The 144,179-nt window shown below is 39.3% G+C and overlaps 1 protein-coding gene across 1 annotated transcript; it reads right to left on the bottom strand.

Annotated features, from left to right (window-relative positions):
- Window positions 1–49,251: 49,251 nt before the first annotated feature.
- Window positions 49,252–110,476, bottom strand: TRIQK (triple QxxK/R motif containing). The gene is made up of 4 exons (XM_065753684.1): window positions 110,447–110,476; window positions 95,043–95,123; window positions 61,417–61,502; window positions 49,252–51,344 (listed from the first exon to the last, which is right to left on the bottom strand). The coding sequence occupies exons 2-4, from the start codon at window positions 95,101–95,103 to the stop codon at window positions 51,231–51,233; spliced, it is 261 nt and encodes an 86-aa protein (XP_065609756.1). The 5' UTR covers window positions 95,104–95,123; window positions 110,447–110,476; the 3' UTR covers window positions 49,252–51,230.
- Between the last annotated feature and the right edge of the window lie 33,703 nt (window positions 110,477–144,179).

The following is a 144,179-nucleotide window of genomic DNA, read 5'->3' as shown; positions in this document are numbered from 1 at the left end:
AGTATCTAGTTGAGCACTGCTAAGAGTGACATGTAACTACTGACCTGATGTTCAGATTTTTGGGAGAAGGCAAGAAGCATACTTGGATAAAATAGGTAATGACTGAAGGAATCAGAGTCACAGAATCATAGAGTGGCTTGGGTTGGAAATTGCACGAAGGATCATCAAGTTTGAACCCCTATGCAGGACCACCAACATCCAGATCTGCTAGTAGACCAGGTTGCCCAGGGCTCTATCCAATCAGGTATTGAACTCTTCCAGGGATGAGGAGCGGAGTTTCCTAGCCAAAAAAACACAGAAATATACAGATCCCATCAGAAATCTAATTTACATGGATTCCAAGGCTTTGCTGATCCTTGTGTGTAGAAATGGACCACAACGAGACAGAGAAAAAAACACACTTGGGACAGCTTTGTTTAGAGACAGAGTGGGCTCTGAGGAAAAACTCCTCTAGGGCAGGAGGTGCTGTTGGAGACAGGCTTAAACATGCAAATAAGAGAAGACAAATTAAACCACCCCAATCTGGAGTCATAAGTTCATAAGTTCATAAGGTTGGAAAGGACCTATAAGATCATCTAGTCCAACCATCCTCCTATCACTATCTCTACCCAACTACTAAATTAAGTCCTTTAGCACCTCATCTAAACGCTTCTTGAACAGCGCTAGGGATGGTGCCTCAACCACCTCCCTAGGCAGGCCATTCCAGTGCCTGACCACTCTTTCAGAAAAGAAATGCTTCCTGAGGTCTAATCTAAATCTTCCCTGGCGCAACTTGTGGCCATTCCCTCTCGTCCTGTCATTACTTATCAGGGAGAAGAGGCCTACCCCCTCCTCACCACAACCCCCCTTCAGGAAGTGGTAGAGTGCAATAAGGTCTCCTCTGAGCCTCCTCTTCTCCAGACTAAACAATCCCAGCTCCCTCAGCCGCTCCTCATAAGACTTGTGCTCCAGGCCCCTCACCAGTTTTGTTGCCCTTCTCTGAACACGCTCCAGGGCCTCAATGTCCTTCTTGTAGTGAGGGGCCCAAAACTGAACACAGTACTCGAGGTGCGGCCGTACTAGAGCTGAGTACAGGGGGATGATCACCTCCCTGCTCCTGCTGGCTACACTATTTCTAATACAGGCCAGGATGCTGTTGGCCTTCTTAGCCACCTGGGCACACTGCCGGCTCATGTTGAGCCGAGCATCAACCAACACCCCCAGGTCCTTTTCCTCTCTACATTCTTCAAGCCATTCTGCCCCAAGCCTATAGCATTGCATGGGGTTATTGTGGCCAAAGTGCAGGACCCGGCACTTGGTCTTATTGAACCTCATCCCATTTTTCTCAGCCCAGCTGTTCAGCCTATCCAAATCCCTCTGAAGGGCCTCCCTACCCTCAGGCAGTTTGACACATCCTCCCAGCTTTGTGTCATCTGCAAACTTACTGAGGGTACACTCAATTCCCTCGTCTAGGTCATCAATAAAGATATTAAACAAGATGGGCCCCAAAACTGACCCTTGGGGGACACCACTCGTTACAGGACGCCAGCAGGACTTAACTCCATTAACCACTACCCTCTGGGCACGGCCCTCCAGCCAGTTCTCCACCCAGAGAAGAGTGAACCTGTCCACACCACGGGCTGCCAGTTTCCTTAGGAGAATACTGTGGGAGACCGTGTCAAAGGCCTTGCTGAAGTCCAGGTAGACTACATCAACAGCCTTTCCCTCATCTACCTGTCTGGTCACCCAGTCATAGAAGGAGATGAGGTTGGACAAGCACGACCTGCCCCTGGTGAACCCGTGCTGGCTGGGTCTGATCCCTTTATTGCCATGCACGTGTCGTGTGATCTCCCTCAATAACATCTGTTCCATAACTTTCCCTGATACCGAGGTCAGGCTGACAGGCCTGTAGTTCCCCGGGTCTTCCTTACGGCCTTTCTTGAAGATGGGAGTCACATCGGCAAGCCTCCAATCTTGTGGGACCTCTCCAGATAACCAGGAATGCTGATAGATGGCAGAAAGTGGCTCGGCAATCACCTCTGCTAGCTCCCTCAGCACCCTTGGGTGGATCCCATCTGGCCCCATGGACTTGTGGCAGTTCAGATGGAGGAGAAGATCTCTGACCGTCTCTGCTTGAATCACAGGGGGTGCATTATGCACCCCGTCCCGGACTTCCAGGTCAGGGCAAGTACCATTTGGATAACTGTCCTGTCTATTAAAGACAGATGTGAAGAAGGCATTGAGAACCTCAGCCTTTTCCTTATCATCTGTGGTTATATTGCCTGCCTCGTTGAGTAAAGGAGGGAAATTTTCCTTAGTTTTTCTCCTGCTGTTAATATATTTGTAAAAGGGTTTCCTGTTCTCCTTTACAGCAGTAGCCAGCCTAATTTCAAGCTGGGCTTTAGCATTTCTAATTTTCTGCCTGCAAATCTTGGCCAGTTCTCTATAGTCACCCCAAGTAGCCTGACCCATCTTCCAGAGGACATAGACTCTCCTTTTCTCTCGGAGTCTCAACAAAAGATCCCGGTTCATCCACACTGGTCTTTTGCTCCTCCGGCTTGACTTACAGGACTCCGGGACTGCCTGCTCCTGTGCCTTTAAGATTTCCATCTTGAAGAGCATCCAGGCTTCCTGGACCCCTTTACCCTTCAGGAGCAAGTCCCAAGGGACCCTTGCAACAAGTGTCCTGAACAGGTCAAAGTCTGCCCTCTGGAAGTCCAAGGTAATAGTTTTGCTAGTCACCCTCTTGACGGCACCCAGAATAGCAAACTCCACCATTTCATGGTCACTCTGGCCAAGACAATCTCCAACCTTCACATCCCCTACTAGTCCTTCCCTGTTAGTGAAAAGTAGGTCAAGCAAGGCATCTCCCCTGGTAGGCTCTTGCACCAGCTGAGTCAGGAAGCAATCATCCACACATTCTAGAAATCTCAAGGACTGCTTCCTCTGCGCAGTATTGTATTTCCAGCATATATCAGGGAAGTTGAAGTCCCCCATGAGAACGAGTGCTGGCCATCGTGCAACATCTACGAGTTGTTTATAGAACATCTCATCTATTTCTTCATCCTGACTAGGTGGTCTGTAACAGACCCCCACCACGATGTCACTCCTAAGGACTATCCCCCTGATCCTTATCCATAGACACTCTACTTTGTCATTTCCAACCACTAGTTCTTCAACATCAAAACACTCTTTGATATAGAGAGCTATGCCACCACCCTTTCTTCCCTGTCTATCCCTTCTGAAGAGCTTGTAGCCATCAATCCCAGTATTCCAGTCATGGGAGAGGTCCCACCATGTTTCTGTAATAGCTACAAGGTCATAGTTAGCCTGCCTCACAATGGCTTCAAGCTCTTCTTGTTTATTGCCCATGCTGCGTGCACTGGTATAGATGCACTTCAGCTGAGATATCTGCCTCGCCCCTTTTTCCAGCACAGCCTCCTTAGGCTCTTTACTGGAGAGCCCTGTTTTATCCCCTTCCCCCGTCACAGCTAGTTTAAAGCTCTCTCAATGAGTCCAGCTAGCTCCTGTGCTAGGATTCGTTTCCCCCTTTGGGATAGGTGTGTCCCATCAACAGATAACAGGCCAGGAGCCGAGTAAACTGTCCCATGGTCAAAAAACCCAAAGTGTCTATCTCTACACCAACCTCTCAGCCAGTTATTCATCACTTGTGTTTTCCTAGCCCATTCTGTGTCCTTCACCGCCCCAGAAGGTATGGAAGCAAACACCACTTGTGCTCCCACCCCTTGAACTAATCGCCCTAATCCCCTAAAATCTCTTTTCATAGTTCGCAGACTTCTCTGAGATATTTCATTGCAGTCTGCCTGAACTACTAGTAATGGGTAGTAGTCGGTGGGGCGTATCAAGTCCGGGTCACTTGATCCTCCTGTGTTTGAAGTGTTAGATATTGATAGGTTCATAGGTTCATTAGGTTGGAAAGGACCTACAAGATCATCTAGTCCAACCATCCTCCTATTACCATCCCTACCCAACTACTAAATCAAATCCCTTAGCACCTCATCTAAACGCTTCTTGAACAGCACTAGGGATGGTGCCTCAACCACCTCCCTAGGCAGGCCATTCCAGTGCCTGACCACTCTTTCAGAGAAAAAATGTTTCCTCAGGTCTAATCTAAATCTTCCCCAGCGCAACTTGTGGCCATTCCCTCTCGTCCTGTCATTATTTATCAGGAAGAAGAGGCCCACCCCCTCCTCACCACATACTTTCTTGTGAACAGAATTACACCTATTATACCTGAAATGACTTCTGTAATAACTGGAGTGATCTGCAAGATGCCCAAACTGCTGGATGGTTGAATGGATTAAAAATGGAAATACATTTCACAAATATAGTAAAGCCATGAGATTACTTCACAACCATTTAAAAACTGCTCATTTTTATAGTGCAGATGAAACCAGAGTTAATTAACACTAGTCACTAGAGACAGCAGTAACTCACCTCTTTTTTTTTTTTTTTTTTGCTTGTGCTAAATGGATTGCAATTACTCCCTCAGTAATACTGTGATAACAAGGTTTAATACATAGAAAAAGTATTAACAGCATCAACGATGCATCATGGGAGAGGAGCAATTTGAAAAATAAAATGACGGTTTTTTTCTTCAGATCTGGAAATAGAAGATATATATTTACAGCATTGTTTTCTAAACCCAGAAAGATTGCAAAGATTAAATTCCAGGAAAGTTACTTTTATAATTACATCCATCTGCATTATTTTATACAGATGCTTATGATTAGGAATCTACTATTAGAACAAGCAAAGATCTTTTCTATCCACAAGCAAGGCCAGTGTCAGGAAATGGAATAAGTATTTGTTTTCTCCGCAGGTCTTTTTTTTTTAATGCTGGAATTTCATCTTGAAAGAGTTTGTTAACAAAGCTCAAAAATAACCTAAGTTCTAGTCTATCAAGTCTTAATAATGTTATTAAAGAATGTGGTAGAAAACGTTACTGACAATACTCAGGAGAATGCCTTCCCAACAGCACAGTGTGGTCAGTGTAAGCATGAGGCTGTATGAATCCCAGCATTTTCCTTACTGTCCCAAGGAAACTGTTGAATAATGCCAACACTGTCCTCCAGACCAAGTTGGAAAATGAAACTAGACATTCAATTCCCTCATCTTGGCAAATTAAATTTTGATATGCTACAAAAAAGCAGTTAAGTTGTTCTATTTACTTCAATTTGCAGTACAAATATTTTAAAAATCCCACTGTAGGTAAAAAGTGAATTCTACAGGATACAAAATGCTTTAAATTTGTAAATATTTTGTAATAATATGGCATTTTGTTTTCCAAAGGATTGTTAGAGAGGCATGCTGTAAAAATCCAGAGATGCTGCCAGAAATTAGGCAGCTGGGTGGCCTAGAAATCTCCATTACACTTTTGTTTTCTTGCCAGTTCCTCATGTCCTCTCCTGAAAGAATGTTTTGTTTTTGTTTACATAGCTCTTGTAGGCAGAATGAATAAACCTTTTTTCCCCACGCTTGCTAGTCTTCACTGATACAAAATTGGCTTTTCCATTTATGGCCTTTGGATAGGCATCTCTGAGTATTTGGTTTGACCAGAAATCAATATTCATGTCACCAGAAAAAAACCATCTTTAAGGCACTCAAAGTATTTGGAACTGTCAATCAGGTAAAACTGAAGATGAACTTTATGTGCTTTGGAAACAGAGGTCTAGATAGATATTTTAGTTAAGCTGTGAGGTACCTGCTAAAGGAAATTCTCTACAGAAAAAGCACGTTTTCATATAAAATCCTCAATTTCCTGTCTCCCACCTTCCTTCTAAGCCTACCTGTTCACTGTAGGTGTTATAGCTGTTCTGCAGAGACTCTTATGATGTCCCCATTCAACCTACACCTCTGGGGCTCTCAGGCCGAGCAGGGCAACCAGGCAAAAGGAACTCCAAAAGGGAAGCAATTTCATTTGCTGTCTGAAATATTTTGGCAGAATCTCATCAGGCATGCTTGGGAAGAGATCAGTCAACTGCCTGAGATGTTTGTGATTGTTAACTTCTTCCTAAGCAATCCAAGTATGTGGTCTTCATTGAAAACAAGAGTTCAAAATTCAAACTTTTTATCTTGTTTCTTGGAATAGTGTTGGTTAAAATTCTACATCGTTAACATATGAGGTTCTTTTTAACTCCCCAGTGTGTCAAATCAAAATAAAGTAGAAAGAAAAGAAGCAATGGATTTATTTCTAATGTTCAGAATAATTATTCTCCTTCAGGCAGAATCTAATTACAGCATGTTTCAGAGCAAAGGGAGAAAAATTCAGAAACTTATGAATTTTAAACAGAAATAGCAGCCTTTCAGTATCTAAAGGCAGACTATGAGACAGAAGGGTTCAAACCCTTAAACAGGATCTGTTGTGATAGGACAAGGGGAAACAATTTCAAACTAAAAGAAGGGAGATTCAGACTGGATGTAAGGAAGACGGTTTTTACAATAAGAGTGGCAAAGCACTGGAACAGGTTGCCCAGAGAGGTGGTGGATGCCCATCCCTGGAGACATTAAAGGTCAAGCTGGTCAAGGCTCTGAGCAACCTGATCTAGCTGTAGGTGTCCCTGTTCATTGCAGGGGAGTTGAACTAGATGGCCTTTAAAGGTCTCTTCCAACTCAAACGATAAAATAGAAAATATTATAAATGTAAAAGTAATTATTAAAAGTAAGTGTTAATAAGCCAATTCTACTGAAAGATCCTGAAAATGTGTTAAAGATTAAAAAGTTCAAGAGTTCAGACACGGATTTCATTTTCTTATACTGAATGAAAAGAACTATTTAAAGTTCTTCTTCTGTATTTAAACAGAATAAAGAAGCTGCTCTGAAGGTAATGACTCATATTTTATGTTGTTGGCCCACAGTGTCAAAGGAGGATGTTGGTGGAATGGTAGTAGAGGCTGAACCTTCCTACCAACATTCCATTGCATGTTGTTGTCATGTGACAGATGGCACCAGAGGGGCAGTCTGACAAAATGGTGTCTGAAATGGAAGTGTGGATGAATCAAAGATTTGTCATTGAATTCCTCCATTCCGGAAAAAAAAAAGCACCCAGTGACATTCATCAACATTTGCTGAACAAACAGAGACCCAACAGTTGATGTGAGCACAGTGAGGCAATGAGTGGTGTGTTTCAATGGTGGTGACAGTGACAGCGGGTCACCTCCACTGGTGCAGATTTTTATGAGCACAGCTTGCAGGTGCTCATGCCTGGAAAAAAATGCATACCTAATGCTGGTTACTGTTGAAAAACAGTGTTTTGTAACTGAGAATTTGCTCTATCAAAGTGTGTTATTGAGTTTTTTTGCATCTGTTGTAGTTTCCATGGAAATGAATAGGTGTCATTACTTTAAGAGCAACCTACATCTATATATTCTGTATATACCATATACAATAATACCTCTATAGTCCTGTTGCTACAGAAATCTTAATGCTTCATTACTAGAGTTTGTAGTAATCTTCTGCTAAAGATTAATTTTTTATATTTACCTGGAGCAATTACCAGAAGAATCAGTACAGTTGTGCCATATTAGCTTTTGTAGTGTATAACACAATTCATATGCACTGTCCACAATTTAACATCATAGATAATTTCAGCTTCTGTTTTGAAATGCTCAAAGCTTTAGTGCCTGCTAAAATATGGATATTTCTGGAAGTTTGAGGACAAATAAAAATAAAGTGCTCCACATTTTGAATTTGAAGGAATGATATATTGTAGCAAATTAAAATTAAATACTCTAAAGATATATTTGCCACAAATCTTCCATGGCCACATTCAAGTCACTATTTTTCTACATTTATGTAGATAGTGAAAGATACCCCTATACTTGCCAACTGCAGTATTTTGTGCATATTGTTAGTTATCATCACACAGTTCTTCCAAAACCTAAGAATACCTGAGAAGACATTGTATACAGAATTGTAAACTACAGATTTCCTTGTGAATCCATTTTCAGAACGTCCTCAATTACCAATCAAAAGTTTTTAGATCTGACAGGAATTGGACTCACTGATTCTTGGGGTGTCCCTTCCAACTTGGGATTTTCTATGATTCTATGATGAAAAATCTTTAGATCTGACATAAATGATTCTCTGGGCACTAACTTTGTAGAGGAACTTGAAAAGAGACTGAAAGCATTATGACACGTAATAAGCAGAGGTCTGGAAATAGCTGTGCTTACTCAGATTAAGGACAAAATTCTTTTAACTTTGAAGGGTAGTCCTTTGCACTATCGTGTTTATCTCAATAAGACATGAGTGCAACCCCTATCCCCAGCTGAGCTTGACTTTCACTGGGGCCATCCATCTTGTATGCCACCAGCACCACACAACTTGCAGTGCCTACTGGCAAGGCTTAACCAGCTGCTGTCTTCCACGGAAGAGATGTGTTCTGCTTCAAAGCAATTCCCCACTTACACAAACAATGCTGCTGTGTGTTTCAGCAGCTTAAAAAAATAGCACCGTATCACTGACATGCCACTGAACATGTCAGGAGCTGTGCCATTTCACTCCACTGAAGTGCTTTTCCTTTTATTGCCAGGCCTCTAACAAGATTATTGAAATGATTCAACAATAGTCAGGCTGAAGCTATAGATACTTGTTGAAAGTAAATAATAAAAGCATTTTATCAGAATTGCTGTCATTTTCCTTTTGAGGGATACATCTGTTTCATAAGTACATTTTTATGTGTGCCTGCCTTATGTGAACCTGCTCTAATTTAGTTACACTGATAGGTACAGTTGAAGCTCTCTTTCTAACAATATTAACAGATGAATAGGGCAGTCGTTTTCAGACAGCAATTTGCCATGGCTATGGTCAAAGTGGATTGTTTGAGATTACAACCTTGTAAGAATGAGTTATTTTATCATTATTGTTATTTTGATGTCGTTTTTTTTTTTTCCTAGGCATCCTACTGGAAATTCTTAGTTATGCAGTAATTTCAGATAAAAAATCATCATGACAAAAACTAAATGGAGGTCAAAAGATTCTTATGAGAAAGTCAGTAGTAAAATAGAACCTGCAGATACAGAAATATTCAGGGGACATCGCTCTGCATGCTGAATGCTATCTGGAAATGTAGGATGGCTCATGGCAGGCAGCTGTCCTGGAGATATGAAAACAGCCAGTGCCATTTTTAGAAGATGCAGCTCAGGAGAACTACAAAGCTCAAAGATGCATCGCTGCATTTCGATGTGAGGAGAGGAATCCATTCTTATAGATAGGACTTGGAGATTCAGGGAAAACACATACTGTTTTGAACACCAAGTGCCTTTGCAGTCAGATTCAAGCCTCAGACCTCAAACTATAAGCCCTGTTCAGGAACTGTCAGCACCAGGAGGCAACTAACCTCTGTCTCAGAAGCACCTATCCATCTTCGCTGCCAAATAAGCTTTAATCCAGCTGCCAAATAAGCTTTAATCCAACTGCCAAATAAGTTTTAACCAACAACCAATTGTCTCAAATATCTGAAGTTCCACCTCAAAGCCAGTGACTTGATACAGGAAGGAGACTCAAAGCAACATCTCTGCCTGAAAGGAAGTTAGGGTTCAAGCACACACATTCCACTTTTTGCATGACACTGCCAGTGCCTTGGGGCAGCACCAGACCTGCCTGTCCCTGCTCACCCTCGGGGGGCAACTCTTAGCCTGCCCAGGGTCCAGGACCCCATATTAGCCCCAGGAATCTCAGTTCTTGCCCTAGGGTGGCCACAGCCGGGCACATCCTTCACCTATGATAAGAGGCATAGGGAGAAAGATAGCCATTGCCAGAATAATTTACTTGTCGAAGGAATGACTTCTTCCTGGAATCAAGTTGTACAAAAGGCTAAATCTATTGTGAATGAAAATAAACTGGTAAAGACCAGTGTAAGATGAACAGCTTTTCAGAATACATATTTCATCTGCCAATAGTTTATAGCAGTCAGTGCGTTTAACTCACGTTACTTCTCTTTAGTTTTCTCTAGCTTGTAAAATTCGAGTAGAGGAAAATATCACTGCAGCCTTCTTTTCTGTAATTTAGGAGGATCCAGGAATGTGCCCAGAGGCATCCCCTAGGGACAGTGGGCTCTGAATAACATTATAACATGGCAATAATGAAATCCCTTCAGTAACCTTACTGTTTGCACCTGACTGTGAAATTCAGAAACTTTCAATAGCTGGAAACTGGGAATATCAGTGTTCTTCAATATCAGTTGCTCCCACTATCTCAAGAATATCTATTGGGAAAAACATAGGCAAAGTCTCCTCTCCTGCTTCTCAACCATAAAGGACAGTGAAACCTGACAGGGTAGGGGAAAACAGAATTGCAGAGACAGTTTAGACTGTGTCAGGAATTCTCTTTCATCGTTTTTTTTCCAATTTGTTTGGCTTTGCTTGGGAAAGCAGTGCTTTCTCTAACATTTATCTCCATCTTCCTCTCCTTCTAAGTAATTGCAAGAAGGAAAAGGTTAAACAATCCTGAGGGAACACCAAAATCAAAGTTTACATTCTGGGATATTTTCCTTAAATGTATGTCTATAAAAATGTATAAGGGAATAAGATTCTGCTGTATAGGGAAAGAGGCCATATGAGCTCAGAGACCTGGCATGATACGTGCTGTGGGGGAAACCCCCCACAAACCTTACTCCAGAGCACTGGGAAGGGGCACCAAGGAGTCCTGCATCTGCTCAGCTTCGTGGGAGCTGGCAGGAGCTTGCTGTGGGCTTCTGCAGAGCCAGAATTTTTCCCTGGGATTTAAGATCCAGCAGGGCACTGCTAAACATCCGGAAAATCTGCCACTTCTCATGTAAAGAATTGAGATGGTTTCCCCCCCTTCTCCACCATGGAGGGAAGCTGTTTACACTGTTTGTAATACATCCAAATATCTTCTTCAAAGAAAACATTTCCCTCATGAAGCATCTCAGCCAAAAACCAGGAGTAAACCCTGGCACAACTTTCCCTCTGAGATAATAGTCCTCACTGGAAAAATGTGAGAGCATCTTTCTTGAGTGGGAAAGACCTTGACATCAGTGATGTGCAATGTTAGGGTGAAAAATGCTGGTGTTTCTAAAATAAAAAACTGGTCTCTTTGCTTACCCATCTTTTTTAAATAGCTAAAGAAGCACTCAGGTTTTTTTTTTTTTTTAATATGTGTATATATGTACAGATGGAGATATACATACACATTATATACATATACATTATGTATGGTAGGTATTAAAAGCCTTAATAATTGTGGAAGATTATTTATGTTACCCCCCAAAAATAGACTAAGATCCTTGAGGGCAGAGACTTTCTTCTCCAGTCACACAAAGTTTAACACAAAGAGTCCTGAATAATACCAGAGACATCTGGGCACCACAGTGGTATAAACAATAGCTTACTCTTATTGTCCAGCTGCAATTTTTCCTGTCATGTGTGTTCACACTTTTCTTCCTAGTAACTTCTCAATACTTTTCTGCTCTTACATTTCAATAAAAAATAAGAATTCATAATGACAATTAGGAGTGATACGGAAGCCCATCTCCATTGGGCTTATGTACTGCTTATGGCAGTCGTACTGATATTTGCTTGTTCTCCTTTTCAGACTGAAGTAATGAAGCTGAAGATATGTTGAAGCTTTCCACTCCTTCTGAAGTAAAAATTTCTATAAGTGAACTGGCCTATGAGCAGCAGAAAAGGCAAAGATTTTTAAGCTAAACGTACAAATCCAGGAATCAACACTTATATTCATTTCCCACAGACCTTCACACAGTAATCTGAGTTCCTTCTTCAATCCTGTTACTCCTTACCAGCTCCAATATTAGGTGGATGAACCAAAAGTAGTCTATGTGACGTCTTTTCATTGAAATATACAACCAGCAGCTAACTGACAAATACACATCTGCTATTCAGCTGGTCAGCTACACGGTACACAGCTGCTGGCTGGGCTCGTGTTCAAGGCACACTCTCAGGGGAAGTATCAATTTTGGCCATCCTAGGTGACCGTCATGGATTTGGTACATTTCTTTCTTTGAAGTCAATTTTAGGTAGAAATTGTTTAGTTGTGTCAAAGAATAATGGGGGCAACAGGGGAAGGACTAAGATTGCACAATTGCTTTAGCCTTTTTATGTAAAGTTAAAAATGCCAACCTTCAAAATACAGCTTTTAAAAGGTACCTTTTTTTTATCCACCACATTTTCCATGAAAGTGGTTATTTTGCCACAAGGAGTAGAAAATCTGGAAAAAGACATTTTTAGACTACTTTTCTTGGGCCCGCCATCTATTTTTTTGTTTCCACATTAAACAAAAGAGCCAGTCATATGTAGGTTAATAAAGTGAGCACAAGGGAGATGTACCTCCAAATTGGAGCCAGATGGTGAATAACGTAGCAGGAATGTACTTAAACCTCAGTACCAGCTCGTGACAAGGTCTGCTCTCTGTCTTAGCCCCTGGATTTTGGAAAAAAGCTTCAGGAGCTAAGAGAAAAACTTTCAACCTGACAAATACTCCTTGGCTGGAAAAGGCTCCTGTTTTAATTCACCACAGATGTGACTTTTAATGAAAGCATTATGGCTTTTCAGCTGCATGGATGGTACAAACTTTCTTAAAGGAATGAATGACTCAAAATGCTTTATTTTCACTGCACCGTTATACTTGACCTTTGCTGGGATACGATCCTAAAACCAGCTACAATGCTGTTTATGGTTACCTGCCTGTTATCCTGTCAAATCTTGTGAGAAATAGGGCAGCCTACCTCCTGATAGCTGGGCAAAGAGAAAGCCCATACCTCCCAGACAGGACTTGACACTTTGCAGGATTAGGTGCCTGGTGAATACCAATGACAGAGGTAAACAAGAAAGGAAAAAGCTTGAATGGAGCAGGCAGCCAACAGGAAAGAAATGCTGGGTCACATTAACACAAAGTCATTAGATAATTGAAAACTAGGTCTATGTGAGGAACACTGAAAGCTTTTCCTACAGTGGTTATTCTACAGAAATTGAACTGCATCTAAGGACTGGATATTTGGCTAGCATTCAGACACCTGCTTCACGCAGACACAAGGGTAAACTCTAAATTTCATTTCTTCCCTTCATTTCACGTGTCAATTCCTCTGGGCAAGAGTCAAGACAGACACCTGTGCAATAAATGCTTATTATATTTAGTCAGGTAGCATCATTTTCATTTCACTTAACCTCTCTCTGATGAGACAGTACTCTAGTCTCCCTCTACACAGTGACATCTCTGGGGGTAATTCAACACATCTACTTATCTATGGGATAAATCAGGTCCCATAGAGAGCCTGTCTCCTTCCACTTAGAGAAGCTCATTCCAGACAGTTTTCAGATAGCCATTAAGATGCAGCAAATCCCACCCTTATTATAAACAACCCCAGTGAGTAATCAATCAATTGACAAATAAACAATTAAAACAGACAAGATCGAGCTAATCTGTTCCTTCTGATAGAACAAGTGCTATTGTTCTAAATACGCAACTTAAGATGACTTTAGATAAGACTTTTTGATTCATTTTCTTTCCTGACATTGTTTCTGCATGCATGTCACTCTCCTGATTTATTTCAGATTTGAACCTCTATTATGAAGAAGAAACCAAACCTGAATGGGTGAACAGTGTTTTCCTTCACTCACCTTGTCCTCTGCAGGCACTGCATTTGTTTGGCCCTGATTCAGCAGACCACTTACTCATGTATTAAAGACTGCTGAATCAAGGCCAGAGGTACCATGCTGTGTACAACAGCGAACTAATAAGCTGAGTATTACACAGTCAGGTTCTACTTGCGGGCAGGTTCAGATTTCTGAGCTTAGATTCTCGAAAGTCTCAAAATTCCTGCAAAAATCTGGACTTACACAGATTATATACTTTGTACTGGAGGTGCAACAACTTACTGATGCAGTGAAACAAAATTAAAAAAAACATTGACCAATATTCAAATAAAATAATGGTAAACAGTCTCAAATAAATGATCCAAATACATATATATATATACCAAAGCACAAGAAAATAAAGGAAATACTGTAAAAGAAAGGTTCATTTCCATGGGTAGCACGAGAAGGAAATAAGAACACCCTGGACAACTGATCAGCAAGCCCTAAACTGTTCTGTTTAAAGGGAGAAGGTTTAATGTTATTATTCTCTGGCAAATCATCCTAAATGAATTTCATCATTCTTGATACAAATGTGTTTTTTGACACTTTAATTATGAAGAAACTCGTCCTGAACCACACAATATGAACAGAGATACCATAAGTTTAAGTAAAATGCCATTATATCGTCATTTTGGAAAATTCACATTCTCATTCAAATTAAGTAGTATTCCTCTGCAATAGGACAAAATGAATATTACAAAAATGAACTAGCATACAGGCTTCAGGAACATTTTAAGTATTTTGTGCTTTATATACATATATATGTGTGTGTGTATATATATGCATATGTGCTTTTGTGTATGTGTATGTATATATCAAGAATGGCATGTTGACAACTTCGCATTTTAAAAAGTGTATATCTTTTCCTATAGAGGCATACATACAATACACTCTTCTTGAAAATGAGAAACATTCACTACAGCAATATAATGAAGCACTGCTCATTAAAACAGAGTATATAGGTAACAGATTTCTATTACTGCATTACACCACCCACTTAACTAAAAAACTGAGCACTCAATGTATTCACCTAATTTTATTGCTTGCACCCTCCTGCTCCCCATTTATTATTGAGCTACCACATTTATAATTTATTTGGACAAATTTGCTCCAGAATAGAGCACAACCAATCTGCTCAGTGCAATGTTAACCTCTCACCCTCTATAATTTTTTTCCTTCCTTCCCATTTTTAGTCACAAATCATTTTCTTGAACCATAAACGATTAGTTGTCAGTTTGCTCCCCTTTATAAATTTAACACAGAAAAAACCTTGAGCACTACTTGTTTTTATTTAAGAATAATGCTTCTACATAATGTGAAATGAACAGTTACTTCAGGTATTACATAATACTCTAGCTCAACTGATAACATTTTAAGCCTGTAAATCAGGATTTAAACTGCATGACAAGTACAGCATATACAACATTTAAGCTAATGACTCGTTTTACAAATTTATGGACCTTTCTCACTCCTATAATGTTAGAAAAACAAGAAGCTTTTGTGCTTAAGTATTTTGATTCCACAACATTGCAAAATCTGTGTTTTACAGTTCCAGAATCTGTATTCCTTTGCTATGCAGTAAATTTTCACACAGTAAAAGGGCACTTCAGAGGGTAGAAAACATAAAAGGAGACATAACATAAGAATCCCTTTTCAACACTAGCCAGAACTGAACTGCAGCACTTTGCTCTACTCCATACAAAGAAATATCTTTCCAAAAACATTTCCTTAGGACATGCATTTGTAGATTTTCCTTTTTAGCAAGATATCCTTAACACTATTCTGGCTGCTGGAGAGAAGATAGTAGCAATACAATACGTTCAGATGTTATACTAAGCGACTTGGTTTAGTGAAGAGATATTGGTGATAGGTGTGCAGTTAGAGTAGATCAGGCATGTCCAACCTGTGGTGAGTTTGTTAAGCAATGTGTGGAAAACACATCAGATATAATGTGTCCTGATTTAAAAAAAAAGGATTTTTCTAAAATCAGTTTGTTGCATCAGACTATAGCCAGGTGAACTGAAGTAATAGGAAAATCCGTTGAAAAAAATTTGGAGACTAAAGCTGCTAATTTCAAATTTTATGTTTTGGGGATAGATGAAAATAATGATTTAGCGTTTCTGGTGAATTTGACCTCTCATTTAAATGAGTTAAAAATGTGTCTTCAAGGTGCATATCACCTTATCTGTGCCATATTTCAGACAATAACAGTATTTCAAATGAAACTTAAATCATGGCAAGCTCAAGTTATGGCAAATAATTTCATGCACTCTGATGCACTGGCTAAACACAGTTACATGAACTGTGGAAAAAAAAAAAAAAAAAGCTGTGTTTTCCATTCTAATAAATAAACTTGAGCATAGGTTTCAAGAGTTCAAAAAAAAAAATCATCATTTTTTTCATATTTGCAAATTCATTTTCTGTTGACAGAAATATAATACTTATAAATGTTCACATAGAATGTTAGAGTTGCAATTGTACATTCAGCTCAAAGAAAAAATTTGTCATGTCTCTTTATCAAAATTTAATAAGTCTTATATTACCACTGAAAAATATCCCTTGCTTCACACTCACATCTTATTCATGTTATCACTTTTTGACAATACATACGTTTGCGAACAATTATTGTCAAGTATGATACACAGGAAAAGTAATATTTCATCAATAATTTGAGACAAACATACTGAGAACTCACTGGGATTGGCAGCTACTGCCATCGAACCAGCCTGATGCATTAGTTTAACAAAAATGAGGACAAACATTGCACTAGATTTGTGTTTCTGTTGCTCACTGCTTTTTATATTTTAATAAAAATACATGAAAATAAGTTTTGTTACTTACAGACATTAAGTTTATTACATATATTTTATATGCCACCGTGGCAATTCCTGTTCACTCAGTGTGACTCAAGCAAGACAAAAGGTTGGACAATCATGGACTAGATGATCTTGGAGGTCTTTTTCAACCTCGGTGAGTCTTTGATTCTATGATTCTAATAGCTGCTGAAGGAAAAAAAGAACAGCAACAAATCAAATGGCCCTTGTTAGCACATTTCTCAATTTTCATATTCAGCATAGAGGAATGTGCAAAAAAACCCTACCAAAAACAACAACAACAAAACAAACAAGTCTGGCTACACTGAAAGTAAAATATAGATATTTTTGTCCCATTGTCATTAGGGAAAATAGGTGTTCACCAAGTCATTTAGTTTCTTACTGCACCTCCTTTCTCCAGCTCTACTAAAATACAGAAAATGTGTAAGTGTATTAATTCATATTACACAGTTGTATATGCCTATACTGGCCTGATTTATAAGAACAGTCTTCAGAAAGTACTTAACACCTTGAATCTCCAGCTCAGCTGCACTCAAATGACTTGTGTTGGACTCAATTTTCACCTCAGCTTGCTCAAATACAAAGTTCCCTGTTGTTCAGCAGACTGTGGTTAATCAAATGCCAACCAATTAATAGAAAATAGGAGGTAAGATACCAGATATACTGAAAACCATCAGCCAGCACAACAGGAAATGAAGCCAAGTGAAATTATAATTTCAGAATGCTATTATTTATTTGGAACAGATAAGTCTTGTGGTTAAGATCCTGTAATACAAGTTGGGACCCAGCACATGATTTGCTACAAGATGATGTTGAAATCTCCCTGAATAAACTTTGTTGCCACCCAATTTCTCCTGTATACCATTTTTCCAGCATATGACATCGTGCTACTAATACTTGTTTATCTTCCTGTCCCTCTGTTCTCTTTCCTCATCGCTGTCCACAGAAGCACTGGAACAAGAGCTGCTCTCTACCAGTTTCTAAACTACTGGAGCTTTTCAAGCTCTAATATTATAAAAATTGCTTTTAATTTCATTTTCATAAAGAAAAGTGAGATATAGGTCAAAGAAATCAAGTACACAAACTTTTACAGTATTGCTTCTAAAAATCAACTAGTAATGCTAAAGAAAAATGCTATCTGAGGATTCAGTAAGAATAGTTTACTAAGTACAGCTATCTGCTAATCATCAAACACGAATGATATGCATATGAATATACTGAACATTTAAACATTGCTCAGCCTCACCACACCACAAGTCATAAACCTGACTCTGGAAAAGTAATATTTTTTCAGTAATACTAAACTGCACAAAACTTTCCGCAAAATAAATAGAAACAGATATGAATTAAGCATGATTCCATCTTAGATAAGTCTGTATATATAATTCTACTGTGAAATTAATAATACTTTCTATTTTTCTATTAAACAATGAAGCCAGCATTTTTCTCCAAGCAGAGCTGGTTTCTGGTGATGTTCTAGGGCTTATATTATGCAAACCATCAAACTACAGGGCTCACCTCATGAATACATTCTTTTTTTCTAGCAACCTCAGCAATTATAAAGTGTCTCCAAATTTTTTTACTCTACATTGAAATACTTTAATTGGATGCCTAATATGCATATAGGTTGGACTAGAATGGGTTGAATGATTAGATTAAAGCCTTTTTCATCTACATCGACCGCCCTAATGAAAGACATTTCACATAAATATAATCAATAAAGGATAAATTTAGTCTAAATAATTAAGACAAAGTGCAGAAATGCTTGAATACACACACAAAATAACATAACTTGCTTTAAAAATAATTTTTCCTTTGCTTTAGGAGAAAGCACATCATTGCATATCTCAGCACATTTAATACATTAATATATGTATGCGTTAATAGATCAATATCCAGAACACTCTTGTTCATAATGCATTACAGATGGCTCTCCTCTAATTATTTACATATTGCTATATGGAGGCTATGATGCTTACTGCTTTGATGGTACTTTCAGTTACTGTTTTGATGACTCTGGATAACTTTGAAGCACTTCAAGGTGATTTTGCATTCCACTTACAAGTCCTCTCTTGTCCTTATACATGTGCTTAGCATATGAATTGGTGGGTTTCTATTTACAGATCAGAAACTCAGTTAACAACATTCCGTATCAGATAAAGAGCATACTAACACGTGTTTCTTGTTCATTGTTTCTATAGCTGACCAGTCAGCCTAGTGATTTGAAATTTAGGATTAATTTCCCTGCTTGGAATGTTCATATTCCTTTCTTACATCTTTTTTGAATAATTATGTTTAAAACCTTTTCAAAGTGCTTCAGGAATAAAACTCACACCAAACCTCTAATCTAGGTAATTCTTCTGGAATGACTTTAAAAGGGCATTAGTGTGTATTCTTCCCTATCTGAAATCTTTTTTCTTTTATTTTATTTTTTAATATTAAAAGATACTTCAGAAGATAACTATAGTTCAATGTGATTAAAAATTTTATAATAATCAATGAAAACACAAATAACTGATGTCAACATTCAGAATAATCTTCCAAGCAGGTAGATTTATGTTCTGTATATACTGCTTCCATTGTTTAGATTTTGTTTGACTATGAAGTCAATTTAGGTTTACATACACTTTTTTGATCTTCCTGAAGGCAGAATGATACAAATCAGAAGAGTGAAGTACTTCAGAGATGCCCTTGCGGGAGTGGAAGAGGAGACTTTTTGTAGTCTGAAGGTGGAAGAAGGCTTCTGCAAAAAGTCTTCAAATTACTTTGTTCCTCTGAGTCAATTTAATCCCTTGGAGAGAATATCTTCTGGAGTGACCTCCTTGAACCTTTGCGACTAATGCAATAAAACACTAAAAGACCTAGAGATTAGAAAGGAGAGGCTTGAAACTGAAAAGACTGTTCCTTGGGGCTATAAGTTACACCAACAGAGTGAGAATGAATCCCAGTGGGAAGGGAAGATCCTGTATCCATACCATAATTATCTGCTTCGTAATCTACTCCCATTATAATTGTAATACTTTCCAAATACAGCTCTCCTTTCTCATGCCTGCAGCAATGCATATTGTTCTCTATCTGACAAAACCTCTTTGTTTGGGAATCACAAGCTATGTAAGCTGCATAATAGTCTTTAAGAAAAGAATCAGATCTTTGTTGTGTTTATGTTACACATTTGTCTTGCACATTTTATACAAATGATGTACCCATGGAAATTGCAAGGACATTCCAACAGCGCGGCATCAGAAATACTGATTTACATGTCTAGATGCAGTTTTCTTCAGCACACAGTTCTACTCACTACATGGGCTTTCATTAATTATGTCTTTGCTCTTACTTGTTATTTAAACATAAAAAAAAAAAAAATTATTGGATACAACTAAGGACACCAAAGGCTTGTTCTGAATTATCCACAATAATCAGTCATTTTAAAGATACATAAATACAGGATATAAGTTTAAAAAAGGAGGATTGTGTTTATTCATATAGAACATAAAACTTACCTCTACCCCATGCAAGGAGCATCATCTCTTACAGAAAAACAAGCTGTAAACTCTACAACTATGGACAAGCTAGTCAGAAGCAATACAGTCATGTCCCTTGGTTTACTGCCTGACCATCCCATACTGTTCTCTGCCTGAAGCCAGAAGTCAGGCTCCTGGAGCAGGGAAAAAATGTTGTGGTCTCCAATAGCAGAAGACCTCCCTGGTCCTGACAGGGTTGTCCTGGCTCTGTTACTACACACACAGTGATAGTGGTGTCTCTTCCCATTGCCTTGTGGTCTTGGGATCAGAAAAATACAGGACAAGGGAGTCCTCATCAAAGAATATAATAGAACATGAAATGTATACCTGTAATTTGACAACAAAGTCAAACAATATTTAAAACCATATTCTACATGCCTACATATATATATAAATATATATACCTATACTAATTTTATAGGTATTTGTTGTTTTTCCTTTTCCCAGGAGCACAAAATTAACAGTGCACTGACTCCCTCAGTTAGTATTGCCACTTAGAATCTTTGAAAAGCCTTATTCCTGATTGTATCAAAAACAATTCAGCAATGATTTAGTTAATTAAATGTAAGAAAGGTTCCTAAAAAGCACAATGAGGTCTATACTTTATAAAAGGATTTGTGGGAACTGCGGAACAATTATCATTCACTAAAACATTTGCTTTGCCAGCTGCATACATGTATTCTATCTCTGTGAAGACCCTAATCCATAAAGCAAAAACAATCTTTCCAGGAAGGCCAATATTTTGAGGGTTTCATCGTAACAAAGACAAGCAAGAAATCAAGAACTAATCCCTTATAGCAAGAGTTTTTAACAATAGACACTCTCTTCTGAATAAGAAATGTTTCTAAATTATTTCAGACATTCAATATTTTTTCTTTTTTGCTTTGGTGTTTTTTTTTTTTTTAATATTTTGGTCATATTTTATCCTAAACATTTGCTGCTTAATTTTCTAATACTTATAAAACAGTAGAAAAGTGGCAATAGAGTAATCATTTTACATTAAGGAACAGCAGAGGAGTAATGAAGTGGAATCACAGTGTTCAAGTTCTTCATTTACAAAACACTCTTTTATCCCAAACACCTGCATCTTTCCCCAGGCTGAGGGAGCATTTTGACTTAAAACAGAATGTTTAGCTCTAGTGCATTATCGCTTCAGATCACCTACAGCCAACTGATTCTGGGTGTCAATTAATGTTATTACCACCTAATCAAATGCTACTTAATGTAAACTGTGGGCTACACTCTCAGCTTTGCATGCAGCTTGGGATTCACAGCTGTAGAAAAGAAGCTCTTTGCAAAGGGCAGTTTTTGGAAACCTCAAACATTAGAAAAGTTTCTACACAAGATAAAGATTTTAAAGGAATCATATGTATTTCAGGAGGAAAAATTTAGTCTTATTACTTTCAATTTATTATTTGCAAAGGTGACATTGTCAAGAGTAACACAAGTTCAAAGGTTTCACAAGCATAAACGTTTTATTTTTAAGTGAAGTACTCCTTGCTCTGTAAAAATAGTCCCTAAATTGGAGTTAACAAGGCGGACAAGATGATTTCCAGAGACCTTCCAACCCTGGCCATTCTATGATTCTGCAATATGTAGGGTTAGGTGGTTATGATACACAACCAGTGATGATACAGAACCATGCACTTTCTCACAATTACATGATGGTAGCTTACGTATTGAACTCAACGTATCTCCCTTTAAATCTTCATTCTCTTGGAAAAACACTATAATCAGCAGTTTGTAATCTAAAGTGACATCTTCTGAATTCTTCCTATATTCATTGAAAATATTAATGAAATACTAATAAGCGAATGCTAATACAAGCACAGAAAGGTTACTGTTTTCTACAATTATAACCTCACATGAAACACCAAAACATGGTGTTACACACTACAGCATGGTTTGGAACTCAGAGAATGCAAAACTTTCTGACAAAGATTGATGCCTTACTCTTTGTCCTGCAAGAGGAAGCATGAAGCTATCATAAAGCATTAAGTTCAAACTTATGCTTCTGTTAATTTAGTAGAAATGTTCACATACTCGTTTTGAATCCAGATTAAATTTGCTTTCAATAACAGACTGTTTCACCTACCAAGCAGTCACCGTCTCAGTGCAGAGCAGACATTGACAGTGCCAGCAACCACTGTCCTATCAACCCATCATCCTATCAACCCTCTTTGGTCAGATTTTTTGGTTCAGCACAACAGTGTGCTTCTCCTCTTGTGCTGCAATATCAGAACATATTGCAAATGAAAGAACCCGAATGCAGATGCAGCTCTTTCAACACCTTCCCAGCCCTCCCTGGACATTGAATGGGAGCTGATTGCAGTAGCTGGACTGGTATGGTCTGTTGGGTAAGTTATAATCCTGTCACACAATATGTGATCACTAGCTGATAAATTATTTGAAATCTTGCCAAAACACACTTGAGAAGTAAGTTATCTTACAAATGATTTCTGAAGAATTTATTTTCTATTATAATTAAAAGCCCACTTTATATACAGTAGGCATCTTATTTCCTTAATTATTTTCAAACAGTTCCTGAATGGTTTATGCATTCATCCTCAAACACATCAGCCTGTTATTCCCCTCTGGAATATAACATATGCTGAAAATTAATTATTTGAATATCTAAATGACAAATATTCTTTTCCAATATCTGTTTGCTGACCGAAGTTTCCATTATGAATTAAGCATGAATAGAAAAGATGTCTATTATAGGAAGAAAAGAGCAACGACATAACACAGTCTAGTTTCTATGAAATGTGTCATTGCTCAGGTACAAAAACCCTTCAGGCCATACATGTTTAATAGCAGCTGATTTCCACTTGAGATTATTGCCCAGGGTTCTTCAGCTGGAGGAGCATGTCCATCACGGAACCTTATTAGAACTCCACACAGGATCTTTTCTCCAAGGACTGCTTGATAAAGTTTGTCATGCCCAGCTCTTAACTGCTACCACTCTCCAGGTCTCTGTGGTCTTCTATGCTCACCTTTGAGATGCACATGCACATGGAACAATTTCTCTCAGCGCTGATCACACAACAACCTGTGTTTTAATGCTATCATCCTTATTCTTCTGTGTTTTTTTTGGTTTTTTTTTGTTTTTTTGTTTTTTTTCCGGGAAATAATAAATAAGACACTACCTTCTACATTTAACTAACATCATCATTATTCTGTTTTGAAGAAATTCCAAAAAGCTGTACATTTAATGGTATTCAGTCTCAGAATATCATCTTCCTACAGCCTTGAATGTGGAAAAAAAACATTTTGAGCTTGAAGTTTTAATTGCCAGGGTGTTTCTTACTATCTTGCATACAACAATAAACAAATAGGAAAATAGATTTTTATTACATAGTATCTTCAATTTTTGACAAATCTAATCTTCGTTGGTAAATCATCATGCATGTATCAGGAATCCTAAGACATACTTGGATCATTTTTGTTGTCCTTCTCTGGATGCGCTCCAACAGGTCTATGTCACTCCTGTACTAAGGACTCCACATCTTGACACAGTACTTCAGATGAGGCCTCACCAGCACAGAGTAGAGGGGCAGGATCACCTCCTTCACCCTGCAGGTCACACTTTTTTTGATTTAGCCCAGGATATGGTTGGCTTACTGGGCTGCAAAGGCATATTGCGGGCTTGCATCCCATTTACAAAAAATACAGGCATTTCCTGGAAAAGAGTCCAACAGAGGGACACAAAGATGATAAAGGGCGTGGAACACCTCCCTTATGAGGAAAGGCTGAGAGACCTGAGTCTGTTCAGCCTTGAAAAAAGAAGACTCAGGGGGGATCTGATCCACATCCATAAATATCAAAGGTACAGGAGGCAAAGGGACGAGGCCAGACTCTTCTGAGCAGTGTGTGGTGATAGGATGAGAAGAAATGGCCACAAACTGAAGCAGAGGAAGTTCTGCACAAATGTGTGTGGGAACTCCTTCCCAGTGCAGTGACAGAGCAGTGGCACAGCTGCACAGAGAGGTGGTGGAGTCTCCTTCTCTGGAGACGTTCCAGACCCGCCTGGACGCCTACCTGTGCAACCTGGGCTAGGGAGCTGCTTTGGCAGGGAGGTTGGACTTGATCTCTGGAGGTCCTTTTCAACCCCTACAATTCTGTGATTTACCATCTATCAGTACCCCCAAGTGCTTTTTGGCAGGGCTGTACTTCATCCATCCAACCCCCAGCTTGTTCTGATAGCAGGGGTTGCCATGACCCAGGTGCAAGACTTTGCACTTGGATTTGTTGAACCTCATGAGGTTCACCCAGACCAACAGCTTGGGCTGGTCTAGGTCTCTCTGGATGGCATCCTGTCCCTGAGGCATGTTGATCACACCACTCAGTTCAGCAAATCTGTAAACTTGCTAAGGGCTTCCAGTTTCACTGCCTGAAATCAGTGTCTTTATTCTAACCTTCAAAGAGGATAACAGATAAGTCATTGTCATATTAATAATTTCTTTCCAACCAGAAACCACCAATGTAACTTGCCATGCATTAAAACTCACTGTAAAAGGATGTTGCTATAATGAAGATTTGTGAAATGTGAAGGTAAAATGTTTGAAGTGAAGAGGGGGAATCTGTAGAACCAACTCCTAGAAACAGATCAGAAAAAATGTGAAGAACAAACGTTTCTGAACATGGCTCTATATCCAAGGACTTTTTGTCTCAAGCCAGCTTCTTCTAAACCATTTTCAAATTACGTGTGAGGTATCTATATAAAAGATTTGACCTAGAAAGACAGAACCAGATAGTCAGACTGAGTAAGAAAAAACGTGAAAGTAAAAAAATAGTTTTCTATATGGCCAGTATTTCAAATAAATAGTAAGTTGGTAATGTAAACCATAAATTTCCAGTATTGTGAACCATTTTTTTAAGACTCAAGTTACAGCCTATTGAGGAAGCTATTGGCTTGCTGTAATTATACCTTTAATCCTAAACAACTCCCTTTTAAAGTAATAAGACAAGTCCATAAAAAAATAAAAATCCTATTTTGATGTAATAGAATTTTGGTGGCAACATTTTTAAGAGAATGCTCAAAAGCAAATAAAATCACTTGGAAACTGGATTTATTTTAATGAGCTTCCAGAAATATTTATGACATAGCTACCCAGTGACCACAGGTGGATATCCCTGCTGGGGAACACTCAGCTGCTCCTGAATAAAACAGGAGAGAGCAAACAAACAGAAGAAACCAAATAAAAAAAAAAGAAGATATTTATGTCATGGCACATTTAGTGAACACCTGCACTTCACAAGCCTGGGTAACTATTTACCACCTTCTTCCCTTCAGATAAATATCTACTAAGAAATTACTTCTCTTTCTCTATCGCTGACAAGTTGAATGAAACCCCTGAGGAGAGCTTGGAAGCAAGCTACGCATAGGTTAATTTTCCTTTTTTGTATGCCAGGAAAATAATCATCATGGGAAGACCTAATTAAAAAGGACTCAACCCTTTGTGCATGGTCATGCTGCTTGCCTCCTAACAGAATGACTATTGATCTGGACATAGAGAATGCAGAGTTAAACAGAGCTTCTAACTTCAGTGCTCCAGCAGCTGGAGATCAGGAGCACCCTAGCAATTATCCATCAGGGATTCAGCTGTATTAACTTCAAGCTGACCACAGTGAGAGAAAGCACAAGGTATTCTTACCCACTGTGGAAAAGTCTCAACATCATTTGATTCACTGCCAATTTAGGAACATGTCCCATTTGTCCAGATATGTCTTTCCTTCTCTCTTCATTTGTGATTAAGAATTATTCATGGGTATGCTGAACTTGTGCAAAACGTTTATAAGCCTAAAGCAAGTTATCAAAAGAGGCAAGTAGCCTGCAGTCAGTCCTTTGCACTTGGCAACGTGCATGCAAGTGGCGCTTGCAGTTCACGTGCCACAGCTAAAATGAACCCTGATGCACAGACAATCCACTGGTAAGAGTGCTCAAAAGCTAGTTCTGCAGAAGGTATAGTTGGGCAGCAAAATACATTGTACATTATGGATACTGTACCTAAAAGAATCCTGCCTTAAAGTGTGGAAAACTTCCATTCTCCATTGCATATTGCAAACCAATCATCAGCAATTCAGGGAAGTCGCACTGGGAGTTCCTCTGGAGGTTCCTGTTCAATGAAGATAATTGAAATTAAGCATCAGTTTGGAAAAGCCATGGCATGACAGACCTTTTTAGATGTGTTTTAAATTAAGACACTTGTATTCAGGCACTTAAATGTGCATGTTTGATCTCAGACTGACTCCTGTCCTGAACTTCTTCTGTAGCCTAGGAAAATTCTGTCCTCACAGGCTGAGAATAAGATACACCAGGAATAATGTTGTGTATGATCTGCAATCAGAAGTGAGTGTAGTAATAATTAAGATCTTCCTCTGGTATCAAACTCCTAATACTTATGGTTTTCCTTTAAACTGTCACTATTTATTTCTGGCAATATTAATGCTTTTTCCTTCATTCTGTTTTTAGTCACCTCTTCTTCACTTTCTGCTTCACTGAAAATGATATAATTTTCCTTTATCTTCTCTTCTACATTCATAGCCTCAAATAACTCGTTTTATATGTGGTTACACAACCTCTTGCTACACTGTCCTGGATGTGAAGGAAACAGACTTTGTATTCTTCATTTTGAATGCTAAGCAAGGAGAAAAAGGCTCCAAATTTGATGTGAAAAATATTCTTTATTCAGATTCTGAATTCTAAGTACTGAACATGACTTTTTTGCATTCACAGCTTTTGGCTACATAGGGCTGGGAGTCAGAGAACAGTGCTAAGAGAAAATAGCAGTACTAGTATTATCACATTAATGTCAAAACAAATGTTCCATGCTCTGATGGCAAGAAAGTCAGTCCATCACCAAGGGTCAATTGGTTTTGCTAAAGGTGGCTTAGTTGTCATTAAAACAAATACACTGTTGTGACAAAAGCATCATAGGAATTATGCTCTGTGCCCCTTACAAAAGGAGCCTTGACATCCTACAACAAAACTGGACCTTTAGCACAAAAGGCCAGAAGCTTCAAATACTTGTGTATGACAGAAGAGAACAGGAGAGGTCAAAGTGCACCTCCTGGTGTCTTATGTCCTCATAATAGCAGCTAGTGAAGAAATGGATTATCCTAGGAAATGGACCATATACTACAAAGGCAAAAAAAGGGCTCTCAATGTTTTTTGCCAGCCTGACCAAGGGAAACCCTGACCCCAAGTCCTGAGTGAGCAGCTGCTGTCTCCTGTGCCCAGCCCAACATCCCGGTTGTGCTGGTGGCCAAACGCCAGCACTGCTGGGAAGTGCATTCAGGAGTGTGAGATTCTGTCTCATTTGGGAAGCACAAATTTACAAATTCTTAGCAAACACACTGCACGATGTTTATCTTACAGTATACCAAGAGATACCAGCTGTGCTATAGTCTTCATAAACAAAACAATATATTGCCTCAAACAGAAAATAAGACAGTAATTCAATAGAGAAATTTATAGACAACATACTAGCACTTCAATTCATTTTAAAGACTGCACTTAGAGTCCCCTTGGGTTAAAGCTTTTCTAACACGTTGGGGAGAATCAAGGAAACAAAATCTCTATTTTTGCATAGGCTGTTTTATGTTCAATACTTCAATATTTATGTGTGACATTATTTACCCTACACAAAAATATAGGCTTTGTGGCTTTCATTTATTCAACATTTCAGAACTGCCAATACCCATGAGTATATTACACCCACAGGTTTATTCCTCTGACAATCCTTACCTCTAGAAAATGAAATTTTTTACATTTTAAATTAAAGCTAGCTCTAATTTGCAATTGTAATGTACAGTAAGAGATTATTATACAGTATGTGTGCCAAAGGAGCTGCCTTATGCTGGTAAGGTGCACTATAGCAAGGGCTGCTGTGAATGAATGTGACACATGAGAACAGGGAAAAAATAAATCCAGTAACTGAGGTTACAACTCTAAGAACTCTGCGCTGCTGAAGTAGTTTCTGATGTGGCTGATAATCTGTTGGAACCCACTAACCTCTCCAGCCCAGAAAGGAAACCTTACACACTGCTTGCCTGCAAAACAAACATTGCTTTTGCAACTATGCAGGAAAAGTCACGTCCACAGAATATCCTCTCCCCTTTTTTTTTTTTTTTTCTTGCCTTGACTTGCTTTTGTTGTAGGCTGTCTAGGAATCTTTGGGGTTTTTCTGAGTAACAGAAAATCTTCAGTGCATCAGTTACAAATGTGCACCTTCCTACAGAGCCTAAATCCATTCTGTGTTGGTGAAGGAGCCACTCTGAAACAGTCTTCCCAGATCCATATCACATGGTGGCCTGCCACACTGCCTTTGTTTAATTCTTTTCCCTCACTAAGGAAAATCTTCCTCTTCCTTTAGAGCCAGAAGTGGGGGAGGCAGCTACAGCCTGGTTGTACCATCTTCAGGACACACTTCTGTACTGAGTGGTGAAAAAAGGAAAGATTCGCTCTGGGTGATGCTTCACTATCTCACATAGAGCTGACTGATAAGTATTAAACTAAAATACTTGCTCCTTGCATCCCATAGATCACTTCTATACAGCCCAATACAGAACGCAGGTTAATAAATCCTGTGATCTCTACCATGTATCACGATGCAGTTTGTTGCCCGTAAGGCAGCAGGAATATCAGGAAGCTCCCTGACAGCTTTAGGTGCCCTGCAGATGGGGACTGCACATCCCTCATGAACAACACCCAGGAACCCATAGTGCCTGTGTTCTGAGGGAAGCCAGATGCTCACCAGAGCACTTCCAGGGGCTGAAAAGGATGCCAAGTGCCCTCTTACTCTGGGCATCATCTGGTCTCGCAATAAAAGAGTGCCTAAAAAACAGTGTGTGAAAACAGATCCCTTTGGCATCCTACATTTTTTTGACAGCCAGTGACTGTGCTTGTGAATTACTCTCCCTGATGTGGTCTATCAAGTGCTTCCTGCTTAAAACCAATAAGCTGTGAGAGTGTTATTTGTTCCCCCACCTCCCACTTTTTTAATTTTCACTGCAAACACAGCTTATTTACACTCTGTCTCTTTTAAAAATCAAGTGTCAACCGAGTGCTAAACTGCTGCTATTTGCCAATGTTTCATTAACACCTTATTAGCTTCCAACAGCTGAAGGTGACTGGACCCTCACCTCTGTTTATTTCCTCAAAGTAACAGTTAACTGAAGCATCAGGATAGAGGCACCCCTATAAATATGACTGAAAACAAATATGCACACGGAATATAATCACGCACAATTTCAGCCAGATCTGCTAACAGACACGTCTAGTTAATTTTATGCACAGTCACATTCTATGAAGTTTAGAGCTCAGACTCTCATTAGAGATGACAATAAAGATCTCTGCACGTTTTCTTTTTTCCTTTGTTCGTATCAGGCTCTGGCTACAACAGGAATAAAAAACCCGTGCAAAATTATGCCTCTCATAGATTGTTATTTCAGTCTAAATGCCAGGTAGGAAAGTGTGATCTTCTTGTCATGCAAATCAGTACAGCTCCACTGGTTCATGTAACACTGTAGTGGTTTTCACTGATAGAACCGTAAAAATCAGAGACAAGAAATCAGAAAGAAGGAAAAAAATGCAACTCTCCAGAAATGGGACTCCAAAGAAGGGAGACTGGAAACAGCCCCCTTCAGAGGGACCCTGGTGGGTTAAAACCTTTCTTCAGGTTTCCCCTATTGCTCGCTCCTTAATCTCTCTTCCTCTTCCCTTTCTCACTCTCTCTTTTTCTTTCTTTGTGCTCATCTAATTTGAAAAGAAAGGGACAGGACAATGTAGATATCTCCTGCTATTCATTTTATGAAAAACCTTTCCTGCTGTTCTCCCACACTCCCAGCCCAACATTCTGAACACATGGAAAAAGGAGCCAACTTGTTGGAAGGCCATTTATGGAGGTTTCTGTTCCCCTGCTCCAAAGGGCATTGTCATTTGAGTTGCAGTCAGGTTTTGCCAGTGCTGAAGGAGCTGGAGCTTGTGCTGTTCTCCAGTTCATGCTTCTGCTTTTGATGGTCCATTCATTCCATACAGCTGCATTGCATATATATTAACTAACACCGAGCCTGGCTATCAGAGGGGTAATTACCTATTTTCATCATCCAAAAAGAAGAATTCAGTTTCCAACGATTAGGAAAGTAGGGGATCTCTTCAATTATAAGAAGTGTTCATAAAGAACTCAAACCAATATTTTCTGGGTTTTGTAATCATTCTCATATCAGCTACAAATTTTTCATAATGTTTTTCAGAGACATAATGAAAAACGTCTTTCTATTCTGAAATATTTTCATTAAATAAAGGATGATAAAACACAAAGTGACGATGTAGATAGTAAAATGAAATGAATTGGCAGGTATTTGGGAATACAAATAGTCATATAGGTGATCAAAAACATGAATAATGTAAACGTAACAAAATCAGTGTACTCCAGTTTTTGCAAGGCTTGGACTTTGCATTATCCTTCTCATCTGAAAATATTGTGTTAATCCAGACATTTAAAAATAATTATTAACTCATAACCTGAACATTCATGTAGTTTATCTGAAATAATCAGCATTTTTTGCATCTGCCCAGGAACATTCCCAGGATTTACTACCAGTTAGAGGATAAATTTCAGTTGTAATTCTTTTGATATGACTTCTGTTTATTCTCCTCGTTATACAAAGTTCAAAGATTTAAAAAAGGCTACATGGTGATATATTTTACTTGAGGAATGAAATAAAGGCTTTGCTCTCTGTTCTATCTCTGCAAGCGTATTGGACCAGATTTTGGCCTCATTAGCACCAATATAAATCTGGAAGAGTTCCACTAGTCTGTAATGTTACTTCCAATACATGCTGATTTAACTGAGATCACAAGCTGGTCCATTGACCTAAGTGGTGTCTGTGGGGATGTACTGAGAAGAAAATTTGATCTACTAAATTCAAATCCTTGAGGTGTTGTTTGAGCAGCCAAGTTATTTAGAAAGAAAACACTGAACTTGAATGTTGACCCTCCATCCCAGCTGGATCTCCATGTAAACTGTGCTCCTGCTGTAGCCTTTTAAATAGATTGGCAATTTACATTCTAAATAGATCAGCAATTCAAATTAGTGAAATGCCAGAATGTAGGTAGTGTGTGTATGGGTTAGGGCTGGACATGACACCTATCACTACCTGAAATTTCATCAGCATTTAATAGTGCAAGACTATTCATATTTTCTGAGAACTGTATGAGCTGTAAGGCTTCAATTACTTTATGTCTGTACAAATCCTGATGGTGGAAGTGGCTGCTATGTAGGAGAAAATCAGAAGAGGCTCAGAGTGTTCAAACCTCCAGTTCAACTTCGGGCATTTGATTTAGATGTTACAGCATCTAAGAAGCAGCAGCCCTCCACTTGCTACTCTCAACATGTTGCTCAGGCCCAGCAGCAGGAGAGTTGGCTTAAGTAGAATTTTATTTTATTTTATTTGGTTACATTTCGGTTAGATGTGAGGAAGAAATTCCTTACCCAAGGGTGGTGAGGTGCTGGCACAGGCTGCCCAGAGAGACTGTGGGTGCCCCAGCCCTGCAGGCATTCAAAGACAGGTTGGATGGGGCCCTAGGTAGCCTGAGCTGGTGGTGGCAACCCTTCCCACAGCAGAGGGTTGGAACTGGATGATCTTTAAGGTCCCCTTCAACTTATGCCATTCTATGACTATGAAATAAATTTCTATGCCCTGTTCTTTCCTCTATCACCTGTTGCCTCACTGGAGTGACGGAGTGTAACCTGAAGTGGTGTCAATGGGAGAAGTGGGTAGGACAGGGAGAGGAAAGTTGTGTGAGGTGAAGATGGGGAAGGGGAAGAGGAGGGGAAAGGGAAGGAGAGGGAGGGGGAGGGAAGGAAAGGGGAAAGGGGAAAGGGGAAAGGGGAAAGGGGAAAGGGGAAAGGGAAAAGGGGAAAGGGAAAAGAAAGGGGGAAGGGGAAAAAAGGGGGAAGGGGAAAAAAGGGGGAAGGGGAAAAAAGGGGGAAGGGGAAAAAAGGGGGAAGGGGAAAAAAGGGGAAGGGGAAAAAAGGGGGAAGGGGAAAAAAGGGGGAAGGGGAAAGGGGAAAGGGGAAAGGGGAAAGGGGAAAGGGGAAAGGGGAAAGGGGAAAGGGGAAAGGGGAAAGGGGAAAGGGGAAAGGGGAAAGGGGAAAGGGGAAAGGGGAAAGGGGAAAGGGGAAAGGGGAAAGGGGAAAGGGGAAAGGGGAAAGGGGAAAGGGGAAAGGGGAAAGGGGAAAGGGGAAAGGGGAAAGGGGAAAGGGGAAAGGGGAAAGGAAAGGAAAGGAAAGGAAAGGAAAGGAAAGGAAAGGAAAGGAAAGGAAAGGAAAGGAAAGGAAAGGAAAGGAAAGGAAAGGAAAGGAAAGGAAAGGAAAGGAAAGGAAAGGAAAGGAAAGGAAAGGAAAGGAAAGGAAAAAGGAGAAAGGAAGGAAAAAGGAGAAAGGAAGGAAAAAGGAGAAAGGAAGGAAAAAGGGAAAAGGAAAAAGCGGTCTTACCTAAGTATTTAAATGTTTGGGATTTTTTTTTGTTCTACAATATCTGAATCAGTAATTGAATATTTAAAGTAAATTAAATTCCCCAAGTCATTTCTGTTTCCCCTGTAGCAATAATTGGTAACTTCCTCATTTTTATTTTGGCCCAGGAGTTCTCTCACTCCCACCATTATTTTCTCTCCCAGCCCATGGGAGAAGCAGGAGGAGAGAGCAGCTGGGCGAGTGCTTGGCTGCAGGCCAGGGCCAGCCCCCTATGGGGCCACTGCAAAGAGCAGAGAGAGGCACTAAAGCAGACCCTGAACAGGAGAGAGATGGATGCACCTGTGCCATCAGGAGCACAGATTGAAGGATCACATCCATACTTCCAGCCTTCTCTGAAGCTTTAGAACAGGCTGTATTTTCAAGCATCTCTATGAAGTCACTGCTTTAAAGGTAATCTAGCAGTTATATACAAAGTTTTTTTTTTTTTTTTGTATAAAAAAGGCATAATTGAGATTACTTAAATGAATCAAGACAAGGATCTTCATCCTGATGGCAAACACCACACTGCAGCTTTCTGAAACTCTCCAATACAACTCAACCCACTTCTCACCTAAAATCTTGCCTCACCCACAGCATCTGCTGGACAGAACTGTGCTCTTCTCAGGCCTCAACCAGACCTCGTCTGGCCATAACTGACAAGGAATCAGTCCAGACAGCTGTGGGAGGGACTATCACGTTCTGGTCTGGTGAGTGTAACTAGAACAGGCATGGCCTGTGCATCCCCTTCAGAAAGCAGGATAACCTGAAGGGAGCCCACACAGGCTCATGGTTCCTCACGCTTCAGCTGCCTCTTGGCTGCTGTGCCCAAACACAAGATGATGCTTTGTGCTCTGATTCCTGCTCTTCTAGCTGTATGAACCTTTCAGAGCAGGAACTGTTTGCACCAGGGGGTCTCTAGGATGAATAAAAGTGCCCCTAGGATTAAGCAGTGATCAACTGTAGGGTTCTAAATCATATTCTTGGACTTCAGCACAAAGTAGGTGGTCTGAATCTCCCCAAAGATAAATTATTGGCTGCGAGAGCAAAGCATTAACAGAGGAAAATGTAAAGGCTCATGTAAAACTGTAGGATTGTGTGGCATTTTCTTCTTTAGGCTCTGGTGTAAGTCAGTCTGTCACACACTCATCAGGAAACATCAGACAGATGTCTGTCCTTTCATCCTCCTTTGGAACCAGAAACACAACAAAAATGTCACTTGTTAATGTATGCCTTAAAATATGCTCATTACAATGGGTTTGTGGGGTCATTCAGGTGCTAGAAGCACCCGTTCCTGGACTGGTTGCAGGGAGGTACCAGACCAACACTACCAGCAAGATTTTAATGAGAGCTTTTGTTTGTTTGCTTCTTTTTGCCTCTCCATTCAGGCATTCAACTAATGCCACAGGGTGCTGATATGACTTTGAGATACATAATTTCCACCTCTGACCTTCAGAGCTGATCTTGCTTCAAAAGGCTTTTGAGCAATAAAGCACTGCTGCAGTTCCCCTGCATGGGATCATTTCCCTGTCAAGCAGCAGCGAAGCTTCAGCGCTTATGTTCATCTACAAGCATACATCAGTCGTTTCACACACATAAACAGCCTTTAATTGCTGCTGCCAATTAAAAACATGTAACACAGGCATGCACACTTCGTCCCCCGGTGCTGGGCTCGGCCTCCCATTCAGCTGCAGTGTGAAGGAATACCACTTTATTTATCATCCTGACGCACAGCGAACGGCAGTGTCATGCAGTTCAGTCCATGTGCAAAAAGGCATCCGTGCTGATCGCAGCACAATGACTCTTCATCTCCCCAGCCCTGATATTGGTTCACCTCACGCCAGGAGGAAGAATAGGGGGCAGTTGTTCTGCATAAACAGGAACAGCCGTGGGAGATGCCCTCGGGAGGAGCTCTGTCACCGCGGGCCTTCCCCTGCTGACAGCACACAGCCTGTCGCTCCCTGCAAGGGCAATGGCAGTGGTGCAGGCTGCTCAGGTGTGACTGATGGGGGCTGGCGGTCCCGACCTGTCACCTCGTCGTACTGGTGAGGGTGAGTTGCCCCTCGGGAGACAGATTGACACAGCGCAGCCCACCCATCCCCTGCAGTGAGGCTGTAATAAGCTGCTGCACCGCTCCTCGCAGGTGGCAGCTTGCTCTGCAGGCTGCGGAAGGGCAGGCAAAGGGCTGGAAGCACTGTTTTTGCTGGCAAGGGCAGTGACATGTCTCTCAGAAGTACCTGGAGAGTCCAGAAGAGAGCTAGCTGCTGTGGAGAGATGGTTCAGCCCGGGGTTAGGACAGATTCAGCCACAGCTGCTGGGAAGTCAGTGGGAGAACTCAAGGGATGCTGGCAGGGCTCCACGGCCATGCATGTGCGATGCTGAACACGTGCAGAGGCCTTCAGTGTCTGCTGTGAGCCCGAGGGATGACAGAGGTGACACAACCGCTCACTCCTGCCCAGGGTAGTCCCCTGTGTGTGCACGTGGCCACACTGGTGTGAATTCCTCACCCCACAGGAGCCAGCTTGAACACTATCTGAGTATTGCTCTGGTCTTGCAGCAACCTAAATGAAAGTGTCCAGGCAGAATAACAACTCAGCCTAAGAATCAGGGATTTTTTTTTTCTATTTTGTGTTTGCTAGCAGGAGACTTAAGGCATTCTTATCAACATTGCTGCCTTCCAGCAGCCCCCTTGCCTCCTGCTGCCCCCTGTCCTCAGCCACCGCTCCGCACAGTGCTGGGGCTGTCAACAGGACATACCCGTGGGGGCCATTCAAACCCCACTGATGTCAGTGGAAACACTCCCACTTCAGTGGGAGACCCTGCCCGAAGCAGAGCCATCTTCCTTTCCAAACTTTCCCCTAACAGCTCATAGCCAAGCACTATGCTTGATGACTTTGGAGAAGAATGCCCACTGCTGCACCGCTTCGAGCAGGGCACGGATGCCACTGCTGGATCTCTCCTTTCATCTGATGCCTCTGATAAGAGTGCATCTCACAGTTTTCCTTTAGCCTCCAAATCAAAGGCAGCGACTGCAGCTGCACAGCCCAGCGGCCTGTTCAGTTTCTGTGGGCCAACACCCACCAGCTGTAGAGGCTGCTGTGCTTTTTGCTGGATGGGAATTTTTAATTCCAATAGACAATGTGTACAAATATTTCCCATATCAAAATTGTTCCATATCTTCCGAAGTTAATTAAATGCTAATTTTCTAATGAGGTGGCAACAATGGCCACAACCTGTTATCTGCATGCTAGCTAGTGTCCGTAACCAGCGGGTGAGCACAAAAACCTTGTGCTCTTATTAAACTTAATTCCTATATTAATTAATTACTTTCACAGCTGTATTATTCTTAAGCCGGTCAGAAATGTGGATAGAAATTAAATGTAAAAAACATTTCCATTATGTGGAAATTCGAAGTTCCCTTGTGGGATTTATTATTTCACAGTGTTGTTAGAGAAATTCCTCATATGTTTTCATGCCCACTGCTTGTCATTGTATCACAGAATCAGAGCATCACAGGTTGCACAGTTAGATGTCCTGATGGTCTTGACTATCTCCAGAGGAGAATCCTCAACCTCTATGGGCAAATTTATTCCAGCACTCTGTCACCCTTACTGTAAAGAAGTTCTTCTGCATGTTTTTATGGAACCTCACGTGTTCAAGTTTTAGACCATTACTCCTTGTCCTATCACTACACATCACTGAGAAAAGCCCAGCCTATCCCTTTGCCTCACACCTCCCATCAGAGATTTATAAACATTTATGAGATCCCATCTCAGTCTTTTTTTCCCCAGGCTGAACAGTCTCATGTCTCTCACCTCTTCTTCATATGGGAGATGCTTCAGGTCCTTTATTGTCTTTGTGGCCCTTCTCTGGACTACTTCTAAGGAGATTCCTGTCTTTTTTGAACTGAGGTACCCAGAACTAGACATGGTGTTCTAACTGTGGCTTCAGCAGGGCAGAGTAGAAGGGGAGAATCCCTTCCCTATAGCAAGAAATGGTGGAGAAAAACTCAGGATAAAAGTGCTATTCAATATACCTTGAAAAGAAATGAATGTAAATGTTTCCTGAGTTGTGAAATAAGGATGAAAAAGCCACTTGGATTCAGACTAAAGACTGACCATATAGCTGTCGCTTCTTCACTCAGAAGAGGACTTAGGCACTCAAAATATGGTAAGGGATGGAATTCATGTGCCTACATTTAACCCAGAGATTCTGTTGTCTAATTCAGGAGGTTTCTGCATCTCTACCACTTCAGCTGCCAACACAGAAAATTTCCAGACATCTCAAATCCTGCTGATATCTAAGAGCTCTTCTGTCTTAAAAAGCTCAAATTGCTCAACATTCAGTTCATGCACCAGCTTAGTTTGGATCCAGAATAAATGTTCCACTGCTTAACCCCACAGGGCTGGTTTGAGATCTCTTAAAATTTAGATAGTGGGGAAAAAGATATGATAGCATAAAAATTCAAATGCCATGGTGGGCAAGGGGAGGGCATTTGAGTTTAGACAGTCTTCCACATCTCCACGTGCTTGACTGATGTGAGGCTCCATGCTCTGTCTTGTACACCTGACATTCCCCATGCGGTGTTCATAGAGTGTGAATCAGGGATGAAAGAGCCAGGAAACTGCATAGTTACAATGCCAGATTGTGGGAATAGATGAAACCTTTCTTAAAATCTGGGTTTTGTATTTGGGGGCTTCTAGATGTTTTTCTGCCATGAGCCAATATGGTTCAAAGGTGCAAAGGACACATTTTCCCCTGTTGTTGGGGAACAGGTTACGTTGATAAAGATTGCTCTGGATTTTCTTAGGAATAAATAGTACATATCACGTTTAGATAAAAAGGCAGCAGATTTCCACATAGAGCATGCTGCAGCATTTTATTTAATTCTATGAGTCGATGAGCAACACGTGCAGTGCACTTGTAAGCCATTTCTCTGAGTGCTTCACACAGCATAAGAATGTCCGAAAACTGAATGAAAAAGCCTGCCAGGAAAATGAAGCCATAACGTGAAATTCATATTCAGAAGTGTTTAAAACCATTTGTTTGTTGAGTTCAGACAAGTACCTCCAAACTGTTTTCATTACATTTAGTGCTAGGTGAGCCAAGATAAAAAATAGAATGCTGATAATGAACTAGGTGTCCATTCACATTAAGCATTCGGTAGACAAACACCTTTCCTGTATTCTTCAACAGGCTTCTGTTCCAAATGTGGGTAAATAAATCCTTATTATCCACTCCTAGTATTAGATGGTGATGATGATGATAATAATAATTGCAGAGTATTCACATTTATGTAGAATATTTCTTCACAAATAATTTGACAAATGATGTACCCAGTTACTGAAATGCAGTCACCTCTGGAACAAATCATAACATCTGCTTAAACCAAGATAATATCAGCACCATGAGATAGATTAGGATCAGGAGAAGGGGAAAACACTGTAACTAAGTAATAACAAAAGGAAAATTATTTGAGTTGAGGTTTATGGGAAAACAACATCTTAAAAAACCTAGCTTTGTTGAGAATTTCTACAAGTTGTTTAATAATCATTGGGTTTCTGAGATTTGCCTCACCCTAAAGCTAAAACCTGAATTTGTACAGATATTCTGATAACTAACTTGAGGAGGAATGGAGGAAGGAGAACCTTGCCAGTGATGGGCCCAGTGCTGCAGCTTCCCAATGGCTGTGAAATAGGGTCTCACCAATACTTGGGATGGAGCGTGCTGGCACTACACCATCAGAGAAGTGTACTGCTGCTTAAGATGCCTATTTCATCCCAACTTGTCACGTTTATTTTAATGAATTCAGTAGAATTCAGAATCAGGGATTTAATTAAAATATTTTGAAGTATTTTAATTATTAAAACATTTTAAGTCTTTTAATTATTAATGATTTAATCATTAGAAATAAGTATTTTAGGTTGTGACTGAGGAATGTATACAACTGTTCAATTATTTTTTGGAGAGGAGAGTCTAGAGTTTTTTCCTCCCCTCTTTAGTTTCAATTCAGAACTATATTGGGAAGTTGCAGCTCTCCCCTGATGGCATTCTACAAAACATAGCAAATGCAAACCACTTGTTCAGTGCAAAAAACACACGTGTGTGAGGCAGAAAACGGTTCTTCTTCCCCAGGGGAAAAGTATTTGGCTTCTGATTTATCCAAAAAGCCCTTATTGGCCTACTCTGGTCTAAAAGTAAGCATTTACTCGTTCATATAGTGATAGAATGGCTTGGGTTGAAAAAGACCTCAACAATCATCCAGTTTCAACCCCCCTGCTGTAAGCAGGGTTGCCAACCACTAGACCAGGATGCCCAGAGCCACAACCAGCCTTGCCTTGAATGCCTCCAAGGATGGGGCATCCACAAAACACATACACACAGAATAGTAGAGGTTGGAAGGGACCTCTAGAGATCATGGAGTCCAACCCCCTGCCAAAGCAGCTCCCTAGCCCAGGTTGCACAGGTAGGCGTCCAGGCGGGTCTGGAATGTCTCCAGAGAAGGAGATTCCACCACTGCTCTGGGCATCACCACCCTCTGAGTAGAAAACTTAACCCTTGCCCCTTATCCTATCACTATCAACTAATGTAAACAGTCCTTCTCCCTCCTATTAATATGCTCCTTTCAAGTACTGGAAGGCCACAATGAGGTCTCCATGGAGCCTTCTCCCCTTAAACAAGCCCAGTTCCCCCAGCCTTTCCTCATAGGTGCTCCAACCTTCTGATCATTTTAGTGGTCCTCCTCTAGACCTATTCCAAGAGATCTGAGTCCTTTTTGTGCTGGGGTGCCCAGTCCTGGACTCAGTACTCCAGATGGGGCCTCACAAGAGCTGAGTAGAGGGGGATAATCACTTCCCTCTCCCTGCTGGCCACCCCTTTTTTAATGCAGCCCAGGATGTAGTTGGACTTCAGGGCTGCAAATGCACACTGCTAGCTCATGTCCAGCTTCTCATCCACCAGGACCCCCAAGTCCTTCTCCTCAGGGCTGCACTCCAGGAGTTCTTCCCCCAGACTTCATAAATACAGACCCAGGGATTGCTCCAACCCAAGTGCAACACCTTGCACTTGACCTTGTTGAACCTCATTAGGTTCACATGGGCCCACTTCTCCTACCTGCCATGGTGCCTCTGGATGTCCTCTCTTCCCTCCAGTGTATCAACTGCACCACTCAGCTTGGTGCTGTCTGCAAAGTTGCTGAGGGCGTACTTGATTCAGTCATTTACATCATCACGAAGAGCACCGGTCCCAAGACTGACTCTTGGAGGACACCACTTGTGACCAGTCTCCACCCAGGCATAGAATTGTTGATCACAACCCTTTGACTGTGACCATCCAACCAGTTCCTAATCCATTGAACAGCCCATCTTTCAAATCCATTCCTCTCCAATTTGGAGAGAAGGATGCGGTGAGGGAACATGTCAAAGGCTTTGCAGAAGTCCAGGTGGATGACATCTGTCACCTTTCCCCTGTCCTCCGATGCTGTCACTCCATCATAGAAGGCCACCAAATTGGTCAGGCAAAATCTTCCCCCAGTGAAAACATGCTGGATGTCTCAGATCACCTCGTCATCTCATATATGCCTTAACAAGGTACCCAGGAGGATCTGCTTCATCACCAGGCGCAGAGGTGAGGCTCACCGGCCTATAGTTCCCTGAGTCATCCTTTGTCTCTTAAAAATGGGAGTAATGTTTCCCTTTCACCAGTCACTGGCCTGAAGCTGCTTGACTGAAGCTGCCTGGCCATGGACCTTGGCCCCCTGCTCTGCATGTTCCTACTGAGGGGTGGGCCTGAGGGACCTAGAGGATCCTGCCTTAGTCATTCTGTTTTGTCACTATCTTAAGTTCATAGAAAAGGAATTTGCAAGAGAATATTGAGGGCTTTGGTCTGCTCACTTACTACAAGGCTAGTGATCCCGAGAGCCTTCATAATGAACACATCGGTGCTAAAATAAATGCTATTCACATGTACATTGCAGTGTTTTGCTTCAGTTTCTTAAGTTCTCCATAAGTTGTAAACAAAGAGGATAAATCTGCTACAGTAAACTTAGAACATTAAATAAAAAGTTGAATTTGCCATGCAAGTTAACTCTTCATATATGAATTTCTGTGTCCTCATGAAGGCCCAACTGGAGTACTCCGGGGTCCTCAGAATGAGAATGATGCAGAGCTGTTGGAGTGGGTCAAGAGAAGGGCAAGAAGCTGATCAGTACTGCTCTCATGAAGAAAAATTGAGGGAGCTGGGCTTGATCGGATTGGAGAAGAGAAGACTCATGGGAGACCTCACTGGAGCCTTCCAGTACTTGAAGGGAGCTTATAAACTTTTAAAACAGGCAGAAAGTGATAGGACAACTGTGAACAGTTGGAAAATAAAAGATGGGAGATTTCAATGAGATATTAGGAAGAAGTTCTTTAATCAGAGGGAGGTGAGGCATAGAAACAGGTTACCTAGAGAAACTGTGAATGTCCCATCCCTGGAGCCAGTCAAGGCCAGGTTGGATGGGGCCCTAGGCAGGGAGGTCTGGTAGTCAGCAACTACCCACGAACCTGAGCACATACAAATTTAGTACTAGCATGCCATGAAGTGTGTCAGCCTGTCATCAGGTTGCAGAAGTTATCTACAAGATCCCATTGCATACAGAAGAGCCAGTAGGGAAGCACCCTCCAAAGGCATGGTCACACACCTGCAACTCTAGATTGCTTTCTGCTCACTGCTAAATTCTGGTGTGAACAGCTGTTCATTATACATTTGGATCAGACAAAACACAACTGTAAGTCAGCCCAATCTAAATTCCCTATTTATGACTAGAGCTGGATTCAAACACTATCCTGACAACTTAGCATATAGGCTCTGTGTCCCCTGAGGCTTCTGCTCATCCTCCCACCTGCATTCCTGCCCTGGTTTTGCCTTCAGGATATTTCTTGCTCAGGATTGCTTCCTGGATAAGCCATGTCAATGTTCAAGTAGCTGTGAGGGCTGATGCAGCAGCAGGGAGCTCTGTCAGCCACCCTGGCCCTGCAGGGAATTAGGAATCCCGGAGCAGGCAGTTCCATGGGGAGAAGTTCCCCATGAGGGTGTAACTGAGAGCAGACTCAGGTCTTCTTCAGCATGAGCTGCCTTGTCTGACATGCACCCATCTCCCACAAACTGTGGCAGCCAGGGTGAATCAAATCACTATCTGGTGGGCTTATTTATTTATTTATTTAATGGATTCAGCTACCAGATATTAAAAAAAAAAAAGGAAAAAAAAAACACCCAAGTAATTAGAGTCGTTAAAATATTAGTGAAATCAACTTTGTTATTCAGAAGGATGAAAGCCAGCAAAATAATTCATAAATAGTAGGTGTTGGTGGGTGGTAGCATTACACAGGGGCTTTCAAGTTCTTTTCTCCTGCGTAGGCAAGTTTTCATTCTTAAAGAGGCATCGTAACTAACTGCTGTTGAGTGGCCATACAAGATTTGTTCTTCCAGGCTCCCAGGCAGGGTGAACTGATCAAAGGCTTGGGCTTTGGATGCAGAGGCAAAGCCTCTCCCTTGGGCCAGCTCCTTTGGGCTGTGGTTTTCTGGAAGAAGGGACTGCTCTGCTTGCTGTTTGCTACCCTCATTTTAGGACCTTACATTCAGCCTTCCACATCACTGATTATTCCTCTGCTGGGATATACAGGGCCCAAAGCTTGTTCCATCCTGGTTTCCAAAGAGGTATCACAGTGTCTTTTGTGGAGTAATTGATCCCAGTTTCACCTCCAAGGACACCTGTAATATCTGCCTTTAAATGTTTAAGACTAGCATATAGCTGAGGTTTTACAGAATATCCTCCTTTTCTTCATGATTAGCCAGCCAATTTCAGCTCACAGCCTATGCTAAGGTCAGGGAACACCTTGTGAGAGGAGCATTATAAGACAGAAATTCTTACATATGTGCTAGTTTCTGTACTCCTTTCCGAGACACAGAAGTTCTTGACAGCACATGAAACTGTTGGTGGTGGATGTGTTTCTGATATTTGTCTGTGAGGCCTGTAATAGTGGGGTATCTACATAAGCTATAATTTAATGAAGCTTTATTTCTGCAGCTCTTTAAAGTGGGGCAGTTAGGTAGCCTGGTGTCTTGCAATCCTGTTAATTAAAGTATTCGTGTTGTCTGGGTGGAGAGATGTGTGACCCTGTTACTTGCAGATGATGAAAGAAGGCAGTCATCATTAGTGTGCATGACTCCTTCGGCTTCCATCAGAGATGGGGCCTCTGTAGTCCCTCTGGAACAGAATTATTGTATTTCTCATTGAAATGTTTTTTTCTCTCTTGTTCAGCTGCATACATTCCACCATCACAACTATTATAAACTGGTTATCTGTAAGATGCCCAGACTTTTGCAAAGATTCACTCACAAATGAACCACTGCTGTTAGGTCAGGGGAGGTTTATTTTAACACTCGCAGATCCTGTAATATTAAGCTGTTAATGAATTGACCAACTTTTCATCATACTTAGCATGAGAGACGCTTCTCATGGTCTCAACTCTGACTTCTGGAGAGCCAGATTTCACAAGAGTCCTCTTGTAAGTTTTCTTGGGTCTATGCCATCGCAGGAGGGAGTGCATAAGAAGCAGCATCTGGCAGTGCATCTGCATCCAGTCCCTGATGATGTCCTGGGATCCATCTGCCTGGGCTCCCTCCTCCCTTCATATGGAGCTTGACATATCTGGTACCTCACTGTCAAACAACCTCAGCAAATACTTCTCACTCCAAGGGACGCCGAGTCACTTTTTCAGCATCTTCATCTTTTGTTATCTCTGTGCTAACCTGATGCAAGAGTACATGGTGTCTTTTCACATGGCTCCAGGCTCTGTGGAAGGAATCTGCTGGAGAGCCTTGATCCAAGAAAACCAGAAGGCAGAGACCAAAGCCGGGAGCATATTTACATATAGATGTACACAACAGAAGCTATCTTCTGCTGTACACAGGTATTCACTTAGTGACATTTCTGCGTCTGTGAGCATAACAGCATAGCAGAAAAGCTTGCTACCCAGAGTTCAGGTTACAGCAGTCATAAACGTTGAAGATTGTCTCAGTTGTGCTGCCTCTCCATCACCCTGTAACGTCAGTATAGCCCAGTCTCAGCAGTGTGAATACAAGAGGTGAAGAGTCTCTAAAGCATTTATTTTTCTTCTTTTCAGTTGTCCTTCAGGCATTAATCACTTTGTCACGGTATCAACTTGAAAATTTCCAAATATGGAAGGTAAAACTAGCTGACGAGGAAAAATTGCAAAACCTTTTGTTCTTATTAGTCATAGAGCTGAGGTTTATGAGAATGAATCAAATTTCAGCATCGGTCTTTGAAGAAATTCATATATACAACAAGTAATTCCTATTCTGATGCAGCCAAAAGGGGGTAAATTAATCTTCAACATTTCAGATGAGATGCTACATTTAACCGAGCTGTATCACCTACAAACAAATAATCTTCTCTATTAATTATAAGCAGATGCTGACTGTCTATGAGAAGAAAAATCTGAAGTAATGTCATGATTAACTCACTCATATCTTTAACTCATTTCAACATCACACGTTTTCATGTATAAGGGCAAAGACTGTCAAATGGCATTTGTGGGAATACAGTAGATAAAGGGCTGTTCTTCATACTCATAATCTGCATAGCACTCTTGGAAACTTTTCCTGACGTATGTTGCCCAACTTTAAATGAATTTGCAGCTTTGGTAATGATCTGAATAAGCCCCTCTACTTTTTTATCTTTTCAGTACATTGTGTTATTATTCAAAGGGCAAAGGAACAGTGGCACAAAGGTAAGTGGTGCCTGAGAAGAGCAGATTGAGAATAGCTACAATTAATGAACAGACAAACACAGATATGATCATCTACCTTTTAAGAAGGAACAGTCATGAGCTCATTAGGGTAGCAAGAACCTATGATACCGTTGTTAAAACAGCCTTTCTTTAAGTAGAAAACCATAGCACCTTAGCTCATCTTTTAAAATGAGAAGCTGAAGGAAGCCATCAAAAGACAAGAAAGCACATAAGGACATAAAAACTCTCACCATGTGGGCCGGTGTGAAGGCTCCCTGAGGTAAGAAAGGCTAAATAAAACCTCCCTGACTTCGGATTTTGCTGTCCTTCCCAAAGCAGAGTAGGTCTTTCTATATTATAGAGTGATAGTTACTTAAGATAACTTCAGCTTTGGCCCTGCGAGTGCAGGGCAGATGGAAGGTCATCCCCTCTTGCAAAAGGATAATGCCTACAGCTTCTTACTAAAAGCAGTAGGTAGTCCTACGGACACCGTGGAAGGGAAACAACTATGTAGAAACAACTTTCAAAAGGACAACAAAAAACAATTATTCTGGCACCTTCCTGAGAAGATAATAAATAAAATTAAAAAGCCTCAACATCTCAGCTTCTATTTATTTGTGGTAAGAAATCAGGCACCAGTGATGGTAGGACACTTGCCCTGTAGGTTAAGCTCTGCTCTGTTTTCTTTTGTAGCCTGTCCAAAGCAATGCAGGAGTGCAGTCCTACTCTAAACACCAGCAGCTCCCCGCTGAGTGAGGGTGATGCTTTAGGACTGCAGAATCAGCACAAGGGCTCCCCTGCCACTTCCCTCCCCATCTGTCCTCTCTTCTGTTCATGTCACAGGAGAAAGTGTCTCCAGAGAAACAAAGATATTGCCAATATCCGTAAGAACATTTACCTATAACTGAACAACACACACACAAAGTTATTCTAGCTTGGTATAATATGACTTTGTTTTTTACTTGAAAACAGCAGCTGTTTGCCAGACCTATGCTTTGTATAACTACCAGTTATACAAAGTTATAGTAACCCAATTTACTCCTTAATTACAAAAATGAACCACTGATTTTCTGAGAAGCTGCTCTGTTTGTTGTTGCTGGGGTTTTTTGTTTGTTTGTTTTTCCCAGACATCTTTATCTCCTATAGGTCCATTTTTGGCCACATGAAATATAAACAGTTCGAGGGAGCTCTGATTTGACATCAGAATTTCTTCCATGCTCTTCTCCAGGAATGAGGTGAGTTGCAAGGTGGCTGTCTGCTGGAAGAATTGGCCATTTTAATTCTGTTCCTTCTACTCTCATTCCCAGGAGGAATGTGATCAGTTTGTCACCATACTCCATACTGCTTTTGTAAGCTCTTACAATTTCTTTGTGATGTGGCAAGCACTCAAAGATCTATATGCTTCTCAGATATTCCATGGTTCAGTAAAATGAAGCTCTTCCTATCTGATAATATTCACTCCTGTTACTGACCTGAACAAACACCTTTTTGGGAGACTGAGATTTGAGAGAGCTAGGGCTGTTCAGCCTGGAGAAGAGAAGGCTGTGAGCTGACCTGATAGTGGCCTTTCAGTAAATAAAGGGGGGCTACAGGAAAGAAGGTGACAGACTCTTTAGCAGGGTCTGTGGTGATAGAACAAGGGGAAATGAGAATATAGGTTAGATAGAAGGAAAAAGTCTTTTACATTGAGGATGGCGAAGCACTGGAACAGGTTGCACAGCGATGTGGTTGATGCCCCATCCCTGAAGACTTTCAAGGCAAGGCTGGATCAGGTTCTGGGCAACCTTATCTAGCTGTGGTGTCCCTGTTTATTTTAAGGGAGTTGGACTAGAAGGCCTTCGAAGGTCCCTTCCAGATCTAAGGATTCTATGATTCTGATTTTGAGCAAGACATGAGCTGCAGGGCTGCCAGCTTTTAGATAAAAGCTTTTCAGTGATTAAGAGCAAGACAAAGGAATCAACTACTGTTTGATCGGTCATGTGTTTATTTGCGGCTTTTACACACAAAAAAACAGTGTAACAATTATGTACATTAGAAAAAATATAGCACTGCAAAAAGTAGTCACACAAAATGAGGCTTCTGCTTGAACTTTTCTTCACAATCACCCGTTAGTTGATTTGTCCCAGTATTTATAGTTCATCGTTAAAACTGCCAAAACTGGCAGCCACCAGGATTGTTGTCTCAATTAAGGACAGTAAACAGATTGTCCCCCCCTTTTTTTTTAATGAAAAAAAAATCTAAAATGTAATACTTCACAGTTTAACATGTTTATTCATTTAAATGAGCTAAAAAATAGCGATGTGACATCTGCTTGAGAGTACCTAACATTTTGGCTGTCTCCCCACCAATTTGTATGTGATTAAGGGAGGGGGGAAAAAAAAGCATAGGATTCTATCACATAAATGCAATGAATGATACACACACAAAAAAACAACCATTCTCTGTTCCTGGAAAAGCGTAGAAATGTATCTACAAAAGTTTATAACACAGCAAACAAAGAGGAAAAGTGCTGCAAAATATCATCGTAGGCCCTTTCATGGGAAAATATCGTAAGCATATAATCACAGAGCATCTTTGCCAGTTTATTCATCTCATGGATTCATTTCCCAAAGTGCAGGTATAATCCACTACAAAATCTTTTAAGAAGCAGTTCCAACATCACATTTCCGCTGCCTTATTGATGTGCTATATTGTTATTTTCTTAGTCATAAACATCACTAATTATTATGCTACTGCATGTAGAACTTGAAATGTGACCTGTAATATAACCTGTTTGTTGGCATTCTAACTTGCATAGTCTGCATTTCAAGTCCAGTGCTTTAAAGGGAACTGTCCTGAATGCATTTGACCATCACCAGTTGGCTCAGTCATGCCTTTTATAGGCACAATCCCACATCAAAGCAAAATGAATCATCAGTCTGCTGGAAGCTGCTAGCAATGCTTTCCTCCCTGAATGGGCAGCATTCACAACTTGGCCTTAAGTCAGCAGGTAAGTCTCTTCCTACATAGCAATCTTCATGGAAATGGAATGGGTTGTTTTGTAGGACTTCCACTGTGGCTTCATTTGGTTGGGTTTAAAAGCTATTTTCAAACACAGCTTGTTAGGTCAACTATTCTAGACTACACCTAAATGAACATGTGAGTTTGTTCATGTTGTGTATCTCTGCAGTTACATACATACATGCTGTCCCTGCTACAGCTGGTCTGATGAATGGCAGGAGCTACAACATCTCCTGAATCACATGACATCTGTATGATACACAACAGTGAACTTTAAATACAGTGTTCTTCAACTACAGTTTAAATACATCTCTAGGGTCTATTAGGGAAATGCTTAACATGCTTCCTAAACTTCCAGTAAAATGTATTTACGGACTCTATGAAATGGAGTTAAAGCCCTTCCTTGGCAGCGTTCACCAGTTGCACTAGTAGAACTACTACACTGAGCTTTCTGTCCTGAGATGGTCAGCGTGCATGATCTGCTTCTGTAGGATCAAAGGGAAAAGCAAAACTGCTGAGGAAATATTTGCTGAGTGAAATCACTGCTGGAAGGCTGTTGTGCCTTCCTAGCTGGAGCCACTTCCAGATGGGACATCATCGAGAGCCCTGCACAAGCATCTCCTCCACAGCTTTTGCCTCAAAGAAATTCCATGTATCCCACAAGCAGCCTGAATTCCACTCTGACCCCAGAGGTGAATTTCCTTGAAAAAAATAAAACAAACCACTCAGTCAAGTCAGAGCTCCTGTGTAAATGATTTGATCAAGTAATCTTTCTTTGAAAGACTGTATAAAAGCATTATTTTTATATAAAACGAATCCATCTGAAGCTGATGGTAGGTACATAGAACAACTCTGCAGAAAGAGATCTTCTGTATTGGTATTGGGTAGGATGCCAAGGAAAGCTCTCTTTTACTGTCTTTTAAGTATTCATAGACTATACTTAGTTTTAATATGAGCTTAAGGGTTAGATATGCTTAGGATAATCCAAATATTCTAAAGCTGCTGAGTATCACTGCTCAGATTTGAACACTGAGTTATCTAGATTGCCTTAATGTCCTTTACAATTTATATATAATTCAATGTGACACATCCAACATTAATAAGAGCACAAAGAGAGTAAAAATCCATTTATTATTAAAACAAGCACTAAGCAACTTATACAAAGATAGATGGCCCCAAAAAATGAGGAGGCATATTTCAATCTGAGATATAAGTAAGGCAAAATAAACCACATATTTGCAAGACATTCTTACAGGTATGGACACTACAGTGCTCTAAAAAACCAGAAATCAGCCTGGATTATGATCCCCTTAAAGTAGATCAGATGTAATTTCAGTAAACTCAGGATAGTCATGAATAAGAAAGCTCACAATCTAACCTCAATGCTAATATTGTAGTGTTTGTGCCTTTTAGAACACCAAGAATGAAGAATTGGATGAGAGGTAGAGGCTTTTAGCTTTAAAAAAATATTGACATGGCCCCATTATAAATTATTGTACTGATGAGAGAACCATTGTATTTGCTGCAATATTTACCAGGTATTTCTATGTACACCAAACATAAGTTTATCCAGTTTATCTACGTAACAGAAAAATTTCTCATGATATGTATCTTTCATGTAAATGAAAAGGTCTAACTGAAATGAAGCCAACAGAGAAGCTGAAAACCATGGCACTTGTGGGCAGTGTGGATCAGTGCACCACAAATATGGAAAGCTGCTTCAGTCACACACATACGCACACTGGATTTTGTCTATGAGTCATAATTATGGGAAATTAGTTCTTCTAAGAACATCATGTTCATAAATGGGACAGTAGGAACAGCATGCATTTTAACGTAACTGAGTCAGAAAGCAAGTTACAAGACAACCTGTGTGATGGTGATAACAACACATAATTCTCAGACCACACATCACACACAAACATTAATACTGCAGTCCTTCCAGTATTTCATGGAGCAGGGTTGGTAGCTTCTGTGACATGTGGTGTAGCACTGGTGAAATGAACAGCATGTCACATCCAAGAAGACAGTTTGTGATAAGCTTTTCTCTCCACTGAAAAGTGGGCCATGTGTCAGAAAATGCTTCGCCATAAATGCAACATGTTGGTAAGCATTTGGTCATCTATAGGAGCATTAGCAAACCAAAAGTCACATGAATATACAAATGTCAATATTTTATGTCTGTAACAGTCATAATTAGAAAATGAGAAATGTTTGCATGTATATGTTTATATTTCTCTTTCAAATGCTTCTTGGAAGATGGTGTACTCTACATTTCCAGTGGAGCTGTTTTGCACTGCATTAAGTGGATGAGGAGTATGACAGAGAAATGTATCCTCAGGACTTATAGCACATACGGTCATAGTGTATGGTTTAAAAACTAACTGTATTGATTAAGTTCCTTAAGTGGTGATAATGGGACTGTGCCAATTTAAAATGAATATGTTTTCCATTACACTAGTTGCTAGGGTTTGGTATGCCCTTGTCTTCAGAATCACGATGTGGAATCTCTGTGAGGTGTTTCCAGAACAGGTCAGTAAACATTAGAGTTGAAACTAAAACTAATACTGGTACCTAAGATTAAGACAATAATAAAATTTCAAAATTCTGTCCACTTTACTGGAAGTCAAACTGTCTAACTCCCTTACACATTCGGCAGCAATGGGTCCATGCTTTTCTTGGTTTCAAAAATAAACCAAACTAGAGAAGGACTAACCACATTTTTGAAGGAACAAAATAAATCCTTTACAACCATAAGCTCAGTAATATGCCAAACCTGAAGCAGAACAGGGAAAAGCCAGAATTTTACAGCTCCCTGCAGCTGCTTTGACATACCGACATCTTCAAGTCGCTTGTGGTTATCAAAGGCATGAGAAATATTATCCACACTGCATATTCCAAAAGGTATCTTGCAAGAACTAAAGGATGACGTGGCGCCAAGATTTTCCCAATTATTAGAAGTATACATGAAAGGATTCTTAATACAACTTCATGCCTTTGCTTGATGATAAAAATGAAATATCTATATATATTTTACAATACCCTCCTAACAGGTGGAACAAGTTGATATCACAATCAGCAGGAATAGTATAATTAAAATACAATTTTGACTTTATATTAATAATAGAGCAATACGCTAATTAAACCCAACATCAATTGAACTTTCTATTTACACTAGTTCAGACAGCACAGGAGGCAAAGAACTGTGTTTCAGAGGCATATGCGAATGTTAGAGCTTCTGTCATCCAGGTGCCATTTCTGACAGAACACATGTGTGCTGAACAGTTGGCAAAAGAATGAAAAAGATTACTGTAGATATATGGGCACACAGAATCTGGGATGACATAAAATTAAGTCCATATAGGAGGTGACAGACTGCTTCTAAAAAGATAATCTTTTCCTACAATTTCTTCCATCTTTGTGAGGACATTTGTGCATACACATTTTAAAGAAAGATAAAAAGGGAGAGAAAGAACAAGGGGGGTGTTGATATACTTTAAATACAAATCAATAAAAGATTTTTTTATGTATGGTATTTCCACTTTCTTTTGGGAAAAGAAAAAGAACCTAATTCGGCTATTAGGAAGCTTTGATTCCTAAATTTAGTCAAGGCAGATTCTTCTCCTGTGAAGTGAGCATCAATACCCAAGATAATAATAGCACCTGTCTTTTGACATCAAAGTTCTCCGCCTGAGAAAATATAATGTAAACAATAAACTTCCCGCATTGTACTGCAGCTCCTGGCTTTGGCATTAACCAAATATGCTTGCCGGGCACGAGTGTTCTTCCTTTCTTTTGGAGATCTGGAATGTAGAAGTGATGTATTGCAAAACTTACAAATTTAGACTGCAAGAGATGGCATTGTTTACTGTTTCACAGTGAAGCAACTGTGTTCCTACGTAGTCTTGTTCAAGCTGAAGAAATCTTGGTGATAGATTCATTGCATCTACTAGTTTTCATCTGGATCCAGATCAAGGTCAACTTCATTGGAAATGTTAAGATAAAAGAAAGCATAGAAAGCCAACAAAAACACCAATATAGCTGCAAGGACAAGGGCAACTTCCTGCAGAAGTAAGAGAAAAAAAAAACAGAAACTGTTAGAAACAGTATCATAATTTAAGATAAACCAAGAGTAAATGTTATTTCCCTTCCACACTGCACAGCAAAATAACTTCAGGCTTCGTATAACGATTTCTTCTTGATTACCATTTCAGAGTGTTATAAAATCCATTTTACTTAGTAAACATTTCTTTGAGTTTGATATACCACCAGAAATAAAATATTTGGCTTAAAGATCTTTGGTTTGACCTACAAATAGGAGCTTTATGTCCTTTTATTATTCCAACCCTTTCTTTTTAAAAGAAAACACAGAACTCATAAACCACAGTTTTGAACACAAATTTAAGTTATGAATTTACACTGTGAATTTTGATGTTTTCTAGCAATATGTTACTGCTTTTTGCCAACAAATTTGTAATTTTTTAATGAAGCAAACACAGTATGTTGGAAGTCAATGAAAATTGCTACCTCTACCTCCCATCCTCCTGGCATCCATCATAATATGGATCTACAAAATCCTTCAGAATTGGATGAAACTTTTCTTCCTTTCCCTGTGCAATAAGGCGAAAAGCACAACAATTTGCACTTGCACTTGCCTCTCTTCCCATAAAATATTACAACTCGCTGCATCTTCCTTAATTAACATAAAAACGTCTTCCAAAGTATACATGATTTATAGCAGCTTTCAGAATCAGAAAAATGCTTTTGTACTAAACATCATACTCATTATGTGAATGCCTATCATCAAATTCTAAGTCAAGGCTGGACTCAGTTAAAACTTCAACTTTACATCTCAGATATAACAAATCAGAGTGTGATCATACTGTATAACACTATTTCCAAAGCTGCAGTGTTTCACGTTTTTTTTTATTTTCCAGGAAAGCACTGAACATCCCTTATTCTGTTGACTGTCATTTTGTTAGATAATAAAAATAGAAAAATAAATTTGGTAAAAATCCTTATGTTCCTGCAGGTCAGTTTATCCACCTCTACAAACTACTTTTCTTCTTCAAAAAGAACAATAATCTTCCCTCAAAATATCAGGTTCATGCTAAACTACAAATCATCTTCATCAGAACAACACACCCAAATACTTAAAAGGAGAGGAGAAACAGTTCCTTTATAGCAAGTAGCCTGAACTGGTACAGAAAACGGTGAGTCCAGCTTACTCTGCCAGTGAGACTGAGAGGAGATGGCTGTAGCTCACCTAGACTAAGGCAACCTTTTCAGTCACAGGAGAGCATCTGACACAGTTTGGTACGAGATTCCTTGTGTTCAAAATAAGATGTCAAAAAGAAGTCAGGGAAATACTCTCTAAAAATGCCTTAGACTATGAGTGGAGTATAGATGATGGGTCCATACACAGGTCAGGTGTAGTTATCTACACCACAGAACGGAACGCTCCAGGATCTCCCCGTTTGCAGTTGCTTTGTGACTGATTTTGAATGACTACTGCCATGAAGGAGTTAAAAGTGTGCGAGTTTCACTTTTTAAAGTCTAGCCCATTATCTGGCATACTTCTAGAGAACAGCATTTCATTTGCATTTACATAAATGCATTATATAGTTTATCAGAATGTTGGATCAATAATTCAACATATGCCATCTAATAAACTTTGAAATACTACTGCCTTGGTGTATGCGCTATAGGAGCCTTTGTTCTATAGCAACCTTTGCTTTACGTTTTATGTGGATGATTAATTGATGTGCACTTCAAATTTATTTTACATTAAAATTGTTCCTGTAAATTCACTGAAGCTTTTTGGTGAGGATTTCAACTACATTTTCCTCTTAGAGTTGTACGATCATCTGAGCCTTACCCTCCCGTTTTTATATGATTTGATTAAAAAAAATGCATCTAATTCACTAATATATTAAAGAAAGTGATTTTGCTTTGTTGCAGTTGCAACACGTCAGTATCTCACAAAAGGGCACGGCAGCATCAGACAGGTTTCATTTATTTCCTTGTATCCACAGCTGTGCTCCCAGACCCATCTGGCCACACAGCTACTAATCTTAAGAGGATGTAATAAACAAGTGACATACAACTGCAAGCTCCATCTGCTCAGCAGAGTGGACAACAAAACCCCACCATGAAGGCACCGTTCACACTTGACACAGAGAGCAAATTCATTCCAGTATTAAAAAGTTTTTCCCTTGTTTGGATGCCACATTTGCTCTGCTTTCTGCTTTAGAGTAAGCCCTCCATCCCTCTTCCTTCTGTCCTCTCTCCCCTATGAAATTCTGCAGTAGCAGCAGTGAAATTCTGGGAACATTAGCGATCTGTTTTCTGGGAAGTTTTACAGGGCAATTTTGATTTTATTCTCAGTATCTGCTTTGATGGGAGCAGTTCTCTCTCTGCCTAAGTTGTACAGTGAATAATGCTGAGAGAACATTACTTTCCTTACACAGACACTAGCAAGGAGGTGCCTGGATCAGTATTTATTAACCCTGGGAATGACGAGCCTTATTGAAATTCTTAGCCTGAGAACTATGCAACCACCTTAATTCTGAGTTTAAGAAGAAGGCTGAGAAACAAAACTCTAAAATAAATAGTCCAACAAAGGATGCCTGGCTCTCAGCTAGGGATATGCAGTCTCTTAAGAATTGTATCCAGTTTATGAACTTTTAGAAACATAAATTTTGCAATGTAAGTAGTAAATGAGATGCTACAGCACTGTACTGTATTTGCAACAACAGTGCATATTGTCATTCTAATTTGTTTTATACTTATCAGGCTTTGCTATTTGTATTTTAAGCCATGCATAGAAATGAAATGTTAAAATACTCCCCGCTCAGCATATATAGTTCCCTTTCTCCTGCACGTTATGGATCATCCCTATCATTGCTCTGCAAAATCCATTTACTCAGAGGATTTCAATATGAATAATTAACCAACACAGAAAAAGTCCAATAGAAATAAACTTAAACAGATCACAGGGTTTTTTCTCCCTCTTCTTTTTTTTTTTTTTTTTTTTTTTAATTTCATAACAATGCTAGAAAATAACATCCCTGCCCTCAAACTCCAAAATATGGTCAAAGAAGCTTGTAAAAGGAACACAATTCTCTTCTGTACTTTTTAATACTTGGAATAATTTCTGTAGAACTCTACTGATTTCAGCTTAGTTAAGTTTGTCAAAAACTTCTTCCATAAAGGAATTATAGCTTACTGTAGATTTAATTCATAGATTCATAGATTCATAGATACATTAGGTTGGAAAGGACCTACAAGACCATCTAGTCCAACCATAATTCCAAACCAATTCTATCATTTTTTTTTTGTCAGTTTTATGTCTCTCATGCCAAAATGCTTAGATAATGTCCTCAGATTCACTCTGATGGAATCAGTTGCAGAACTGGGATCTAAATGAGATTAAACAAGGTATGAAAAAATAGGGGACCAAATGAGGAAAAAAATGTTGGCTATGGCAACAAAATCTGGACGTTGTGTATATGTATATGTGTATCATATACCACAAATAAAGAGTAGTACCACACTCAGGAAATTTTGCATTTTTTACATCTTAACTCATGTTTTATTGTCCTCCAAAGAGAAGTGAACCTTTTCTAACTGACACAATCTTAAAACCAGGTGAAAGATTACCACAAATTTTCTGAAATGCTTAATTATCCCTAGTGATTTCTGAAAAGGGGTAAGAAGAGAAGCACTTGGACCAAAGATACTTATTTTTATAGAAATAAAACAAAGGTCCATGGACTTGAAAATACATCTTGTTATACCACATATTTCTAAGTGGAAGAATTTATCTGGGCATTCACTGTAACTTTTTTTTACAATTTAAAAAATAATAACTAAAAATGATTGTTGACATCCTTAAAGCAGAACGTTCTGAATCTAATACAATGCAACAAAAATATACTTTTATCAGGAATTTTGATTATTAAAATTTTCAGATAGCACAAAGATCTTTATGGCCTATAATGAAGACTAAGTACTATTACAAAATCACTTAAAACATCTGGCTATATGACCACAAAGCAGCAGGATTCATTTTAACACAGCTAAACCCAAGACAATATATAAAGTTGTTGAAGATATATGCACTACATATGAAGTGAAGGATTCTGCCTCAAAAACCTGTGACTCTAAAATGGTCTTTTGATTTAAGGGGTAACCACTCTCTCAGTGTGACCTCTAGGTGTGGAAAGGGGGATTTCCAGCAGGGAGACGACTGCCATTTATTTTATTATAGAGAATAGAGAGGTGGCTTGGTTATAACATATAACTATATATTCCATATACTTGTATTTAAGTAAGAGGCTTCACAGCGTGAGGTCATTTTACCTTATTTATAAGAACCTCTCAAGGTCCAGCTGAGGTTTGATAAGCTAAGACTTAAAATAAGATGCCATTTCTCAGGAACAAGAATGACTGAACATTTGAGTTACCTCTTCAGGAGATTACTGTACTTCCATGGCTGTACATCTTCTATGGTAAGATTTCTCAAGAAAATAAAATAACATGAAATAAATGTATATCATATTACTTAGCTATCAGGAAGAATACTTCAGCTTGGGTGAGTGCAAAAGGAGGTCCTGGATGCTATTCTTGGGAGTTGACTGTCTTTCAGGCTCATGGGATGATGAAGATTGCTGATATGGTCAGTGCTGTATTTTGAACTTCTGGAGTACTAGACTGTTCAAAATAGTTATAGTTCATGCTTCTGCACTTCAGACTTTTCTATACAGGATCAAGCAGTTTCCTTATCTTCCAAAAAATTTAGAGCTGTCAGAGAGGATCCAGAGGAGGGCCATGAAGATGATCAGAGGGCTGAAGCACCTCAGCATTTAAAAGGGGATCATAAAAAGGAAGGGAATCAACTTTTTACAAGGGTAGACAGTGATGGGACAAGGGGAAAGTGTTTTAAGCCCACTGAGGGAAGGTTTAGATTGGATGTCAGGGGGAAGTTCTTCACAGAAACAGTGGTGAGTTGCTGGCACAGGCTGCCCAGAGGGGCCATGGGTGCTCAGTCTCTGGAGGTGTTCAAGATGAGGTTGGATAGGACCCTGGGCAACCTGGTCTAGTACCAGATCTGGAAGTTGGTGGCCCTGCATGGCAGGAGGGTTGGAACTTGATGACGCCTTCCAATCAAAGCCATTACGTGATTCTTTGATTTCCCCTTAATTGTAGTGATTTCAGTCCTGAGCTATGAAGTTTTGCTGTTTTTCCTTTTTGTTACCATAAATGTTAAGAGATTGATCATAACAGAAGCCAAAGCCTGAGAAAGATAGACCACTGCTCTGAGACAGTACAGAAAATCCTCCTAAGCTTATGCCTGGTGCATCTTGTTCACATGCTGAAAGCCACCATGATTACTGTGCTTAAGTGTACAGGTCAGGCCAGGGTCAGATGGGAGCAATCTGATTTTGTTTTTCACTTTGTGCATTTTTTCTCTCTGTCCCTTCTATTTCAAGGTCAGGGATCAAAGTATGACTGCTGGGATCACTGGGAATATCACGCTTTGTTCACTGGTGGCACATTAAACTGCCCTGCTCTTTATGTGAGGCACATAAACTGGTTTGGAAACATGGTCTCTTGGCCATAGAAAAGTGCTTGGATTTCCTTGAAGGTATCTGGATGAAATTTTATGATCTGTAGCACATAGGAGGCAGATCAAATGATCTAATAGTCCCTTGTGCCCTTAATTTCTGCAAAGCTATGAAACTGTATTCCCAACATATCTTGGCAAACGTAGTCCACTAACTTAGCAGATTATGAACAGCGTGAAATCAGAGGACACCCTTTGCCAAAATACACTGGGAATGTTTTGTTATCTGTTCATACATAACTTGTTCCAGATGAGATAAACTCTTAATAGTGAGCTAGCTAGATAAACAATAGATTAAGCAGATATGCAAAAGAATGACAGACAGTAAGCTCACACTTTGCTAGGAAGCATTTTTTCCTTAGCTCAATCAATGTACTGCATTGCTAATAATTCTCTACGGAGTGCTATTCTGCAGTTGATTATGTCTTTGCAAGTGGGTGTAAAACACTACTGTTAAGATTTGTGTCTGCCTTTCACCAAGAGAGAAAACTTCATTATTTATCCCATGGACGACTGATTCGTTCTTGCAGCCTGTGAAAACAATCTCCCCTCAAGAATTCCCATTACTAGTGGCCTATGCTTACAAAACCCCAGCTATCTGGGGCTGAACTTGTACATTCCTCAAACCATTTTCTCCTTGCCACCCTCCTGCTGGCACCTCTTCCTTCACTCACCAATTCAGAGTTAGCACTGACAACGCAGAGCCCTTGCTGCTTTGCCTGGGCAGCACAACCAGGTGGGCTTCCACAGCACAAGCTCAGGATCAACAAAACACCCACACAAAGAAGGTCTAGAGGTTTCCTTTTTGGTACTGCTACGAAGAATTTTGCCTTACACAAACCCCAGGAGACATCCAGCATAGTGCTTTCCCTCTGAGTTGTTTCTTATGACGGGGGTCCTGCTTTTCCAAGAGACACCACGTATTTGCAACCATCTGCAACTAGTGTCACACATACAGAGCCAGAACAATAGCTCTGTTACAATATCCAATTTTTAAACATATTTAAAGAGCAAATATTATACACCGAATGCTAGCATGGTCACCTTGCTTGAACTAACTTTTGATAGTTATTAGCACTTAGCTACTTCTCTGACATTATCAACATGTATAAAATCTCTCAATGGGGAAATTAAAAAGTACTAAATGGCAGTGACTGAAAGAAACTTTGTTACTTTAAACCTTGCATTAAAATGACAAGGCAATCAAAGTTTGACAAGACAAGCTAATTAGTATGCCAGCAATGAAATGTGAAGGATCTCCAGGGGATTGGATCTCAAAAGTTTTATGTCATTTAGAGGGACTTTTTAAAGTAAATGTTGTCAGCTCTTATGGTGAAATACACAACTGCTGAATTTCATTATCTTGATAAATACTGAGGACTACATCCCTTCTCTGTTTGCCAATCCTCTTCTCTTTTTCCCTAAATATTTGTGTTTACACCTAGTTGTTGTTTTCCCCATGAATTAAACCCTGGTGGAAAACAGTGCTAGAGGTATCAATGCTGTAAATGTTGTGAGTGGAATTTCCAAAGATTTGTAAAAATACCCCTTTTTCCCAGAGAACTGCAACTTCTACAAATCATATGATGAAGTTATATTTCCTCTACAATAACTTAAAAAGCAACTTAACTTTTTCTAAGAAAATGCTAATATATTTTGAAGTGCTGCATACAGCATCATGTACCCAACACAGATAAATGGCAAATCCACAAATGTATTTTTTCAAGCATTTAACAAGAACCTTGGACATTTCTATTTAAAGTGTCGCCTGCTTATTACATCAAACTGTAATTATATCACTTTTTTTTCCTCAACACAGACTGAAGTTATTTAACTGTCGCAGAATCAGAGTCTGCGTCGTACAAAAATACAAAATCCTGGCCCTTAGGAAGGTGAACCATGCTGTTTACCAGCATCAAAAAACTTTGCTAACATGAAGCAATAGCTGTTTCAGTATCTTCTCAAATGAAGACCTCAGGCACACTCAAAGCTTGGAATATTAGGAAACAAAGTAATGCACATTTAGTCTCAAAATAGTTTGTACAGTGTATATAATCTAATGGCACCTCAAAACTTCTGCTGCTTCTGGTTGTCACAGGCATAAGGAATGGTTTGACACCGAGGAGACTTCAAGAAATCATTTCTAGAATCACTTCAAGAACTCACTTCTAAATTTATCCAGATGACAAAATAGCATTATTTGGGATGGGTTTGGAGGATGAAAATATTTGCCATAAGATTGCTCTTGGGCAGAGAGAGGAACTCAAGGATGGATGGAGCAAAGCCATTCCTGTCTGAGAGAGAGGGTCTGCTTGGGAGGATGCTCCATAGGGACAAGAAAGCCACATCACCAAGCAGCCTCTCCCAGATGGAGGGATAAAGCAAGCTGAAGAGCTGTCACTGAGAAATGGAAAGAGGTGTGAGTTTACCTCATTGCTGTGCTGAGCACTGTAGGTTCTGTCAGTGGAAGGGCAGAGTTTTACTCTACGGGGACTGCCATTATCCTGGTGAAAGTACTGTAACATTTAGCAAGTCTAAGGTTGTTTGTGTTAACCAGGCTCAGTGAGAAGGATGCAGAGAAAGGCCTTGCCTTCCTTCCCCATAAGCACGTCCCTGGAGAGAAAGGTGCCCACCTTACTCTCCCCTTTGCTTAAGCTCTGTCAGCTTTTCTCAGCAATTAGGAAGCAAGGCAAATGACTGATCTGTTTGAAAATGACTGAAGTCATATTTTAAGGCCCAGGTGTGCAAGAGATGTTACAGTCAGAAGACATCATCTTAAATAATCTTTTTTCTTCCTCTCTTCTATTCTTTCTCCCTTACTCTCTTTCTGTCTTTCTTTCTCTCTTTCTTTTCCATCCTTCCTCCCTTCCTTTTGCAAAGGCAGAATTGCAAAGCTGCAGGTTTGGACATTTCAACTAGGATAACCCCAAGAACACAACACCCCACATCCTGGAGAGCATGTTCGCACGTTGATGGCAAAAGTCATCCTTAACAGCAACAAAGCTGGCATTCTACTAAAATATGCAGGAACACATTTGTACAGAATAAACAATTCTTGCTCTCTTTATTCACTAATGTTTGAGTTTCACTATACATATGATTACACATATGCTTTTCCATTCTCCCTCTATTTTTTTTCAAGTAAGAATTGAGAACAAAGGAAATAAACATGTTTTGAGAGACTAAGGCTCCTATTTTTCTCACTTGTACAACATATGCATAAAACTTGCACATTTCTAAAGAACTAAGCTGTACAGTAAAAGTCTCCAAGTAGAGCCTCACTTTTAAAAGGTCACTGCATTGAAAGTAAAATGAAGAGAAAAAGCAAAATTTAATAAGGGAAGGAAAAAACATCAAACACAAAAGGTTAATAATCTATCCTTTAAACAAAAAAGGCAATCTACTTTTTCTCATTAAAACCTGACACACAGCACTAACTGAGGAGATTATGTTGTGAAAACATACTGCATCGCACGGTAATGCTTGATCGAGATCAGCAATCAGGAGCAAAAAGAAAGCACTGTTTCGTGATTATAATAGCAAATTCTGGAAGACAACCAAATACATCATCTGGCAGCTCAACAGCTGTTACAGCTTGGTAGTAATACCTTGGCATTTGCTATAAGCTATAACTTGAAAAAACTGATTTCTCATCTGCCAGATACAAGAAAATGTCCTCCTTTTAACATTTCTGAAGTTCTTTTCACTAGAATATCCAGGTATCTGATCTTTTTTTACAATTATTTTACACTTCTTTATCCTTGCTCCTAAGTTAATTGTACATTGCTTTGATATAAAAAAAACGTTTGATGGAAAAATATCAAATGCAACCTAGATAAACAATGTATGTTCAGCAAAATTCAATTTTGATGATACGGGATAGTAGATAGCATTGAGTATTTGTAATAGTCCTCCTTGTTCACATTCACAGTCATTATCAGTTGACTATTATATATACCTCATAGCTTCCTGAAAAACAGACATATCCAAAATAAAGCTCAGTATCTCTCCAAGTGTTTTGTTCTTACTTAAGCCGACTGTTTTCCAAGTCAGAGGCAGTACACATGGATGTAGAGTAAAATAATAATGCTGCGCAATTATGACAGTTATCAAACCCTGTCTTTAAATTACTCCAGAGTATACGGCAGGAAGAGGAAGAAAGAAGAACATTTACCGTCACTTTTATAACAATATGAACTAGTTACTGCTTTGTGTGTACAGTGGCACCCCAAAAAGATCAAGTTTCCAAGTGCATAAGATTTTGACATTAAAGTAAATATGCATCATAACAAGAACATGGACTATCTTTTAGTGTTTCAACTATTCTAGCTATTTCAGGGTTAAGTAAAAGCAATCCATCATAAATATTTTAGATTCTGGCATTCCACTTAGATTTTGAAGTGTCATAAACAATATCTCTCAGAAATCAATATTCATGCAGCACATCTACAGGGAAAAGAAACAACATATACACCAAGGTGGAATAAGCTATCAAAGAGAATTCTACCTTCACGCCTAGTGCAGTTTTCTTGGCCTCTGCTTTTAATCTTGTTGCTCTTAGCATAGGTCTGGTTTTCTTATAATCTTGCTTTCCTAGAGCAAAAAAACACATTTATTGAAAATGATGCCAAAAAAGATAAAGAATGTCAGCAATTATCGCAGTTTGAAAGCCAGCTCTAACATTCTGAAAACATCTCACAGTTCAGCACTTTAAACAGAAGCCGTTTTATAGGACAGGGGCCCAATCAGAAGAACAATGTTCGTAAACTCAGATGATGATAGCAACAAGCAAGAGCTGATAAATCAGTGTAGAACCTATTGCTTCAGAGAGACATCCAAATACACGTACTGACAGCCATCCACTTGTACAATGCTTATTAAACTGTTCAGTGAGCGTCAGACAGCAAGTAAGTAGATTAAAGGAGGATGATGTTTTACCCCTCACTTTTCAATCAAAGCAAAATTTTCATTATAATTTTTGTCGGTTAGCTATTTCTAATGCATTTATAAATGTGTAATACATGACATTATGGTGAGTATAAATGTTTCATCATTCTGAACTGGAACATTATTTGTGAGCAGCAGAACTCAGAGACGTGCAGGTCAATACAAGTAAGCATTAATAAAACCATTGTTTCACACCATCTGCTTACAGAAACGTTACACAGAAACTTCTAGAACTATCTTAGATGTGCTTTTAAAAAATTATGAGAACCACCTCTTGCAGCCACTACATCGTGCAGCCAAGTGCTTCAGGACTGAGTCCATAAGAAGTGAGTTCAGAGGAGGACATGAGAGTACTCAGAAATGATATAAATCATTTATCTCAATTTAATACAAAGCATAAAATACTTCATACCTCTCAGGGATATTTCTGCTATTTAAAGGACATGCTACCACTGTGCTGCTCACTATTAACCACAGCCTCTCTAAGCTGTCAGAAGTCAAGGTACTGATACAGTCAGAAAAAGAGGAAAAGAAAAAGAGAAATTTGTGAAGAAACTGCTGAGAAGGGTAGAACCCAGCACAACCATTTTCTCTTTTCAAAAATGCTCTCCTTTCCACCCCCTCCAGTGCATGCCAGAATTTTGTACATTTTGCCTATTTTTGAACCTTATCTACAATGCTTTTAGGGAAATCCTACAATATATATATATTTTTTCAATACTAGTTTTATGTCTAGGTTTCATCACTGTCGCATTCAAATCATTTAACCTTTCATCTAGAGCTGTGCTCAGTATTTCTGTGCATGTAACACCCCCATTTAATCAGCCAGATGGGGGTCTCGCATTCATAAACGATAGAACAATCTTCAGACTTAGATATTACAGTGCAGTAGTGGAATTCTGCAACATCGGTTGAAAAAGAAAGACCTTCTCCAGTGATACCCTGGATTCACACTTTTATCTTTGTCCATACTTTCTGTTTCATGTCTCTGCTATTATTCAATGCAGAGATCCTCTCTGTGTAGCATATGCTGTTTGCTCTCACAGTCTAATCTGTCCTCAACCCTAGGGATTATATATTGTGAAGGTCTCTATTATCCGTTGGTCAGATATTATTCATAAGACCTGAAATAACTTAGAAAATACTCACTGACAAAAGGAAAAATAACTGAAACCATTTGAAAAAAGCATACATCCAAGGAGCCTTCTTAGAAGATGAAGAAAAGATGACAAAATGACTATTTACGTCTGATCTTCCAATATACTCATCCAGTCAACATATCTCATTTACAGGAGGGGATGACTGCAGCATTATTCTTCAGAAGTGGATAATAGGATGCATCAGGGAGTTGAGTGCAGTAATAGTCCGAACAGTTACGGAGAGAATTGCAGTGACAACCAAAACAGCTAAGGCATGAGATGAAGCCAGACTGAAATAGAATGTGTTTCCTCGTCCTAAAGTACTGCAGACGTACTTTTGCAATGAAATGGTTAAAGAGCTGTCAGATTTTCCATTACAAAGGGCAGGAGTTTATAACTTGTAAAGATTCACTCCAGGGTGAAATCTGGCATTAGATATACCCCACCCTTGAATTTTGTTTTGTTTTGTTTTGTTTGTTTGGAGCCAACTTTCAATAAAATGATACAGCTGTTCTTACTTACTCATGAACAAACTATAGAAATTTGTCCATTTGAGATGTTTCTTAAAATGACAAATACCTTCGTTTAGAAGTATAAAGCTGACAAGGACTAGGTTCAATTTCAATTCTCGTAATTCACATTTGCTGTTCTCCCATCTGGGGTAAATAAAGCAGGACAGACAGAGGTTTCCTTTCCAGTGATGCAATGGCATTAGGTAATGAAAACTAGAATGCTTTGCAAGGCCCATTAGGAATGAGAAAAAATAGTTAGATGCTGTCCCCCATCTACCTTTCCTCTCACTGACCATTCTCCCTTCTCTTCTCCAAGGACTAACTGTGAAGGTTAGCAGAGCAGAGGCAAATACTGTGCAGGAGATGGTCTCCCAAAGAAATTAATCATGATTACCAAGCCTATTTCTACCAAAGAGTAAGCTTACTAGTGTTACTTCCCTCAGCTTCAAGCACTCTGATACTGTCTATTAAGACTGAATTCTACTTATCCAGAGAATACTTCCAGATTTATAATAAAACTGATATGAATGAATACTCCAACCTTCATAACATACAGGCTATTTAAATAATGACTTCGAAGCTGATACTTCTCCAAATCAATGTACCTGTCATTAATTTACCATTCTTCTTTCCAAATGCAAAAGCCAGAGGAAAAAAAAAATATGGGAGAGAAACAGTCTGAGTTTACCAAGTGCAAAAGTTTAAAAAGGGCATCTGTGGAGTCCTTCTAATGAAAACCAGATTTAGCAATTGCACTAAAGGACTTTTAAAACATATGAACTTTCTGAGGCCTTGGGAAAGACATCTGCAATACAGGACTATAAAGAACTCTGAAACGCAAAGCCCCTACCACGTGAACACTGATCATTACCACCTGGAATACAAGCAGAGATAACTAATACTAGCTCCCTATGTTCCTTCTGAGCCTTCAAATTCAACCAGTTGGAATATGTATATTCACACTTCCAATTTCTTGCAGTTTTATCTCACTTATCCCACAAGCTTTGTACATTTATCTGTCAGAGTCATCAGCTAAAGCTGTTTCTTCTTCCTGGGAAGTGATCGTCAAAGCCAGTTAAGATGGACTCAGCAAACAAAGATCCATTTGTCTGCTTTACCCTGTGTCTATTCAAGACAGACACTGACTTTTCCTGGGGGATCACAGGAAGGTAAGAAAAGAAGCCAAAAACACAGAACTGGAAAATTTCCAGACCAAACCCTACTTTGTGTATTACCTAAGCAAAATCCTTTCCTTTTTCACTTTTTCTCATTGCCATTATCATCAGTTCTTCATCCCCTCTGTCAAGCTCGAGTGCCAGCTCTCCTTTTTTTCTAAACTTTTATTTATTTTTTTACAAACTCAACACTTCTTTCTTCAAACTTTTCCAAATTCCATCATTTTCTTTCAATTTTTAAGGCCAAAGAATTAGTCCATAATAAGGAAACTATTCTTACCATCTACCATGACTCTGGTCGGTTCCCTGGTTCCTCCAAACACCAGCTGCAAAGACCACCCATCTTTTCATTTCAGTGCTTGAGGTTGCTTTAGCCCTTCAGAAGTTCTCCAGAGCTCATCCTTCACCCCATCCCTTTATCCCACCCTTTATTGCCCAGATTTTTTCCTACTGTTCAGGTTGCAATGGGACTTCAGCTGAATGGAGCTGCTCCTATTCACAATTCTGTTTCCCAGGAGTGGAAGACTCTTCTATTAGCATCAGAATTAGTAAAGCATGAAAATAAGTGTGACTACTAAGCCAACTACTAAACTACTGTATTGTGAAAAATGTTGGCGTCTCCCACAGAGCAAGTGTCAGGGTTTCATACAATATGCAGCATAAAGTTGTTTCTCTTCAAGAAATTGGGATTAAAAAGCTACGGATTTTCTAAGAATTCACCTCTATTCGCACTGGAGAATGAGATTCTATATAACTTCTATTCAATAATTTTTATTACAGATTAGAGATGATGTGATCTGCATGTTCTTAATTCTTTTTAATTAATCATAAAATGATATCACAATTAATGCAAAACTTAAACTAAATAACAACTATGAGTTAGACAAGTTCATCAAGTTCTGGGTGACTTTTTCTATTTATGCTGCAGAAACATGGTGAAATTACCAGGTAGTATGCATGACACCGTGCTTTGCATACATAACAAGCTCTGTAACACAAGTAACCAATAATGCAACATGTTGAACACTGTATTTTGAGAAAACTGACTACATCTAAGATTTTGTTTAAAGATGCTACAATTTACCACACGATCTGAACCTATATCATAACTTAATTTTAGATTCCTGACCTTTCTAGATGTCTGTTCTGTCATTCTAACAATAGTTCATTACTGGATTTGAATAATTGACTAAAGACTGCATCTCTGTTTTTCAATTCAACAGGCTTAGGCAGAAACAGGACGACATCTTTGGCCTTTGTTGATACTGCTGTCCAAGCTTATTATCATATGAATATCTGGTTATTGTTTTATAAATGTTCACATTTCGGGAGCTCACTGCCTTCTTTTCTCTCAGTAGACTTCACAATATCCACCTTCATTATCATCTTGCAGCAGCACTGCTCTTCGCCTGCATTTTCTACTTTAAAAATTAATGCACTGCTATTTTCTGAATACTGTACTGCGTAAGCTGCTTATGAGTACATTATGCTATCAAGCGAGCACATGCAGAAAAGCTTCCTAAACTGTTATTCTTTCAATGAAAATACAGCTGGTTCTGCTTCAAAGGCACTTCTTTTCACCTGCAAATGGACTTGCTCCTACACTTATTCCTCAATTCATTGTCTTTTATTTGTGTCTGCAAATCTTTAATTGCCTTTAATTAGAAAAAAGTAAATTCAGTGCTTTAATCTTGCAAATACATTCAATCATAATTCTGTCTGGGATGAATACCAAGTTCTATTCACTGACTGATCTTTATAACAAAGGTATATAAATTTATTGTCCGTTTATATAGACCACACCAATTAAGCCACAATGGAAAAACAAATAGATAAGAGTCAAAATATTTGAAACGAGAAATGTGCAATCTAAATTTAATTACTCAGAGAAATTATTTGAAGATGAGTTATTTACAGTGTGCCAAAAAAACTGACAGATAGTAAAATTTGCTAATCAACATTACAGATTTAAAATTCCTTTCAACACTTTCTGCATAATTCGTAGCAACCAACAAACTACTGTCTTGAATCTTTCTGTGTTAGTGCTGTATTCATAATCAAAACATTAGTAAGAGTTTTTTCCACATAGTAGCAATCCATTTCATATGCTAAAGTACTGTTTGAAGCACAATAAAGCCACAACTCATGGGTAAATTTTAGTTACTGGTAGTAGTTTAACTAAAATTCATTAACATAACTCAGGTTGAAAGCGTCTAAAACATATAAATATCTAATTAGAAACTAGAGGCAGATTGGGACAAGCTTTGCTGTAAAACTGGTAGTGTGAAATTGTACACCTAGTTAAGCTGAAATTAACGTTCTTCTTATTATTATTAATTTGAATTATGGAAGGTTCCAGGAACCCCCCCAGATAAATCCTACTGAGCAAGCACAGAAGAAAATGGTCTTCTAGAATTTTTAGGGTGTCTATAGTCTGACTTTGAGCAGTCCTTGTATTTCCCCACTGTATCAAGTAGAAGGGAGAAGGTGGTCTTTCTAGGAGGGGCAAGGATTCAAGATAAAGGAATGCCCAGTCACACTGTACTCCACAATCAACAAGACACACATTACAGTCACCAGATTTTTAGGAGCTTGCTTGCTGTAAGCCTCTTTGTATTCCATAGAGAGACTTCTCCAAAGAGTGAATGGCAGCCATGTAAGACAACCAAAACTGCCCTTTGGCAGTACCTATTTTACTGTTGTTGACAGCAGAGAGATCATAGAGTTGTTCAGCACCAAAATGTTGAGCTTTGGTATAACCTCTACAGTTCGGTGTAACAAATCCAATCCAAAGAGACTACATCTAAAGGAGAAGCAGAGAAATAGAAGTTTCCTATGTGTTTTTATTTGGATTCTAGAGACATTTCCAGATACAGTCAAATTACTTTTCGAGTATTAGGTATTATTATAGTGTTAGCTTAGTTATGACTAGTATCATACAGATCCACAAAGGAACTTCAAGCTTAGTTGACGGTTCCTAGTGAATTCCACCCATGATCAGCCACACCATGGCAGTTCCCAAGCCATTTAGCTATGTCTGTAATAGAGACACCACTGTGCTGATGTACCGTAATTATTACAGTGTTTCATCAGAACTTTTCTTGTATGTCAGCTATGTTTACTGGAGTTTCAAGCTAGAGTCATAGGATAATTTGGGTTAGAAAGGATCTCTGGAGACCATCCGGTCCAACTTTCCACTCACAACAAAGCCAGTTTGAAAATAGATGCAGCTTGAAAGTTAGTTCTGGTTGCTCAAATATTTGTCAAGCTAAATTTTGAATATTTCCCAAGGTGGAGACTCCAAAACCTCTCTGAGCAACCTTTTCCAACATTTTACCATCGCCATGGTAAGAACAATTTTCTCCTCCCTAATTAGAATTTCCATATTCTGCCTTGTGTGCTTTGCATCTTGTCCTGCCCATTATGCACCTCTGAGAAAAGTTAGGCTTCACTTTATATGAACATAAGCCAGAAATGTGTCCTTGCTGATAAGAAGGCTAATGGTATTCTGGGCTGCATTACACAATGTATCACTAGCAGTTCAAAGGAGATGATTCTGTCCCTGTTTTCAGAACTGGTGAGGCCACACCTGGAGTGCTGCGTCCAATTCTGTGGTCACTAATACAAGAGAGACTTGAACATACTGAAGACAGTCCAACAGAGAGCTATGAAGATGTTTAAGGGCCTGGAGCACCTCTCCTAAAGGGAGAAGGCTGAGAGAGCTAGGCCTGCTCAGCCTGGAGAATGGTAGACTCGGGGGATCTCATTCAGCCTGAGGGAATGGTACAGAGAGGATAGAGCCATACTCTTTTCAGTGGTGCCCAGTGCCAGGACAGATGACAATGGGCACAAACTGGAACTCAGAAGATTCCTAGTGAGCACCAGGCAGTGCTGCTGTACTGTGTAGATGCCACAGAACTGGCACAGGTTTCCCACAGAGGTTGTGGAATCTCCTCCTTTGAGATCTTCAGAATCTGGCTGCACATCGGTCTGGGCCCCCTGGCCTGGGTGTCCCTGCTGGAGCAAGGGTTGGGCCAGACGGACCTGGGAGCCCTGCCAGCCTCAGCCACTCAGTGAAATTCTGTGAAATAGAAATTAATGGAATTCAATGGTTTGTAAAAACAGCACATCAGTTGACTCAAAATCTCAAGTTTGTTGGTACTTTCAACAGTTCTGTAACATTACAATCGTTTACTTTCTAACAGGAGGGAATAAAATTTATTTTTCTCCGACATGCTCTCGAACTCCTGAAAACTGGACTCTGTCTTATACACCATGGTAGAACTTTTTTTTACATGCTTTACTAATGTCAGGAAGTTAGGTGTCTGGCACGCGGAAAGAAATGTTTTCTTAAGCACTCTGTAACATCACACAGCTCCACAAAGGAACCAACTCACTACAGGAAGGACATTGAGGCCCTGGAGCGTGGGCCCCTCACTACAGGAAGGACATTGAGGCCCTGGAGCGTGTTCAGAGAAGGGCAACAAAACTGGTGAGGGGCCTGGAGCACAAGTCTTATGAGGAGCGGCTGAGGGAGCTGGGATTGTTTAGTCTGGAGAAGAGGAGGCTCAGAGGAGACCTTATAGCACTCTACCACTTCCTGAAGGGGGGTTGTGGTGAGGAGGGGGTAGGCCTCTTCTCCCTGATAAGTAATGACAGGACGAGAGGGAATGGCCACAAGTTGCGCCAGGGAAGATTTAGATTAGACCTCAGGAAGCATTTCTTTTCTGAAAGAGTGGTCAGGCACTGGAATGGCCTGCCTAGGGAGGTGGTTGAGGCACCATCCCTAGCGCTGTTCAAGAAGCGTTTAGATGAGGTGCTTAAGGACTTAATTTAGTAGTTGGGTAGAGATAGTGATAGGAGGATGGTTGGACTAGATGATCTTTTAGGTCCTTTCCAACCTTATGAACTTATGAACTTATGAACTTATGAACTGCACCCATATTCTAAGATATGCACAGCAAAGTGTGCATTTAAATCTCTTTGAGAGATCTTAAAACCAGTGACTGCACATCCATTGAGTAACAGAATCCAAATTCAGTGAAACTCTAATCATACCTGACATCTACATCTTAAATGTGCATGCGTCATCTATAGCATTACAGCTTGACAACTGGAAATAATTAACGGTCTAGAATGTTAAAGGAACCTCAGAAAATGAAATCTGAAAAAAAATTCTGGTCTCAGTTAAAATTGGAGAGCACATCAATTATCAGTAGTAATGGTTAGGGTAAACTACCTTTGAGAATTGGTACAAGAACTCTAGTACACAAGCGTGAAAAAAAGACTAAGTCCTGAAGAATTTATTATTGTTTTTTGTGCTCTTAATATTAACATGGACATATTCAAGGGCCATTCTTTTCCAGAGAAGCAGAAGACAGGCTTTTTTTTTTTTTTTTAATTGCTGTGATTACAAATGGAGGTTTTGGAGTCTTAGGTTAACAGAAACACTTTGTTATGTTTTAAGCATACTCAAGAACATGTCTGTAATGATAAAGAGCATGAAAACCCCCTACAGTCGCTCTCTTTTTTATTCAGGTTTAATGACAGCTCAAATCACTGACCATTTTTCAATCTTGAGAGACAGAACAGCTTGACACTAATAATACATTTGTAAAGGACACATCATCATTTAACACAACATTAAGTGCTCAGGGACAACTTTTTACTGTAGACACAATGTGCTCTGAGCTCAGGGTTGACATTTAATGCTACAAAGATAATCCAACCAGTCATTCATGAGGGGTAAATTAATTTTCAAGCAACTATATTTCAGCTCTAAGCCAACAAGAAGGATGAATTAAAATGAATAAGTTTCTTCTACACCGCCTTGCAAGATTAAAAAAATCAAAATATAAGGCATCCTTAAGTATACCAAAATATAACCATTTAATTATTGCTATCTTTCCTTGATTCCAGAACTCAAGCCTGGTAATATTTGTTAAATATTCTGACAGGAAACAAAATCCTTCAGAAAATCCCTCAGAATTTTCTATGGGTTGTCAAGAAAAGCAGTATTTCATTAAAGAATAATTTAAAAATCTCTACTAGGTATAGGTTGATTGTAAAAGACAATTAAAAGTATTTAAATTAGAAGCTTTTCTGAGACTTATCCTAAGGAAACTTTCAAAAACTATATAAAAAATAAAGAAAAGCATTTCAGAAAATTGGTTGTCAGTAATAAAAAACAACAACCTTATTTTAATCAGTTAATGCTGTTATGAAATTTCATTAGTTTCAACCCCTGTGGAACACAATTAAATGCAAGATCATAATAAAAAAATATGAAGAACAGCAGTAAAAATATTCATGCTTACTAGACAGTTTGGTGAACATTTTTTTTCATATATTTCAAAATTAAATAACCTTTTTAAAACTTTTGCTCAAGCCCAACATATGCATACCAGCAGACATTAAAAAGTAATAGCTTCATTTAAAGTGAGTATCTTAAATGATGACAGTTCTTCAATTAACCTTTCCAAGAATCTCTTTAACATTTCATTCTCAAAGAGACAACTATGAAAACATTAAATACCTTTCTTAAAAAGAAATTAACACAATTAATTTGAAACAGATTGCTGGGTGAGTGTTCCACTTCTCTTCTGCACCTATATAATATATACATGTATGAATGAAGTGTAGTTTCAAGCAATTTTATGTTACTTTGCTATGGAGCAACTACCAACGTTTGCACTTTCATATAAATGATCATGTTTTAATATAAATTCTGAAACTGAGGACATAAAAAACAATTTTGACTGCAATGGAGTGAAGTACCATATTAATATAAGTACAAGCTATATTTTTATCAAACATTTGATTACACTTGGAAATGATTTTATTTTTTATTTTTTTATTTTTTTTTTAACAGTGGAAACTATCGTACTATTTCTTGGATGATAAAAGGTGTGAAAAAGGCAGTTTAGTGCATAGCAAAAAGGCCATACAGCTCACAAAGAGCCTTTCTGCCTTTTTGAGACAGGCTGAGCCTAGCTCCAACTTGGCTTATACTGATTTTATTAACTTTGCTGGCTGCAAGCAGGGGAAAATGTGATATACCTTGAAATAAGTGGAAACAGATGCACGGAGTTTTGGTCAAAGCTTTCTAGGCAGACCATGGATGACGCATCACAGTCATTCCAGAATCGCACAAGCTCTGCATCTCCTACTCTTTGGAATCTCTATCTCTTGCAGTTTCAGACTTTAATATACGCTGTTCAAAGGTACATTCATAGTTCACTTAATAGGGAAATCTATCAGACAAAGATCTAAAAGTAGAAGATGCATAGCAAAGGTGAGAGAGAGTGTCATTATCATCACAGATACTGACAATACCTGGAAGACCATCTAAAACTCATGTTTGACACAGACACAGTAACTACAGAATCACAGAAGAACAGATCTGGAAAGGACTTTGAGAAGTTACCTTGTTTGTCCTCTTGCCCTAAGGGAGGATGAAATCTACCTACATAATTCCTGATGGACGTCTTTCTACGCAGTTCTTAACAGTAAAAAAAAGGAAGACTGTACAGTCTCCCTAGCTTTCCCCTAGTGCTTCACAAGCATTATCATTAAAGCTTTCCTCATGCACAATGTCTACCTTAAATATCCCTTAATGAATTGTTAAAGTATTACTTTTTGTCATATTCACCATAAACTCAGAGGAGAGTTGATTTATCACCTGTTTCACTGCATAAGGCTTTAGTAGATTTAACAACTGTCATTGTATCTCTCAAGTCATCTGCTTTAAAGATTGAAAAATACCAGTTTCTCAGTCCTCTCTGGGCCCCAATTGCTCCCCTCTGGATTTTCTGTCTGATTTTTGTGCAAAACTGCTAAATGCTGTACTTAGGATAGGACCAACCCTGGAGAAACATATGGAGTGTGGGACAAGAGGCTGGAGAGCAGCCCATAGGAAGAGATTGGGGGTCCTGCTTGTTGAACATGAGTCAGCAACCAGAAAGGCCAACCATACCCTGGGTGCACCAGGCCCAGCACTGCCAGTGGTTGAAAGGAGGGCTTGTCCTGCTCTGCTCCACACTGTGCGGCCTCACCTTGAGTACTGGGTGTGAGTTTGGGTGCCACAATATAAGAAAGACATAGGAGAGCACCTAAACGAGGGCAACAGAGATAGGGAAAGGTCTGGAGGGCAAGATGAATGAGGAGTCCTGAGGCCCCTTTCTTTGTGCAGCCCAGAGCAGAGGAGATGAGGGGAGTACTCATGGCAGCCTGCACCTAGGGTAAAAAAGATGACCCTGGGAACTACTGAGCCATCAGTCTCACCCCTGTGCTGGGGAAGATCATTGAGCGGATCCTCCTGGAAGCTATGCTAAGGCACATGGAAGGCAGGGAGGTGATATAGGAGATCCAGCATGGCTTCACCAAGAGCAAATCCCGTCTGACCAAACTGGTGACCTTTTATGATGATTTCAGTGCATCACTGCACAAGGGAAGAGCCACTGATGTCATCTATCTCAACTTCAGTAAGACCTTTGACATGGTACCCCCTGACATCCTTCTCTCCGAACTGGAAAGATAAGGATTTGATGGGTGGACTCTTCAATGTACAAAGAACTGGCTGCAGGATCGAGTCCAGAGAGTGGTGGTCAGTGTCTGTCTGGTTAGAGACTGGTGATTAGTGATGCTCCCCAGGGGTCAGCGCTGGGGCCAACACACTTCAATATCATAGTCAGTGACGTCAACAGTGGGGTCAAGGGCATCCTCAGGTAGTTTGCTGATAACACCAAGCTGTGGGGTGTGGTTGACACAACAGAGGGATGGGATGCCATCCAGAGGGACACAGACAGACGTAAGCGGTGAGCCCAGTGAACCTCATGAAGTTCAACAAACGCAAATACAAGGACTTGTACCTGGGTCAAGGCAACCCCCATAACCAATATAAACTGGGGCATGAAAGGACTGAGAAGCAGCCCTGAGAAAAAAATGGGGGTAATGATGGACAGCAAACTGGATGCAAGCCAGCAATGGGCCATCGCAGCCCAGAAAGCCAACCATATCCTGGGCTGGATCAAAAGATGCATGACCAGCAGGTCAAGGGAGGTGATCCTGTCTCTCAACTCTGTGTGGTGAGACCTCACCCAGAGTACTGCATCCAGATGTGGAGCTGTCAGAACAGGAAAGACATGGACCTGCTTGAGTGCATCCAGAAGAAGGCCACAAAAATTATCCATGGAATGGAACAGCTCTCCAATGAGGACAGGCCGAGAGAGCTGGGGCTTATCAGACTGAAGAAGAAGAGAAGGCTGCAAGGTGACCTTATAGCAGCCTTTCAGTATATAATGGGGAGCTATAGGAAAGAGGAGGACAGATTATTTAGCAGGGAAAAATCTTTTACAGATCTTTTACAAATCTTTTACGATCTTTTACAGGGTGGTGAGGCACTGGAACAGGTGATCTAGTGTTGTGGCTGATGCCCCACTCCTTAAGACTTCCACAGTAAAGCTGGATAAGGCCCTAGGCAACCTGATATAGCTGTGGTGTTCCTGTTCATTGCAGGGGAGTTGGACTAGATGACCTCTAATAGTCCTTCCAATTCTAAGGATTCTATGATTCTATATTCACACATCTCTATTTATCAGAATATTTGGGCAAAAAGCCTTGAAAGAGTCAAAGTGTATGGCACCTGTTCCTCTTCTGTAATATTTGCTTCTCTGTCACAGAAGAAAATCAAATTGGACTGACAAAGCACATTGGCTGCTACTTTCCTCCTCATTGTACTGTAGGTGCTTACAAGACACTATATGTCCCTATCCTGAAGGGTGTGAAAGATGAGGGAACTGCATTAAATAATTTATGAATATTATATGTCCCATCTGTTTGACTGTTATTGTGATGTTGGCTGCATAATTTCTAGAGGTTAGCTCCTGTAAATGCTAGCCTATCCACTGGCAGGAGGGTGGAAAACTACTGCTAGCAGTTATCCACTGAGAGCACTTAAAGATAATAAAGGAAAATATAGAGACTGATGATTAAGTCACTCAATTCAGCTGCCCACAGTAATACATATCCATGTTACAGATGCTCCACAAAACATCTTCTCTGTTCTTATTCCCACAATAACAGAATCACAGAACTGTAGGGTTGGAAGGGACCTCCAGAGATCATGGAGTCCAGCCCCCTGCCAAAGCAGCTCCCTAGCCCAGGTTGCACAGGTAGGCGTCCAGGCGGGTCTGGAACGTCTCCAGAGAAGGAGACTCCACCACCTCTCTGTGCAGCTGTGCCACTGCTCCGTCACTGCACTGGGAAGGAGTTCCCACACACATTTGTGCAGAACTTCCTCTGCTTCAGTTTGTGGCCATTTCCCCTCGTCCTATCACCACACACTGCTCAGAAGAGTCTAGCCTCGTCCCTTTGCCTCCTGCACCTTAGATATTTATAGATGTGGATCAGATCCCCCCTGAGTCTTCTTTTTTCAAGGCTGAACAGACCCAGGTCTCTCAGCCTTTCCTCATAAGGGAGGTGTTCCACGCCCTTTCTCATCTTTGTGGCCCTTCGCTGGACTCTTTCCAGGAGATCCCTGTCTTTTTGTACTGAGGAGCCCAGAACTGGACACAGTACTCCAGGTGAGGCCTCATCAGGGCAGAGTAGAGTAGGAGGATCACCTCCCTTGACCTGCTGGCCATCTTCTTTTTAAGGTACCCCAGACAACTACATAGCCAGAGATTTCCCACACTGTCATACATAAAGTTACATTATTTTGACCTTACATTGAACAGGAGTGATTGAGGTCACAGGAAAAGTTAAAGATTCCCTATTGGGGATTTCCCACCGCCCTCTCCAAACAAACAAACAAACAAACAAACAAAAAGACACATCTAAATGATTCTGAGATCCTAATTCAATGGAAAGCAATACCCCATTCCGCCTTTCCCCACTGAAGAAAATTGGGTTTAAGACTCTGAACCAGAAAGAAACTCAGCTCATAACTCTGGCAGTAAGTTTTATCGTGGAACATGCTGCCAGGATCAAAAGAACCACTGCCTAAAAGTTGTTTTCAATACCGGTAATTTGAAATTTACTCCATATCATGCTACTGCCAGACAGCATCACTGAATCACTTACTAGAGTGGTTGCTGAATAAGCACTGTGACATCACCACACACTGAAATATATTAAACCTTTCACACAAAGGGTCAGTGGTGCTTCAAAAGGTCAGCAGTGTTTTTCTCTCCTGCTACAGTTAGCTCCTCACTATCTGATGTGTCCAACCTTAGCAGTGGACTGTGGCCTGTCCCTGGGGGACTTCACAGTGAGACTGGGGCACCGCGTGGATCTGGAGTCACCCCTTCACCCCATGCCCTTGCCTCTTTTACAAGCACTCTCATAGGAGCCACAGACCTCCCCAGCCATTCTGCTGCATGACACTGCTTACAGGAGGGATGGCTGTCAAGAACAGGAAGGACGTAATCCATCACTGACAGCTTCCTTTTCCCCAGCTGGGAACAGACCTGGCTTGGAGTGGCACAGAAAAGCTAGTAACTTGTGGAACGTATCACGTCACATGATAAAGAGTATGGGAATCTACTGAAGATACCACAGTTGCATCCTTTCCTAGTTTAGTTCTAGTTTCTTGCATACAGTATTTGAGCAGTATTAATGCATTAAGCCATCATTCAATCATATTTCTGATTTTATGATAAGACAAAAGAGCATTGTGGTGAACAAGAACTTTGTAAATAAAGTCACATTATGGCCAGGAACAGAGACTCGGAGACTGTGCAGCCAGGGAGAAGCTGCTCTCTAATCCCTGTTTGGTGGAAATCTCTTTTAAACTTAGCCTGTACCCTGGTTGCCAAGATTAAAAGTGTTTGCTTCAGACAGACTCACTGTTAACTCACCACTTGTCACAATTTGCTAAAGCAAAGCTTCCCATTTCTGAACCAAACAATACCTGGATTTGGAGGCAGAACTTGTGGGTAATGGATTAAGTTTAGAAATTTAGTTCGAGATTCATGGATTTTATGTAAGAAAGGAGAAGCTGCAAGGTCAGAAAGAGACATTCTACACACACTCAGATAGATCACACACCAAGGACAACGAGCCAGTCTATAAAGGGACAGAAAGGAGAAAGGAACGAAAAGCATCTGTATGAAGAGACTTGCACAAGATCAGGCACCAGAAGAATGTCTTAACTCCTGATCCACTGTCTTATCCAGTGGATAATGCTTTCCTCAGAACTGAAAATAAATTGGATGCTGTCTGCCAAGATGCAGTAATTCCTTACTAGTAAGTCATATCATTCTGGACCAGCTGTATATTACAAGACCATCCCAAAATACAAGTTGCAATTTATTAATTCTGCCTAAGTAAAAGGTTTCCAGTAATACTGTCAGCATTTGAGTTCTCACTTCAGTGAAGCATACTGCAAAGGATGCTTTGTCAGACCTAGATATCACTGTCACTCCAGGAGTCAATGCACTGACAGTCTTAGCAGAGGTGGATGTTACAGGATACCGTGAAAGTGATTATGTAAGATGGAAAAGCAGGTTTTTGGAAGCTCACTCCAGCAATGCAGAAATCAGAGGCTTTTAATGGAATTAGCGGAAAAGGGAACATCTCTTGTATACATCACCATTATCCCCTGGGATCCTAAAATTACTTGTGAGGAATAATCTCTCCAACTCACTCATAATTTTAGCACTCATAAGAACTACATATCTTCAGTTCACCCATAATTTAAAATTCTTCCATTCAACAGAAATATCACCTGACAGGTCTTAACTAAAAGTGAATGACAGCAATAGCAGCTTACATATAAGTGTAAAGGAAATGCATATTTATGAGCACCCAAAGTAATGGTTTATGGACTTCAGAACTAAAGGTGTAATAATGTCTTGAAGGCATATTAGGAGGCACAGTTTTACCTTCCAAAGACAAATTGGGCTACAGACAGTGATGAGATCCATCTTTGCATCAAGATACTAAAGTTTGCTAACAGAGAAATGGTAGAGACTTTTATATTTATCTTTATTTTTCCAGACTTAGTATTCCAACCTCTTCATTTCCTTTCATGAAGGCTTGTGGAACTACAGGTGAGTGTGCAGTGTATTAAAACATGTAAAACAATGGCATCTTATTCCTGTCTTGTAGGAGATTATCTTTTATTTGTTCACAAATACTGCACTCCTCGATATATGAAGCTGCTTTCTACTTCTGGATCTTCCATAAAATTGTTATATAACCCTGGGAAATCTCTCTCCCTTGCAAAACTTTGGGACTCATCAAATCTCTGAGATTCTGATGTAGTAGTGTAATAGAAGTGAAAAGCACTTACAAGTGTTATCTATTAGAGATGATTCTCTGATGGCCTGTATTAATTTAAAATATTTTAAAATTACATTTACAAATATAATGAGAAACAATTAAAATGTACCTGAAAAAGGAACCAAATCTCCTACTGACCCTTAATGTCAATTTCTTATTCATTAAGAATGCATGATAAATATTTATAAACCCATGCACAAAGCAATTTCAGTTTCTGGAATTAAAAGCATACAAAAATACTCTAAATTGAAGAGAAAATTAACTTTTAGCTATGCTTTCTTCCTCTCAAACTCTTAATACTGACACTGGTTTGATCACAAAGGTCCTAAATAACCATCCCTCCCTCTCTTTTTCTTTGCTGAATAAGACCCTTCATGTAGAGTCACTCTGTCTAGTGGGTGACACAGGATGCAGGATTTCATGGCAGCACTGTTACCTACCACCCAGCAACTCTATTCATCTGTCTTTTCAGGGTTAGTCCTGACATACAGCACCAGCAGAGACTCCTCCACTTCCCATGACAGGGTGCTCCCAACAGAGAGGACAAGGCATTGCTCAAAACAGATGAAAGAGGTTATTTGTAAAGCACCAGAACAGTTCTTTATTAACATTCCTCCCTCTGATTGATTCTTTAAGCATACCAGTAGGGACACATTTATTATACATAGTATGCAGAGTGAGAAACAGTCAATGCATTTTTTTTTTCATAGTCATTTTTCAGTTGCTCGCAGTTGAGAGGTTTGTCTCACACTCAGTGAATTGTTTTTGTGAATGTCTTGTTTCATAGATAGATAGATACAGATACACAGAAGAAAACAAAGCCACACACCCTCTCCATGGCCTGTTTTTGAACAGTTCAGTTCCTCAGAAGAAAAGAGACACAACTTCGCTTTCAGTAACAATGCAATCCTTATGGCAGACATGCTTTTCCTAGGCCGAGGGAAAAGGCAGTGATTCTGATTATGCCAGGCTGTAAGAATTTAGCAAAAGGATTTTGCATATGCCGAATTAAAGCTAGTAGATTATTAAAATTACTGCAACTAACATTTGACTCATATACACATGAAATGGAGATTTTCATTGAATTATCTCCTAGTTCTCCTGGTGCAAAATCTAAAGGCTTGTCAGAAATAGTGCTAATTTTATGATCATGTTCTAACTGCTATGAAAGGGCTACAGAATGTGGCAAAAGGATTCACTGACAATCCACTCGGTCGTGTATTTTATTTTCTATTGTTTTGTTTTTCCCGGAGGACTAACACAGACAAATTCCTTAGCTACCCACCTAACTGTATTTTTAAAATAGATGGATACTCACAAGTGCAAAAGTAGGCATTGAAAAGTCAAGGAATAAACATTAAGCCTGCTCTTAACATAAACCAGAACACAGAATTCTATTTTATGATAATGTATACTGTTCAGAAGCCCCTTCCTCTCTCGGTAGCTAAGTAAATACGAATGATAAGACTCATTGATCAAGTCATGTGATGTGCAGTAAATGAGGCAAGGGAGCAATGGAAGATGACAAATGTATTTATGGTTAGGATAACTGATGAGGACCAGAACAGCTCTACCTCTCTCAGCCACATGTTTTGTGTATCACCTTTGACAAGATATTTACATACTAGATTAGTCTTCCTTATTCTTCGGTAGTAGAAGTGCAGAGATTTCACAAAGTAAAACATGGCAATAGCCTTATCTCACTATTCTGAGGGTAGCAGCCCCTTCCTCAATCAACGAGCAGCCCTAGATGATATGTTAGTGACCAACAGTTCAATCAAATACACACACCTTAATCTCTTTCTACTCCAGGGATTTACCCAACTATAATCTGTTTCAGTCAGTAATATCCACCTACTCTAGATATACTGGGAGTGAAGTTTTGCAGTGTTTCCTGTTACCGGTGTGCACTTCCATGATCAGAGTAATTTTATGCTGAATGTTTCAGCAACATTTAGAGCTGCACACCCACAGCAATTTCATTTAAAATATGATTAACTAGGTTAAAATTATTCTTGGGAAAAAGCTGATTTTGCATATGGTGTTCAATAAATAAATAGATTATTTTAGTTCAGAAGGAAAACTCTACCTAAAAAAGGACTTTAGTCAATAATGTATGCAATGAATATATGAATGCTTTTGTATTACCATGCCCTCATTCTACAACCTTCAGACTCTTTCCTATTTACTCACTGAAAGAAAAAATAGCTTCTTTAACAACTTACAAATACTATGTGCTTCTCTCTTCTGTCCCCTTGGAGATGAGCTATTTGCTGTAAGTATTTGGTATAAACCATCTTTTGCCTCCCGTTGACATTTTGTGATGACAAGAGTGCCTGAGTCACATCCTATTCCTGCCAGTGGGACATGACACAACAGCTAGGGCCAAGGGGTAACATATGAAAGTCTAGTCAAAGATGTATCTTGGGACCTCCCAAGTAACTGCATATCGTAATGACTAATAGACTCAGTCTCTCTTTCAGTACTGTCCTGCTATAAAATAAAGTACAACAAAAGCTGCAACAGCAAATGTACCCAGTAGCTATTAATAAACAAACAAGCAAATAACAATCAGTAAAGATGATGCTGTTGAAATGCTTTGATAGTTTCACCACATTATGTTGAGAGTTCAAGCACTAAAAAATAAAAGGTAACAGTACTACAGAAATGTGTCCTTTTCTCTCATCTCTCTTTTTCTATCCCAGATTTTCAGCATAAATTTCATATTCAGTTCAACAAGAAGAAAAAAGCTTGTGAAATTCAAGATCATCTTTGCAGAAATTTTAATTTTGGTTAAAATAACCAGTATTAATTTTTCCGCAAGTAAAACTACAGGCAGAAAGTTATGGTAATCCTTCCAAATGCATTTTCAAGCTATAAATATCTCAGAAAGCTGCTCCACTTCACAGTAAAACTTTGTCCATATGGAACATATGACTAGAAGGGACTTAGTGAACTACTGAAATCCAGTACTCTGTTACTGAAAGTACTCATATAATTCAGTTTTGTTCCAAACTGATCAAAGGAGACAATCAAAAAAAAATCTAGAGCTTTTGTTTGGTTGTTCTTTTGTCTTTAGCACTACAAATAGGACATAAATCAAGAACTTCAGTCTTCTATTCATAAGAAATTGTCTTCTGATTTCTAGCTGTGTTTCTTTATGGGAAATGTATATTCATTTATAGACTGGGGGAATACAGACTTGTCTTTTCCTAGCACTTACTCCCAAAGCATTCACTGCAAGCAACCATATTTGTTTTAGCTTGTGTTTGGCTAGGCTAAGCATGTTAACTTAAAAATAGTTTTTATTTTCTTGGTCACCCTATTAGGTCTCTCAGCACCTCTCTTTCTTTCAATCCATCTTTCAATTCAACACAGATGAGCAAAGCACTATTCAATACTTCAAGTGCACCACCACCAGTGTCCTATCCAACAGCTTCAATATTTCTTTTGTTTACTTTAAATAAACACAAGGATAAAACACGTGCTTCAAGACTATATTTTGGATGATCACTGGAAACAAAGAGACCCTTCCTCTAAGCTTTCTGGCTGATGAGTTCACAGCATTGGTAATAAGGTGGTCATCAAAGCAAAGCCATGCCTTAAGATTTTGATACAGTCCATCCTGTCATCCCCAAAAAGCAAAGTCTGACACATGTCATATCATGATCATCCTATTTCTTTATCTGCTCTAGCAAAGGAGGGTGGCAGGCAGCTCTGAGAACCTTTTCTGTGCTATGACTTTATACCAGCACCATTCTAAGTAAATAGTCCCTGTGTTTTAGAAGCAAACAAGAATAGTCACAGAGAATGTCAGAATAATTCAGGTTGGAAGGGACCTCTGCTATAGCCAATTGTTTAAAGTTAGTTCATCTAATAACGTAAGGCCTTTGTATGTGCTGAAATATCTCCAGAGATGGAAATTCCACAACTTGTCTGGTCGACCTCTACCACTGTTTAGCTTTCTTCATCAAGAAACTGTTCCCAAATTATTAGTAAATTATCAGCATGCACAGTTTTTTGATCTTATGGTGACAACAGACAATAAACAAATTGCCAAGCAACGTAACAAGCCTTCCCAGTCTCTTCACGCGCATGGACTGGATTTTCCTCTCACAAGGAAGAACATCTGAAATAAGTTTGCTCAGTTCAGTAGTTCAATATCTGTTCAAAACTTCCACCACAGCAAAATCCAACCTTCTAGCCATAGCCTCTTGACTTCTGGAAATGTTTTTCTCTCATTTAAAAAATTGCTTAAAAGTATTTGGATAAAGCAAAATGGGAAGATGATTTTTCACAAACAGGGTTGTTGTTTTTTTTTTTTCCTGCCTTTATCCACAGTCAAATATTTTATTCTCCCTCTCTGAGGGGAGCATAAAATCACTTCCTTTTCTGATCCTTTCATGATGATTATTCGTTAGAATTTGATAGCTTTCTCTAAAGAAACACAACAGGTCAAATTTGCTTTTTCCATTAAGCTATTTGGGCAAGAAATTTTCCACATAATATATGCTACGTGGTCTGTGGCTTTCCAAGCTCCCTATCAAGATACATAGAGCCTCCTCTGCTGCAGACAGGAGTCTGATTTTCTTGTACTTCTACCAATTATTTCCATCTGGTATTGTACTTAACAGGTTGAATTTCTGAGACACTTCACACTATGAAGTATGTTAAGGACTGTAACTCCAGTTCTATTTGATCTGCAATTTATTCAATGTTTCTCCCTGTACACTTCATTCTAGTTTTCACTGTTCCCATCTATTCCAGAAAAGACACATATGACTGTAGTTTAGCTTTTCTAAAAAAGTATTCCTTCAGAGATAATCTCACCAATCATTCCATTCTTTTTCTATTCAATCTGTATTATACCTGAACATTATGAAAAAGGCTGTGCCAAAAAAACACATTTAGGTCTGGTGGTGTGCCTTTCACATCTATGAAAGACAATATCACTGCACTCAGTGTGAAATATCTCAAGAAACAGACAGATTAAAATTATAGTGTTTATTATTCGTAATATAATTAATCAAGATCTAACCTACAGATATCATCAGAATGAAATCAAAAGTGATTCCAAGAACACCGGGGAAATTTTTCTTACACTGCTTCCTGATCTGTTCAATCTGCATGTTAGATGGAATAAAGGCTCCCTCTAGACTGATTCGAGCTGTAGCCTTGGCTTTAAAGTATCTTCAACAGCAATACTGGCTTATGGCACTTGTTGGCCAGAGTTTTGGCACGTGGCTCAATCCCTGCAGTATGCCATCCTGCTCTTCAATGCATATGAGCTTAGCTGCATGCAGCCAGATGACAAAGCCGATCAAGGAACTGATTCAACTGAAAAACTGTCCAGCACATCTTTTTCTTTGAGCTGGGTCAAAACTGCACTCAAACAGCTGCACCATCACAAATGATGGTATAGTATAAAACATGACATGGGAACAGGAGCAACCAGCACCTTAGGTAGAGGCTACTAAAGGTCACTTTGTAGTGTCATACTGTACCCTCTGGCTATCTGTTTGCAGGTGTACTGATATATTATATGATGCCAGCAGGAGCTGGAATTCAATTGCCTTTAATATCAAATTGCTAGGACAGCCCATGGTGCAGTTTGTATCCAAGGAAATAGCTCCCAAACAATTTCTGTACATGGCTCAAGAGTCAACATGGGCCTGGAGCAACTTCCAGGAAGCATCCTGCATACTGCCACTATTTTAGGGATAAAACAGTTTAACAGTATGGTCAGGAGTGTTTGATGCCAGTTGGCCACTGTCACAGATAGCAGTCCCAGGTTTGTTTAACCTGTAAATACAGACATAAATCACCAGCCCAAACTTAGGCTTTTCACCTGATAATAAAAGTCCACAGAGATGATTCTTAGAATTCTACAATCAATAACCCAAAAACTCTTAGGAGGAGACATTTGCATTCTACCTTAACTTAAAACTTCCTCCATCTCTATCTACAGTGATATCAACTGAAGGTTCCTTAGGCAAGGTCTACATATTCTGCCTATTCTCTGAACCAGCTTGGTTCAAGCCAACCTCAAAAAAGGTGATGCATGGCCACAATTCAGATCATCACATCCCAGTTAAATAAAATCACAGAATCATAGGATCATTAAGGTTGGAAAACACCTTCAAGTTCACTAAGTCCAATCATCAACCTGATCTGCTGAGTCCCACCACTAAACCATGCCCCTCAGTGCCAAGTCCACGTCTGTTAAACATCTCCAGTGATGGAAACTCCATGACAGACAGCCTGTTCCAATGGCTAACAACCTTTTCAGTGAAAAAATTCTTCCTGATAACCAATCTAAACCTGACCTGGTAACTTGAGACTATCTCCTCTGGTCTTACCTCTTGTTACCTGAGAAAATAGACCAGCATTCTCCTTGTTGTAATCTCCTTTCAGGTAACTGTAGAGAGCCAATAGATCTTACCTTAGCCTCCTCTTTTCCAGACTGAACAGCACCAGTTCCCTCACCCACTTCACATAGCATGTGTTTTCTAGTCATTTAACCAGCTATGTGGCTCTTCTCTGCACAGTTAGTGTTGCCAAGAGACAGATCAGCCCATGCAAAATGTTCAAAGGGTCCAAAGCTGAGAGATTTAACACACACTTGAATACTTGCAAGGGCTACAGTGAATCTAGGTCGCTCTCTCATCACTATGCCATAACCTTGAGCTGAAGGGACCATGCCTAATGCTGAGATACACTGTTTCCCTCCATATGCTAGTTCATTATCCAGCTCCTCGCTGTTTTGACTGCCAACAAATAATGATGTTTTTCAACACTTCTCCACTAGGAAATGAATGCACAAACATCGCATCATAAATGCCACCCAACATCTGCCAGGCAGTTAGCATCTTCCCATGACTATCACCTAGGCTGAACCTGAGCAAGTGATTTAGTGATGAGCTGTGTCACATCCCACTACCTATTACCTCCTAGATCATGCAAACCCCAATTCTGACAAACATGAGAGCCCACAGGCATTTGTTTAAAATATCATATGGAAAATTAATTCTAAAAAACAAAACATGCATTCTAAATTCACTGTTACTTCTAAATGAAAAATCAAAAGTCACAAATGAGGGTATCAGTACTGCTACAAATCTTTTAGCACCAACGCAGACACTGTAACAACGACATCCACAGAATGTAAGCTAAGGAAAAGGCAGACTTCATTTAACTTTCCCTATGTAACAGCATCAGACTGGAAGTAAAGAATAAGTTTTTTTACAATTAGGGTGGTGAAGCACTGGAATAGACTGCCCAGAAATTAAATGAGTGCCCCATCCCTGCAGACATCAGGCTAGATGGGGCTCTGAGCAACCTGATCTAGCCATAGGTGTCCCTGCTCACTGCAGGGGAGTTGGACTAGATGACCTTTAATAGTTCCTTCCAACTCAAATGGTTCTATGATTCTTTGATTCTATGAACAAGCAATCAATACTTTTGAAAATATTATTTGATACATGAGTTATTTTAGAAGAGCATCAGTAGCTTTGCAGAGCAAAATACATCCAGTTGGTCTTATGGTCAATAAGTTATTTATGTAGCTGGGAAAATTGATTACAAGTACAAGATTTCAAGCTAAATATTTCAGAGATTATTTCAGAGATTAAACAACAGATTAGTGACTTGCCCTATATATTATCTGTAAATTTATTAATTGTAATCAGAGCACTCAGAGCAAAGGATTTGATTTCCTACATTACACTTCTCGTTGTATAGCTCTTTGTTCACTTCATGGTGCTTTGCTGTACTGATCCAATTGCTATACAACTGAAACATCTCAAAATAACTTTGAATGTGTGAATATTTTCAGTAGCACTTATTTTTGATCAGCTTTTACCATCAAGTAAAAGACAGTTGCAATTTCTGTATCTCTAACTCAAATCAAGCAACTGCATTTTTATATTTTCATTCGAGCAGTCTGAGATCACTTAGATGATTCTCCTGCTGCCTTGCTATCTCATTTCCCATCCAACATTCAAATCCTGCAAGTTATATGTAGAACTTAGCAGGCAACTCCATATGTAGTTCAAGACCTTATAAACTGAAATGAAGGTAGTTCCCAATTTCTTTCAATAGAAGGCATAATAGAAGCAAAAGCTCCCACTGAAACAATATTTTAATAGAAATAAGCTACACAAATCCCTATCAACGTGCAACTAATGGAACACTTGACAAACACCACCAGTATGTAAAAAATCATTACAAATTCATCCAGTAGAAGCTGATGAGTATTCTGTGGTAGTGCTTACCCAGAACACAGACACCGAGTGCATTTTTTATGGTCATAAATAGATGTGATACCTGCTGAACAACAGAGAGTACATGCTCACATCCTGAAGCACTTAGTACAACAGCCCCTCCAGACAAACCTCTTGAAAGGAACAGAATTGAACTAAGGCGATTGTATGTATGTCCTCTCCATCCAGTGCTCCCTGTAAAGGTCACCTGCCCCCTTACTGCCTTCATTTCTGTTAGTCCAGACAGAGCAGCAGAGATTTAATGGACTTTTCATTGTGGGACAATGGCTGGGCAAAACCTATCTGCACAACTTGTGGTGTTGTAACTGAAGACATGCAGTTACAACTACTATGCATTACGTTCACCTAAAACATCTAGCAAGAGCATCTGTGGAAGCAAGCACTCACCATTTCATTCTTATACCTTCTGCACTGCTGCCTAAAGATGAAATGAGAGGAAATCAGATTTGCAGTTCATTGCTCAACTCTCCTTGCATTTATATTGTCATATTATTACATAGAAATATAAGCACATGCACCAAACGTAGAGAATACATACATAAATGCTGTACACATCGAAAAACGATGTCTGAAACTTTTTTATTTAAATGTGTGTCTCACTTAAATTTACAGATTCACATTCACATATGAGCACTTTGAAGTCTAACCTTCATGAATATGAGCTAAGATTTTCCAAGACTGGAACGAGAATTTCTAAAACTGTTAAACTACTCTGCTTTTGAATGCAATATATATGTGCTTATGTGTCTGCAGCAAATCTTTTACATCTTTTCGAGAGAATGCGAAGAGGTTGCTTTAAGATGGTTTCTGACTGCAAAAATGAATCCACTGAATGGATGAAGCAGCTCGGAGTAAGTACAAACACAATTATGCATCACTGCAAGATTCCTGAAGACAACAGATACCTTACAGGAACTGCAAGTGCTTGAAATAACACCACACTGAATCGCCGCTCACTGACTGGAAACACTACGTCAAATTTCACTCGCATTTGCACCTATAAAAAAATAAAATCGTAGTGACACCACTGAGTGAAATGGCAATATTGTTGATGAGATCATAATAAGAGCAAACTAGGAGCCTTCATCTTATAAAATTAAACAACTGCAGTATAAACGTATAGCAAAAGTAGTATAATCAAAGAAGTTCAACGGAACAACAGGGATTTACTGTGGAGATGGGATAGGAGCCAAGTGAGTTGGACTGTCCTATGAAGACAGGCTGAGAGACTTGTGGTTGTTCAGAGTGAAGAAGAAATTGCCCAACAGATCAATAGCCCTATCAGATAGGGCAACAAGTAATAGTTGTAAAATTAAAGAGGGCCTGTTTAGATTAGATACAAGGAAGAAATTTTTTACTCAGAAAGCAGTGTGGCACTGGCACAGGCTGCCCAGAGAAGCTGTGGATGCCCCAACCCTGGAGGTGCTCAAGGCCACACTGTATGAAGCTTTATAGACAACATGGCCTAGGAGATGGTATCTCTGCCTATGGCAGGAAGGGGGTGGAACTGCATTTTCTTTAAGGTCTCTTCCAATCCAAACCATTCTACGACTCTGTGCTTCCCTATCTTACACCTTGGCAGCACACTCCACAGCACGTGGTGTACTGCCACCTCTTCCACAGTCCCCATTCTGTAATATCCACGCAAACGCAAGTACGTATCCAGATTTACAATCACCTTCTATGCTCTCAGCCAAGGCAATAAAATATATCTTTACTGCTTTAGACTTTAAAAAATAAATTATTGCATGCCATATGTGCGCAAAATTCATCATCAGCCTTCACTGAACATGTTTAAAAACATCCCAATTGACACAAAATGCAGATTACATTAGTACAGCCAGCCTAAGTTTCACTTCATAGCAGTGTTTCCCTGAGCTGCTCTTTAGTTTCCAAGAAGTGATGCCACTGGCACAAAACTGAAAGATGCCATCACTGACCAAAAATATAGCTCTGTTTTGGTGATAAAGAAATTCAATTTTTCTAGCACCCTCTCCCAAATCAAAGACTACACATGATATCCAAGGCATATGACCATAAGGTACAAAACTCAGCACAGGAAAAGAACTCAAAACTTTCCATATTCCTACATAACAGTAAAAAGAGAGGGCTTTTTCCTACTTCTCTTTATTATGTGCTTAAGAGTATGCTTTTATCAGAAAAACCTGAAAGACTAAATGCAATACTCCATATTCAAGAAAAAGAAAGATGGAAATTATCTATTTCTTAGGTGGTTTTTCCATCCTTAATGAACACTGGAAGAGGTCCCCTCCTTAAAATCAGTCAAAATAGCATGAACTTACTTCCCTATCTTTCCCCCAATAAATAGTTGACTGATAATAAATACGGTAAAAAAGTATTTAAAAATACCTGTCATACAACTTTCATTTCACTGACATCAGTCCTGCTACATATCTGCCTATCGAAAGCAAGAGCTTTCTCTGATCAAAATGCTGCCTTCCAGTTCTCTGCCTTATCCTAGCAGAAAAAAGACAGGAATTACTGTTTTGTGACAAACAGCCCTATTTTAAAATTTTCAGCACAAATTCAGTCCAAATATATATATATATATAATAAAAATATATATATTTGCTGCTGTTGCTGTTGTTTCAGAAGTGAAATCTAAAACTTTGATGCTGGTAACAAACATCTTCTGATCCAAAACAAAATAAAAGACATCAAAAAAAGCATTTCACTTCAAAATATGCAATTTATTTCAGAAGAAAATATCAAAACGTAAATATTTTTTTCTTTTTGGAAGGATTATTAATCAATCTAAAATCAATTAGATTTGAGTACGTATGGTACTACTCACGGTAAGTGAACACCCAGGACTATAAAAAAAAATATAGAAAATAAACAATAATGGAGAACAACAAAGGTAAAGTGGTAGCAGTAAAGGAAGAAGATTTCTTTTAACATAAGGGCAACTGGATATGGCAACCTTAGAAGGATTTCTTTCTGGAGACAGGGAAGCAACAGGTCCATGCTTAGGTCTGAGCTGGTGCCTTGAGGTGGGAAGCTCAGAGTTGTCCATGCTGCTGCTTCTATTATCATTTTTCTCACTTGTCTCTCTACAACCTGTTCCTTCATATCATTAGTACAACCATATTACCACAGATAACTCCTGAGGAGGCCCAGGAGACCAGGACCATCCTCTCTGCAGTCACTCAATTGAGGTAATTCTGTGCAGGAGCCTGGCCCTACCTCAGGTATTCATGCAGCCACAAAAGCAACTCTCCACACTATCAAGAATGTAACCCACGCACCAGGAGAAAGTACCTTTCTTTGGACATGTCTCCATACTCAGGACATTAGAAAAGGGACCACTTCAACCACTCAGGAGACCACACCAGAGTCCCCTGGTCTCCCACCCTTTTCCCTTTGCCACTGCATGGTTCTGTGTGTTACACCACAGAGCACCATCACAACCAAGCCACTCTACTTTGTCTAGCACCTCATACCTCCCAAGACAAAAAGATAATTTATTTTCATTCATAAATTTCACTCCTTCCTGGGGGCCACGCAGGGCCTGCCTTAACCCAGAGCTGTGCCTACACGTGTTACAGCCGTGCAGGATCAAGACAACAAACCCATGGATAGAGAACAGACAATAAGCAGACCTCTAAGTCTCCAAATTGGAAGTTGAATGATTGGCAAACAACCTCTCCTTATGAAAAATTATGTTACAGCAACACAATAGTACTGTGAGCCAAAAGTATGTCTATTCCTGATTTGTAGACCAGGTTTTAGTTATACTATAATCCTCTCAGTATGCCTGCTTAGGTTCCTGCAATCACACGAGTCATGAACACTACCCACAAATCCTGCGGTTCCTTTGCCGAGCAAGTGACACACCAGATGAAGAGGAATGGAAAATATACATGTGGAATTGTTCTGGGAACTTAAAGCATACATAACAGTAAACAAAGCAAATATGGTGCAAAACCTGTTGCTATTTTCACAGCATTTGTGAAGCAAAGCTACATAGATGCTGAAAGAGGCATGCTTCTTCGCACCTCTCCTCCAATCCCATCAAATTAAGCACAGCAGCACAAACAGCAGCAGGGATAAATAAATGTTATGCGCCCTGTTTGCTGCTGCATCACCGGGGTGTATACTGTGTGTGCTCAGGTATGTATGTTTGTGTATGGTAGAGACAGATGAAAAAAGAGCATTGAAATGATTTTCCCTCATGACTCCCGCAGAGCCTGGGGTGACAAAGGAGACTGAACACAGTTATTCCCACGGTGTTGTTCTTCCACCTCCCTGTCTTCTCCTGGCACAGTCCAAGTCAGTTGGAAAAGGATGCTGCCGTCCTCTGTCCCACTTAGGGACAGTCTTCAAGCAGCCAGCACCAGTTTGGTCTGATAAGAAAAATTCTCCCTCTGCTCCCTGCACTGTTGGCCATGGGAGCACATGCTGAACAAGAAGCACTACAGACAAATTTTGGCTGGTGGAGAAAGAGGTGGCTGAAAGCCAGCTGATGTAGACAAGCAATATCAGTCTTTATTCTGGGGGAATAGTCAGAAAGCAAAAAGCAAGCAGTAAAGGCGCATCAGCAAACAAAACACAAGTGATCCTGTACTTATGAAAGAGATAGGAAGGCTGAACTGAGGAGATCAACATGAACTTAAACTGTGGCAGAGGGCAGGCATGTGGCATGCCGTATGGAAACTCAGAACAAAACAGAAAACTTGGAACAAAATGGAATTAAAAATCTGGTTTTAGTTCAAATTACTTTACTAAAAACCTAATTGAAAATAGTGTTGAAGTTGACATGACTTTTTGACATGTTGCTCCTTCAAGATTGCATTTTCCATCCAAAAAGAAGGTATTATGTATGCTTCAATCTGGCTACCATCCATTCAGCAAGGTTAGGAAACAGAAAATTGTGAGCTAAAATTAACATTACATCATTAGTCAGCAAAAAATAGTTGTTTGGCCAGCAGCTATCACAGTATTTCCAAGAATCCATACACACTGAAAACCTGGAAAGGGAGGATGGCAACCACTAGCACATGGGTTTGGAACTGTAAAAAATAAGATTTTGAAGACAGGTACCGTATAGTCTCCCTTTGCCCGTTGTTTGTCCTGTTTTCAGCTGAGACAATGTTAATAGCACACCAAAGTTTTGGTTATTGGTGAGTGATGGGGAGCACAGCTAGGGCTGAGCTGGGCCACTGCACAGGGAGGAGCCACTGCCTTCTTGACTCCCCAGTAGGGACTGGGGTTGAGTCAGAACAGCTGGCCTCAATTGGCTAAGGTGTTATTCCATACACGTGACATTATGCAGAAGGCTGTAATGCAGTGGGGAGCTAGACGGAGGCTGGCCTATGTTCAAGAGTTGCTGGACATCAGCTGGAGAGTGGTGAGATGTTGTATTGGTAGTGGGGCATCAGCCAGCAGGTGGTTGTATTGATAGCTGGGCATCAGCCAGCAAGTAATTGTGCTGGGGATATATTTACATATATATTGTTATAATCACTTTTTTTTCTCCTCAGTTTCCTCTTCTCTCTTAGTAAATAGTTTTTACCTCTAATCAAGAGTTCTGTTATGTTTCCAATTCTCTCCTTCATCTCACTCCAGAATGAGCAAACAACCGTATGATGCTGAACTTCTTGCTACAACACTATTTCTAGATTGTAATTTATCCAGGAAAGGGCAAGCAAATACTCCTCTGAAACACAGAATTCTTGTTTCTTCTCCTACCAAAAAGAGTGAACCTCTCCGAAGCTACACAGCTCTGGAGAGTTACAGCATTCTGTGCGCTGGAGGGTCTTCCACTGAGCAGACTCACACTAACACATCCTTGCAAAGAGATCTAGATTTTGAAGTTCAGAATGTATTTGAAGGCTGGATTTTAAAAGAAAATTGAAATTCCTCTTGTATGACTTATTAAGTATGTCAACGAAATCAGATAATGAAAAGTAAGATCACGAGGAATTAAAATTAAGACTGGAGCACCTCTCCTATGAAGAAAGGCTGAGAGTTGGGACTGTTTAGTCTGGAGAAATGGAGGCTCAGGGGGAGATCTCATCAGTATCTGTAAATATTTCAAGAGGAGTGCTGAGAACATGGAGACAGGCTTTGTTCAGTGGTGCCCAGTGCCAGGACAAGAAGCGCAGAAGATTCCATATAGGAATTCAATGCAGGAAAAAACTCTTGAAAGCGGTCAAACACAGGAAGAGGTTCCCTGGAGACGTTCAGAAGTCACCTGGACATGGTCCTAGGGCCCCTGCTCTGCATCTCCCTGCTGAAGCAGGGGTTGGGTCAGATGGAGCCAGTGGGTCCTGCCAATCTCAATCATTCTGTGACAAACAGATTAATTATCATAACTTGCACAGAACTATATAAAAAGAAATAAATCAAGAGGTAATGGTAAAGAAAGGAAAAGAAAGAAGTCTTCCATATTCACCATGGCAAGAAAAGTTGTTTATTGGATTATACTTGTATTTACTTTAGTAAAACACCTAGAAGCACAGGGAGAATAGAGAAACAGTTTCACTGAGCTCAGTGCCTAAAGCTTGCTCAAACTACATGTATGTAAAACTCAGAACACCTTTGCAACACTAAAGCTGTTTCTATAACATACCCATAAATCCTCAGCTCCCCCTTGTTACATTCATTAAGTTCAATGGAGAGAGTAGGGAACTAATTTCCATTGGCAAACTCTACAGTGTATCGCTGAACAGCCAGAATGGGAGCTGAAACAACAATCATCGGAGCGAGAGGCAATGGATAGTCTATTTCAGTTCTCACTCTCTGTCCTCTAAGGAATAATACAATCACAGAAACTGGAGACAGAAAAACACCTCTTAGGTTATATAGTTTATTTGCCTGCCAGTGTGAGAATCTTCCCTATAATAATTTTTAACGCCGGCTTTTGCCAAGCTAAAAGCAATGTGTCACCTCTAAGGAAAACGAGCTTGTTATGAGACCCCTCAGATACTGCACTTTTGAAGTACCCAATAGATTATGGTGCTGCGTCATATAACAAGGAAGGTGCCAAATTGTTCCTACAACATGCTGTACGAGCCTAGTCTGAAACAGGAGAGTAAGATACATAATAGCATCTCTCTGAGCACTGGGCCCTGATTTATACCCTCTTGCTTCCTTGCTACAGCAGCACAATCTCCCCTGCTTAAGACACCACGGATCAGTCACGGCACACAGGTGTGAGATGTGCAATCACAGTGCCAAGTGGTGTTAATGTGCAAGAAATAGCTCAAAGAGAAACTTCACACACCAGAATCTTGCCCTGCTAAGCAGTCCTGTCAAGATCACTGGTCTCTTCTGGTCTCTTCTTTTGGTCCTGCAAAGGACTTCGAAAACATGACTCCAACAGCAGGTACTTGGAAGTGTTCACAAAAGAAAGAAAAGCAACCCTAAAGGAGGTAGTTGGAAAAGCACTGACCACAATGAGAAACTGAGGAAATGTCAGAAAGTTGACACTATAAGCCTCTCTCTGAACTCCCAGTTTCATGTGAAGCACTGTCTTCAACGTGAAGGAGCTCATTCTGGTGAAACATCTGTGATGCCATCCTCTCATGAGCTTTTCTACACCAAACCTAAATAGCACAAACACTTCCCAGTATATTTGCTGCCCACCTGTAAAGGTAGTTAAGAGATTTTCAACCACACTTTTAACTATCTCAGACACTCAACTACTGAGGAAGTCTGACACATTAATTGCCTAGGATTAGGAAATACAAGTCCATTAAAACAATTATATCAAAAATTGTAAGGTAGCACTAAAAAAAATTAAGGCACATTAAAATTATGACTTTCACATAACCTTAGCTATTTCACCATGAGAATGTATGTTATAAACAGCCTTTTCTTCCCAGACAATTACAGTTTTTCTGCATATTTAAACACAGATGTGGCTGCTTAGCAACTATAAAACAAAAACATTTACTTAAATAATTGAGTATAGGTTAAGGTACTCATTTTATATACTTTTAAAAAACTGTATGTGCTTTATAATACTATTTTACACCTGGAGTGACAGATTCCTTGAATATGGATTCCAAAAATAAGTCACTTACCTATGCATTTAAACTACGAAATAGGGATTTGTGTCTGCTATGTGCGCATCCATGTGAATGTGTGCACTTGCATACTTCCACTCAAGTTACTGTCGTGGTTTTATGATATTTTGCTGTCAGTATTTCACAACATAACATCATGTGAGGCACTGGGAATTAAAGAGTTAATGCTCCAGTTCCACGGACTGCTGAATTTCCAGGTATCTAGTTCTCAGAAGAGAGCTACATACCCCAGAGGACTTTGTGTTCCCCTTTTCCACTCATCCCTTCCCCAGCATTGGGAAAAGAAATCATAAACATGTTAAAACTATCTAGTAATACAAAATAAATGTAAAATCTCTGTCTTCATTCAGCAGATCAAAAATTGTTATGAAAATCAACAATATTCCTTTTTAGAAACATTCATATTTAAAACTGGAAACGAACAGAAAAACACCAAAAATTCCTATAGTTCGGAAATGTCATGCTGCTACCCAACTGCAGCCTTTCACTACCAGTTTGAAACACAGACTGAGGACTTTAAAAAATAAGAATTACAGAAAACAGTGTCCGCATGAAAGGTTTTCTAAATGGATTAGTCAACAGTACATAAGAAACGTTTTCCTGGAGTGTGCGTTACTTTGCATCACTTGCAAATAACACAAAATCTTTGAGAAGAAATAATGTATTTGGTTAAACCAGCTAGTCTAGCAGCACAAAACAGATTTTTTTTAAGCGCACAAACTTTTCTTTAAATGTCTTACCTATTTGTTTCCTGTATTGGTCAACAGGAGTTCTTGCAGTAGAGGCATCTTTCCTACCCATTGTTTTCAGTTCGAAAATCACTGTCAGTACCAGAAAAAAAAGAAAAAAGAAAATAAAAATAAATACATTATTCCTAAGTACTAAGGAAATCAATTACTTTTAACATCGGGAAAAAAATAAAAACTGTAGCAAAAAACACTTCCTAAATTGCACACAAAGACAGAAGCCTACCCAGAGTACAATGAGACTCTGGATTTAATCATAACCATTGTAAATGCCACTAGATAAATTCTAAACATATCTTTTTTTCTCACGGCACGGGCTATTAGCATTACAGAATGCCTGTTACTTTATTTATTTATTTATTAAGAAAGATTTGAACTGATGGTACTGTAATTTACCATTCAGTAGCACTGAATTTCATTCACTTTTTCTTTAATAAACCACTGAGTGAATTACGAGTATTATGAGCTTCTTCTACCACTGGCAAACACAGCCACAGCTGGCCAGGAGCCTGAGGCAGGACCAGGCAATGTGTGCACCCCAGCACCTACTCAAGAAACCTATAAGGTTTCCTCAGGCCACCTTAAACACGAGATAAAAACAGATACCTAAAGTAGAGCAACACCCCGCACCCTTCCACATTCATGCAATGGCCTCAAGAGATTCACAAGTGGAAAGCAAGTGAGGATTGGAGGTCAAAACTGGGTTTGTGCCCATTTTATGCCACTCTGCCAAAGCACTGACACTTTAAGCCACCCTCAAAGTATTTCAATAACAACCACGGTGAAAGGACTTCTTACGTCTCACAGTGCAGGTGCCTGACACTAGGAATGCAGAAGGGTCTGCACAATCATTTGTGTCCAGAGATGCTCCGCCTGGCACTCGGTGCTCCCACACCATCCATGTAACTTTTCTGAGAACAGGTGTCACTTGAGTAGTGCTCTAGCAAACCATCAATGCAACCTTTTAACATGCAAAACCATATGGGCTGTCATTCACCCCCTTGCAGGGCTGTCTCATCTGTCTCAAGGCCCAGCAGACCTTGCTGGAGGACAGCAGCAAGGCAAACTTCGGTCAAACATAGCTACAAACCGACTGTAGATTGTGCACATATGGCCTTGAGGTATACACAGTGGTTTCACATTAGGCAGAAGCAGCTAGAGGAAGTTGCCAAGGCTGTTTGGGAAGCATGGTATACACAGTGGTTTCACATTAGGCAGAAGCAGCTAGAGGAAGTTGCCAAGGCTGTTTGGGAAGCATGGCACCTGACGGCCCTGCAATGCCAAACCTCACACAGAAATGCAGGATGAGTCCCTGCCCAGAGGGCTGTGAGGTGTCACAGCCTTCAACAGCCTTAGGTATTCTATTCATATCCACAAATGAGGTTCAAAGTAGAGGATGACATGAGTGCATTTAAAACCACAATGCTTCTTTTTTGTGTTTACCTATTTTATTACCTCTTATTTATTTTAATCTATTCATTAACATAGAATATCAAATGACAAAACTGTAGCAAAGGAGATTGAATCATGTTCTTTAGTATAAGGGAGGAGACACAGGACATCAGAAATCATCTCCAAAGGTGTTCAGCAGTAATAAAATATACAAAAGAATACTATTATTTTTTTTAATCGGAACCAAAAACTCAATTGCAGCCTTCTAACATTTCCACACATCATTGTGGTTTGATTCAGAAAATATTCCCATTTTATCTAAAATGCAAAAGCAGTCAGCTGTAACCAATTGGCATTTTTTCCCTTCTATTATGTTTCCCAGCTACTTTCTTGTCTGATATTCTCACATAAGGTTCCCATCACAATAACAAGAGTGGAAAATCAAGGTAACATTCCAACTTCCAGCTAGTTGAGGAGGCAACAGACAACACTTTACACAGCAAAACCAGCTCTTGGCTTATTTTATGCCACTGCAAGAATCTGTTTTGACTTCCCTTTTGCAATTTCAATAGCCTAACAATGTTTTGTAACAAAACGTCAGCTGTGAAAGATGTTTGCAGTCTTTGCAATGCCAACAATGCACGAGAAGAAACTGCAGACAAAAAACCAATAATTCACATTATTTGAAACAAGGCAGGCCTACTTTGCAGAGCCTCAGCCCACGTGGCTCAGTGCCACAGACCCCAGCACCTAGAACCTGTATACACTGCAGCTCTCCTTTGTTCTTCAAAGCCACACAGCCAGCATCCCTCATTGCCGCTGCTTTGATGACTGGATAGCAAACTCCAGAGAAACCCATGGAGACATTAGCACATACAGCCGCAGTGCCTAATAAGATAGCTATTTGCATAAAAGATCAGCCACAATTTAAAATGTGTTGTGATAGATGTGGAAGGGGAATAACAGATCTATATTAGCGTGTACCAAGTCAAGCCTGTTTTCACAATGTGATTCCTCAGGGACCATGGTTCCTCATGTTCTCCTGTGAAGAATCCTGTGTTCCCTGAGGAAGTAACTTACTACAAGCCAGAATTAAACTGAAATATGGATTAATAAGAAATTATGTACAAACCTTACTATAGGAACAGCTTTGAATGCAACTTTCTGATCAGATTTCTGTACAGAAAAAGCCTGGAACCTTTACAATTCACAAAGCAATCTGAAAAGCTCCATTCCCCTCTTTAAAGTAGCAGCAGCCATCCGCAGTTATCAGCCACCTTCACCTTGTGAAGGAAATGGTTGGACTGATTTCAGACCACTTGAAGTCAACACAAGCTCCTGAGCTTCTTAAAAACAAGATTGTAAGAAAATGAAGCAAGGTTCTTTGGAATGTTCTTTTTTTGCTTATTGCTATTTCACAGATATTACAAGGTCAAAGGATCTCTTCATTGTGGTTTCCTTAATTGTTTTTCCACCATCTTTTCCACATGTCCAGTATTTCACTTCTCAAGGCTTACACTCTCAGAAGATTCTTCTGTTCCTCCTGTTCTATTAATTAGCAGTGACTGATAACAATTAATACTGACAATAAATTGCTTATTATCACCTCCGTCTTTTGATAGCATTTTCTGAGTTATTAAACAGTTATGAATGTCCATTCAAGGTCTGACCACAAGTGCATTTAAATCTCAGTGCACAATTCTTGAACGAAACACAGCCTGTGTCGTTATTAACAACAACAAAACTATTATGTTAATGAAATAGATATATAACATGATTTACTTTAAAAATAATTTTAAACAATTACATACAGGGACTAAAGCACAAAACCTTCACTTTATGCATTCAAGGTATTCACTACTGCCACCCTACTCTGCTTTTCTGTCCACCTAAAATGCTCCTGTGAGACCCTATCAGGGGTGCTGCGTCCAGTTCTGGGGCCCTCAACTCAGGAAGGACATTGATATGTTGGAGTGGGTCCAGAGAAGGGCTGGAGAAGAGAAGGCTTCAAGGAGACCTTATAGTGGCCCTGCAGTACCTGAAGGAGGCCTGCAGAAAAGCAGGGGAGGGACTTTTCATAAGGCCAGGTAGGTTTAGATAAGATATGAGGAATTCTTTACTGTGAGGATGGTGACACTGGCACAGGTTGCCCAGCAAGGCTGTGGATGCTCCCTCCCTGGAAGCATTCAAGGCCAGGCTGGATGGAGCTGTGACAACTTGAGGTGAGGGGAGGTGTCCCTGTCTACAGCAGGGGGTTGGAATTAGGTGATCTTAAAGGTCCCTTCCAACCCAAACCATTCTATGATTCTATGGTGCAACAGAAATAATTCATAATAATAAAGCTTAAAATGTATAATGACTTAGATACATGTGTATGTACAAACTGTCTCAGCAGTGATATCTGACAACCCACTATGTCTGTATTCTTCAACAGCAAGCTGCCTCCATATTAAGAGGGCACCTTAAAACAATAAAGCAATTGGTGACTATTTTTGTAGTTGAAATAGAGTCACTTGAGAGAAACACTGATGAAAATGAACCATTACAAAATGTAAAAGCACTGCAGCATGTCATAACCGAAAATGTAGGTGAAGATACTATGAATATCTGCATATATTAAGAACCATTATCTTTAATTACAAATAGATATCAAAAAGGCGTTTTTTTTTCCATTGGAAGCAAGGCAGTTTAACAGTCTCAACCATAACTCAATCCATTTTTTTTATTCAAAGCCTACTATCAGCAAAAGAACTGGTTTCCATTAGTTATTTCCATACATCACAGTTTAATAAATAATTCTATGTCCCTTACAAGTCACAAGAGAAAAACATAGCATTTTATCCTCCTCAGATTAAAAAAAATATAAATCTAAGGAAAGCATCTGATTCTCTGGGAGCATCAAGTTATTCCAAGGAATGGCTAGCATTGCATTTAAAGTGATGAGAAGGCATCTGCAAATACATATTTTAGATCTCATTGCTGTTGGTTATTTTAATTGGCTTTTTGTGTACAAACTAAGCACAGCATCTGAGGTCCATGCAACTCAATGGAAGAAATTTAATAAAAAGAACCAGCATACCAAATTGCAGGAATAATACAGCTGAATACTTCAATCACACTTTGGTCAGGAGTAAGAATTTTAAAAGCTTTACTAGTATTTAAAAATCATTCGCTGGCTGATCTAAACATGTCTTATAAATAAGTCTTAAAGTACTCCTTACTGTATTTCTGAGAAGTTCTTCCCCAAGGCTGAGAGTATTTCAAAAGAAACAGCCCTTTGCCCTAGCGCTTCTTGTAGAATCTAGCATTGCTTGGTTATTTTTTTTTTAATAAAAAGGATTTAACACATTTTTAGTTTAAGCTTGGAAGTAAAGGATGTCACTTTAAGTTCAGCTAATTTTGGAAAAATTAAACAACAAATAAACCCAAACAAAATTGTATAAATTCAGGTAGAAAAAGCGTTGCTCAAATAATCCTAACATTGTAGATGAGGAGAACAAACACTGTTACACATCCCAGGATTACATCCATCTGGGAATTACAACATTTTTTTTCTGCCATATGTCAGGATGTTTGCTTCATGTAAAAGTAGGACCAAAACCTCCCCTAGGTACCTAGCATTTGGTGGGATCAATTAGGCCCAAATATTTGCATTTGCTCATTTAGCAGAAAGTCTACTTACTTTTGCAAGGTGTCAAATGTTTTCGAATATCTGAAGAGCTGAAAAGGCTGTCATTAAATGTGTTCAAGATAGCAAGGAAAAATAGTGAAAGCGTTCAAGATCGCAAAACTCAGCTAAGAGTTTTTGAAAGACTTCACACTCATGTAATTTTTTTTAAGCAAAAAGACTCAAAATTGTCAAGAGGTTCCTTCATCACAGAGAAGAGTTTGCCACAGCTTCTGCAAGAAGAACCAAAGTGTACATGGCCAAAACTCACTTTTAAAAACTATTTAGGCAGAAGATATTTGTAAAGGAATTGGTTTTACAGTATTTCTCACAGAAAGCACAGCATTTTGCAGAAGTTTGTCTCTGTTTGGAGAAATGCTATATACCTTGCACTTACTTTCCATTATTAGGATTTGTTATTGCTCTTCAGAACCAAAATCCCTACTCATTTCAGAGCTGAACAGAGCCATACCATCTGTGAAATATTACACACATTTTAATATGAAGACAGATCTTCATCCGAACAAATTTAAAACTGCAAACTTTCAAAGCCGAAAGTTTGGGGTTTTTTGGGTAAGAAAATATGACAGCACTGGTGCATCAAGGAATTCCCTTGAAAAAGTTCAAGAAGGAAAAAAACATTTATGTAGTTCACTTCTGCCTTGCCAGTTCAAAATGTAGTATTTCCAAGAGGAAAGAGCAATCCGCACTACAGGGAAAATTATACGATAAATTACACCATATGCAGCTTTTCAGAACTAACATTCTTCTAATTATCATAATCTGTTTAAACTTTTGGGGAGGAGTTATGGTAGAATTCAGAGGTAAAAGGGTGGGAAGAAACCCAGGCAGGCACCCAGCCCATCTTTAACTCTGTCAGTACAGCTGAAACTTCATCAAGTCACAAGCAACCACAGGAAGCAATTATTTGTTCTGTCTCCCTAAGTGAGGCAGAAGCAGCAAAGGTTTGGAGCTACTGCTAAATGCAGGCAGCTTGATTCCCCCTTTGATCACCAGCACACACACCTTCGGCATTCATCTCTTTTGATGAAATAGGGAATAATTTAAAGAACAGGTATAAAGCAAGAGGTCAAAGACCTCATATTTAAAAATCAGCTATGTCTGTCTAAGCACTTCACTTTTAATACGTTATGGAGTTAGAATTCTTGCATTTTGTAGAGCACCATGTGGTGTCACTGAGCTCATATTCCTAAAGACCTCAGAAACTCTGTTTTTGCCCTGCTGGATAGTAGAGAAGGGGAAGAGCAATTTCTTCTTTCCCTTCTTTTAACCAGAAAATAATCCTCTATGCCCTATTTCATTGCTTTTAGGAAGTGATACAAATATATATTTCCAGATGTTACTGATTTCCTGATTTGCCAGAAGTCACTGCTTGCTAAAAGTCTCAGTGCTTTAATAATCTACACTTGCTAATTCCTCATTTGAAGATTTTAAGCTTAGCCTCATCTTTGATGAAACTAAAATTCTTACTTCTTCCTTAAATTAGAAGAAATATTTAAGAGAGTAATTATATTTCAGTGTATTCACCTTACACTTGATGTCACAACCACCCAGAGGACAGAATGTCTGATTCACGAACCTTTCAATATAGTGAAGTGGGATATGGTTTTCAGTGAGAATAAAAGTAGTAATTTTTGAAGCTATACATGTAGAAAAAAGAAATTCATATTGGTAATTTTTTTCTCTTATGTTGTACCTTCATATGTTCTGCTACATACTACACTGCAGTGTAATACACTGTCTCATCACACATGACTTCATGCCATGATAATTGCTAGATTGGTCACCATTCTTATACTCAAATGATTATCTCATTTCTAACCTTGAGCAAGCACACAAAAATGAAAGCAGGCTACACACAGCAGCAACAAACAAAATTTCAGTACACACAGATCTAATTGTAACACTTCAGCAAAACTGAATTATTAGCTCTTTTACAAAACTCAGTATTCGAAAGGACTTAAGAGGTAATCTTTCCATCCACTGTTCAGAATGTTTTTTTTTTTCCTTTCTGAAACTACTGCGGCTCAATAAGTATTAAATAGACTGATCTATGAATAAAGAAAAAGTTTTATGTCCCTTTTGCTGTCTCATGTTGTACTAGGCATTCAGGAAAGTGGCTCAGCTTAAAAAAATGTATCTATTCCAGTTACCAGGTGACAGAAATGTTTAGAGTTCTAATTTGGTGGTTTTAGCATCTACATTTTCTACTACTTTTCAATAAGTGATAAAAGAAAGAATAACCTGTTCATCTTCCCCACAAAGATCAAAAGATGAAACAGCTATGTGTTTCCTTAGCATAATGCAATGTATCACAGAATCACAGAACTGTAGGGGTTGGAAGGGACCTCCAGAGATCATGGAGTCCAACCCCCTGCCAAAGCAGCTCCCTAGCCCAGGTTGCACAGGTAGGCGTCCAGGCGGGTCTGGAACGTCTCCAGAGAAGGAGACTCCACCACCTCTCTGTGCAGCTGTGCCACTGCTCCGTCACTGCACTGGGAAGAAGTTCCCACACACGTTTGTGCAGAACTTCCTCTGCTTCAGTTTGTGGCCATTTCCCCTCATCCTATTCCCACACAGTGCTGAGAAGAGTCTGGCCTCATCCCTTTGCCTCCTGCTCCTTAGATATTTATAGATGTGGATCAGATCCCCTCTGAGTCCTCTTTTTCTCAAGGCTGAACAGACCCAGGTCTCTCAGCCTTTCCTCATAAGGGAGGTGTTCCACGTCCTTTATCGTCTTTGTAGCCCTCTGCTGGACTCTTTCCAGGAGATCCCTGTCTTTTTTGTCTTTTCTGGGGAGCCCAGAACTAGACACAATATCATTTTTTGTATTTTTTTCTTTAAAATGGTGAAAACAGTAGCAGATCAGAAACTACAGTACGTAGGACTAACAGAGAAAACGTAATGTTCAGCCCTTCTGCACTTCATAATGAGCTCAATAGTCAAGCTTAGTGAACAGACCCATAGATGTTAGTGGCAGCATTTTTTGAAACAAGTACTACTCTATTGGCTTTGAAGGATTAGGCCATAACTGGGTGAAGAGTTTAATATGGCTTAAATAACATTGGTTCAGTAGTTTTCAAAGCAGCTCAAAACAATAGCCCAAGCACACTGCAGATTACATCTAAATTGCTTGAGATTTGGCTCTCTTGAAGACTAGAGAGTCTATTAAAGGCAATGGTTTTTAAGATAAAAAATAAAGTAGTTGCGTACAGGATATCATCTCTTGAAGAGGTTTATATTCTATTTGGGCAAAACAGTGTATATAAAACTTCAATATCCATAAAAAGTCTGAATCTTTAAGAAAAAAATTGAGTTAGGACTGTATATATAAGCATACACGTGCAGGATAAAACCCTCATATATGGAAATTTTTACCGACTACAGAAAATGGTAAACTTGTTTTGCCACATTTTAAGGCAAAGAAAACAAGCATAAAATGCAGCTGGGAAGAATCATCATACAGTAGAACATCAGTTGGAATAACACTGAATTGTGAGAACATTGGAAAATCCCTGGTGCAACCACCTGTGCACAGCTGCCTGAGTCCTTTTCACAACTTTTCCTGTAAGACCACAAGATGGGAGAAGACTGGGAACATGGGGAGCAGATGGAGTCACAAACCCCTTAAGTATGTGTCTGTCACAAGAAAAAAGAAATGGCACTGCGAAGTTCACTGTCCAGGAGAAAGCCAAAGGAGAGAATGGCACCAACAGAGATGCACATGCAAAGACAATGTAGTCATCTCGATGGCTGAATCACATGAAGTTGTATTTCTCGTAAATATATCAGTGTAATGCAATACTAGGAAGAGAGGGATACACTGCCCAAAATAGAGCCTTGTAGACTGCATAAAACCAACAAAAACCACTTGAGAATGCAGCAAGACAACATCAGACTGGCTTTCATGAAGACAAACAGATTCAACACCAATTAACATAAGAAACTGCAGGTTGGTCCTTTTTCTGGAACAACTGCTCTGTTCAGTCTCCACTGCACAGCTGTACACACTGCACATCTTTACAAGCAGACTCAAGAAGTTTAAGGAGAGGTGGATTAATGTTGAGAAGGAGTTTGGCTCAGTTGCTTCTACTTGAAAATTCTGTAACAGTTTAATTATTCCATGCACTAAGCTTGACTGTCATCCTCATTGCTTCCACGCTGATTTTGCTTTTTAATAAGGTGAGTTAATGCAATTCTATACTAATATTGTACATCACAAACATCTTTCCAGCTCTTGGCTCTCTCCAGTACAGTGTTCAGGTCAGGATGCTCAAAACCAGGCAAACTTGCTCAGAGAGTAGAGCTGCTCTGAACTTTTTCTTACAAGTACCATTCCCTCCCCTTGACAGTCTCCTCAAGATACAACACAGATACTATAGAGTCCTTCTATGGTCAGGATAGAGAATTGAACACAGTCTATACAATATACATGACTTGTGTGCAATTAATGACAGAATGCAAGCGCTTTGGATTCTTCACTCTGCTTATATGGCTATGTTTTAGTACTGTACCCACATTTAGATCATAATTTCCATGGGTATATATATAAACATACATGAAGATAAACAGACTCTCTTCTCATGTAGAACTGGAAGAATGTATTCAGAAGCTTCACTTTGTAAATCATTTCAGATGTATTTTACTGAAGTCATAAAGGATATTAGCAAGTGCACTGGGACCTTTTGTTTTAAATTATTACGATGTGTTACTTTAACAGAAGTTACAAACATTATTTAACCCCACTGGTGTACTTAAAATGAAAATACTTTGAAGCTTTTCTTTAAATAGGTTTTGTCTCTATAGTAATCATTTTTCCAGAATACCCTCCTCCTACTTAGCCTGTTAGTCTGCTTCTTTGTATATTCAGAAAGATATTGAAATAACTTGGACTTTCAGATCATCCTATCTTTCAGGATAAGAAGGTAAATATTAAACTAAGAATGCTCTATTAACCTTTGTACTCCAAATTACAGAAAGATTCATTCACAAATTAAATGGTATATGCCAAAAAATTCCAAAGAAAGCAACATCCATTCTTGATTTGAACATTTTATGAATGCAGAATGAAAAAACTCAAATTATCAGCTGCTGAAATTCTTTGTGCTTCCACTAAAATCATACTTAAATTTAATCACACCTAAGTGTAAGGTTGAAAAAAACAAATTATATGAAGCTTTCCATGAGGCATTCATACAACAAAAAAGAAAAAATACCTTCCCCATCCCACATAATGAAGAGAAATGACAAAATCCCAGGGGTGGAGCACTGGCTCACCTAGCACTCCCACACCACGTACATATAAGTGGGCCTCTGCCACAGTTGGCAAGACAGCTATGTAAGGGACCTTGCTGAAGCCCTGCATGGTAAGGTAGACACGTACTCACAAACATTACAGCAAGCTTGAATCCACTTTCAAGCACCACTACCATTAGCAGCAGTAAGTCTGTGTCTTCAACGTTCTTTCAATATTTTTTCAGGACATGTTTTTTGGAGAATTTAGAACTCGATACAGAATCCCAGCATTGGTTCTGCCAACAGGATGTAGCTTGCTTTCTCATCTCCACCCTGATGTCCTTCAGCCCCTTTTGTCAGTGCTCTCTGCCAGAACCACCTCTGGTTTTAGGAGCACACTCAAAGGTAACTCTGGTAGAAGTCCCTGTGAGCTCTCACGCGCTGACAGTGGCCCCCAGCCACTGCTTCTGAGTGTTGGCAGCTACCCAGCTCTTCATTCATTTTATTATTACTATACAGTCCTTGTTTTTAAATTAATTTTGTTTTAATAACACTAAATCAATGACCTAATAAAATTTCACTGTTAGCTATACAAATAGTGTACTTGCAGTCTGACAGCCAAGACACAAGAACAAAACAAATAATCCATTGCTCCAGGTTAACTGTTTCCTTTTGGCAAGGACGTCAGTAATACAAAACTGGTCTTGCAATAAAGTGATGTAATCTTAATTGCAGGCAGCTTAATCAGCTCCACACACAATGAGTTCAACACTAGAACTGCCTACTGGACAATTTCTGTGGCATACCTTCCACATGACAGAAGGATTTATGAGCTTTTAGGCATGATCACTTCTAAGAGCAGACAAAATCAGGAGGAGATGGCAATATGGTAAAGCGACGCAGTGGAACATTCTCCATGCTGATGCAGTAGAGTAAAAGATGGAAAACATAGGTTATCAAAAACACGTTCAGAGGAAAGTCTCGTGAGCAGTGGTGCATACCTCAGAGGCTTTACAGTTCTGCTGCCCCCTGTGTCTAAGACGAGGAAGAAAGATGGGATGCACTCTGCCCTGGAAGCCCCGTTCACAGTCCATGCATCAGCTTCAGCTACTGAAAAGCAGATTTAAGTTAAGGGGAAAGGAAGAAAACTCCAGTGACTGAGATGCAAGGATCATAGGCTCTTCCCTACAGACTGCAGCTGGAGCTGGGGAGAAGGCGACCAGCTGGCAGCATCTTAAACCCAGCACCGAAGGCTTCCAGAGCACATCTGTCAGAGCCAATAATGAATAAATTTGAGCATATGAGTTTGTAGAATTGAGAACTTCATATGTACAGATCACAATGAAAACACAATACACGAAAGCACAAAAAGCTACAAAGGCTGACTGATAATGTAAATGTGAAAGGGAATTACCATGGGTAAACTTAACCTTTTCTTCATTTACATCACACAGCACAGGCAGAAAGAAAACAATTCAAACTTTAAGATCTACTACACTTCCAACCCAATTTGTTTTCCCCCTCTCAGAACAGTTCATAACATAAAAGGTTACCGTTTCAATTTTTTATTTTCAATGGAAACATATGAGGAAAAAGGTGGCTTTCTGGATAAAGGCAACCAACTACAGGCAATGTAACTTAGTCTTTTATTTTGTTGCCTTACTAAGAATAACAGCATCCATTCAACAGCTACAAACTGGCCCTGCCTACAGAATGATGCACTTCTGTTTGCCCTCTGGAATTTAACTTCCAATACTACTTTTTGCATTGACCTAGTGCTAACCTTTGCTCTTCTACTCTCTCATGTTGCCATTTCTGGTATAAGCACCTTCTCCACTATAAGCTTCTGCTGTCAGAACAGTTTTTTCTCCATTTATTCATTTCATCAGCAATTTCTGGATTTCTATTGTAGCCTTCCTTTCTTATCTAATTTTCCTTTTACACCTGCTACTGGGCTTACATCCACTATTTCATCATACCTTATCTTGGTTTTGATGGTAACCATAGTGGGGCCCCCAGTACAAGAAAGATACAGAGCTGTTGGAGCGGGTCTAGAGGAGGGCCACAGCGATGATCAGAGGGCTGCTGCACCTCTACTGTGAAGGAAGGTTGAGGGAGCTGGGTTTCTTTAGCTTTGAGAACACAAGGCTCCAGGGAGATCGTACTGCAGCTTTCCAGTACTTGAAGGAAGCTTATAAGCAGGAGAAGAACCAACTTTTTACATGGTCTAAATAGACATAGAAGGAATGACTTTTAATTTAAAGTGAGGACAATTATTTACCCAGAATGGTGACACACTGACACAGGCTGCCTAGAGAAGCTGCAGGTACTCCATCCCTGGAGGCATTCAAGGCCAGGCTGGATGGGGAAGACTGAACTGATGGGTGGCAGCCCTGCCTACAACAAGAGGCTAGAGTAGGTGGCCTTTAAGGTCCCTTCCAACCCAAACCATTCTCTAATTCAATAATTCTATGAAGAATAATGTGAAGAACAATCACGATGCAAGAATAAACAATATTTTTAGTCTTGTTGAAGGACAGAAATAATAAAAAAAGAGAACTAGCACTGTTCATATCAAGAATTTTTTAAGTGTTTACACAGTGTGTTCAATAATAGGGGTATCTGCACACTGCTTCTGATAAAAAAAGCACCCAGGGTACCATGACATTTTCCCTTGACCTCCTAATATAGTTCTAAAAAGAATATAACTGAATTGGGAATAGGCACTGAGGACAATTTGAAAATATTAAAGCTGCCTTACTGCAAACGCATGCAATTACTCTTTCTTCCTCCATAGGAGCACCAGTGGCCACCTATGTTTGCCATTACATTAAATAGATTTCCTTACTAAATGGCAAACACATTTTTCTGGAACCTTCCTTCCTTTTTATCTTCTTTCCAGAGGGGGGAAATAATCTTACCTGTTTCTTCCATGTGTCAAAAAAACAACAACTGCAAGACCAAAGCTGATTATCAAAGAGCTACAACATAAAACGTGTTTCTTCATCTCTTCTACAAACAACACAGTGATGTTTATGTTATGCATAACATTGCAATGATATACGAGTTCATCAGCTTGCTAACTAAAAACAGTTTTACTGTGTCTGTGATTGATAAAACTGTGGAAGTATTAAAACATTAAAAATGTTAATCTTTGTAATAATCCTCTGAAAAGTTTTTTTATTAATTTAAACCATCGATCACTTTAATATTTAATCATCGCAGACTTCATTTGAAATGAGAATGGCCATCGCACTGAAAAGCACTTCATTCTTTATTTTAAAAAATGATCAGCTTGTATATATTCTGTAACTCTCTTCACCTTTCTTCCTCAGTAAAAAGTACATCTGCAAGAAGACAGTGGAAAAAAAAAATCCACAAAAGCAAACAAACAACAAAAACAAAACTTCATGAAGTAGAGTTTGTGTCACAAAATACATACTCTCACAATCCTGCTTCCTAGGAGTAAGTTTATTAAAATATGAGCATTGGAAGAAAGTTGGAATATTGAGGGAGACAACTGTTCCATGTTCATTAAGTGACTCCTAACACAAAAACATCAGTTTACTTAGGTAGAATCAGCACCTGGAGTGCCTTTGCTCTCCAAGATAACAGCAGCCCATTTAATGAATTTATTTTGAAATAAACTTATCATCTCATTGTGTAACATTAGCTTACTTTAGGAATATATAAAGACTTCCCAAAGCATTCTAACCCCTCCTATAACTCAGTTTTTGTCCAAAGAAAAGAGATTGATTTCTGTTTTGCAGAACTTAATACGTACACATACATAGACACAAGCTAGCATGTATATAGAATCAGTGATTTTGGAAGGGACCTCTTGAGGTTATCCAGTCAACCAGTTATCCAGCATGTTCAAGCTGATGGAGCAAGATTATATAGATGTATAAAATACACTACAGAAAGGGTTTACATGTTTAAACAATAACAGAAAAAAAAGTGAGACAAAAAGAAGCAAGTTCTAGAAGGACAGACATGCACTACTTCACGATCAGAGATAATCATGTAGACAAATGCACCTGACAACTGTCCTTTGCGAACAGACATGTTACTTTCTCAACAACCACGTATGTTCCTAGCCCTTTTTGTACAAAGTGATTCAGACAAGTAAAATATGCCAAACAGCACCATTTAAGAAATAATTCGAATTGCACCTTAATTGTAGATGTTCTGCAACTGTTCACAACTTCCTACAGTTTTCCACCACAGAATACCCAGATCACTATCAAAGGCTGGAAGAACTGGTCTTTATTAGCTCATGTCCACTGATCAGAACACAAGGGTAACTTTCAACTTCAGAAAAGAGCCTGATTCTTAACAGTAAAGAACCTGAGGCCCATATATCATTAATTTAACGTGTGTCAGTGTGTGTGCCAAATCAAAAGCTCAGATACTTCATACTTTTAATGGGGTCTTCTGATATAGCAGGCTGTCCTTATAACTACTTAGGATGACGAAACACGAAGCAGTTTGAGCCACACAGCTACAACTAAAGTTCACGGAAACCTCTGCCAGCGCTTCGCATTTAGAAGCGCTGAGGTTCCCACATTTCCATCCAGGATTTTCACAGCTGAAGCACGACCATCTTGCTCTGCGGAAAACACAACAGAGTCCAACGTCCCCGGCATACATCACACCCAAAAGGTAAACCCCGCGTGCTCTATAAGCCACGGCTCTCGCGTCCCCTGCCCCACCGTGAGCCTCCGGCTCTGCCCGCCGGACCCCCCCTCCCACACTCAAGATGGCCACGTAAGCTGCAGCCGCTGCCCCGTCCCGCCCCCTCAGCGCACGTCCCGAGGGCGGCACTCCAGATCGGCCCGCCAGATTGGCAGCGCGTTCCAGCCAATGGCGGAAGCGAGCGCTTCCTGCCGGCCAATGGCGGCGGAGCCCCGCGGGCGCCTGCCCGCAGGCCAATGGCGGCGTCGGAGGAGCGGCGGGGCAGCGCGCCCGCGGCGCCCGGCGGTTGGGAGTGGGGGGGAATGGTTGCCGTGGCAACCGCAGGCCTGGCAGCGGCGGCCCAACACGACACCCGCCGCCCCTTGCCCAGCCCGGGACGCGGTACCTGGGGCCGAACGGCGGAGCTCCGCCTCCTCCGTCCTCCAGCGGCGGGGCGGTGTCCTGTGCCGGTGGGACCGCCGCCTCCGCCCCGCCTCCCGCTGCCGCCCGCCCCGCCAGGCGGTGGCTTGCGGCCTGCGAGGGGCCGGGGGTAGGGTACCCCGCCCCGGGGCAGCTGTGGCTGCAGCTGTGATGGAGAAGGTGCCCTCTGCCCACGGGAACCCCTCGGTGTTCTCAGAGCGGTGCTGCAGGTGCTGCTGGGCAGCGTGTCTGTATCCCCGCTCCTTAGAACCATAGAGTCATTAAGGTTGGAAAAGAGCTGTAAGGTCATCTAGTCCAGGCATCAACCCGTCACCACCATGCCCGCTAACCATGTCCCTCAGTGCCACTCGGTTCTGGTAGCTCTTTGTCTACCTGTGTGAGAAGTGTTGTGCTCAGTGGGTAAAATTCAAAGCAATTGGACGCTCGCTTTGTAACCAGAAGGCTCCTGAGTGAGGATTTACATTTATGAACCTAAAGCCTCACATACGGTGAATTACTAACCCTGTCAGGTAATCTTTCACCACCACATCCTCTGCAACATAATTCATTACTTTGGTGCAGGCAATCAGCCCTCGGCTTTTTGGACTCCCACTGATTAGTATGGCAGGGACGTGCCTTGCCTCCTGGAAAATGGCAGCTGATAATCAAGTGTAACACTCCTCTGGAGTAAAGATACACAACAAGAAATATTTGCATTTGTTTACCTCTGCAACTTGGGAAGTGAAAGCCCTACCCAGCTGAACTTTCCCATCTAGAAGGATGACATGAATACAGAGTGGAGAATGAGCCTGGAAGAAAGTTGATTCATCAGAGTTTCTGCCTGGCCTGCGTGCCAAACGGCAGGGTTTTCTCCAGTCATTTCTGTAGCAGGCTTAGAGGAGGGCTGAAACAAAGCAAATTTATTAGAAATACAGCCAATCCTGACTTCAGCTGAGGAGACGTGTCATTTTTTGTACCTTTTCTGCTAAAAGTCCTCACACTGAACTCCTTGGAACCAGGCAGCTCAATTATCACATTTGCTTCTCAAGGTACCTGCCCCTGTGGGACAGAAAGTGACACACTGACAGGAGACTTTCTCTGTGATTTTTCTAATTTCTATGTGTCTAGCATTTGAAATGACAATTTATTTGTTTATGCTCTCACCAAGAACCATATACAGATAGAGATTTTTTCTTGTTTTAATACAGTTCAGTTAAACCTAATTACTTATTATGCTTATTGATATTTGAATACAATATGTGCAGAAGAGCTATCATGGCTATTACACGTGTTTTTGGACTAGGTAATCACAACAACCAATGAAACAAAAAGAAACCATGAAAACAAACGAAAACACAGCATGAAGGCATATCAGAATAAGTGAAGTCAGAAACTTGGTTTTGTGTTACCCAAATAACTGCTGAGGAGTTTGTCCTTGTGAGACGCTGTAGTAAAATACAAGTGCAAGTTCAATTCCATGTAATTTCGCCTGATGATGATTACTCATTCCATCCCCAAGTTATTCTTATAAGTGATAAACTTCTACAGGACCAGCAACCTTAAAGAGTCAATCTGTATTATGAATTACGGTTTCTTGAAAAAGATCTCCACGACTACTGAAAAATCTTCACAATTTTTAGCTTCACAGTTCTGAATTTCTTCATTCTTAATTCTCACTCTATGGGGAAAATTAAAAAAGAAAAAAAAGAAAAAATAGAACATGCTTACTTCCCATTGCAAGGCTTCTGCAGAGAAAGAATGTGTGTTGGTTGGAGAGGCAGCTAACATCCAGATGATAGCAAGTAATGCTTACAGACTTGGTTCATTTTGAAGGATAAGAAGATGCCTGTATGGACTATATTCATCCTAGGATATTTGTAATCCAACATGGATATAAACACACAAGGAATAGAATTACTGAGTGTATAACCATAACTGAAATGTATATCAATCAGGGAAGAAAAATGCACCATTTATTAATCTCGGCACACCCAACATTTTGCTGCCATGTATCTAGAGTGTATGAATTTTAAAATATGCATGTTTTTTAAAGCAACATGATTTTATTTTTTCTTAGAAATTTTTGAAGAAAATGCATGGGCTGCTGTTTTCACTGACTGTCTTTGTGTGTTCCTTCCACCTTACACTTCTTCACAGCATCTACAGGTTACTCTGACAATTCGACAAGAGTCTGTTTCTATCCTTATATGCAGCAGTTTTCAGTAGAAGCTGAGCCAAGTCAGTCAGTGTTAAGTGAAAATAGGCTACCTTTTTTAAAAATAATCTTTTGTATAGGTCTTTTTTTTTTTTTTTTTTTTTTTGTCAGCACTTCATGAACTTTCAGAGCTCAGTAGATCAAAGGCTGAAAGACGATGCTCAGCATCTTTGTTCCAAGTTGACAACATTAACTACATAAAACTACCTCCTCAAAATGCAAAAACATGTCTGCTGTCTAACCTGGTATCTCCTTGTGTATGTCTAACCACCAGGTCAAGCTCAAAGATGTAAAAGAATGTAAATATTTTTTTGTAGTACATTCATTTTACCCTCATTATCAATAAAACATATGTTCCATCTCTCAGGATTTCAATCCAAATGTTCCCAATAAGCAGTTTAATTGATGTTAACATTCAGGTTATTTTCAGGTAATATTAAAAGGTACAGTATTGCCCATCCAACCTAAAGCTGTCTTTATGCTCCTGTCACTTGATAACAATGTCAATTTTGGTGACTTTGACAGATACAGTCCTGCTTTGCTCATATCCAAGCAGAACTGCTGCTGAAAGAAATAATCCCCTTATCTCATTCCTTTGTCCGTCACTCCCCCCTTTTCATCTCTCCAGTGTTTCTCATCTGTACACTGACTCTGTAAGCACTTTGCCTTCATTTTGAAGGCCTTTATTCCCATGTTGTCTTGTTCCTCACTTAGCTTTAACATGTTGCTTCTCACTACTGACTTGAACAGTATACTTGATTTCACTGCATTCATGTTTTTTTTAAACAAACCCTGTTGTGCTTTCCCCTGTGTAACAACGTTGCACTCAAATCCATCCAGAAACGCAAGTATGGCAGGATATGCACTGCAACCTGATGCTGCTGCTGTGCCGAGCCTACTTCTGTCATGCTAACTGGTACTGCCTGATTAGTTATCCCATTTTTACTGTTTCTGTCTGCCAGTTCATGTCTTCTCTTACATTTCAATTGCAGTCTCTTCAGCACAGGTACCTTTCTTTTGCTCTTTGCTTAGCTTCTGTTTAGAACCATGGTCACTAAAATCACATGTTCCTAAAACCTCTGCAGTGCAGCCCATAGCAGAGCAAGCCACGAAAACAGTCCTTACCCTCCACTACTCCCCAGGTGAAGGGACTCTGGAGCCCATCCTCTCTCGTTCCAGCCTTCCAGCTGCAAATCTCAACACAGTGTCAGTTATGATAGATGGTGCATTTTGTGACACAGACAGCCTGCCATTAGAACAAACTCATTTCACTGAACAGCCATATGATGGTAATGACTTTCAGTCACAGACTGACCTGGGCCGGTTTGAATCAGTGTGCTGGAGAGGGAAGACTCCATATAACATTACCAGTCCTCTGAGCCACCAAGCCTACTCCATCCCTTTCCTGCTTAATCTATATTGATATATTTGGTAGCATTTCCCTAACTGCTTGCATCCATACAGATGCCTGCCGTCATTTTGTTGATGTAGTCAATCAATACTACATTAAATGTTACCTTCAGTTTACCCTTAATTGTCTAAAGTAGATGTGGTATTTTCATTATTTATACAGCTATGCCATTAAATTATGCATCCTAGATTAAAAGAATAAAATACTTGTTTACATTATTATTATTGCTCTGGCATCAAATTCTAAATTTCTGTGTAAAGAAATTAATCTCCTATCGGAGGGGGAAATGGGGAATGACAAGCACTAGCTCCTGTTGCCTCTGGGACATAATTATGCTTGCAAATACAAAAACAGAAAAATCATAAGCTTAACGCAGTAGAGACTCTTGAAAGTTTCATCTCAGCATGAAGCTATGTTTTAATTATTATTTTTGTCTGCATTGTTCAGATTGACAGTGCACCAACTAGAGTAAGTGCTTATCCTAGTTAATTCTTCATGAGGCTTATGTCACTGGAAGATGTATTTAATTTATTTCCTTTTTATTTTCTTAAGCCAGCACTGACTAAATGGTTATCTATAAACATTCAGCAAAGATTTTACTACTTCAGGGCCAGATCCAAAGCCTGTTGCTTCATTTAGAAACTTCAAAGATCTTCAGAACAGGCACTATTGCAAGGCAGAAGTAAGCTGTGATTTGTTTAGGAACCTTGTAGAATGAAAATAACCTTTTTAAAAATGTGTATATATTCTGCAGTACTAAGAGATTTTCTATATGGTAGAGATTCTCTATTCTTATTAATACTGTTTGGACTCTCTAACTTCTACTCCTCCCCTCACAGTATAATAATTTTGTGTGCCCAGATTAAAGTTTAAGCTGGACAGAGTGATAACAGAAATCATACACATCTTTTCTAAGCATTGTATTAAATTCTCATTTTCTTTACTGAATATATCTCGTTTTGTTTTGTTTTGTTTTCCTGAGAAGAGATGGGGATGTCTCTTGGCTTTGGATAAGCTAAAGAACAGACTTCGGTGGTGATAATCTCCCCTTTCAGTTTTATGCTTTATACCCCTACTTAGCACACAAATTATTCAGTAGTTCAGTATTTTATTTATCGCTGTTCATTGCTTGGTCTCCCTTTTTATTTACTGCTTTGTAGACAAACCCTTCTCCGAATAGTTTAAATGCCTTATAGCCATTCATATTACTCATATTTGAGTGATTCAGAAACATACATTAATTAGTCTTCATTGCAGGCCTATTTGTTTGTGGACTAGCAGCATCACAGTTTTACAGATGGAGAATTGAGGCATAAAGACCATCTGGAATGAGCTGAGGAACTACAGACCAGAACATCTGAATTCTCTACCATTCTCCACCAGGGAAAAGGTTGAAGATACAGTAGCAAATGGAAGTGAATGGATGTCCCAGGCGGAGGAAGATACGACGTGAACTTTGTAGTTGGGGATCATGCCTCCTGCATCTAGTAGAGTTCTTTGAAAGAATCAACTAAAAGTGTGGATAAATGTAATCAATCAAAATATTACAACTGGAAAAGCAAAACAGGCAAGTCACTGTGGGATAAATGGGCTGTTACTCCTCTAGAAAAAAACAAATAAACAAACAAAAAAAAAACAGTAGCACTGCTTAATAGCAGAAGGAGCGTGACATTCGCAACGACTTGTCTGATAGATGATATTCCATGCAGTCCTAAATGACTCAGTAGTAAAGCAACAGTTATTTTTTCTGATGATACAAAATAATTCAAAGCCATCAAAATGGAATCTTTCTTCAAAGGTTATCAAGTGCCATGATATCAGTGATTACATTTTAAAATGGCTGGTGAAATCCAAGAATAAGATGCAAATATGCCATGGAAAAAATAACTGCACATACTACTGATAGCTGACAACACAATGTGAGTACTTTTATGTTAGGGTACCTCAGACTGGCCTTTGACACCAATGGCCTGAGACATGCCCATTGTATCATATTCCCTTCAGCCTTCTCAGTGTGGCTACATTCAGGATACCTCTTCATAGTCATTCCTGTCACACAATGACTTGTGCTTCAAGAATCTTGAACCACGTTTGGGAATAGTTTGGTAGAGAGCTAGCTGGCATAGACCAGTACTGCACTGAGAACAGCTGTAGCTAGTTAGTAGCACAGGTGATGAAATTCAAGTGCCCAAGGTCAGTCTCTTTGGCAAAGCTCAATGTCATGGCATAGACATGGCCTTAGTGAGCTATTAGCAGTCAAGGGAGAAATCCTAGAGTCACTGCAGATAGTTCTCTGAAAATATCAGCTTGATGCTTGACAGAGATCAAAGCATCAAAATAGCCTAATCAAAATTGCTTAGAATGGAACAGAGAGAAAAAAAAAAGTCATCATTATACATACATCTTTGTATGTAAGAACAGAGTTTTTGTGTCTTGAACAATGTGTCTCATCTCTGTCTCAGGGAAGATGTGTAGAACTAGAAAACATTAAGAAGGTGGGTAACAGGGATGATAAGATTTGTCTACTGTACTAGAGAGGGTTATATAAGTTAAATAAAACTCTGCATTCTGGAAAGGAGAAAAGATGAGAAAGACACAAAAGGTCATTATTTGTAGAGAGAGTGTAAATAAGGAGTAACTATCTGCTGTTTCCCAAAAATTAAAATTAAGAGGACAGTGAATAAAATAATCAGGTAGCAATATTAAAGGAGAACTTCCCTTTCTGAGCATCACAGTATTGTGGGATTCATTTGCAAAGATTATTTTGGTTTGCACTCATAAAGCAGTCGTGAAAGGGGTATCTTTCAAAGGCTATTAAGACATGGATATAGTTATAAGTGAGTCAGAATGTCCTTAGGCTGTAGACTGGTGAAAGCTGAAGACATTTTGAAGGGGAAAAAAGAAATGGTTCTACGTTTGCCTCATTCTTACACTGTATTCCTGAGAATTTAGCAATAATTGCCTCCCGAGAAAGGATGTTTTAGTAAGTGAATCCTTTGTCTAAGTCAATACAATTCACAATTAAAAAGACCACAGATATCTGCATGCATCTTAGGACCTAGATCAGACATCTTGGGTACTGCTTGCACTCACAAAACCTCCTCTGAGCTTCAGCAGAACCACTGAGCAGACCAAAGCACCATTTTTTGAAGGAATACCTGAACTGACACTCAGGATAGGCATGTAACAGGGTCCTGAGCAGCCTCCAGACAGAGCCCATCCCTCACATTTGACCAGAGATGTATGGATTACCTCCACATTCAGCCCTATTTTCTGCATATTTGTGGACCCATGCTGTAGACTTGCCTCCAGCTAATTCTAATTTCACATTTGAATTTCCTCCTTCAGCTACTGGCTCTTGCTATGTCCTTATCGACCAGTAAAGCCGTCGGTGCCTTCTCACTATGAAGGTGTTTATACAGTGCTATCGGAGCACAGTCTAACCTTCTCTTTAATAAACTTTATTTGCTGAGATTTGGGAGGTGTTACTGAGATCTCTTTCTGTTAGGAGTTTCTTTCAACTCTTACATAATATTTATATTTTGCCTTTTATTAATGTCCTTTTTTTAAAAAAAAAATCCTTTTCAAAATGCATATGATAGCTCTGAATAAATTATTCCAAAAAGTGATCAACAAATTCAGAATTCAGGCATGTCGTTGTCCCTGACCATTGCATTATTTCATGTCCAACAACTGGGTAATGTGCTTTGTCAAGACTTTATTTTGGCAAACTACACTGAATTGTTTGAAATTAGTGATCATAATGGTTTCAAAAACTGTTTTTCAGGATAAGAGGGCCTTTGCAGGTATCATTTGTAATTGTTTGTTTGACTTCAATAAAAAATGGTTTAACAGTCCCAGATTAGCAGTGTATTCTTGTCAGTCTGCATATTAATTCCAACCTCAATGTTATTTACTATCCACCAACATTTCTGACCTCATTTTTTATCAGAGTGAATTTATTTTTTTATTGTACTAGCTGGAGCACTGGCAAAAATCTTAACACATGAGTAATCTACTATCCCACTCTGCAAAACTTTAGCAGAAATCTGTCTTCAATAACTACTACTTTTTTGGTTCACCATTTATTTCCGTAGTACCTTTAATGCGTGCTCCAGTATGCTCTACCACTTTCTTCCAACAAAGACGAGTGGAATGCCAATGCTTCCTCATTAGCTGAATAACAAATCCACAGACAGAAAGCAGGTCTTTCAGCTGGACAGCCCAGTGGATAGCTGGCTGGAGTAACATTCTCCCAGGTGTCCTTGGGCCATGGCTACTGTGGGAGGGGAAGCAGCAGCTCCAAGCATCCTCCGGGGCTGCCTCCCTGGTGCCATTTCCTTTCGGAAATGGCAAGTGGGTGACACAAAGCAGAAAAAAAAAGCCTACCTAGAAAGATCCTGGCTGGAAAAAAACAGCCTAAATATGCCAATAATGTGGAGACTCTATGTCCACACTTCACACAACTTAAGTATAGATATAAGCCATATTTTCTGGCTAGCCACAAGTCCAAATTCAAAAGGTAATTAGGTCCTTAATTCCCTTTGACTGTGATAAGGTTTTGTGAGTTTCATTCTCTCCAGTAAAATCTGTATCTAAATGTCATCACAACTGGGTTTTAGATGCTTGCCCCTAAATCTTAAGCTCTTAATGACAGGCAGCATTAATGAAGAGCATCCCCACTCGTCTTGCAGGAAGGGAATAAGAGAGGAGTGGTAACAAGTTGGAACTCAAACCTCACAAATAATTGCCAAGAAGTGCTCCATTTAACTGAGAAAATACTGAACAAAAATGTTGCATCTTGCTGCTCCATTGTTCTTTCCCAGCTACTGCCTATTATCTCATATTGATGCCGTTTTAATGGCTGTGTGAATTCTATTTATTTAAATGAAATTTATATCATAATAGAAGCTAAAATCACCTAAAAGGATATTCTCATGGTTAATATGTTCAACATGAGCCGTATTGTCATATTCATGTGTAGAACATCCACTGACTCAGTATCTTTATTCAGAGAAATCACCCAAATGGAGGGCACACAGATCTGACTGTAACTGCTTTGTCACATTTTCTAAATGTGTTATTACTAATACTGCTAATACTAATGATATGCTGAACTATGCACCATGTAAATACGCAACTCTTTGCCTGAAAGTTTCTGAAAATGTTCTTGTAACACTAATGAGCTGTACTAAAGCAACAAAATAATGGACATGGTTTGAAAAGGGGTTCATTAGCGTCCAAGGAGCTGTTGAAAATGCTATCATCCATTTACGATAGTTTGTTTTTAAGAAATGCCCAATAACCTTATGAGAAGCTACTTCTTTAATGTCATGTGTAAAATGTGTCTTGAGAAATTGGAAATAACTGCTTCTATTTTATTTTATTTTATTTTATTTTATTTTATTTTATTTTATTTTATTTTATTTTATTTTATTTTATTTTATTTTATTTTATTTTATTTTATTTTATTTTATTTTATTTTATTTTATTTTATTTTATTTTATTTTATTTATTTTGAACATTCTTTGTTCAAGCCTAACCTGTATTAACACATAAAAAACACCAGTTTCACAAAACATCAGGAATTAGGATTAACCTTCTACTGGGAAATCTGTTGCAGGGTAATCGAATTCTGTAGTGACAAAGAGGAAGTACACGCAAATAATTAATTAGCAATAACTCAGCATGGAGAATTAATACTCTACATAACAAGGCAAAGGGTATTATAGCTGAAAAAAACATTATTCTTAGTTATGAATATTTTTGTACTTTTTTTTTTAATCCAGTACCTAGTCTTACTTACCATTCTTACTATTTATTCCAGAGTTACATATAAAAATCCTCATTCTGCAAATCCTCATTCTGCAAAAAAAAAATATATAAGCGTGATTTTTTTACAATCCAGTTCTAAGTTAGGAGAAGTTCTGGCTTCTAGAGACTTCAGTTTTCAAGCACTTTGTTTTAAAAATCAGCTTAAAATAAAATATTTTCACCTCCTTGACAGAGTGTATATTTTCATGTTAGCAGAACAAATAGCAAATTAAAAGAGGCAGAATAAGAACAATGGCTGAATTGACGCAGTTAGCACTCTGACTTGTTTTGAGAAAAATCTGATCAAAGGCATTTCTTCAACAGAAATTTTCCATTTCTGTTTTGGGGAAATTGTCTTTACTGTATGGAGAGGAGCACTACTGGGAACAGAGAATCTTGTTTTGAAATCTGCTTTCCTGGAATAAGTGTTTTACTTTTGCAGTTTCGTAGCCGTTAGTCTTTTTCTGGCACTAATCATGCAAGTGATGTCATAAAAAGAAACTTTTATAAGTTTTAATCACATATATTTCAAATCTCAAATAGGCTGTTCAGACAATACGCTGCTTAGAAGACCCTATTATACTATGCAGTAGTGTGTGATGAGGAGATGCTACATTTATTTTAGGAGAGAAAGAAATCTGTATTTCATTTGTTACACTGCTAACTTCACTTTAGGTAATTGCATTCAGCTTTATTATTGCCCAGAGCAATAACTGATTGTTAGTTATTGAAGTCTGAAATGATTTTCTCATTTCCCAGGGGAATCTGGAGATTTACATGGTGCACAGCAGTAACTAATAGATATAATCTGGTCATAATGTAGCCCTATAATGTGTTATTTACTTGTTGAGAACACGGATGTTGAACATTTTAACATTTCCTCAAGAAGTGTGGCAGATTTTACTCATGATATGTGAGCTTTAAGTGTGCACCATTCTTAGTTTCCCAGTGCTTGAAATGCCAGATATAAAAGATATATAAAACACCAGAGATCACGCATGTGTACTTACCAACCTGAACTCAATATTGGACATGTTTTATCATTTTTTCTAAAATGTATAGAAATGAATTAAAACCAAACTATGATAAATAACAGTTCATCAGATATAGATACTCATTACTTTGGCTCGGAATCATAGAGCTGTTTAGATTGGAAGAGACCTTAAAGATAACCTACTTCCAACCCCCCATGCCATGGGCAGGATTGCCACCCACTAGATCAGGCTGCCTAGGATCCCATCCAACCTGGAAAATATCCTTATTGCATGAAGATAGTTGCACCAGAATGGAGAAAGAGTTTTATTTTCTTGCTTTCTTCTCTCAATTGTTTGCATCTCTTATGTTACCTGGTGCATCCCTGAGTGCTTTCAGTAGCTGTGTGCCTTATTTTATGGACATCCTGTGGCATTCTGTAGTCAAAGGACTTTAAGGGTATGTCATAAGCCAAATGTTCTTGGTTGCATTATGGAATTAGTAGACATCTTGAAAATGAAATTAAGTTGCTTTAGCATTTTGCTTGCTGTGGTGTACTAAAGGATTCCCCCTTGGACCGGCACCCAAGACATGGATCATGCAGGGCCTTTTGGCCTTCTGAAGAACCATTAGGGCACAGCAGGTGCCTCATGACACCCCTTTTTCATCAGCTGACTTCCTCTCTGGATGCCTACCACATCTACTGCTACATTTATCAGTGCAGGGGTAAATTTCATTTCAACTTTCTGCTAATGCAGGAAAATAAACCCTAAATAAGGAATACCTCAAATTCAGCAGTTTTCTGGTGCAGATATCTGCCTTTCAGGTTCAGAAATGGGATCTTAAAGAAAACAACAACAACAACAACAAAGAAGCTGTTCTGTGAAACTTGGATTCATTTAGAGGGTGGTGAGGCACTGGAACAGGTTGCCCAGAGAGGTTTTGGATGCCCCATCCCTGGAGGCATTCAAGGCAAGGCTGGATGTGGCTCTGAGCAGCCTGGTCTAGTGGTTGGCAACCCTGTCCATGGCAGAGGGTTTGAAACTATATGATCTTTGAGGTCCTTTTCAACCCAGGGCACTCTACAATTCCATAATTCTATGATACTATGATTCATTCTGGCTTATTTAGTCAATACGCTTCATTTCAAGGTTATATTAAACTAAACCATTAATGTTAGATAAATAAAGCACTAATTAGAAACAAAGTGATCTTGGTCTCATACATTAGCAAGGCATGTATGCAAGTATGTTATACATGATACTCAAATAGATAAAATACCGATTGTATGGTACCAGTTGCATTGTATGACAACTGTACATGTTTTATTAAAGTAGGTTTTCCTTTCCTATCAAATATGAATGTTTTATGAAGGTTTCAAAGTATTCCTCATGGAAACATTAATGAATCTGTTCTTTTCTCATCCCACAGGGGTTTTGTGACTGTTATTCACATTAACCTAATGAGAATTACTGACATAAATACCAGGTGCACCAAGACACAACAAGGTATTGTGTTCTTCATCCCTAGCATCTTCATTACCCTTTCTGCACAGGCTCCACCTCTTCATAGGTTGTTTTTTTTTCTCATTCCTACTGCTTATCTCTTTGTACAAAATCGTTCCTGCTAGCATGGGAGCAACTTCTTTAGTGTGGAAGATTGCTTGAGGAAAGTCCTTCTTTACTAACAGCACTGTGTCTCTTTGTCCTTCTGCAGAGTCAGACCCTCTAGCATGCAACTATGGTCTGGATGCTGCTTTAAAGTTTGTGAGGATTGACTGGGGATGGAATCAGAGGCTTTTCTGCTCTCTGGATTCAGCTCCAGACTGTTTACTGTTGGATGCAAGATGAAAGGAAAGCAAGGAGGAAGAGAGCAGTAAAGCAAGGACTGCAGGACAAAAATGAGGAGTGAGAAAGGACAGGATGGGTATGGACTGACAAAAACAAAGCATATAATTAAAAGTTAAAAGCCATCCCTTCCCAAACAATAATCAGAAAGAGCAGTCAGTGCAGTCCAAACAACACCAACAGTCAGACCCATGCTCCATAGTTGAACGATTCCTTAAAGCTCATGATAGCTTTTCTAGAAGGAAGATGCTTTGCTTGCCCAGCTCTTTCCATGCTAGCCTACACTAACTGCCTCAGCTGCACCTGCACAAGCTATAAATAAAACCACCTGAAGCAAAAGACTGAGTTCGAGTGGATAATCTTGCATATTAGACCATGATGGATCACTGCCGATAACACATACTAAAAACATCACTTTTCACACTAAAACCATAAATCAGGTAACTCCTGCGCTGGATTGTCAGCCAAGACCACACATTTAATCACTAACAGATTATGGCTTGAATTTCTTTTTCAAAAGGATTTTAGTCAAAATTAAAACATCTCCATCTCCTCAGCTCCTGTGGCACTGTGCATTTTCCTGTATCTTCATTCTGATCTCCGCTGCCTCCAGTTGTGCTACATGCTCTGCGGGTTCTTTATTCCCACCTTAGCCACCTCCATGAAGCTCTTTCCCTTGCTTTTGTTCCTGCACTTGCACATGGTAGAGTTTCTTTGTTACGAACCTTTCAGGCTTTTCTATGGACTTTTAGTTAGCTTCTAGAGATAGCTGTCACTGTAATATCTCTGCCCTTTTACTAATTCTAGCAGCCTCAAAAATTCTTTTAAAAATTATATTGGTTTATTTTTCCATAGGATTTTTTTTTATGATAGCCAGTAATTCTGTATGTACCTGGGAGATAAGCATTTGAAAACTTGGCGTGCAATAGCTCATCTTGTGAGCTTACCTTCTCTAATTGTCATCCTTATGCAATTTCTCCTATATCCTATATGCGTGTTTCTGCCTAGTTCCAAACAGCAGCTCTCAGCCTTTTAGTACCTGAATCCTCTTTTCTGTACTAATGATAACTCCACTGCCCCACTGTGCCTTTGTCATAATTCTGTGCACTCCAATATTCATTTCTCTCACTGCTACAGGGCTCATCATCCACATTGCAGAAGAACAGATGATCTGAAACAGACACCAAAAAGCTTTGGATACTCCAGAAATATTTCCTATGGAAGTGAATTAGAGTTAATTTGATGGATGCATGCCAAGGGAATGAGAATGCTTGGTAGGAAAATATTTAAGCTAAATGGTAATGTTGGTAAAATAACAAAACAATATGGTAATACATTCACAAAAGAATGTGATGGCATTGACAACTTTTTTTTTTTTTTTTCTAATTATTTAGATGATTTCTAGTAATTTGAAAACAGAAAGACTGGAACAGATTTTCCATGGATGTACCTGTAACAAAAATAAATAAATGATAAAATAAAATAAAATAAAATAAAATAAAATAAAATAAAATAAAATAAAATAAAATAAAATAAAATAAAATAAAATAAAATAAAATACCTTTTAAGGTAGGCATACTGAATTATTTGAAGGAGAGTGCCTGGTGTGGTGCTTGTGAGTGCCAGGACTTAGACTGAGTGGTCCAGGGGTACTTACTGTTGCTTTTTTTCTCTTAACTTGAAAACACTCCTGGGAATGCTACATCCCTTTCTCAGGTGCTATATAAGCAATCACCTCTGCTGTGTAGCTTTGTTGATCCTTTTCCGTCTACCCAAAATACTGGTAGCATTTCTTTATATAAAGCCATCTGTCCAATAAGATCAAAGTCACTTTTTTGTATTTCCACATGTATTTGAAGAACAGAATTAATTTAGTGGTCTTTGTTATCTGCATTAGTAAACAAAATGTATGCTCCTTGCTAATGTTCTAAAGACCTGGCTCTTCAACTCGGTAAGCTTGATTGTATTGAAGTCCCAGCAACTATTGAATAAATATGTCAATACCATACATATCCTCTTTGGCTTGCTACCATTTTCCTGTTTTGGACAGATTAACTCATCAAATAAACTAAGTATGCATTAACTGCATTGACTGTTAGGTGAATAACTTATAAATTATATATACCTAGCTTTGACTGCATTATCAATAAAGAAAGCAACTCTTAAAATAAACTATTTCAATACTTACTGCTGTTTGGCATTCTCAGACTAGGCACTAAATCTACGACAAATTACTTGTCCCTTCATTTTCAAAAGACACTTTATTAGGAAAAGTGCTTCCAGTTGGAAGCATTGGAAGTTTCCACCGTTTTGCTATCCATCAAAGCATGACAAGCAAGTCTTCAGCTGAATGAGCCTTGGTTCACAGATTTTTAGGATACCAGTAATTGTTGCTGCTGTCTTAATTTCTCAGACATTGCCTTTGTATCTTCTCATATTCCCTGCCCACATCTTTCTTTTTACCAGCTTTCTAAGCCTGAGAAAAGAAATACTGAAAAAGTTGATGATATTCCAGGCAAAAGACCAAGTAAATCATACCTAGACCTACTAAACCTTTGCACTAAAATATGACCATTTTTCTGAATACATACTCGATAGGGTCATAAGGTTGTAAAGATTTTCCTAAACTTCAAGACACAGATTCTAATACCTCAGCTCCTAAACCTCTACAAGGACTTGTGATAGCTGAAATGTCAATTTGCTACAGAGCCATTGGTATTATTTACAATGTCTTCTGTTAAACTACCAAAACTTTACTCAGGCAACTAGATATTTTGAAAGAAAGAACAACATTTTTGGCAATAACACGGAAACTACTGCATACTTCTGTAATGCTTTGTAGATTTGTAATCTTTATTGGTAATGCAAGCAGCAAGGTGGGAACCATCAACAAGGAATATGATAGTGCTTCTGGGACAGAAGCATCACTGTCCCTGGGTACATGGGAGAGACAGCACCCATTCCTACACAGATTTCTATGAAGTATTCCTCCCAGATTTTAAATTTTAGGCTGCCACTGCTTTGTTTGCAGCAAAGAATTGCAATTCTTTTGACTATATCATTTGTAATTGACCAATTTAAGAATAAAGCAGAACTACACAAAAAAATGTTGCTTTTCCAAGCTTTGAGGGATTATTAAATGACCTTGTCAACTCCTGGAGGATGACAAAACCAACATTTTGCAGTTAAAATGAGAGATTTTCCCTGTTGAAGATTGTCCATTGTTTTTATTATTGTAAGAACTGGTCCACTGAACTTAGCACAGCCTCTGAGGTCTCAGTGAGAATCCTATGATTAATGTGGTAGCCATTAATGTCGGTAGATTGAACAACTGAAATCTGATTATATTAAAGTGCTTCCCAAACATTAGGGTCACATTAACAGTTTATTGAAACAAGCTGATAAAATTTAAAATGGTCATCTAATTCCCTGGGGTTCCTAATTGTTGCATGATAAATCACTCTGTAGAGAAATCTATTACAATGTTCCAAATGAGAAAATGTAATTTACTGTACCATTAGTGGGGTGTTTGAAGCATATCAGTTCTTTCATAGGCGAGTTTTGTCAGAGTAAGTCAAAACTCTGTATTTGGAGATATTGGTTTTTCTTTTAGGTCAAGATAACGCTCATGCATTGAGCAGCCTGAATTATGTAAGAAAAATGAAGCATTTTATGGCAACAAATCATCTGACAGTGACTTGTAAGCCTATTTCTAAAGGTCCAGCATGAATGAGCATTCATCCGTGTTTATGGCATTACTCTACTTACAGGCACATTTTGCAGAGATTAAAAAGTTTTCATGACTCAATTATGTTAGCTTCTTAAGAAGAAAGAATGAGCTAGGTTATTCATGTCAGTGTCTGCAGGGTCAGTGCCAGTCTTCTGAGTTTTTTCTCCTTCTGGTGTCAAAACCTGCCTCATAATCACCTTTGGGGACAAAGCTGATCATTTCTGTTGGGTTTGTACCTTACTCAAATTCATGAGGAATAAAAAAGAAAGCATTGCAAGTAGAAAGAACTTTCATAATCACAGCTGACAAAGATAGGTAGGCAGATAACCATGTGTTTCAAATAGTGGCAAAGGCATTTCCTCTCTGAACAGTGGAAGAGTTGCTGAGGGACTGGAGACCCACCACTGGGCTAAGCAACCTCACATTTTCTTCATTCATGCTGGGCCCATTGGTAAGGGACAACATTTCAGCAATGAAGAGGTAACTGACAAGTGAGTGATGAGCACTTCGGCATGCACAAATCCAGACTCTTGCTTGAGATCACTCCAGTTCTGCATTCTGAACTACCATGCTATTATCTTGCAGCAAGAATGAAAAATGAGTTCAGTTCTCAACAAAAATGGTAAAAATAACCTCAGCTTCACTCTTTCTCTCCTTTAACAAAACAGAATGCTGAAATTTTCTAAAAATGAGTGATTGAATAGGATAAAATACTGACACTTATACCTGGCATCATACCATCTTACCAACAGGTTACCTGGATTTGTTTGGTTTTTTTATTTTTTATTTTTTTGAATGTGTCATTGTCTCGATGAAAAAACTAATAATAATAACATTCACATTGGATATGAAAAGGGAATCTGTACATGTTCCACATCCAAAATAGCCCATCCAGAACATGGAGTTATGAGTACTGCTTGAAGCTCTGTAGCATTTGGGAATCTCATTAACACAGCAGTGTTGTGTGTGCAAGGGGATGCACCAACACAGGACAAAGAGACGTGTTCCAGTAACTTTCAGAGGATAAAAGTATATAAGGCAGATTGATGTGAGGAAATTAAAAGAAACACTAAAGGAAGCAGCAATCTCAGCATTGTTTACTGCACATTTCACAGAAAAGGAGAATTCTAGGCTGGCTGTGAAGAGAGTAATAGGGTTCAGCTTTGTGGAAATCTGCTTTTCCTAGAGAAAGCACATCTGGAAGAGAAATTACTGCCACTGCTTTTGTTTTATGCAGTGCCTCGATGGTCAGAATGGCCTCATGGGAGTCTCATGCGTCATTTGCCAGCCTTAGTGGTCTGGAAGTCAGGTTGAAGAGGATTCAAAATTGTTTTTGAACAGAGAGAACTCTAGATTTTCAAAATAGAAGTGACAAGAAAAGAAACAGAGTTGCAGATGAAGGGATGCAGTCCTTAAAATGGGAAAATACTTGTTTTTATAGTGAGAGAAAGGAGCAAGTTGAGATTAAACAAATGCAAGAAGTACCAGTGACTTTCAAGTCACTATCTTGAGGAAACCCAAAGAGGATCAGCCGGCAGATTGAAAAAATGTATTTAGACTGTGCAACTCATTTCTGCAAGACATTGTGGACCTAAAAACAGGTGTGTTTTGTTTTTTCTTTTTCTTTTTCTTTTTCCCAGAAAATGATTGCACTTTTAAGATAAGTTCATTAGTATTTATTAAACATCACTGAATAGAAGAAAGGCCTTTTAATTAAAAAGTCACTGAAAATGTTGGATTTTCTTTTTCTTACCACCTGTTTATTACTTTGCTTTCAGATATAAGGCATTAAGGAACAGGATTGTAAGCCACAAGTGAAAAAGTGTCACTAAAAATGATGACCATCTTGATATTTTAGTGATGATGAAGAAAATATCAGTATTTCAATTACCTTTTGAAATGTCTGCACTGATTCTACCTGATATTTCTGAGAGAATAAAGCCTGCCCAGACTTTGAATTAGGAATGAAACACAGGTCCTTTTAAATGTCTCAGATCTTCTGATGACCTGATGGGGCACAGGGATCTATGTACTTTTCACTAATTTCTAAACCCAAGTCTTAACCTGTATGAAATCCAAAACACTAGATTGGGGTGGATGGTGAGAAAGCTGATATTAATTTGCTTTTAGCTCTCACATCTCTGCCAGTAATAGGCAAGAAACTATGTTAATCTCCCTACATTTTGTTCATTTGTTCATTCCCATGGTGGCAATTGGTGAGTGATTCTCCTTGTCCTTATCTCAACTCTTCAGTCTTTTTCCCATCGCATTTTCTCCCCCTCTTCTTTTGAAGAGAGGAATTGAGGAAAAAAGTTGTGGTGGAAGGTAGCTGCCCATCAGGTGAAACCAAAAAGGCATCTCCATTCATGTCATCTCCTATCAACTTGTTCCTTCCAGTGGATCAGTCATCTGGCCACACTGAAAAAATCAGGGAGAAAGAATAGTACATGGGGCCAGTAAATGCTGTTGTGTAATACTTGATAGAATAACACACTTCATTTTGTTTCCTGAGATAATTTTCTGAAGAGATAGCATTGAAAGGTGAAAGAAATTGTGCAGAAGGTAACATAAAGGATTGCACCCAAAGAAGAAAGCAAAGGTGAGTGAAGGAAGGAAAGGATTAAAATAAAGATACATGAATCAGTATACTTCTGGTTCAGGGTCAGACTGAACTCATTTCAACATTCTCATTCAGGTTAACATCAATTCATTACTCATTTTGTGAAGCCCATGACAGTTTGGATGAGTTTGGAAAATTAACTACTGAAAAATATAGAGAGAGGTGTGACACAGACTAGGATACATGGGAGGGTTTCTATCAGGGAGAAGCTTTTCCTATCTGTGTTTTTCCTTCTCTCTTCCTCCATCTACCAGATCCCTTCTCCCCTTTGTGTATTGTTTTTGTCCACCTTCTCAACTGACACATAGGAAGGAGGCCTTGGAAAGCAATAGATTAGCACACGTGAAGCCATACCAACACCAGCAGTGGAAGAAGGGGACAAGAAAGAAGAGAGAAGGTGAGAGTCTCTACTGAATGTGTCAATTTAGTGAATAGGAAGGCTTTCTCAGGTGCAGATTTTTCCTCATCCTGATGCCACTGAACATGAAAAAGTTTCCATTTTCTGGAGACACAATCTGGATGGTCCACCTGGAAGATCCTCCACCAGTTTATTCTATGCACAAAGAGGGTTTGTGCGTGGGACTGATACCTTGACCAAACTTCCTTCCCACTGAAGTCACAATGGACATGCAGTACCAGAGCTGTACAAGACCCAGAAAATCAATCCCATTGTCCTTCCTTCTTTGTCCCATACCAGTTGGTAATGTCAACCTAGACATAGTTGTTCTTTCTTTTCTTTGTGTTACTCTATATCTGTCAAAAGACAGCACAGAGGGACAGAAAAACACACAAACCAAAGATAGAAGCAGTTACCAATGGAAGTACCAACACACAGCTCTCTGTCTGAAGTACAAGGCTGAAGATTCAGCCACTGCCCCCATCATCTCTATCCAGTTTTCGCTCCTATACAGAGTGAACAACAAGCAGGAAGGAGGGGAAAAGCTGAGGAGCTGCCTCTTGTAGTTTTATTATACTGGATTGTCACGCTAGTTCCCTAAAAAGTCCTGCCTCTCACTCCAAAATTACACTGCTGAGATTTGCATTATTACAGCATAGCAGAGTATTCTGAAGAATTAAAAATAAACAAATCGTGAAAGATGGTAAGAACAAATTAATAAATTAGCAGACATTTCCCTGACAGCAACTGATTTATTGGCCCATGTGTTGTTAATTCACTGTGCAGCTATTGGTTTGGGAGGTACAAAATTGTACATTGTTCACATTCTCTCTCTCCCCATTTTTATTCTTCAGGAGCTGGCTGACTTTGAATTGAAGACTGCAGAGTCACAGTGGCTGTGGATGTGCTCCCACAGAGTTTTTTTAATACACTATTTTACTGGAAAAAGGTTCTTCAGATGTAACTTGTCTGTCAATTTTTCTCTAATTATTATTATTACTGCAATCTATGAATGATATCTATGAATTTCTGTGGATCTGTGATAACTATGGATTTCTAGGCTTTGGCATTAGAAATGTGAACATTGCCTAATGTGCAATTCAGCTCCTCTGAAGCTGCTGAAGGGTTCCATGCTGGTTTGCAGGGACTGCTTGCATACAACACATAAATTGGCCCTTTGAATGATTAGCAGTAGAGTTTTTCTTGTGATACCCTTTGTGTGAAATTGACTTCTTAGTTTTAGTAAAACCCAACTGAAGTCAATAGAACTACTGCAGAGATGAATTTGGACCCTTGTATTTTGTTTATTCTCACAAAGAAAAAAGAAAATAAATTGCCTTCATGGAATAAGAAAACATACATGGTATTTACCTGAAAGCTCTCAAAAGCTTTTCACAAATGCGTGTTGTATTTCCGTTCCTGTAAATGTGTATTTATATTTTTACAAAAAACCTACTTATTAGTAGCACAGTTAAATAAATGTTTGGGATTTGTAGTAAGAGTTTCTTAGCTCAAGCATGATTTACCTTATTGGCTATAATGAATACCGGGGTAAGCACATATTTTGCTGTAACTAAAAATGCATATTATTAATATTTTTATAATAGTTTATATTTATGTAGTGCTTTTCATCCCAAATACCATAGGGTATTATGTATATGAATAATCCTATTCAACTAGCATGAATAATCCATTGAAACCAATGGGACTATTCACACAAACAAGACTACTCACATGAATTAGAGCTATAGAATCTGGCCCTCATTCTGTAATGTGCTTTTTCTTCACAAAATTGACACTATACATGTTATTTTTAAATAAATTAATTGGAGAGGAGATGAAATTGCAAATGCTGCTCCTTCCAATATATTTTCAGAAATTACAAATTTATGCATAAGCATAGGAGGCCAAATAATTTAATCCCTCTCCTTCCCCCTTTCTCTGTGGAGTATATTAACGCAATAGTTTAGTGCTGATTTAAAATGAATATGTCCTTTATTAATGGCTTATCCCCAAATAACTTAGGATAAATAAAGGGCTTAACCCTAGAAATTTTTATTTAAGGAAGCAGGTTTTAATCACATCAAAATCTTATTTCACTCAGTGGGAAAACTCACATGAGTTAGGAGGCCAGGATCAAGTCACTGGCCAGATGAACCAGTGATTAATGTAATTGATTATATTTTGATCCATATTAGTTAGACATTTTACACCGAAACAGTCGTTCAAGGAATCAGATTTGGGTGATAACCCCTTGGTTCACAACAAAACATTTCAATTCTGGATGGTGCTCTAAGCAACCTGACCTAGGTGTCCCTGTTCATTGTGGGGTAGTTGGACTGGATGACCTTTAAGGGTCCCTTCCAACTCAAATGATTCTATAATCTGCATCTAGATCAGGTGCTTAGAGCCCCATCCAACCTTACCTTGAATGTCTCCAGGGGTGGGGCATCTACCAAATCTCTGTACAGCCTGTTCCAGTGCTCTTACTGTGAAAGAAGTCTTCCTTACATCCAATCTAAATCTCCCCTCTTTTACTTTGAAAACTTTACTCCTTGTCTAACCACAACAGACCCATCTTGTTCCCTTCTTTGTTATAACCCCATATGTATGAGGAGAAAAACTCACATCTCAGTTTTGGATATATAATATGGAGCTGTTTATTAGTTCTGGATATCACATGGCCCAAAAGGGCCTTGTTCTCTTGCGAAATGCAAATACACTCTTCAAAGCATTTAAGAATCCCTGTTTGAAGGTCACATTTAAATATGGGGCAAAAGGATTTTTCAAGAAAATCTATAAGAAAGCATATTTAAGACTGTTTCCCTAAATACTTATTTCAAATACTTCAGATTCGCTATGCTTTTAATACTAATGTCATACTTAAAATAAATCACAATGTGTACTTCCTGTGATCTTTTCAGAATGCAATAAAACAGATTGTTTTTAATGGCTGTTCCAGCAATGAAAAATATCTGTGTTAGGTGCAAACAACAAATTGATGCTTTTTCAATTCCTTTTAATGGCATGAGGATCTTTGCAACATGCTGTGAAAAATATTCTCTTAATGATAGGCCTGTGGCACAACTTAAGGAGTCATCAAGAAATAAATGCTCTGCTGTCTGGCTGGCAGCTTGGTGTCCCTTAATTGAAGTATTATAAGATTCTGTGCAGAGTAAAGCCTCCAGGGTTTTGTAGCTAAATGGCACGGACACCTCTGATGAGACATGCAGATGAAGATGTGTCAATACAATCTTCACCAATTTGCTGTAATACCAGAGACTGATTAATTTTATAACCACGGGTGCTTCTATTAGCTAACCTAAGGAATGATTTAGACTTTATTAAGTGACTTATTTCTATCTTTTTTCGAGTGACTTCTCCAGCATAGTTTATCTCCAAGTGCTAGACAGCATCACTTTTTCTAATAAGGATTCTAAATTTATTATTTAAGGAGGGATCATGATCGTGACAGTTACATACAGCTTGGTGGGGGTGAATCTTTTCAACTTGGCATCTCAACTGTACTTAAGTTGATTTCTCAAAAAAAAAATAAAGTGGCTTCATATCCTATGCAACCGAGATGGCAGCTCCTCCATACATTTTTAATGTACAAAAAGGGAAATCGAAGCAACTAAATCAAAAGTATGTGGCTGTAGATTTATATATTTTTTTTTCAGCTGGTCTATAAAACTCTTTTAATATTTTATTATAATTGTTTATGGACAACAAACATAATTTGATTACTCATAATCAACCAGTAATTTATACTTTAGGGCTTTCTTCAATATGACATAGATTACCACGTGGACAATGCATTTCATGCCTGCTCTGCACAGTGCTGGCTGTGTGGCCATGCCGCACTTTCTCCCAGGAAAAGTGAACCCCAAATGACTTTTGTACATTCTGGACCCAGCAGACAGTTTGGAAAATGGTCTTTCTTGTCTGGGTAGAAAAAATGCAAATTGATCGCTGTCATCAGTTTTCTTACCCTTTCAGCAGGAAGAGTGATGTTTTTTTCCATTGCAAATGCCAGCATGCCTCCCATTGCAGAAATTGCGTGTTCCACATTGTACCGTACTGCTGCCTCCTGATGTGGGACTGCATCCTTAATGCTGAAGGCAAATAGTTTGCTATTGAGTGGAGACAAGTCTCCCTCCTTGTGGATGGGAAAGTATTACACATGAAGAGTAGTGAAGGCAGACCAACCTTGTCATTTTTTTATTTCTTTTTTTTTTTCATTTTTAAGCTAACCAGCTCACATATAAACTAATAGAACATTAGCTGTTCATTAAAGCCAAATCCACACATCACAGATTACAGGCATCAGCATGGATGTGAAGTAAACCACTTCCAGACCAGGGGGCAAAGTTGTACTTACACACAAATGGGAGAGAAAACATTTATTCTTCACTTATCAGGGTCAAAGGACTTGGATGCAATATAATTCAGACTTGTGTTTGTTTAGTTAGAATTTTAAGTTCTGATTCTGGGATGGATTTTTACTGCATGAACTCATCTACTGCATGCTAGGAGAGCTGCACAAGGAATCTGAGATTTACAGTTTTTTTTTTCACACCAGTAGAAATATGATCATGGGAGGGTGTTTCTTTGGATAAGGTGTTCTTTCTCCTTTTACTTCTCCTACTTCTATGTGCTTTTTTTTTGTTTGTTTGTGATTTGACATTTTTATATATTCATTTATCATTTGTGGTTGAATTCACAAACGTATTTCAAATTGTTTGTTTTAAAATTGTTCTCATTAATTGTTTCTTACAGTTTCTGTTCCTTGGCCAACTGATAAAATCAGGATATAGCAATAAATAGTCCTTCAGTACTGAACAACAAATTCCACTTGTTCTTATGCACATGTGCCTATGTGTGATTCTGTCTAATAGCAAGATTCTCAAGTAATGTAATACTTCCATACTCGTCAGGTCAGACTACAAAGTTTATGGAAATTCCTGCTTTGTGACTTGTCTGAAGGCCAAATCATTGCTAAATGTGCCTCTGGTAAGCTCCACATACATTTTTCTCATGTATCTGGTGCTAGCTATGTACCAGTGGTCGTCTGCTCTTGTATGACAGTTTAAAAGCTTCTCTCTGTTAACACATTCAGAGAAATCCGTCTCTAACTTGTCTGTGAAGAACAGAAAAAAAAAGTCCCTTTAAAATTCAAGCAAACATCACTGATCACTTTTATGTCATATTCACTTTACTTTTCTTCTCTTTCCTACATGCACAGACTTCATCTTTTTCCCTTTTCCAAGTAGGCTTACAATCACCCCATAATTTCAGAGTTGAAGTCTCTCTAACTTGGAGCTGGAACAGTGTGTGAGATCTTAGAAAGGCTGCTTGCCTGCTACATATAGGCTGCTTCCTCTATGTTTCAAGGGAGAAATTTGTTCCTCTTGCAAAGATGAAGAAGTGTACCACTGACTGAGGTTGCATTTCTGTTAAAGTGGGACTGAGGGCATCTGAGAAAAATATACTGGAGCATTTACTGAAGATCCCTTCCCGTGTGCTGGAATTGGCAGCACAGAGACATTGGACAAGGCAGACATGGCTAAGTAATGTTTTGAAAAAGTGTATTTATGTATGTATGTGTGTGTTTGCATTTACACGTCCATCCTCACAAATACGCCTTTAGACAGAATTATGTATGGATAGATCAGTTTCTGAATTAAAGCACAAGCTTGTAATTCATGCAGTGCTACTACCCCCTGCCCTTGGCATCCTCAGGAAGGAGAGCTAAGCTCGGATAGGCTCATTGGCACCATATTAGCCACCATATAACCCCTGGAACGGTGCTGCACCTAGCGCTGATTGAATCACTGAGCACGATTGATTTCAGCTTTCCAGAGAAGCCATTCATACAGCCCACAATGTATAAAAGAGCTTCTATTCTCCTTGAAAATGATTTAATATAAATAACTAAAATAAATGTCAGTGGGAGATCTGCGAACTTATTAAGAAGAGGGAGACCTCTTGATGTGTTGCATGTTGACTGAATGTGCATGCACAGAGATTTGAATAATGACACGTGTATTTTCAGTCCAAGTCTGCCACAGCTGCAGAATGGACCTCAGAGCAAGTGCAAATACACCGGACAAATTACGTAATGTGCATCTGCACAGGGGAACCCAGACCACAGACGCACCATGCAGATTAATCCTCCTCTAGAGACTGCTAAAGCTGGAGAAGGCATGCCCATAAACACAGCCTGCATCCCTTGGCTCTCCGCAGAGACCCATTCGTGCCAGAATAGTTGAGGTGTGGTTGTGTCCTTGGGAGCAACCAGCACTAGGGAGCAATTTCTGCCTGCCTTACAGAAAGGTCCCATTTTGCCCAAGGAGGGACTCTACGCCTTCTTACATTTCTGTCCCCATTATGCAGAGGAAGGTGATGGCTGTGCAGCCACTGCTCCACATCTCTGTGAGCTGTGTGGTTGTGCAGCAGGAGGAAACAAAGCCATTGCTCTGCAGAGAAGTAGAGATTTTTCCCACCATCTCCCTGTCTTTATATAGCTTTGTTTGTTTGTGCTTTGTAGAAACAAGGCGCAGAAATATCAATACCACACCAGATCCAGGAACTTCAAGTTAACATTGTAAACTCTGATTCATAATGTGCCGCAGGCAGTAAAATCTCTCAATCATCTTTGATTGCCTCTAGATCGGGCACATATTGAGACCTATCAAAATCCATAATTACATATGTGCACACATGCACGCGCACAGTGTTCACACAGTTTCACACCCCAGTGCCTGGTTTTCAGTTTTCAAGATAACCTAACGTAATGCTAAAACACAGAGGCGGGCATTGCTCGGTGTGCTTTCAAAAGTTAAAAAACAAAACAAAACAAAAAAAACTCCCCTAAAAACGGACACGATTTTTTATATTGCATGTTTTTAAGGCACGACAACCATCGAAAGAGCTATTTAGTATGTTACATGGTTTAATAAAAATAACTCGCCTGGCAATGTCTGAAAGCTTTTGCAGCTGCAGGGGTACTTCTTGGAAATAAATCTGTGTTTACACAGGTGCAGCCATATTTAACAAAATTTTTATATGCAATGCAAACAGCTGCCTGTCTGTTTTCTTTGGCAGAACTCTTTCCAACTGAAACAATTTGTATCAAACATCTCTCTCCTTGATACCTGTATAAACAATAGATAGAATTCTTGTAAAAGGAAAAGGTTTGCAATAATGTGTCTTAGATAAACCGGCAAGCAGAAGCAGCCTGATTAGAAAAGCTTGGACCTTCGTGAAATATTTTACATTTGAGAAGATTTCAACAAGCCGCTGAGGAATTACTAAGTGCTCAGTGGGATAACTCAAAGGGTTTCATCAAGTTACAGTCAAACTGAAGGATTCCATGTCTAGTAAAGGATGCTTGGGAAACTGGATACTCTGCTTAACAACAGTACAGTAAATACCAAGGTGCACTGTATTATTCAAGTTTTGCTATAGCTTTATACAGAATCAAATCTTTGTCGAACTGTTTAGCCTTCAATAAATTATAAATATTTTACTTTACTGTATTTTTTTTTTTTTATTTTCTTTCTCCATTGTAAAAATTTACTTTTCATTCAGAAAACTCTCTGCAATTTATGAGAGCCTTAGTAACCTTGCATTGTTCCAATTCTTTGCAAATATTCATGCTTTTTGAAGGTTGCCTTATCACTAGCTTACTTTCCTTCAGTCAAGATTCAGTTGCGTGTGGGTGTTGAATGGCAGTATGGAATCTGCGTTTCAAAGACACCTTCCTCAGCCTTCCCTGCTCCAAACCAAAACAACAGATAGGCAAGAAAGATTCCTTCACTTGATTCACCTGGATCTTCTTACTAGTCCATTATTTTTTCAGGAACAAATGTTTTCTCTGTTTCATTTGCAGCAAAAGAATTGTTTGTGCTAATATTTATTTCTATTGTTTCAAATTGCATTAAAGGAATACTATACACATACACAAAATTCAGTTTTAATTTAATTTAATTAATAATTTTCTTTCCACAGAAGAAGTGCTAACTCTCTATATGTATCCCCTTACAGAATGACACACTACACAGCTGCTTATTGGAACCGTGGCCAAAAAGAAAAGATTCTGCAACTTTACATTTTCTACACTTCCTGAATTGTATTGTCATTCTGCTTGAACTTTGTTTTGATGAGTTGAGAACCCAAAGGATGTGATAAGAAAGTTGTGTTCTATGTGTAAATGCTACTTTATCTTTACATCCTTACATTAGCTGCAAGAAGCAATTAGAAAATGAAATTTCTTTGTGGGCATTTAGCTTCTCTTTCCCATCTAAATGGCATTTAAAGCATTAACAACTATTTGTTTCTAAGTTTAAGAGACATGCTTCTATCATCAAGCATGCCTGTACATTTGGTAATTGTGTAAGCTCTGTGGTTTCTGTAAGAATAGATTTACTGAGTGCACGAGGACTACACATACCCCTTAAGCTCTTAAATTTTCAGAGTGAAAGATTTTGCTCTGGTGCTTTTAGCTGGACTGTATACCAGACTAAATTAGGAACACTACTCACTGACAGCCACAAAGTTGTAAAATCCAGTATGTATGTTTGCGATAACAGTCTTTTTCCTAATAAATGAACAATTAGATACAAGAGAATATTACATTGAAGAAAAATTAAAAACATTAATAAAAAAGAGACAGAGAAATTTTTGACTCAGTGGAGAAAATTTATTTACACATTAACTTGGGACCCTGTGCCATGATCTCACCAGACGTTACAACAGAAACAGACCAGAGCCTGAGACAGTGAACCAAAAGTGTTGAAAATGGCACCCCTTTATTTCAGAAAGTACCAACCAGCATTTCTCATCTGGAAATGTTTTCTTCAGGACCATGACACCTTTATGAACAACCTATTTCACTATCTCAGTCAGATTCTAACTTCCTTTCCTCCAAAATTCCCTGTTAAAATGCTCAAACACCATCTCCCTCTTTATCTCCAGAATAAAAAATATTTGATGGAACATATAATGCTATAAAGTCTCGAAGAACCTCCTCAGCAAAATGTGTTTTAGAGTCTCTATTATTATTACTTGTATAAGCAACCTCTTCATGTAAGTTATTTTAAATAAAGCATGTCTAAACCTCTGTGATAAGACTCATATTATTTCTGTTATTTGAGTATGGCCTCTTTGTGTGATGCAACCCAGGTTTGTGTAGGGATGCTAAAAGACAAACTGAAATGCTACAGAAACTGAATTTGTAGTCTTGGATCTGCCCATGAAGATGCGTCATACTGAAGTTATATTTTGAAGGGATAATCAACCTGTAGTTTGTGTCATGCAAGGTCTCTGAAGAAATCATATTTTTTAAGATAGGTGCAACTAATGATGACTTAATAGAGTCTCCCAGTGAAAGCAATTCTAGGGCAACCACCATAAAATTAAAGGACAAGAATGCAACAACAACAGTAATGCTGACTGCAAGTTTAACGAGGCTGAGAGATGATGGGCATACACTAAAATCAGACAGTATTATTTAGACGATGAGAGTGAAGCTATCTCAAATCTACCAGATAACAGTTTTAAAGATGAACATGAAAGCAACTATGAAGCTTCATTTTGTCCTCTGGTATAAATTGCATTTTGAGTTATATCTGGAGAACAGAAGCCCATACTGTCCTAGAGTGAGCAACTGATGAGGGGACCTTGTTCTGTCCTTTGTCATTAGCTTATAAGTCACCCTTCTTTTCTTTCATGCTTTCCTCTGCCTTCCTCTCCTTGAAGGTCCAACATTAATTTAGCTTTGCTGCTATGCGACTATCCTTAGAAACTCGGTGCATTAGCGCCTAGAACAGACACGGTCGGCAGAGCAGCTTGGTCTGCATTTGTGGATACCTGTTTCCTTTACCTCTAAATTGTTCATCCTACACCACTCTGATCCAGCCAGTAATAGAGTCATTCATTTAGTGACACGAGCAAGCATTGGTACCTGAAGCTGAATTTAAGTTATGGGGAATAAATTCTCCCAAGATAGCATGGTGAAGCAGTGGTAAAAATATATTATCGCATCACTCAGATTAATAAAATACACAGTAAAATTAGGTTGCTTTTGATTATGCTAGCTGAAATAAATTATCATATAGATAATAGGAAATGAAATGTGTCAAGGACTGTTTTCTAGCTTTCAAAGCAATTGGCACATCTCATATCCATACGATTAAATTTAATTCATATCTTCTCCTATTCCCCAAAAAGAAAAATAACATAGTCTTGTCCTACATAAACTCTACTGGGAACAGTCTTAGTCCTGCTTGGTCTCCCTTGGCATACCGATGTAAAGTCTACCACTTTTTTATTAAACATCTTTGTATTTTTTAGGGAGTGAGTATAAGGATTCCTATTCAGCACATGGCAACAATGCAAGTGAAGCTTGTGATTAAAAAGAGAGCTGTGTCTTAGGACTTGACTCTGAAGTCCCTTGAAGCAAATAAAACCTGTGGTAGAAAAGAAAATCTTTTTGCAAAACAATATGGTTTCATCGGCCAAGTGATACTTGTGCTAGTGAGAAATGTGCCATCTTTGATCTCCATAAGGATAATTTATTTGGCTTTTGTTTTAGTTTCAGCTGGGATGGAATTCTTTTCTTCAGTGTCTGGCAGGATGCTATGTTTTGGTTCTAGGAGGAAAACAATGCTGATAACACACCGATGTTTATAGTTGCTGCTATGCAGTACTGTACAGAACCAAGGCCATTCTCAGCAAAGGGCCTAAGGAGGTGGAAGGGAACAGAATTAGGACAGCCGACTTAAGCTGGACAATAATTCTATGCCACATGGCATCATGGAGAAGGAGTATTGAAGGGAGTGTTCATCTGGCTCTCTTCAGCTGCTTGGAGGGTAAGCTGGGCAATGGTCAGAGGAGGTGAACAATTGCTTATATATCACTTATTATATTAGTTCACATATATACATGTAGCCATAACTTTTACACTTTTCCTTTTCTCTGTCTTAGTAAATAGTCATATTTCAACCCCGATTTCTATTTTGATGTTTGGCTTTTTTTTTTCCTGATACTCTGCCCTATCCCACTGGGCAGTGGGGGAGTGAGCCAGCAAATGTGTAGTGCTGAGCCACCTTCTGGGATGAACCACAACAGTCATTTCAGAGTCCAACATGGGGCCCAAAGTGCTGAGATAAGAGCAGATCTGACCAGAAAGTGTTAATATGGTGTTTTGGTAGTTTGATGGCTGCTGGTCAATATTTTTTCTTTACTTATGGAGCTCTTTGAGAGTCTTCTCATGAAATGATACTGTATAGCACCTTGCTTGCTCTTTAATTTCCCTGCTGCGTTGTTTTTCATCTCTGGGAATTGGACTAAGGTTTTTATTTTGCTATGCAGTGTGGCCTTGGCTTATATCATGATAAAACTGGCAGTCGAGAAACTAATATTTTGTGTATATTCAGCATCACAATTATCTTTGGACTTTGAAAGCCATGTTGTTGATACTATTAGTAATTACTTTCATTGCTTTGTCTCAGCAGCCTGGCTATGGAGGAGATAGAGGAGGACATTTTCCAGTAGTTCCTTAACTTCCTTTTCACTTTTCCCTCTTTCCGTAGAGCTTGAGAGCTAGTTACAATGGTTCCTGAGAATTCTGAATATCTGTGGGATATTCAAACCAGAGTGCTCCTATTGCTAAGTGTTATGAACATGTTTCAAGTTATGCTTAAGATTAAGCAATTATTTAAGAATATCACCCAGCTATCTTTTCTGAGACAGGGTATTTCTGCATGGCAGGGAGTGTAGAATGGTATGGGCAAGTGCCCAGAGCAGTGGACAACCCTAGAGTTTTGGAACTTCACCTCTGAACAATTGCAGAATCCTGAAGAACTAGCAGAATATTTGGAAAAGGTCTGCTGTCTTCCTGGCACTCCTAAAGAGACACAAATTACTGCAGTGTGCGGGAGACTCAGCTGTTTATGCCTAGAGAGCTCTGTTCAACACCATTCAGCATCCTCAGGGGAAGAGGATACCTTTGGATCTGACAACAATGCAATGGACCCTCCAGCTCGTGTGATAGACCCTGTGGCAGCTCCAGTTCCTGCATTAAAACACACTTCTGATGCCCCTGCCTGGGCCTCATCGTGCTGTGGCTGCTGTGCCCATGGCAGACCCACCACTTCCCACCACCATTACCCACCCATTCTACACAGTGGTGGCTGTGCCATCCTATGCAGTAGTAAAAAGAAAGTTTATAAGAGATATTTGACCAATTTCATCATTACTCTGGATGGAGTTATAGAGGTGCATGGCAAGCAGTACTGTCATCACATGACTTTAGAAAACAAGCCTGTAACCACAGCTCTAAGTGCTTGCTGCTGCTGTCTTTTATTATGTAACCAAAGTTATAATATTATAGTGTCCTCGCTCTGCCTGTGATCACAACACCACTTCATTGTTCTGGTCTTTTCTGTTTGCAGCAGATGTTTAAAAACATTTGAATAAGATATTTCAGTTTGTAGACTTCTTGTCATCATCCTGCAAATTTACAAGAGTCAGCAATGTAAACATGTACTTGACAAACTCCAGCAGCTTGTAGACTTCTGAGTTCATCCACTCATTTCAGTGAGGCAGATGTTTCATTTTAATGCTCTTCATACTATAGATTAGGATTATGTCTTTTCTTTCTTTTTCTTTCTTCCTTTCTTCTTTTTTTTTTTCTTTTGGAAAAGGGAATAAACCTGACATGCTACTAATGTCATTTCACACTGCTAGCCAGATGGTGAAAAATGCAAAGGCTGCAACTCTGTTTATGTATGGGGAAAAAAGGAATTTTGTTCCTGAAAGACTTTCTGCTCAATCATTTGTTACTTTAAACTAAACACTAGATGATGAATAAAGTAGGACTATCTGAACTTCAAAAAGGTCCTTGAGATTAAGTGCTTAACAACGTAATACATCTGGAGGAAGAGTATTCCTGCTCACTGCATTGGAAAGATGTTGGGAACGTTTTCACATTGTGGCTGCCTAAATGCAGGGTGCTATGAAACGACATTTGGCAGCCCCTTGGAAATTTGGGGAGATACAAATCATTTTTCCATCTCTTTTTTATTGTTTTTACCAAAAGAGGATACTTGAGCAGAATACCATCAGACTGTGCTACAGTAGCTTATTTCATCTGTCATTTCAATGAAAAGAAATGGTACAGTCAGCAAGAGCTCTGTAAAATACTAGTAAAGACATTCAGCATTATTTCAGGTAATATTTCAGTACAGACTGTGAAACTTTAAGTTTAAGGGGGAAAAGGGGAATACAATTTCTACCTCTTCCCTGCTTCCCAGCAGACTTGTATTCATTATCACAGAAGTCATCTAAAATTGTTGTTTCTGTATGATTCTGAGAGAAAGGCTGAGAAAAATCTAACTGTGCTTAAATTTGTTTACTCTTCAAGCAAATGTTTTAGAGCAGGAAAGGTTCCAGTTTGGGCATCAAACTTCTGCTTTGTTTTTTTGTTTTGTTTTTTAATTTTTTTTTCCACACTGTTTTGTAGTACACATAGGATGTTATGGTCTAGATATCTCATTTTGACCCACCAGGTCAGTGTTTTCCATGAAGTACGATCACTTCTCAAAGGTTGGACTAGATGATCTTAGCATTTTTTTCTAACCTAATGATTTTATGATTCTCAGGTACAGAATTGGTTCTCATGCATGGCTGGAGATGCATGAGTTTGTCAGATATAACCGTCAGACAATAGCAGGAACAGAAGGGAAGCAAGATACAGTTCCCCATAGGAGTGCATCACAGAATCACAGAATTGCAGGGGCTGGAAGGGGCCTCAAGAGATCATTGTGCCCAACCCCCTGCTAAAACAGGTACCCATAAGTCACACAGGTAGGCATCCAGACAGGTCTTGAATATCCCCACAGAAGGAGACTCCACAACCTCTATGGGTAACCTGTTCCAGTGCTCCATCTCCCTTACTGTAAAGAATTTCTTCTGAATGTTAATATGGAACTTCCTATGTTCAAGTTTTAGACCATAGCTCCTTGTTGTATCGCTACACACCACTGAGAAGAGCCTAGCCTCATCTATTTGACTCCCACCTCCCATTAGATATTTATAAGATCTCCTCTTGGTCTTCTCCAGGTTGAAAAGACCTAGGTTACTTAGTCTTTCCTCATACAGGAGATACTCCAGGCCCTTTATCATCTTTGTGGCCCTCCACTGGACTTCTAAGAGATCCCTGTCTTTTTTGAAGTGGGGAGCCAAGAAATGGACACAATAGTCAAAAACTGGCCTCACCAGGGCAGAGTAGAGGGGAAGAATAAGCTCCCTTGACCTGAGGGCCATGCTCTTTTTAATGCACTTGATCATCTACTCTAAAACTTTGCATTTGAGATAAATTATCTCAGGTCTTGAGTTTTTTTTTTTTTTTAATTAAAAAGTGTCTAATTGTTGTTTTGTTTTTGGTTGTGTTATTTTCATGGGGATTTTAATTCCTCAGCTAGCTGTAGTAATTTCAAAACGAAGAAGTGAGTGAGTTTCAAAACTAAGAGAAAATACTTTGTTTCACGAGGCTTTATTTTCATGAGTTTTCATGATTGTGTAATTACAGCCCTTACTGTGCCTAACACTGGACTGTGTCTGGAAGAAGAAACTCCCAGGCAGCTTTTCTTAAATGAGTTATGTCACATTTATAGAGAAAGAAATTATCTATGTAAAGAAGGGGAAC

Source organism: Cyrtonyx montezumae, unplaced genomic scaffold (assembly GCF_038088225.1).
Source record: "Cyrtonyx montezumae isolate F1298 unplaced genomic scaffold, pur_monq_1.0 scaffold_8, whole genome shotgun sequence".
Lineage (NCBI taxonomy): Eukaryota > Metazoa > Chordata > Aves > Galliformes > Odontophoridae > Cyrtonyx > Cyrtonyx montezumae.
The sequence above is the reverse complement of the archived record's forward strand: the minus strand, read 5'-3'. Positions and strand labels throughout refer to the sequence as shown.

Coding starts and splice junctions, on each gene's coding strand:
- TRIQK (XM_065753684.1), bottom strand. CDS start 95,103: ATGGGTAGGAAAGATGCCTCTACTGCAAGAACTCCTGTTGACCAATAC. Junction 61,503..95,042: donor CCAATACAGGAAACAAATAG/GTAAGACATTTA, acceptor TTTTTGCTCTAG/GAAAGCAAGATTATAAGAAA. Junction 51,345..61,416: donor AAACTGCACTAGGCGTGAAG/GTAGAATTCTCT, acceptor TTACTTCTGCAG/GAAGTTGCCCTTGTCCTTGC.